The 144,179-nt window shown below is 38.3% G+C and overlaps 1 protein-coding gene across 1 annotated transcript; it reads left to right on the top strand.

Moving 5' to 3' along the window:
- Positions 1–39,675: 39,675 nt before the first annotated feature.
- On the top strand, positions 39,676–103,368 carry LOC129775879 (ras-related and estrogen-regulated growth inhibitor-like protein). The gene is made up of 5 exons (XM_055781052.1): positions 39,676–40,127; positions 77,792–77,906; positions 92,193–92,506; positions 101,455–101,623; positions 101,698–103,368. Exons 2-5 carry the CDS (start codon positions 77,831–77,833, stop codon positions 101,838–101,840), a joined length of 702 nt encoding a protein of 233 aa, XP_055637027.1. The 5' UTR covers positions 39,676–40,127; positions 77,792–77,830; the 3' UTR covers positions 101,841–103,368.
- Positions 103,369–144,179: the final 40,811 nt, after the last annotated feature.

The raw sequence follows: 144,179 nt of genomic DNA on the forward strand, positions 1-144,179 counted from the left end.
TTTCTGTTTGTCTGTCTGTCTGATTCTTATGAACTCGGAAACTACTGAACCGATCAACATGAAAATTGGTATGTAGGGGTTTTTGGGGCCGGGGAAGGTTTCCGTGCTAGTTTGAGACCCCTCCCTCGTCTCTGAGGGGGAGCTGCCATACAAATGAAACACAAATTTCTGCATTACTCGAGAATTAATCAAGCAACTGGAACCAAATTTTGCATGTAGAGGTTTTAGGGTGGAATAAATGATTCTATGGTGGTTAGATACTCCTTCCCCTCTCTTAGATGGGGCGGCCATACAAATGAAACACAAATTTCTGCATAACTCGAGAATTAATCAAGCAAATGAAACCAAATTTGGCATGTGGAGGTTTCAGGGTGCAATGAATGTTTTTACGGTGGTTAGACACTCCCCCTCTCTCTAAGGGGGAGTTGCCATACAAAATTCAACGGGGTCGATTAGAAGATCAACCAATGAACAGTTCTGCGATTGGACTTGAACTTGCTCATAGTAAGAAAACGTGAATGTTTGAAGGTATTGATAATAAAAAAAAACCAATTTTGGGCGGAACAAAGTTTGCCGGGTCAGCTAGATCGAAATAAATATACCCCCATTGTTTGAAAGAAATTATACGTTTACCCATCCACCCACCAGCACTCACGTGTCATAAGAAAAATCCTGACCGAAAAGCTCTTTTTTCCACGTAATAAATCGATCAATTACAGGAAACACGTGATTGTATGCCGATTCGGTTTATCGACTGAATTATCTCCTAGATAGTGAAAATAGACAATGGAAACATTCATGATTTGTGTTTGGGATGTAACATAGAGCCAACAATTTATATACCACATATGTTTCGTCATTTCCGCATTATTATACGTTACATCTCAATTGCGTACATTTACCTCGAATTGTGAACAAATAAATGAAGTCCAAATCTTACCATACGTTCGCTGCACAACATGGCTTGCAAGGTGCACTGTTGAATTTGCGTCATAATTTCGCCAGTAGTCACAAAGCAGAGATTGTATTCCGCGGCACAAAGGTAGTTATGACTTCCACTCCTGCATATGTATGTTTGTGAACTGTAGAGAAAGCGCTTCTGTCATAACCAACCGTAACTCTGCAGAAACCGTTTACCTACTGATACTTTATGCAACTGACATAACGGAACCCCTGCCGGCTGGCGGGAGTTTTCTGGTGATGAAACATTTTCGTGTCGTTTCTAAAAAAGAATGGGGGAACGGAGAGTGTTTGGAGGGCGTAATGGAAGTTCACGGCTGCTACTGTATACAGTGGCATCTCAGACAAATACTTGAGAGGTTCAAAAGAAAATTTAATGGTTCTCTTTTCACTATTCTAAACACACCCAACGGACTAATAGTTTCAACCTTGGCACAGATTAGCCCTCAAGTTCAGGCACACTAGTAAACAAAAACAAATAAACGCTATTGCTTATGGTCGAGTGGCAACGGAATATATATGGCGTAGGGACACCGCAATTCACCGAATGTTTTCTGCCACTGGTCTGGTCTGGCCACCTAGAGTGCATTTTGTGTGGACCGAGGAGATTGACAGCTTAAAGTCAACAAAGCCGCGAATACACGTGCCACGCAGTGGTGATGAATAGAGCGGTGTGTCCCTGAACGAGTCCAGCGGTCTAGCGGCGGTGGAATGCTGACCGATCTCGGCGTTTTTAAAGGTATTCAACCTTTGCCATCCTGGGGATATAGGTATCCGCCAGCACCAGCGAGGCGATGAAATTCCATTCGATACGAATTTACAATTCGATGGCATATATTGTAAACAGTTGGATTGAATCATCTGGCTGGGTTGAATCAACGATCGTACGGAAACCTTCGAGACATACAGGGAGGTTCGGAGGGTGGCACTGAGTTGACGATTGATTTAGGGATCCGAATGTTTGACTAATGTATACATTTTTCACACTTAACTGCAAAGATTGTAAAATTGAAAGTGCAATGAATCCGTGCCATTTGGCACATTAATTGAGAATTGGCAAACACAATATTTTTTTTTGAAATACATAAAAGATGGAAATTTAATCATGCTATCCCATATATTAAACATGTTTATCATATAGTTTACTCTACAAACTGATTTATTTGATCAGATGCATCAATTTTCGAAATAAAATTGGATAACTTGTGCACACTTGAGCTCATAGGGCAGTTAATGTAATAACAACTACTAGAAAACATTGACTTCATTCATTAACGCTTTGTACTCGAAGAAGGCACTTCCAAAGTTTGTCTTATATTCAAAGAATTTTTCTCTGGGATGTCAACACTACAGGGTGTTCGGGTAAATTTAACACTTTTTGGGAATATTACAAAATAAGGAAACTCGAAATCATATATTTTATTGATGTCATTAGTCACTCAATCATTTCAGCATCTTGAATTCTGTTTGACTTCACATCTATTTCTAGGGTCAAAGAGAAGGAAGGAAGGAAGGTATTGAATTAGAGAGACTTTAAACTCTGAGAGTTCATTCGTCTCTGTCAAAGAGAAGTATAAGCACAGCTATAAAATTTTCAGACGACATGATATATAATCGACATGAAAAATGGTATGTAGGGGTTTTTGGGGTCGGGGATGGTTCTTATGATAGTGCGAGACCTCTCCTCCCTAAGGGGGGGGGGGGGGTTAGGGGGTCTTCGTAGCCACTTGGTTACGCGTTCGCTTACTAAGCAATCGATCGTGAGTTCAAACTCAGGGCCCTCAATTGACCATCTTTGTGTTGTTATAGAATAACTACGTCCACGCAACCATCATCAGCTATTGAGATCGATCCACGGTGGAACAAAGATCGATTCAACCATACAACTGCTGTGCTCTGCAAGAAACATCGGGCTGCTGTTCTATAAATAACCCAACAATGATCAATATCAACTGTCTCCGCTGTCCGGTCTGCTGAACAATGGAAGAACAGATAGAATACCCTTACGCCTATATGGCTACTACAGTGTAATTTGCCTTAATGTAATGGAACAGAAAACATAACTCCTAAATGGCTACTACTTCTACTGTGTAATTTACAATTTATAGAAACATAAACATATGTACATGTACACGATAAAAACCCGGCTCTGTTACAGATAAAATGCTAATGAGCCTGATAAATAAATAAATGGGATAAAAAAGGGGGGGGGGGGTGCTGCCATACAAATGAAACACAAATTTTTGTACTACTGGACCGATTCATATCCAATTAAAATTAAAGCGAATAAGCTAATCTTTTGTGGAAAAATATTTTACTTGCAAGAAAATTGGATTTTGTTTTCGTAATTATCGATTGTGTTTGTTTTTTCTAGTTTACATGGTTTCGGTACCAAGGGCGCTATACATTTTTATATTTTTCTTGAAAGCTTAGTATTTTTACATAACATATCCAAAAATCAGATGTGTGTTTTTTATCGGTTTTGAGTTATTATTCTTCAAAGTTAACATGATTTATTCTTCGTTCAATATTCCTATGCGACTAGATTTGAAAATTAAATATTCTAGAAGACTAGCTCATTGACTTCAATTTAATATGTTGATTATCCAAATCTGTTAGGTAGTTCAAAAGTTATGAATTTTCGAAAAACGTCATTTTTGGAAAAAAAAGGGAAACCATCGATCACATTTGAAAAATTATAATTCAAAATAAAAAAAACACATTTCTGATTTTTGGACATGTTATGTAAACAAGAAAAAAGCTTTCAGCTTTGAAGACTAAATATAAAAAAAAATATAGCACCCTTGGTCCCGAGACCATAAAAACTATAAAAAACAATAACGTATTATGAAAATATAATTCAAATTTTAAATCAGCACTGAGGTCCAGTAGTTCAAAAGTTATGTTTTTTTGAAAAAAAAGGAATTTTTGGAAAAAAATGAGAAAAAAATGCATTTTTGGACCATCCTAAAACCCTAACAAAAAAATTTAAAAAAACGGGTCTGATATTTTGCGATGAAGAACAAAACTACCACTTTTCACGGAAATCGGAGACCAACAATATCGGGTTGGCATGGAAACGAATCAGTATATAATCGAGTTCGATCTGTCGCTTCTGGACCCCGGTTTTGTTATTGTGGTTTTAGTTGAAAACAAATGATCTTTTTATATTGTTGCTCCGGAATTGGATTGTCCTTGTACCCCAATTTGTGAACAATTTATAGCAGATTCGTAACGAGATTCTTACCGAACGAACATATAAACAGCAAACAAATAGTTTTAAATACACAAATTCAAAAGTTCACGATGATTGTTTCCTACGGAATTAGCTAATGCAAACATTTCATCACTGGTTTTCGATAGTCACTTTTTTTTGTAAATGTTTAGTATTATAAATTGTAGGCAGTATCGATACCTGTAAATTAATTTTAAAATGAGGCCTATAAACCAAATAATGTTAGGGTTTTCATTATGCAATTATTTATAACATTAAAGTTTAGTAAATTTACATTTAAAATGAAGTGTTCGGAATTTGAATCAAGTTTCTATGTATGATTCGAATTCCGAACACTACTTCAATACTAATTTTAATGAACATTTCTGTACGAAATATAATTTTTTCATCCATTTCCCTTGCCTTTTCTAGCACTTAATATGAAAATAGCAAACAAAATAGTTGAAAAAACTGCAAAAACTGAAAAATTAACAATGCTTGTCCTTTACGGAATTTGCTAACGCAAACATTTTATCATTGGTTTTGATTGCCACTTTTTTGCAAATGCTTAATATTATAAATTATAAGCTGTATCGATACATGTAAATGATGTGAAAATGTAGCCTAAAACCCAAAGAATTTCAAGGCTCTCATTATTCAACTATTTATAACATTAAAGTTCGTTAACTTTACATTTAAAATGAAGTGTTCGGAATTTGAATCATGTTTCGTGGCATCAAATCAAATTGAATCATGTTTCTTGGCATTGATTCAAATTCCGAACACTACTTCAATACTAATTTTAATGAATATTTCTACATAAAATATCATTTTTTCATCCATTTATTGTAGATTCTCACCTTTTCTAGCACTTACCATGAAAAAAAGCAAACAAAGGACTTGAAAGAACTACAAAACCTGGAAAATTAACGATGCTTGTTTTTTCGCAATATGCTAACGCAAGTATTTTATCTTCGGTTTTGACTGTCACTTTTTTGCAAATGTTTAATATTTTAAATTATAGGCTATATCAATGCTTGTAAATGATAGTATAATGTAGCTTATACGTTCGGAACATGAGACAAAACGGTATGTGCTTTCTGCTTATTTATGTGCCGTATTTAATTTGTGAGCTTATTCTCCATTCTAGAAAGTAACGATGGAAACGCATGGTGTTTATTGAAAATTATGGCCACGAAATTAAATTAACCCATTAACGACCAAGCTGTGAAAATTATTTATTTAACGAACTCCATTGGTGTAATTTTGATTATTGGGGTTACAGAAACCCAAACCCGTTCTTCCGTTTCCCGGAAAGTGACAAAAAAACCGAAAAACCGCCAGACAAAAACATTGGCTAAAACCTACATTTATGATCCTGTAGGAGGATCAATCCAATGGATTTTTTTTCTACATCACAATGTGTGTTCTTTTATCAAAGTAATACTGTAAGAAAGTTTACATATTTTTGCATTTTACAAGGTTTTGTTTTTTATTAGTATTTTTAAAAGTACATAACCTCACAGGTTATGTACTTTTCGCACATAGTTGCTTTAATCCGAATTTATTGTCCAATAAAGTTATACAAAATCGAATGAAATTGATGGTAAGTGATAGCTAATGAATTGAGCTATCATTTGATGCCGAAACCTTACCCTGAAATGGGGTAAGTTGCTTAGAATGAAAATTGTGCAGTGTGTGGGTACAAAATTCTTGGTCTGATTTCTATTAATGTGATAGCATCCGGGTTAAACTACAACTCAACAAACAACAAACAATAATTATTTCGCTGGACCCGACATAGAAAAAGGACAACATTCTCCGAACAAACGCATCCAGGTGCAACAATATATCGCGATGCAAATATAAGATGACATGAGAAGACCCTCATTCATCAGCGCGCCTGAGAGGTAATAAAATTATCCAAACACATTATTAACCATTTCGGAGTATCATAAATAACACATTATTGAAATTGAAAACAACATGAAACGATTCGTTCGGTGCTTCGGTGTTCCCTTCCATATTCACTACTGCAAGCAGGCAGAAGCTGCTAGCCTGGGCGTAGGTCGGGAATCTTGTTTTCATTTCACACTCTATCTGTAGCCGATTCCATTGATGGCGCACGCTTTCGAATGGGTTTTTCTGTGTGAAAAATTGTTTCCCATATACATTTCGGGTAAATTACAGCATTTCTAGATGAGGCTGCCAGAATAATTCAACCGCATCCAAAATACGCACTAGAACGAAAAACATGTGATTAGATTGAAGGTGTTAAACCAGATTTCGGTTAGCTGGCTCGATTATTGCTTGAGCTGGGATTCAACCCAGAGCTGAGTCGTTTTCAAGTTCAATGAATCGTATGGTGCCGTCGGAAGCCGTCTTGCGGAATCACATTTGCAGAATGGTTTACTGAAAAAAAAACCCTCCTGCAGTCGCAACAAAAACATTGTTACAAACGAACAAAAAAAAAAACACCACAAGACTTCCGTTGACTGGCGGCAGCTTCAATCGATCTCACAGCGACTAAGTGATATTTATGTGCACATGTATTTATTGACTTTTCAACGGAATCATTAGCGCGTGATGTTTCCAGCGGGAATGTCTGGGGCCCATTGGGGAACAATTGGTGCTCGAGCAGTTTTCCGATGAGTGGAAAATTTCTTCTGAATCCGATGCCGATCCAACAGAGGCTGTGATATGTGTTGTGTTTTCATTCTGCAGGTTCAAGGGAAGGTAAACAGTTCGTGTGAACCGTAGAGAAAAAGTTTGAGATGAGGTAGGGAGTCGAATTAGCGTGTATCATCCTATAACATGGAACTACATTAGCATAACATTACAGGTAATAATTGAATCGATGTGATTTGGCTGGGATCTTTCCTTGTAAACTTGACGACGTAAAATTATCAATAATGTCCATTGATGCAGAGAGAGTGAATTTTGTACATTTTGCTTGGAATCACTAATAATTTATCCAATGTGGGCTATAATTTTTTGTCGTAAATAAATCCGAATTCTCGGTTGTATTCGAACCAATCTGAAGAAGCTTTACACGAAATGAGTGGAACGTGGGCGTTATATTATATTTGTCTGGCATTGTTTTGCGCTAAACTTTCTTCGAAGCATTTGACCCATTTTACATCTCTGAGGGAAAGAAACAAACTCGCGACAGGGGTTTCGTTCTGATAACAGCTTGAGGCTGTTATTTCCAGTCTGTACGCATCATACAAATTAAATTATAAAAACTTGCACAGAATCCACAAATGAGTTCAAAGATTTCGTAGATCAGATAATCACAAATTCTTTTTCAAGTATACCACCTTCACAGCGCCATGTGATAGTCTTAATTGAGTTTAATTATACAGGCAATAGCATAGGCTATGAATTAACACAATGATCATTACAGAACTGATAATATATTGGAAATTCGAAAAAACACTCGCTGATTTCTGCTCCTGGTGCAGAAAGTTTTTGGGCTTCACAAGGAAACCCTGAGAAAAAACAAAGGCAGTTCCTCACATCTGAGTCCTTGAATAAATTAGTGACCCCCCAAACTAGCACACCAATTTCGAAGAAACGTGTGGCAATAAAACAGAGGCCAGTACCTCCTTGAACTTCCTCGATTTCAACATTACTCGTCTAGATCGTAATGACACGTATGGTGGTGTATTATTGGGAATCCGAAAATGTCATTCCTTTTATAGAGTCCATTTCCCTCCGACGACAGGAATTGAGGTTGTTACTTGCCAGACAAAAATCAATGGCAAAGACCTCTGTATTGTCTCAATGTATATTCCTCCCAGAACTACAGTTTATCGTCAACAGCTCAGATATATTGTCGAATCCTTGCCAGATCCTCGTTTAATTTTGAGTGATTTCAATTCTCATGGAATGATGGGTTTGGGATCACTATATGATGATCCCGGTGCGTCATTGATTTCTGATCTGTGCGATAATTTCAACACTGGGGAGGCTACTAGGATAGAAAAATCTCCCCCCCCCCAAACGACATAATGTTCTAGAACAGAGGTACTCAACCTTTTTTTTCATAGAGACCACAAACACGTGTTAGTCATGGTGCCGCGGGCCGCAAAATAAGATAAATGAAAAAGGGTGATGTTATAGACACGACCGCACTGTTAACATAGAACTACGAAATTATTGCCGGCAAGCACAAACATTGAAGGAATTTAATAATAACTTTGATACAAATATTTGATAAGGGCCGACAAATGAATGCCATCACTGAGTGAGGAGCACGAACGCCTCGCGAAGCAATATGAGTAAATTGTCAAATAAATCTAAATTTTGCACAGAAAAAAACATGGTGCTGATTGAAAGGTTTGATAGGGTAACGCATACTGTTCAATTCCACCCAGAATCCTTCCAATTATGCCGTATTCCAACGGGCGGTGGGTGGACGAACACTCGTAATATGGGTGTGCGATAAAATCACACAATTGAAACGTTCAATAAATATCACGCACTTGAATTAGCACAAAACAACATATATTTTCATTTACAGGACTATTTACATTTATTTTACAGCAAAATCAAATTTGAATTATCGACGAACTACACTCAACAGACTATTCTACGGTACTATACATCTATTCTTCTACTCTACAATCTATCTCTGCTTTCTTCCTATTTTTATCCACTTGACGAAAACCAAAACAAAACACCACACACATTTACGGCACTCACTGCCGTTCTCGATCGAGCGCACTCTCGTTGTTGTATTGCTGTTGTTTCCATATCGTTGTAGCTCTTATGTTTTCTGTTATTCTCTGAGCGGTTATGGTTTCATCAATCCAGGGATGTAGTGTTGGGTGGATGATAACTCTCCAACACATACCAAATCGCGATATCGGATCTATAAGTACTAAAAACGTTGTAATTTATTTAGCCAGCTACTCTTCCCCAAGTCCACTTGTCTATTCCCATTTCTCTTTCCTATAAATACCCGACACCCGATGGAATCAGTTCATTACAGAACCCACCTAAACTTCACAAGGGAGCATTCAAGATCATAAGATATCTAAACTGCATACCTGGCGATACAATGATTACGACCCATCACAGGAAATGTTTGAGACAAGGATAATATCGACTTATGTTTTAGTATGCATTGTAAGATGATGGCTTCTTGTCGTATTAAACTAAATTAAATAAACGAACGAAATAAAGACAATCTATTTATTGTACATCAACAAGAAAACCAGAGAATGTCGAGTTTTCGTGTCAATGTTAGAATATCTATCTGATTTTGACGTAGAACTACGTCTTTCAGGAAGGGTTCCAAATCAGAAAACAGGTCACGTTTATAGGAAATCAAGTTAACGTTAATAGCTATTTTCACTGTGAACGAATTCTTATGATTTGTATACTAATCAAATCGGAAATTCTCAAAGATTAGTTTGATATGCTATACATTACAATTCTCTAATCCTTAAACGGTTTAAATTCATGAAAACTGAAACCCTTTACGATGGGGTTTTACATGGTCTGGGGATTCGGTGCCCTAGAAGCAAAATTGCTCAGGAAGGAAATCACCGTTTCAGAAAACAAACATTTGCAGGATTGGTAGACAAAAATTTGATGCAGAAAAGAATTGACGTTTCGTAAGCATTTCCGGCGCGTCGATGCTTTGTTTCTAACGAACGTAGTTGTACAGAAAATGTAGTATTTGAAGTATTTTTCAAGCTAATAAACGTAGTTCCATACAGCTTTCATAAATCGTTCGAAAACCAACAAATGTCAGTATTATGTGCTATAAGCTAAATCTACATTTGAATTACATTCTTTGTGGAATCCAAACATGTCTGTCACGATAGTGTCTTATTAATTAGTTTTTTCCTAATAGTTGAATATAAGAAACCATTGAAACGCTGCTCATATAATTACTTTTTTTCTGTACACGATGAACAAAGAGAAACAATTGTGTTTTCTAATGTTATAATTACATAAATTTCTGCATTTGAATCTTCAAGCAGATGATGAAACAATCAGATCAGTAGTAAAATTAAAATAATATTGGTTCTTAGCATTATAACTCCTCGGATACAACATTGAATTATTCCACAAACTCAGCATTTTACGTGTTATGCGGACAAACAGTGATTTTTTGGAAACGTTTTTTCAAAACTGCTCAAATGTTTTCGAACTAAAAATGTTTGTTTGCATGTTGAGCAAACGTATTACATTGTGTAGAATGCGAAACAGCGAAAAAGTTGATTTGGTTCATTTTGTCGTTTACGCCTCCTATACAAACATGGGCAGTACACACGAAGCAACCTGGTGATTATGTCTAGCAATGCGAACAAATGTTCATTGAAACGATTGATTGTTCGCATAAATAGACGCAAGCGTTTTCCAAATGGAAAAAATATGTTATAATCCGCAAATCACCTAGGCCCTCTTTTTGCCGATAATATCCTTCAACTGAACAGATCATTTCATCGGAAATTTGCATGGTTATGCTTGTAGGACAAAAAACAACAAAAATACGTTTTCCCAACACTAATGGTGTTGTCGATTTCGTCTCCTATGCAATCATGGGCAGTCTAAATCACTCTGCGTTTCAATGAGTTACATCTGCTTATTTTCAATGACCTGTACATCGTCGAAACTGAATAGGGTAGAAAAAGCTTAGAGAATTGTTACTTGTGCTTTGAAGTACCAAAATCTGCGAGAAAAATCAGCCTTCATCGACCGGAGCGCGTCAACAATGTCAACGTCATTTTCTAGATGTCGACTTATGATTAATTCTCAATGTCAGAAAATGGGTAAAATGATAAATTTCTCGTTTGTGTTTTGCTCATATTGTGATCCAATTAACCTCTATCTTTCTCGTTTCAGATTGAACCTTCGTCACGGCAGCAGCTTCATTACGAATCAAACGAACCGGTTTCTGATTTTCCCCTGGAAAATACGTCTTTGGTCAGTACTGTTTTCATTTTACTGCAGCGTGACATAACAATTGCAACTGTTGGTAAATTTTAGGCATCTTCATAAAAATACTAGCGCTACTCAGTTAGATTATCGTATCAAGTAAGAATTATAGCTGACATTATCTTATGGATTCCAAATGGCGTTTCCAAATGGGTTGGTTACGTTAATGTGTATTATCAAAATTATTATCACCTGATAAAGGGCGAACACGAAATTATTGTGACACTGAAAATGTCATGCCAATTTTCTTATAATGTTTAGAAGCAAACCAAAATTTTAGGGTAGTTTTATACATATATTTACTTAAAAAATCAAAAGAATCGATGGAGCCTTGAGTGTAAAATTGAACGCATTTTCGCTCGATGCCCTCCATCAATGTCTTTACAGTGTCATCCGGTACCAGTTTCTCAGTTTTTTTTCCATTTTCTTAACATGTCCTTCTCGTCTTTGACTGTCTTCTTGCTCTTCCGAAGTTCCCGCTTCATTATTTCCCAGTACTGCTCCACCGGGCGCAGCTCCGGACAGTTTGGCGGGTTCATGTCCTTTGGAACAAAATGGACAGAATTGGCCTCATACCACTCCAGGACATTTTCAAAATAGTGGCATGATGCCAAATCTGGCCAAAATAGCGGAGCTTCGTCGTGCTGCTGCAAGAACGGCAAAAGGCGCTTCTCGAGGCACTCAGATTTGTAGATCTCGCCATTTACTGTGCCCTTTGTCACGAAAGGCTCACTCCTCAGTCCGCAAGAGCAGATGGCCTGCCAAACGAGATATTTTGAAACGAACTTCGACATTTTCTTCTTTTTAAATTTGTCGTCCACATCGAACTTGCTCTTGCCGGTGAAAAACTCCAACCGGAATTTGCTTAAAATCGGATTTTATATACGTTTCGTCGTCCATCACACAGCAGCCATATTTTGTCAGCATCTTCTCGTAGAGCTTCCGTGCCCGAGTTTTAGCCGTCGATTGTTGCCGCTCATCGCGGTTTGGGAAGTTCTGTACCTTGTATGTATGTAGTCCAGCTCTCTTCTTGCATTCTGGACGTAGCTCTGCGACATGCCGATCTTTTTAGCCAAATCACGGCTTGAGACGTTGAGATTTGCTTTAATCATCCGCTTCGCCTTTCCCTCCGTCTTTTTGTTCACCGGTCCCGGTTTTCTTCCAGCTCCTCTGCCGTGGTCCAACGTCAACCGCTCCTGGAACCCCTTCAACACTCTGGAGACGGTTGAATGGTGAATGTTCAACATTTCTCCCAACTGCCGGTGCGACAGGTCAGGAGATTCCACGTGTTTGGAAAGAATTTGTTCTCTCGACTCGCGTTGGTTCACCTCCATTTTCGTTGAATCGAAAAACACGACTTCGAGTTTGACAGCATGTAGACAATACACATCAATGAGAAAGTGTGCAAAATATGGTTGATTTTTACCCAATGGTAAAAAAGTTATGCCCTGTTGAATGTGTCGCAATAATTTTGTGTTCGCCCTTTATTCTGAGATGAATCCATGAATGTCATTGATCTTCCGCGATGACAAAAAGCATGTTTTGTAGGGTACACACGTGTGTAAATTAAATGATGATGGTCCCACCTCTTTCCCCTACACAGGTTTGAGCTGGACGAGTTATCTTGTGGATAATTATATGGAGGAGTTTCTTTGTAATATCAAATCAACCAGTAAGCAAGACAAAAACAAAAAACTGTCCGGTTGTACCACTGGCCACTGGCATTATCTGAACGCTAAATATTCCATGGCATGTCAAGAGAATTTCCAATCCGGGAAGACACTTGACCGATCGGGAATCGAACCCAATGCCTATATCAACATTAGCCATGATTTTACAAGGAATTACATCATAGTCTTAAGATAAAAAAAACACACACATGCACCTGCACCTAAAACAGTACTCTATCCATTATATAATAATGATGACGGTTCCACTTTATTTTCCTACAACGATTTGAGCTGGCCGAATTTTCTTTGATAACTATTTATATGGATTTCTTTTATAATACAAGCAAAACCAGTAGATTAGTAAAGAGCATAGACATAGATTGTCATTCGAAAGAGCAAGTAAACGCATTACAGGGTAACTTCGATATAACGTACATTTTACTTTCAAAATTGTACGTTGTATCGAATTGTACGTTATATCGAAGCATAATAAAGAACTCTGAAACGTAGCTTATATTACCTTATTGTTTGATTCATTTAGAATCCGGAATTGTATCTCGGGATTGGTTGAAGGTACAACACAATCTTTAGTATCAAAATACATATAATTCATTGTTTTTCAGGAAAAAAATATTCAAAAAATTATTCCTTTGGAATGTGTACGTTATATCGAGTGACGTTATATCGAGGGTACGTTATAACGAGGGTACGTTATATCGAAGTTTCCCTGTATATGAACGCTAGATATTCCAAGGCATGTCAAGAGAATTTCCAATCCGGGAAGACCCTTGACCGATCAGGAATTGAACCTAATACCTATGTCCATATTTACAAAGGAAATCCCGCTTTACTGGATACCCGACAACGATCTGTTAATCGTTTTCGAGACCAGACAGCTGAGCAAACCTAAGCCTAATTCCAGTAGATACTTCAGGCCCTTCATTCAAACTGGGGTATTATAGCTTCAATCTGAACCTGCAATGAGATCTGCCACAACACAGAATAATCTCGTCAATCATCAATCTTCGGTTGAGCTATCCCTAGTTTGTTCGCAATTTCCACTTCAATCCCTTAGAATGATATGATTTTCTTAAAAACAGAACCATCATTTTTAGCGAAGGCTCAATTTTAAAATTTAAAAAATTAATTATTTAAAAACGAGTACAAACAAATAAAATACCACCATCATCATAGTCTAATGATAAAAAAGACAAAAGCACAAAAAAAAAAATTAATCCGTCATAGCTTCGTCATCTTACATACTAACATTGATTATACACCAGATCAAAAATCTAAATCATGCTTCAAAAACTCTTTACAAATACTACGGAACATGCGTGATAATTGATTGCTATGAGCAATCGCCTCGTTCATCTTTCAGAAAGCTTGTCATGTTTCAATGTGTTGTTGAAATGTTACAATGGCTATAGTTTCACAAAATGATTTATTGTCCTTTTTGCAGATTATTTATTACTATATCGTTGATTCTTTCATAATTTTTGTATTACTACAGTCCAATATTAGTCAATTAGTCAATTGGTCAATAAAAATATTTCAATTTCTAAGAAGACAATCATTATTATCATGTTCAAATGGCAATTATGCAAAGGGATGTTTTGCGGTCACCATCCCTTCGCTTGCCCCCTAAAACAGAAATCACACGTGACATGTGTGGTTGCATGTCAAGAAAACGGCCAATTCAAAGCACATAGGTGCCCCACGCTGCGCTCACTCTATCCGGTGCTGGCAATGGAATCATTGAACTTGAGCAGTGCCACACGAAAGACCACAGGAGTTCCGAGCATAACTATGATACGCTTGGTACCAAGCCGGATAATGTCTCCCAGTTATGCCCGCTCGTGTTCGAAGTGAAGCAAATGGTCCATGAACGATCTTTCAATAGGCACATGTGGATGTAAACAGTATCAAAATGCGGCGATGAAGGTGTTGAAGATTTTCCACCCAAGGAAATCATTTTGTGTTGGAATGATTGATGGATACATTATTATTACAGATTCAGCGCAATAATAACAAATCAATAGCATCTGCTTACAAGTTCACAGTTTTCATCGCAAATCGAAATGTATCCTCCTTGGAGCTTTTGTATACATTTCGGGAGTGAGGAATTTAATTCGACGCAATGACATCAATCACACTTTAATGACCTCGGCATTCACTGCAGCAGCCGGTTGAGGAGAATCGCGTTTCACACTGGATCTACCGATACGTTGTGTATCTTCATCAGAGCACCATAAAAACGGCACAACGTGAAAAATCACCGTCGCCCGTGTTATCATCGCCAAACAACGTCACACTCACTCGGCCATAACTGATAAGCGTCCCAACTTAATCGGAAAAGCAAATAACGTTGTGATTTTTCGCTGTTTACGTTTCGCATGCTTCTGTTAATCCCCGACAGCGCGAATGTTTCCGCCGAAGCCGTGACAAAACAAAGCGCTGCCCAACGACAAAAATCTTCCAAAGAATTTCAATTATTTATTACTTTATAACGGACGGAGGAATGCGACGATGAGTTTTGTCTGTCCACAGGAGTTTCCACCACTAAATGAACTAATAACTCTTCGTGGTGCGAACTATTCCGTCGTATGGGGGGGATAGCCTGGATGTTGCTGGTGACCATCTTTTGTACATTTACACCGGGAGTGCTTCTTCACTAGACGAATCATATAATAGGGGTTAGACACGGCGACGCTTGAAGGTCATCACATGACGATGACATTGCGAATCACCGGAAAGATATAGCAGATTATCCTACAGCATCTGATATCTGTTTAATCTTTGGAACGCCATCGACAATGGAATGTCAGAGTACTCTTCATGACGAGAGACATGCATGACCACTTCAAATGGTTTGATTCGAATCATATAATTGTGGTTTTTCCTTTCCAATTTGCTAAAAAAAACCAGGTGCATGGTACCATTTTTCTGGACTTAGCAGGTGACGACGCATTTGAAGACAATAAATAAAATAGACCGAAAATGTTGACTGAGCAATAAATTCATATAGCTTGCATATTTATCTGAAAGATAAAATCCTGGTACACATGTCTGACGTATATACAATCTGCGTAGTAGTGATTTTTGGTTTATCATATATATTATTTAGCTTTTGTTTACTAGTTACCGACCATTTTAAAAATTTGGAATAGGTCTATTTTATTGTTTCCACTGGTTCTAAGATGTTCCATTGCGATATTATACAGAATCTGTAAAATGTCAAAAACTATCGCCATTAGAATAATAACATAGATTCAAGTTTTATGCCCAATTGTGCGTAGAATCTATGTATTAAATGTTATGTAGCCTCTAAAATTTGTCGAGTGGTGGTAGTAGAAAAATGTTTCAATAAAATAGGAGTGGAACGGGTCTTATTGGGCCCTTTTTGTTTTTAAGCTTGAAATTATTATATTTGGAATTATAATTCTTAGAATTTTTTATGACAAAGCACTTTTTATAGCAAAAATACTTGCCGGAGCCCCCAATTTTTTTAATCATTAAAACAAATCCTGTTTGTTCGTCGCAGTTACACGACATCTGACCCGAAATGAACAAGGTCTATCACTATATGCACAGTGAAATGTGATTGAAGATTTTTTGTTAATGTTGTGTTTTCAAGTAGGAACATTTGCTATAACTTCGCAGAGCATCACTTGAAGAACCCTGCTTTACACAATCGTAACCAATCGGTCTTTTGATAATTAAAATTATGATTTTGGGTGACTGCCTCCTTATGTAAAAGGCTTAAAAAAGGGTTCCTTACACGATAACTAATAATAATATTACCTCATCGGAATGACAATAACAATGATCGTGTAAGGCTGACAAAATTGAAATAACAGGCAATTATGAATACTGTAATAGGGCAGAGTCACTGTCATTCGAGGAGTCTAAGATACTGTGCGACATCTGGTGTCATAATCTATGTGTGTCAGGCAATTTACTCTCTATCAGGTTAGGGGGCCCGAATACAGTTTTAAATTCTTAAAATTTGAATGAAATTTATTACTCAATGTTATTTGAACGCATAAAACACGAAGCACTGAACCTTATTCGATAAATTTTCTATAGTTATTCTGAAATCTCTACTAAAACTCATTATTATAAAACAAAATTAATATCATATATGATTTTTGTTTATGTTGCGAAAAAAATGATTCTCATTAATTTTTTTCATTTTAATATTTTGTTCATTTCACTTGAAAATCTGTTGACATTTTCGCTTCACAACGATGGAGCATAAAGCTATAACTGTTTATTGACGATGACTACGGTACAGTGTTGACATTTATAAATAAAATAAAATTATAGAATCGCAGCTAAAAGGTTTTCAAAAGTAGATGATCCCAAAATCTCAAAAATCTTAGATTTATTTTGGATTGACTTTCTGCACTGAAAAAAAAATAAACTTAATTTCAATAAAATATTCAATAAGTTTTTGTTAGAGACACTTTTTTGCTTATATATGCACAAGTTGCGATGTATGGAAGAGTTGTAGGGCACATATTTATCTACCATTTCATCAAAATCTAAGATGACCATTTTGAGAAAATCATGAAAAGTCATGCCAACATCTGGTCGAGTTGTCGCGAAATCCGTCCGTGGTGAAATCTGTGGGTGAAGCTTTACCCGTATGCGGTGTCGACATCTACGAAGCTATTAAATGGTAAAAAATACAGTTTTAAATTGTTAATTGTTAACACCCTTTAACACGTTCTTCGCCCAACGCGACTTTTCAGAGTTTCTTGCGGGACTCGACTTGCGGGTAAATTATTGAATGAAGATCAAACTTAGTTTGTAGTAAACTTTTACATGATCTAGCAATATTTTTTTCTAATCTGAAGACGAATTGACAACATGAACACATGCCAAAGTCATATTATATGAGATTCGAAAAAAAAACTGCAGTACAAACCATCTGTACTATAAATTGATAAGAAAGTACAGTATAAACATTATAATAATAATAAAATAATAAATAATAAAAATTCTATTCAATTTGAGCGATAATATTGTTTTGCTTTAAAATCGTAATATATCAACGCATGAAGATATAAATCACTTTAAAGCATAATTTACATGGATTAACACGGAATATTTTACAGAGAAATTTGTATTTTGATGTAGTGGACAAAAGTATCGGGAAGAAATGAGAAATCGACTTTTTCTGTTTTTTCAAAGATAGCAAATCCAATTAACGTTATCAACTATCTTTCATTTGATTTCCATAACGTTGTTGTAGTACCATTCAGTACTGAGATATTATTGTATGAACGAAAAATTTCGAATTCGTATTTGATAATAAATAGTTCAATAATCACCGAAAAACAGTTTTGAAAACTCTAATAAATTCTATACACCCAGGGTTTTTTTCACGCGGGGGATGGAATTTTGTTATAATTTGTCGCGGTACACCATACTAAATTTACTTTGAGTATTTTCTCAAATTTTGATTTCCTTGCCTATTGAGAATGGGGAAAAAAGAAAAACTCATTTTTTCACTATAGCTCTTATATTGAACCATATAGGAGAATTATATTATTATTATTTGAAAAAAAAAACACCCACATATCTATAAAAGACGTAGGAACACATTTGAATACGAATTATAGTAGTACTGAATTTCTAAATCTTCAAAAAAAATAATATTTCAAGTTTTTTTAGTGCTTCCAGTTTTTAGGATTTTTTTTGATTATATTTCTCGATATATCATAGTAAAATGCACTTTCAGTATTTTTTCCAATTTTTTTTTATCTCGAAGCTATTGAGAAAGGCGTGCTAAAAATTATAAGGTACGTATTTCACCATAGATACCATGGTGAATTACATAGGGATTCGGAAAATAATCAAAATTTGTATACAATAGAAATTTTTACTTAATTTTAACTTCCTTACCCAGTCAGACCCTTTCCCCCGTACAAATCGTGAACGTTTTGGCCAATAACTTTTCTCATACCCTTTTCAGGCCGATGAAAATTTGGCAAAAGATAAATAAAAATATACTTTATAGCATGAATACTATCTCGAAAATGTGTTTTGTGTCCTTTCAAATTACTTTTTTAAATTTTCTTTAAATTAATTTATTTCACCCATACAAGTTGTACAAGTTTTGGCCTATAACTTTTCTTAGACCCCTTTTCGACCAATGAAAATTTGGCTAGAGATAGATAAAAATATTCTCTATCGAATGAGTATTATTTCGAAAATGTGTTTTGGGTCCTTTCAAATAACCTTTTCCAATTTTCTTTGAATTTATTAATTTCTCCCATACATGTTGTATAGTATTGGTTTTCATTCTATATCGAATAAGTACTACCTCGAGAATGTGTTTCCGTCCTTTCAAATAACATTTTTTTCAATTTTCTTCAAAATAATTAATTTCTCCCATTCAACTTGGCCTATAACTTGTCTCAGACGCTTTTCCGATTAATAAAGTTGTGGCTGGAACATAGGTAAAATATTTTTCTATCGAATAGCTTCGATAACTCTATTCGAACAACTTTTTTTGTTTTTTTCAAATTTCTATATATTTTCCTACATTGACCAATGCTCCGCGTGATGGTGTGTTCATATTCGAATTTGCAAAGTGAAACACTTTGTTAGTTACCGCCGGTCAAGCACAACTATAAGATCTTGTTTGTTCCTATATCATGGAAATCCGATTTAAAGGAAGGCTGGTTTAGGTCGTCTCACCGCACTGAATGATGCATAAACTGGTGACTTGTTCCTATGCCTCCTTGGGAAGACAGTTATGAACAGCTGACAAACATACTAACATATTTGGCCTTCCATTTTAATTTATATAGATATAACATGGGTGACCAAAGGGTAGTCCGTGGTCTGCTGGTCGCCGCGTAACCATTCCTTGCTGCCCGCCAGTTTATCTAGGATAGTGTTTCTTACAAACGCGATGAGTTAAATGTCCCTGTCCCTTTTGCCCTGATCATTTTATAAGGCGTTTAAATTGGTATCTCTTCGTGATAGTTTCCGTTTTATTTTTTTTATTCAGATTGTTTGTTATTTTATATTTACCCATCCAATTGTTCGGCTATAACTTGTACTAAACCGATGTATGTTATGCAAATGTTTCGGAAAGGAATAAAAACTAAATATTTGGAGAAAGATTCGCCTTTGAAGCATTGTTATTTTTATTTTAAAAAATTGATAAGTAATGTGAATTAGTTGTGTAGATTGCTGTCAAGAAATATAATCATAAATAGAACAACAGTGATGACCGGGAATTTATAAATTTCAGAAATTCAATATTGGGCCCTTTTATGTAATTCAAGTTGAACAGCTAGCTCTGTTTGGCTGTTATATTGGGTTGAAGAATAAGTTCATAGCGTTTTTATACTTTTTTTTTACAACGATTTGTTTGCTATTTGGCAAAGGGTAAGAATTCTTTCGATAGAACACTCTCTGCTCTACAAAACTATGTTAATTGTATTTATGAGTTTTTTTCAGTTAGTTTTGAGTCTTAGAAATGGAACGCTAAGGAGGTAAAAATCAACATTGTACTATACATCAATATGAAGCAAAGAAAGGAGTGGTTGGCTCCTGCACTGGGAAATGCTCGAAAAGAATGCCACGGTCAACAATGAGCTCTACATTACCCAACTACACCGCATGAATGAGGCTATTCGACTGAAAAGGCCTGATAGACATCGTCAAGCCATACTCCTTCACGACAACACCAAGCCTCATGTTGTACAAGGCGTCAAAGCCGCACTCCAAGAGCTCGAATAAGAGGTCCTTCAGCATCCACCGTATTCTCAGGATTTGGCCCTACCGATTGCTATCTTTTTCGCTCCCTGTCAAACCATATGAAGGGTGTTACCTTCGATAAAAAAGAAGTCCTTAAAAACCGGCTCTCTGACACCAGACCAGGCTATTTTTGGTGGAACGGCATGAACAAATTGGTCGAGAGGTGGGAAGAGGTTGTGAACAGCAACGGCGAATATATAATCGATTAACTTATTGATATAATTATTGTTTGTTTTTGTTTAAATAAAAGCATTCGATAAAAACGCTACGAATTCATTTCCCAACCCAATAAATACCGAGCAGTCGATACATCTGTTATTCATCAATTTTTCGAGCTATTTAGTTTGAATTTTTTGGATAATTTGCTCTGGGAAATATTTCAGAATCGTTTCAAAATATGCGATTCGCAACACAAGACGTTCGAACAAGAACTCGATTCGATATGATTCTATCGATTTACAAAATACAAAAATTTTCTCGGTGTTGTTATAGTTATGGGAATCGAATAGGGCTCATTATTTCAGATAAATTGATATATTCTTTCAAAAATTCTATGATATTGATTATTGAGAGTTTACTGCAAATAATTTTCTACTTATTAATTGCCTAGTAACCGATAATTGTTTTCTTTTCATAGAATAATTTATCATTGTAAATATTCATAAAATGCACCTGCTGGACCATTGTGGAAACTAGAAAAAAAAATAAAGAAGAAACACATATCATATTAATAAATATTCAACGATAGGTGATAAGTGGAAATTGGCTTGAAAATGTAAAATTCTTGATTTTGTGAAAAAAAAATGTTGGAAGGACAATGTGATTTTGACAAAGAGTCAATGAAAGACTACGGTTTGATTTAGAATCGATTATGAAATGTTTAGTAATTAGAATTTTTTACTCTCTGACACTTGGTCCACTCTGTCTGAACAGGATATAATAATACATTCGATCAACTATCAATATAGCTAATAGCTATGAATTGTCTGAAAAGCAAGAGTCATATTGAAAGTTAGTTTTCCGGGTTCATTGAAGGACGATGGGAAGAATGTACGGATGCAAAGAAATCCAATATTTCACTAGAAATTCGTTCCATTTTCTGGTTGGCAGAAAAACTTGGCTTCTCTGTAGTTGCTATGGTCGCACGTATTTGGTCGACTCTGACTGCATAATATTATCATTTTTCGCAGATCGGTCCAAATAAATTTTTGCCATAAACCCTGCTGTTAGTGCATTAGTGTGATCTGATAAAATTAGTGTGATCATTAGTGTGATCTGATAAAAATAGAGTGTAGGTTGAAACTTTTTTCGGAGTTTTCCGAAAATTTAACGATTTTTCTTTTCACTTTATCTATGGGCAGAGATAAATACAACAAAATAACGACGGCTCAAATCCGGGTTTCCTTTTTCGGGTTTGGCACTTAGCAACACATTTGAGCATCCATTTTTATTTATATATATATGGCTCTAATACAGGACGGACTCGATTATATACAGACCCGATTAGACTAGAGATGGGCAAACCGTTCACGAACGGTACGAAAGAACTAGTTCGCCGAAAAGAGAGAACGAGCGGTCGTTCTTTTTCGAAGAACGGTAGTTCTCCCCACGAACTGATTGCGAGCGAACGGTCTGTGAACGAACTGATTCCGTAAGAACAGGCATCCCAAAAGTACTGCATTTTCATAACAGTCGGTATGAAATTGAATCGACAGTCTCTGTGAGCGCGCCACTAGTGATCCCCGATTTTTGAAATTAATCGTTCATCAACTAATCGAATACTTTTCAGCAGTTTGTTATTCGATACGATTAATCGCCCCAAATAATCGATTAATCGATTAATCGTCATACTGAAAGCAATAATAAGTTAGACTAATATTTCAAATTTGTTAGAAAGCCATCTGGAATCAAAAACAATTATTATCTTTTACGCTCCCCTAAACTCGTAAAGGAAGGTCAATTCGCGTTGACGGCATTGAGCTTCGTTTACGAGTTAAGGGGAGCGCCGTCATTGGTTGATTTTCAGGATAAAACTGCAGTGGCCGTACTTTTTTTGACGTAGGACTACGTCTTTCATTTCTATACCGGGGTGTAAAATCAAAGTTTCGAAAACGAAAGCGTTACGCCGGAGACCGAGATTTTGAGCGTTAATAGCTCCTAAACAACTGAACGAAATGGTATGATAAACACTTCATTCGGAAGATAAAATGTCTACGCGTTCTATACTTGTTACTTTTTGATCCAAAAACTTTTTTCAATAGTCTTAAAATTGCTTTCAAAACAGGCTATTGAAATCACCAATCGGTATATAAGCGAGCGCCACTCGGAAATCCACTCAGTTCTAATTGAACAGCGATTGGAGCATGTTGTCGCTGTTGTGGTGAAACTCTTCGTTTATCATGAAAGCGCGGTGTCACCAAGAGCCTGTTTGTGCACCCTAGGCCAGAAGGGAATCCATCAGGAGGAGAGTGATGCCACAAACGGTTCCCCGGGAAGACATCGCTACACACACATACACGTGCAGAATTCTTTCCGTTTGGATGCCATTCAGCATCAAGAAAGTTCCAGAAAGATCTAATCATTTCTGGAAAATAATCTGCCAGTTCCTCTGGGAATTTAAAAATACATTCATGTGAAAGAGTTTATTTTAATGTTTTCTAACCATATAACACAGCGATCAAATACATTTGATTTTGTAATTTTTCAACCAAGTGTAATTCGCAGGAAAGCTTCTGAAGATTATTCTTCCCCATCAGTAGGATATTTCCGTATCCAATATTGTATGCGTACGCAATCGATTATTGCTCAGTCGCCGAAAGTTTCGAGCTCAGAGAGTTCATTCCCCTCTAGTTTGCCTTCCAAATTGCCATCGTAAACCACGCCTTCTCTCGATTCAATCACGCACAAAAAGCATACTTAAGCGATATTCTGGTGGTGAGACGCATTCATTTTTCGTGAGGACATCGACAAGACAACATTGTTGCTGAGGGTGCTGGACAGCGAAGGATCGAGATCTGCCCTGAAACGCAAACAGTTTGTTTGAAACTGTGAGGGAGCACAGAGAAGCCGATCCTTCAGGAGAAGAGAAGATGACCATCGAAGCAGCCGCTACACACACACATACACGCACGGAATTCTTTCCGTTTGGATGCCATTCAGCATCGAGAAAGATCCGGAAAATAATCGATCAGTTCCTCTGGGAATTTAAAAATACATTCATGTGAAAGGGTTTATTTGAATGTTTTCTATCCATGTAACACTGTGACCAAATATGTTTCAACCAAGTGCTATTAACAGGTGGTTATCGAATTAGCATTAACCACTGGTGGGCTTCCAGTATCGAGGAAAATTTGGAAATATCTAATCGTTGCTGGAAAATAATCTGCCAGTTCCCCTTGGAATTGAAAATTACATTCAAGCGAAAGAGTTTATTTTAATGTTTTCTATCCATAAAATATCCATATAATACATTTGGGTTTGTGATTTGTTAATCAAGTACAGTTAGCAGGAAAGCTGGTAAAGATTATTCTTCAGAACAAGGTTTTTCGTATCCTATATTGGATGCATAACACCTTGTGCCTCCAACGTAACGCTCTCGTTTTCTCGTCCCCCAAATATTTATTTATTGATTTATTGATTTATTAATGGATTTAGATTCAACTTCAAACAAATGATCTCTAAATCAACGATAGTCCAACGTCACCCTTGCGGTTATACCATAGATATAACCCACTTCCTGTTTTTTGCTCTGGGCTTGGATCGATTAATCGACGTAAACTATTCGTTCGCTTCGATTATTGGTTGTTCAGTATTCGTTCGATTAATAATCGATTTCTGTATGAAGTATTCGATTAATCGATTAATCGAACGATTATCGGGGATCACTACGCGCTACACTCGTATACAAGCGACAGAGCATGAATGCATAAAGTAATACTATACAGCAACAGTCGGTGTTTCGTCGAATTCATCTAATTTGTCGTGCCCGACCGTAGTGAGCCGGGGAGACTGTTCGTTTCCGATTTTTTCGTGTCTGCTATTCCGTTCGCTCTGTCGCCGTAACAGTCGCTGACGAAGCGATGAATCTCATCGGTTTACCCGGGTTACTGTCGATCGTAATGCTAGCCTGTATCTTATGCGTTTGTGCTTCTTCACCAGTACGCTTTGAGATGTGTATCGGACATATGGCTGTGATCACTAGTTGCGTGCACACATAGGAAGCCGAGTTAATTTCATATCGACTGTAATAAGAATGCTTTACTGTTGGGATGCCTGAATCCAGATACACAAATGATCAACAATTCATATGAGAAAAACACGCACAGCTTAATAATTCTAGGCGAGAGTTTCTTCGATAATATATTGGTGACGTCGGAAATACTCAGTGTTGGGAGTGTTTAGATTTATCCTCCAAGTTGGAAACTAATGCAGCGCGAACTCGATTATATACAGTCTCCGATTTCTTTTCACTGTATATAATCGAGTCAAAAAAATGTTTTTTTTAAATTTGTTTTTCATGCATATAATTTTTGATTATTGAATGTAAAAGAAGAATTTAATATATTTTCCCAGAATCTCTCAGGAGGTGATAGATGATCATATTTCATGGAAAAACCCCTCATACGCATATGTTCGAATTTTAACAATGACAGAGTTATAGAACTAAACTGGCTCTTTACACTAAAAAGTACGCTACGTGAACCAATTATGTTGCTTTCATTTGAAAGATATTTTTTTTTAAATCTTTAAAACATTTTCTTGCTGGTTGTACGTTTTTCTCATAATCCAGTGGACCGATATGGCTGATTTTTTAGCATGTAAATATCTTATTATCTGAATTGTTACGTAGCGGTTTTTGAAAATTATGAAAATTGCCAAAATGTCGGCCATTTGAATAAAAAAAAAATCAACAAAAATCGTAAGGCCGTGGTTATCAGAGAAGTTATCAATGATGATAGTCGATCAAAGCAGATAGGTCCTTTTCGTAGGTCACACAAGAAGCCATTTTTGCATGCTGAAAAAAAACTTCTGCTAAATAGTCCACTAGATTCTGAGATAAACGTACCACCAGCTGAAAAAAATGCGCTCAAAGATTCGTACAGCCATGTTACTCTTGAGATGACCCCATAGTTTTTACTGCAGATTTTCAACGAAATGAAATATTGAAGAATCCTTCCGGTACAACATTGCATAAAAACCCGCAAATGAAGCAAGTATAACGAAAATTTTCGCACGTAGAAGATCTCATGGAAATAAATTTGTACATAAAAAAAGGCAATGTTTTTTTTTTATAAACTTCACACTTTCAAAAATAGCTGAATGTTCAAATCAAAATATCTCTATATGTGGAAAATGATGAGGTACAGAGTTGTTAGCGCAGCAATGGTTTATTTGATAAAGAGAAAGATACAATTTAATGACAGTGTTTTTATAGCTACAGAAAAATAAAGAGCCTACTACTCAAGAGCATCGTAAAGGATATGTCGAAATGAAAAACTTATCTAGTTATCTAGATCGCGTGTCTGTTATTCAACACCCCCTCTCAGACGCAGCGTTGCTCGATGTTCCTTGAACGTACACACCGGAAGGCCTTTGGTGAAGAAGTCCGCAAGTTGTTGCCCCGTTGGTATGTACCGCACTTGGATGTGCTGATTCTGGATACACTCGCGAATGAAGTTGTACCTGATGTCTAAATGCTTCATCCTCTTTTGGTCGCGTGGTTCCTCGGCAATACGAATGCATGACTGATTGTCTTCGTGTATTACCAACGGTGCACTCAGAACAACGTCGAATTCTCCTAGCAAGTTCCTCAACCATATGGCTTCACATGCTGCTTGGCTAAGAGCAATGTACTCTGCTTCGGTCGACGACAGTGAAACGGTGTCTTGCTTCCGGGTGGTCCAACAGACAGTGTTACCGAACATTTGAAAAATGTATCCCGAGGTTGATCGGCGATCGAGGATATCGCTTCCCCAGTCGGCGTCGGCGAATCCAACCAAAGGATCTGCTCCTGGACTCCGTTGATACTCCAGGCTGAAGTGCTTCGTACCTTGCAAGTACCGAAGAATCCGCTTCAGATGGACCCAGTGGACTTCGGTGGCGCCGTTTTGGAAGCGACTCAGATAATTCACGGCCACACTGATATCAGGCCGCGTGGATACCATCAAGTAGGTCAGACATCCTATTAACTCTCGGTACGGATGCTTAGTCGAGACGTCGCAATCTTTCATCTTTTCCAGCTTCAGATTCGACTCCATTGGGGTTGATGCAGGCTTGCATCCTTCCATGCCGAATCGCTTCAAGAGATCAAAAACGTATTTAGACTGATTAATTATTAATTTACCCGTTTGATGATCTCGTTCGAACTTGATTCCGAGAAAGCTGTGAAGCTCGTTCATGTCATCCATCTCGAATTCCTCCGACAGTTTCTGCTTAACTTTTCCAATCTCTTCCAGACAATTCGACGCCAGGATTATATCGTCCACATAAAGCACCAGATAGACCTGCACGCCGTTCTCGTTCTTCGTGTACAGGCAACTATCGTACTGAGAACGACGGAATCCCAGCTTCAGTATGAACTCGTTGAACCGCTCGTTCCAGCTGCGTGGTGCCTGCTTCAAGCCGTATAGAGATTTGTTCAGTCGGCAGACCAAACTTCCCCTCTCAAATCCGGGAGGCAGCCGCATGTAGACCGTTTCTTTCAGTCGTCCGTTTAAGAAGGCAGTGCGCACGTCCATCTGGTGCAGATGTAGATTCCGCTGCACCGCAACCGCCAGTAAGGTCCGCACAGTCGACATCCGGACCACCGGAGCGTAAGTTTCCTGGTAGTCGTAGCCCTCCCGCTGAGAGCACCCCTTTGCCACCAGACGCGCCTTGTACCTGCCGTTCGATCCGTCTTCATTTTCCTTAATTTTAAACACCCACTTGCTTGCAACCGTCCTACAGCCAGGAGGGAGTTCCACCAGATCCCAGGTGTGGTTTTTATTCATCGCTGCCATCTCGTGGTTAATTGCACGTTCCCATTCCGGCCAATCGTCCCGCTTCCGCAATTCCTCAACCGTACCAGGCAGCTCTCCTACATAGCTCTGCGCATTCAATGCAAACGCAACGCACATGTCGTAGTCACCGAATCGGGTTGGTAGATTCCGTTCACGATCGCTTCGTCGCACTCGAACATCTTCAACGACTGGAACTTCCACCGCAACTGGTTCAGGCAGCTGCTCGGGTAGCTGGTCCGATACTAAATGATCTTCGGTGAAGACTTCCGTATACTCACGTTTCCGTTTAGTTTCTTCCACAGCCACATCTCGAGACACAATGACCTTGCGACGAACAGGATCCCACAAACGATAGCCGTTGACTGCGTAGCCTACCAAGAAACACACTTGGCTTTTAGCATCCAGCTTGGTTCTCTTCTCTTTCGGCACATGACTGTAGACTTTGCTTCCGAAGACTCGCAGCTTGGACACATTTGGTTTGTGCCCGAACCACATCTCGTACGGCGTTTTCGATTCCAGCAAGGCGGACGTAGGACTTCGGTTGATCAGATATACCGCAGCCAACACCGCTTCGCTCCACATCAAACGCTTAAAACCTGCATCGTCCAGCATCGCCCTCGCTCTCTCCATAATCGTCCTATTCATTCGTTCGGCAACACCGTTCTGCTGCGGTGTGTATGGAACGGTGGGTTCCATGACGATTCCGGTGTGCTCACAAAAATCAATGAATTCGGCGTTGATGTACTCACCACCGTTGTCACTGCGAAGTCTGGCAATCCTGCTTCCGAATCTCCCCGTGGCCATGGCAGCAAACTTCCGGAATGCGTCTAGCACGTCACTTTTCGCCTTCAGCGTGTACACCACGGTGAAGTGTGTGTAGTCATCGATGAACGTCACAAACAGCTTCTGATCATCCCATGAGCATGGTGTGAATGGACCGCAAACATCCGTATGGATCAGCTCCAACGGACGAGACGAACGAGGCGAATCGGCTTCTTCAAACGGCAACCTGTTTTGCTTTCCCACCATGCACGAGCCGCAAATTTCGGATTCCGGTTTCACGCTTCTGTCCACGTCGATGCCTTCGACCATTCCACTTCGGATGAGCTTCAGCAGATTCGTATTCCCGATGTGCCCGAAACGCCGGTGCCACAACGGTAGGCTGTTTTCCACACTTCCTGTCATCGCCGATTCCGGATGCTTCAGTTCCACGTCCAGCTCGTACAGGCGCCCTCTGCGACTGGCTGTACAGACCACTTCCGACTGCTTCATAATCCGCGCACTATTGCTTCCGAAAGTTACCTCCATGCCACGTTCCGTAATCCGTTTCACCGAGAATAAGTTCGTATACAGTCCCGGCACGTAGAGAACGTTGTGCACCGTACAGCTCAGCTTTTTGCTTCCAACAGTCGAGAACATTTCAACTTCACCAGCTAGAGCACTAGTGAGTTTAACCCCACTTTTTGCCACGTTTATCGTCACAGGCGTGTCGAGCGGCCGAACATTTTTAAGATAGCTTCTGGTACTCATCATGTGTTCGGACGCCCCGCTGTCCAGTACCCACTGGAAATCACCGCTACCCGACTTTGATTCGCTCGTCATGAAGGCGATGTCACTGTCGGTTTCCGCTGAATGGGCTTTACTCTGCTTCTTTTGCTGCTTTTCCGGTTTCTTCGACGATCGTTCCTGCTTCACTTGTTCTGGGCAGTTCGCACGCTTGTGTCCTGGTTTTCCGCAAGAGTGACACTTAAAATTGAAGTTCCTGCTCTTTCCCGCAAACGCAGTGCCAACTTCCTGCTTCACGACGAAATGCTGTCTCTTAACATTTTCGCTCAGCAGCCTCGTTTTGACGAACTCCAACGAACATTGTTCCACGGGCAACGTTTCCAGCACGGTGATGAGCTGCTCGTAGGATTTCGGCATCGACTGCAGCAAAAAGAACACTATAACGGATTCGTTGAATTTGATGTCCGCTGACTCCAATTCGCGAACAATCTTCTCGAACTCCAAAATGTGCTCTTCCATTGGCCGACGATCGTCGTACTTCGTCCCGGCCAACTGTTTCAGGAGAAAGAAAATTCCCGAAACTCCTTTCCGCTCGAACGTGTTCTGCAGCGTCAACCAGATGTCTCGTGGGGATGTTTTTCCGCGGATGTATTCTAGCTGTGAATCGGCAATCTTGTGGATCAGTATTGATTTACACTTGGCGTCCTCCTGCTTCCGTCGATTTCGCTTCGCCTCCTTCTCCGCTTTCACAGCAACCGTGTCCGCTTCATTTTCTCCGAAAAAATCTTCCTCTTCCAGCTTCTTCTCGACGCAATGACGTATACCCATTTCTTCCAGGTACGCTTCCATCCTGAAGCTCCAATTCGAGAAATTTCTCCCGTCGAAAAGATACACTCTTTGGACGCGGTCGTCCTCCATTTTATACGATCCGAAAAAAAAAAAATTTTCACTCGCAAACGAAACTACTCGCGACGCGCACACTTTCAAACAAACTTCCGTTACTATGGTAACCTGCTCGCTGGGCCCATAACCTGATGAGGTACAGAGTTGTTAGCGCAGCAATGGTTTATTTGATAAAGAGAAAGATACAATTTAATGACAGTGTTTTTATAGCTACAGAAAAATAAAGAGCCTACTACTCAAGAGCATCGTAAAGGATATGTCGAAATGAAAAACTTATCTAGTTATCTAGATCGCGTGTCTGTTATTCAACAGAAAATTCATCAGATCATGATATAATTATAGTTTTGAATGTCAATGAATCATATATTTCAAAGCAAGAATCAACCAGGCAAACCTAATTCACCAGGTAAAAGTATACCGTCGTATTCTGAAATACAATCGAGTTAGAATTACCCGAACGGATCGCAATTTTGCATTCTGTAATCCGTTCGACGACTCAAGTTCAATCGAGCTATGCATCCTAGCTACACTCTACCATATCAAACATGTGTTCTATGTAACAGAGTAATAAAATCTTGCATGAACAACATATATATTAATGTTCTGCAGTTCTGTAGTGAAAAGCATTGAATACATTTGCAAGTCCGTGAATGATGGCAGTAATGTGGCTGTATTTCAAATTCAGTATATCGATATGAATATGGAACACACTTGCAATACACTTGTTGTTTGTCATATAACAATGAATATATTCGCTAAAAATTATCTAAATGGCAGCATAACGTTTACCGGGTCAGCTGGTAATAATGATAATAATACTAAAATGTTACTTTACATTTTTGTTGATAATATTAAGATTACGCGCTAAACATATTTTATTCATAAATAAAATAAAATCTCCTTCATGTCCAAACCTACATTGCTAAGCGCGCAACACTTCCCCCAGCCGCATTCTAATCTGGCCCTACAGTTGCATTCGCGTAACTTTCATTCACACGACTTCCACCCACGACACTTCTCCAAGCACCTCTTTCAACAGATTCTCTTCTGTTGCTCACACTATTCCCCCCGAAAACTTCTCTACATAGAATAGCCGCGTCATCGACAAATAAAAATTTCCCATATCGGAATATGCTGCAGAATTCGCCAGTTATTAATTGTTATCAATTCTTCGCTGCACAGCAGAATAATCTCTTTAGTTTGCGAAATAGAAATGAAATAAAATGACGTTGTCCTGAAAAATATATACTAAGACACCCGACATCATCAGCACGAGGGAAAAAATCATCAACGACGGTAGCAACGTATAACCTGAGAGAGAGGAGCCAGCTGAATGACAGATAGTTTGTTTTCTTCTTATTCTTCTTACGCATCATCATCAAGAAAATTCCAATCTGACAATTTCAATCAAGCATGTTGTTGTCATTCATTTATGAGAAAAGTGTTCAAACTTGACGTGAACCTTTGTTTGTGAGTATTTTTGTGCGTTTTTATCCCCGATTTGATTTTTGACGTAGGACTGCGTCTAACAGGAATATATGGGGGGTATAAGAAGGATCATGTAGGAAATAATAAAAGATGTACCAGGCCAGCCCACATCATGGCTTCCAGCAGCATCGGCCCATTCCAACATTTTTTTTTACTTTTGATAATTTCGATATAGGTGTTCTAAAGAATTATTTCGATGATTACTAAAACAATATCCGAAATAAGAAGCAAACTGTTTTTTATGATTTGTTTGTCGGTGGAGATCTTTTGTGAATTTATGGGTGTTTTGGTCTCATTTGTGACTTTTTCCGATCTTTCATTCAGTTTCCGCGAATTTTTTTCATTCTTTCATTCATTCTTTCACTGGTTCTAGGTTGATCTATTGCTGCAAGCTCAGTGAATCGATTTTTGCAATGTGGGCGATGATTGTATATTCTCCGATGCAATTTGAATATGCAACGTATGTGGAATATATAAAATAAGTGCTAATCTTCCAATTAAAAGAGTCAACATTGATTTCTCTCAGGTGCATTTTGATGGAATTTTGTTTGTGTCCGATGGAAATAATAGTAGGTTGACTAAAAAGGATGCTGTGTCTGCAATTTTAACAGGCAGTGATCACGATTCGGATGAAGATGAGAATTATCCTACCAGTCTCTCGTCATCTTTGCCATGATATTCCTGCCCATCACTGATGGACCATTCATATGCAAATTTTAAATTTGACATGCAGGTTGCTAATCAAGGCAATAGTATCACTGAAGATCCAATCGAATTGACCGATAGTGAAGGTGAACCAATTGGTCTTGTCCACAAAACTAAAAGGGTCAAGATTCTTTCTCCCCTTTATGTGTGATTTAATTTGTATACCATTTCCCATAGACAACATAACTGTCGCTTCCAAACAGTCTACATAAATGAAGCGCTCACTCTGCTCTCCCTCACAACACCCACTTTCCTTTTGTGACATTGATGAGTGAACATTGTTTGTGTGAGTGTCGATCCGGAATGAATTGTCTTTCTCAAGATTCATTGTACCCCTAAAAAGTGCTCGAAAGATGTAATCTTACGTTGATCGCACTTGATCGAAGAAATTACAAAAAGAATGTATTTGACCGCAGTATTTGATAAACTCTTTCTGAAAAGAACTGGATTTGATTTGCTGAAAACACTATCTTGTTTCCTCTCGTGTTGTGCGTTATGTGTGGCTATGGTAGTTTTTTTCGAAGCTGCTACTGATTTCTATGGCTTCGGCGTTTTCGGCTTGCATGCAGCGATTTTTGAGGATTTGTTTGACTTTTGCTTTCGGGCAGCCACACCAGCAGTATCAGCAGCTTTCTTCTTGCTGGTCGCCTTCTTCACAGTAGCAAGTTTTTTTTTGTAGCAGTAACTGTTCCAAAATGATCTAACCGCTGTACAATTATAATTGAGTGCATTTCCGAGCTTGCACCTTATATTCCTTATATACAGATTTTTGTGATTTCAATTGCTTGCCTTCAAAGCAATTTTTTAGCTATTGAAACAAGTTTTTGGATCAATAAGTAACACACATATAACGCGTAGACATTTTATCTTTCGAATGAAGCGGTTATCATTACATTTCTTTCAACCGGCGAAGAGGTTTTATTGCTCAAAATCTTGTTTCTCCAATGTAACACTCTTGTTTTCGAAGCTTTGAACTTACACCCCTGTATAGAAATGAAGGATGTAGTCCGACGTCAAAATTATTTTCACATAAAATGTCTTGCAAAAAAATGTCATGTTGAAATTTTCTACATATTTCAATACTTCCCCTTGGTTCACCGTGACTGGTCCGCGCTGACATAAGGGTGATCACAACAAAAGCGAGCTGGCTCCTCTCTCTCAGCGTATAACTATTGCATTCAGAATCTACAAAAACATCACTAATGAGCAAGCGGGTCTGTCGCAGACGAAAGACCAAAATACTCTCACATGGGAATGTATTCGTGTACAGTACACGACAGTAACAATAAATGTCGCATAACATTTCCACTGTGTGACTGTAGTTAAAAAATAAATCGCGTGACTGTCACGGGACAATGGTGGCGACAGTCATGAGATTACTGTCGTGATGCAGTACATTTGGTACCCCTGCGTAAGAACGGTTTGCGAGTGAACTGTTTGAGAGTGAACTGTTTGAGAGTGAACTGTTTGAGAGTGAACTGTTTGAGAGTGAACTGTTTGAGGGTGAACAGTTGGAGAGTGAACTGTATGGAAAAGAACTGATGGAGAGTGAACTATTTGGGAACGAACTGTTTGAGAACGAAGTGTTTGCGGGCGAACTGTTTGCGAACGAACTAGTGCAGCTGAATTGATTTGCGCTGGACGGAATGGATAAATATAACGAGAGCGTTTGTAAGGAAAATAAAACGATTTGTGATTTATGAGTAAAATGCATGTAATGCAGGGTTTATTTTATTAATGTATACTCAATTTTGGGTTAAAAATTAAACTCGATTTTCGTAGTTTTAAAAGCAAAACTATATATTTTAAATTTCATGTATTTTTTCAATTTCGCGTAACAATCATATACTTTCTGATTATCAGAAAAAATCTGGAGGTAGCTGGGGCGATTCATGGATCAGGTAAACATACAATTTTATAGTGAGCGCATGTTGAGAAAAAAGTTTTTTCGTTGCTTTTTTATGTTGTAATGAAATGAACACGTAACATTATTGTTACGTGTTCATTTCATTACAAAATTGAAATCCATTGTTTGGCCTATTGCGTGTACGTGTTATCGTGATTGTTTGTATGATTGATTGTTAGTGAAAATCGCTGCTGATTTTTTCCCTGAATGAACATTATGAAATATGATCTTACATGGAGCCTGTGTGTTGTCCAAAAAGAGAATATGAAAAATTGCACATATTTTGTGCGCATCAAATTATTACATAAACTTTTGTAGACCGATAAACATATTTTCACATACAGTTCGCGGCTTTTAATGAAGCAGCTTATCTTTCCTCACTAAATTTAAAAAAAATCCCTTACGTACACTATCCAATCCAATGATATCAATTAATAGCTGTCTATTGATGTTGGGTTCCAGCTAACATTCTATGTTGTTCTTAATACCGTTGAACGAAAGAGCGAAAGAACGGTTCAAAATAACTGATTCACTTAGATGAACGGTTAGTGAGTGAACCAACATAATTGGCTTACATAGCATACTTTTTAGTGTAGAGCCAGTTTGAGGCAACAGAGTCCGAGACAAGAAAAAGTTCTATAACTCTGTCATTGTTGAAATTCGAACATATGCGTAGAAGTATTTTTTCCATTAAATATGATCATCTATCACCTCCTGGAAATTAAATTTCATGTGAGAAAGGTGTTTTCTGACTTTATGGGGATGAATCAAAATGTTAATCCTTCTTTTACTTTCAATAAACGAAAAATGTATACATAAAAAACAAATAAAAAAAATATTTTTTGACTAGATTATATACAGTGAAAAGAAAGGGGTTGAGCGACGGTGAAGACTGGACGTGCTCGTTCGCGCTCCGTGTTTTCTCCTCGAGTGGCGGTAGTTTTTCGGTTAATATTGTTTGCTGTTTCGAAAGGAAGATACACTATCTAACATAAACGTGTGGTTTCTGTATCGGCATATGGAAATCGAGTGAAATTTTCCTAAATTCCCGGGATAGTTGTGGAAAAAATGGGATATAAAAGTGATTTTTTTTCGGCGAAGAGGATTTTTTACTCGCTCGATTTCATGTTATGGCACGTTCCTCGCTTCGTCACGTGATTGCCGTTCGTATGTGTGTGTTATTATTTATGACGCGGTGAAAATATCACCATATATAGGTAGAGGCGAATGAACTGAAAAGTTTAAAGCCTCTTTAATTCAACATCATCATCATCACCATATATGAGAACGAAAGAGAGAGCTCGGCTTGGTGAAGAAACGCAAATTTATTATGCAATAAAACGGACTAAGTTTTTTTTTCCATTTCGCATGTGTATTTGTGAAAACTGGTCACTGTGTTCGATCGTTTTCGTTGTGTTAGCCAGTCGTGGCCCGCTTTGTTTCTTGTTGATGCTTAATGTCGTGTAAGCTTCGTAATCGCAATTCGGGCAAACAGATGTTTTGGTTTGCGAGTGCGAGGTGGGTGCTTCAGTGTAAATATCACCCTTCAAAATCGCCGGCATGACACCGGGCTGAGTGGACAGCAGCCCAAGCTAAGTATCCTTTGTTTTGAATCCTTTCTCTTATTCTCTTATTTTACCCCACACACATCTTTTGCATTCTTCCTACATTATATTTCACTGGCATTCGATTATGGTTATGGGTAACATTTTCGAATTGCCGAATGGTATATTTTGAACTTATAATTTTTAGATTTTTAGTTTTCGAATAAATTCCACTTGTGTTTCAAAAATCTAGTTTAACATATAACTGCTAAGATGAAGAGGTGTAGAGGTTTGTATCTGCGGGAGAAGATATAGTTGAAGCATTCTCCCTTCCGCGGGGTTTCCTCCATATTAATGTAAATCATCAGTATAAATTTTTTTTTTTTAATTCAATGGGGAGACCCTCGTCTGGAGGGCGAAAAATAATTAATTTTCATGATTTTATTATCGGATGTTGGAAATTGAGCGAAGTGTTCGGGTGTTTTGGGTGTTGTTTGAAGTATATTTGAAGATGTATGAAGATGAAGATGTTTCCATTTTTTGAGTGCAGGAATGGTTATTATTAAGCTGTTACTGGATTCGTAGATGCTATCTGAAAATCGGTCTGGTGGTATCGGTTCTGATGCGGTGGAGTGTCGCGGAGCGAATTCCAATGAATTTGAAATCTTGGGACAAGTCCTGAAGCGTTACATAGGGTTCTTTGAAAGTTCGAATGATTGCCAAAATGGCACCCATTGTTGTTGGAAATGAGATGTTTTTCATGAAGGATCGCTGCTTGGAGGCTCATAGGAAATCGAAGGGGTTGTATTTCAAAAAACGGTTATGATAATTCATTTTTGCATGCTGATGTAGATTGTCTGCCAAATCGGTAGAGATATCGATGGCACCAGCTGAAAAAACATCGTTTCGAATGAAACGCCTATGAAGGCTCGCACAGCAATAGTATGTTCCTTGAGGTGACCTCATACTTTTGGCTGTAATTTTCCAACGTGTATATTTATATATAATATTTTTATTTTTTATTTTAATGTTATATTATATAACAATATTTCTATATACAGTAGAACCCCGATTATCCGCGAAATAGTCGGGCTAGCTCACCGCGGATCACGAAAATCGCGGATAAAACAACAAATGATTAAAAATGAGGTGCAAACACAAAAAAACAGATATTTCAGCATGAAAACAATGTTTTATCAATACAAGAATCATTGAACTACCCATCTGTAAGGTCGTGTATACCAGTTGTCTAATAATGTGAAAGTCATGACCAAAACAAAAGAACAAAAACCTACCACTCATTGCCAAATTTAGGGTAGGTGTATAGAATTAGTATGGAACTCGCTTTCGCGGATAAACCGCACCGCGGATAATTTTTTTTTTTTTTTTTTTTTTCTGTATTATAGTGACTTTCAACTCATTTGGCTGGTTCGTCACTTTAACTTCCATTTTTGGAAGAATGTCGGGAGTGAGAATTGAACTCGTGACCTTTAGCGTGAGAGGCATGGATGTTACCACTACGCCAGATCGGCTCCATTAAACCGCGGATAATGGGGGTTCTACTGTATTATACTTTTTTTATTCATTATATACTAACATTTATTCACAATATAACTTTAATTCAAGATAGCATTTCCTCCTTCATGTGGAGCATGTTCCTTGTTGAGTGTTGATAATTTTGTTCGAGAAGAATGAGACTGACTGGATTCTCTTTTCTGTTTCTAGGTGATTAGTCCCCATACTCTGTATTGTATCTAGTTTCTAGATTGATTTATTTTCACACATCCATTAACCGCAATTTACCGATGAATTTGCATAATTTTACTACTCAATTTTTATTTATATTTTCTTTTTGGTATTACCCTTATATCTGGGGCATTTTACTCAATCTTGCGGTAATTCTTTATTATAATTTAAACATCAGTTGGAGTATATAATTATTATGATGAAGATATAGAGAGGGTTACAGGAAAAGAGACTCCCTTACTCCCGCGGATTTTTCCTTTATCAATGTCAAAATTAAACTAACTGATTCTTATCATACAGCTTCTATTAAGACAACGATTGAAAGGCCAGGCGCATTCGTAACATTCTACAATACATATTATTTTACTAACCATTTCCTTCAGCAGATACATTTTATGCGATAGTTACACCGACTGATTGTATCCGCAAAGTTTTGTATTAAGATTCCTTTCTAATAGTTGGAGCACTGCCATTCCCGCTGATTCCCCTTTTAAAAATAAATAACTTTAATCACAATTTCCCAAAACATTTCCTTCTAGGCAGCTACTAATGTGACAACGATCGGAAGGCCAGAATACATTAATAACATCGTACAATTTATTAACAAATTCCTTCAACAGATACCACAAGTAATAGTAATAGTAATAGTAATAGTAATAGTAATAGTAATAGTAATAGTAATAGTAATAGTAATAGTAATAGTAATAGTAATAGTAATAGTAATAGTAATAGTAATAGTAATAGTAATAGTAATAGTAATAGTAATAGTAATAGTAATAGTAATAGTAATAGTAATAGTAATAGTAATAGTAATAGTAATAGTAATAGTAATAGTAATAGTAATAGTAATAGTAATAGTAATAGTAATAGTAATAGTAATAGTAATAGTAATAGTAATAGTAATAGTAATAGTAATAGTAATAGTAATAGTAATAGTAATAGTAATAGTAATAGTAATAGTAATAGTAATAGTAATAGTAATAGTAATAGTAATAGTAATAGTAATAGTAATAGTAATAGTAATAGTAATAGTAATAGTAATAGTAATAGTAATAGTAATAGTAATAGTAATAGTAATAGTAATAGTAATAGTAATAGTAATAGTAATAGTAATAGTAATAGTAATAGTAATAGTAATAGTAATAGTAATAGTAATAGTAATAGTAATAGTAATAGTAATAGTAATAGTAATAGTAATAGTAATAGTAATAGTAATAACAAGTTAAGCCAGTAACACCGGCTGAGTGTATCCTATGCCTTACCTACCCTACTAACACATTCCTAATTTCCCGAGACATTTATGAGAGGTCGTAGAGTTCTCTGCATCTCTCTTAAGTAAATGTCGAACTAACATTCCTTCCCTTTCCTTAGCAGTTGCAAGGACGTGGCCAGGACAATTCTTTACTGTTGGAGAAAGCATGCCTTCATCTAAGAGATATTACCAATCATCAGCAACGGATGGAGGCTAGTTTTTAACTTAACAGTTCTGAATTCGTACCACCTACGATATTGTGCAACTTGCTCAATGCTAATGCTAATGCTAATGCTAATTATATACAGTGAAAAGAAATCGGAGACTGTATATAATCGAGTCCGCGCTGTAATAATAAATTGTTGAAAGTGATTAAAAATATTTTCATTGAAATAATTTGTCCATCAAATGATTTTTCTTTTTTTTCGGGTCAAAATTTTCAGGGTGGTTTCCAATTGTTATATTGATATGTTCACTCTGATAGGGTTCAATGTGCCCTTGTTTTCCTAATAAGATAGAGTTTTATGATGGATACCATATAATCTTGTGATTATTTTTCTTTTTTTTTTTTGTTACATTCTTTTCAGCAATAACAATAATGTTACGTGTTCATTTCATTACATACGGTCACATAATATTCGTCACATATTCGGAATCTAAATATGAAAGTCACTAACGTTCCGGTGGCATCCAAACATCCTTACAAAGTAAGAAAAACAAACTTGTGTTTGTTTCATTCCCCCATTCGGGCACCCAACAGAGCAGCGTCCCGTTACTGGGTACTGTTTTCATTTCCCACCGAGTGTTACGCCCGTTTCCCTTTTTCGTTCATCTCCTTCTTCTTCGGTGGAATTTCCCTCCCGTTCAACCTGGACCCAGCTATCTAGCCCTGAAGGGCGCATGCGTGCTATAAATTTTCCGCGCTTGCCATTATTATGGCGAATCTAGCCGGCGGAAAGCAAATAGCGGTATCTTCGCCGAATACGTTGTTTGCACGAGATATATATGACCTGCCGCAGCACGGAATGGTTTCAGTCGATTGAAGACGCTTCCCCCGTGCATAACATTACGCGAGTCGCACCCAGACACAGTGCTTACCTAGTGTGTATTTTGGCAGCAACCCCTCTGGATGCTGGCTGCAACAAGTTGTTCTCTTGTGAAGCGATAGCGTAGAAGCCCGGTATCGGTGTGTTTGTGGCATCCCGCAGCATAATGGACCCGACTGGTCGGCAAAATGGACTGAACTGTTAAATAACATTCACTTGTGTGCAAAGAGCAAAAAATTATATCAAAGTGGATAAAGTTTTGATTGGAAAATCGGTACAAGTGACGGTAGAAGTTGACTCGAATTATCAAACTAGTCAGTGGTGAAAAAGAAAGAAAGGACTGTTTCAGCAGAAAAGTGAGTGATACAGCATAAGTGGCTTCGAGAGCGTTTCCAATAACCTTTGGATATTGAATTTCATTGGTATTCAGTGCAGAGCATTAAAACAGCCAAGGTAGGTGTTATCGATTAAGAAGGAATTCAGGTTAATTTTGTGCATCGCCAGGTGCTATCATTGCTATCCCACGCGTAATGAGTTTTTTTTCGCTCACAAGTCAATTTACGAAGTGGGCGAAACGCTCCCCATGATTCCTACTGAAATGCTGAGTACTGCAACAATGATGGATGAGTTTTATTTGTGCTGTTTGCAAATATTCCCACACACTCTTTATTCGAATACGAATACACTTCAATCCACTGTTTACAATACCACAAGCTCGGATGTCAGAATTGAATTTCACGGCTTCGGATCGTTTTTATTTTGCGGAATTACACTTTCTTCTGGATCATGCTCGCGTGAATGAAATCTCCCAAATAGTATGAATCACTTACGCCTCTCATATTCATCGGGGAGGGGATGCACCGGTCATCTGCGAACGACGGTGACGTCGCGGATTTGCGTCAGAGTGTCTCCACGTATCGTTTGCCGGAAGGCGAATGTTTTGGAGCTCGCCTTGATGGTGTTCTAGGAGAAATTTTTGGCTCAATGGTGCCCAGCTGAATGAAAAGTATGTTCTCGCCCCATTTCGAAGAAAAATAGCTGCTCCACTCTGGGGATTCTTCGGAGGCTGCCTGGAAACAAGCGTCGTATTGCTCCCTTCAAACAATCCGCCTCGCTCTAGACTTAGCTGACACAAACGCATCGATGATCGCAAAGGAACGATGAAATGTTGTGGGTTGTGAGTTTTCCTCGAATCCATTGGATCATTAAATGAGGCTGAGAAGGTCCGCTTCACTGATGTCAATTGGGGCTGTGTTTTGTTAGTGATTAGTTTATTTTGAATGAGGATTGATTTGAATGAGGATTGAACTGAGAATGTTATCTAGTCTTGTTACGAGAACAATGGAGTGTTTTCAATTCCTAGAAAGCAGGAAAGAGACCGTATATTGGAAAGCCATTCGCTATCATCGATTTACATTCATGGGATTCTCGTAATCTGAATGAGAATATTAAATTTGGCTTCCGCGAATGTTTTACGATATTGTCGAGCAGTCTAAAGAATCAACTGCGATTCAGAATTCTATGCCTATTTGGGAGAATCATATCAATATCAGGGCATCACTAGCGCATGTGACATACATACATACATACATACATACATGAATGAAAAAGTGGTTCACAGGACCCTAGAATTAGGGAAGTTACGGCTAATCGCACTTTTAATGTTAAGCATTCGGGGCTTTTCTTTCTTCCTATTTATTTATGCGTCAAAAACTTTGCCGACTTCTTATTCCGATAACATTCCAGATGTTCGATGTAGCATTGGACTCTCAACAAAGCACTACTAGGAATAACATAATGCAAACTCTTTCAATGGAACGTCATTGATGTTTAAGGGGGGATCCCTGTCTGGAAGGTTGAAAAATAATGAACTTTCGCGTTTTTTTTTCCTATGTAAGGAATAAAGTGAAGTGTACGGGTATTTTGATAGTTGTTTAGGGTATATTTAAAGATATATTTTCCGTTTAGACCTAAAGCGTTACATAGGGGTTTTTGAAAATTCGAAAAACTACCAAAATGGCGACCTTTTTTGGTAAAAATGAGATATTTGTCATGATATCAAGAAACGGCTTTGTAACGCTTTAGATAATTCATTTTAACATGCTGATACAAAATTTCAGCTGAATCGGTCGAGTAGATTGTAGTCTTTCGAAAGCAACAATGAGTGATCCGGCGTTATCTAGATGGAGGGGAAAGAAGTGTCTGGTGAATAGACTCTCTAAGGGGAGAAGAGGGGAGGGGTCTGTCTTTGTTCTATCACATTTTCTGTATCAAATATTTACAAATATTTATTCCATGTAACGGAGAAACATGTTATTTGCAAGTGGTTAAAAAATCTTGAACGAGAATTGTGTCTGAAAATAATCTGATATTATAATGATGAGTTTTGGTAGAAGTACTAGGAATTTTTTAGTAAAAGGTAAATTCAACGGGGTCGATTAGAAGATCAATAAATGGACAGTTCTGCGATTGGACTCATGAACTTGCACTTAGTAAGAAAACGTAAATGTTTGAAGGTATTGATAACAAAACACAAATTTTAGGCGGGACGAAGTTTGCCGGGTCAGTTAGTAAGGCCTAAAAAAACAAGAGCAATATCACAGAGACGCGCACAGTCTGTGAGTACACAAATTACGATTTTTCGCGCGAGTACAGGATTGTTAATTACATTTATCTTAAATTCTGAACACCGTTTTTGTCACTAATTCATATTCTGAACACTTTAAATTCCGCTTTAAATTCCGTATAGTAAAAATGCAATTTAAAAAAAACATAACTTTTGAACTACTGCCACGATTCATATGATCGATACATCAAATTACAAATGTATTTTTTTATAGTTTACTAGCTGACCCGGCAAACTTCGTCTCGCCCAAAATTTATTTTTCGTTGTCACATCCACGTTTTCTTATTAAGCGCACGTTAACGTTAATGGGTTCAATCGCAAAAATATTCATTGATTGATCTTTTAACCTCCCTTTAAAGACACCTTTTACTATAAAATTCCTAGTACTACTACCAAAACCACTTGCAAATAACATGTTTCTTCGTTACATGGAATTAATGTTTGATACAGAAAAAATATATATATATATATATATATATATATATATATATATATATATATATATATATATATATATATATATATATATATATATATATATATATATATATATATATATATATATATATATATATATATATATATATATATATATATATATATATATATATATATATATATATATATATATATATATATATATATATATATATATATATATATATATATATATATATATATATATATATATATATATATATATATATATATATATACATATATATATATATATATATATATATATATATATATATATATATATATATATAGATGAAAGACGATATAGGAGTGTGTTTTATCACATGTTAAAAATCCATTTCCACTTTTTCGAACTTTTCCATTTTTTCAGAGTTTTCCGAAAATTTTCAATTGTTGGAATATGTTTGGTTCAAATATGAGTATTATTTTTATGGGACCTCCTCTACATTCCAGAGGAAGAAGGGATGTCATACCATCATAGAAACGCCATACAAAAAAAAAACACAAATTTCTACATTACTCGGGAATTAATCAAGCAAATGAAACGAAATTTGGCAAATGAAGGTTTTAGGGTGCAATGTTTTTACGATGGTTAGATACTCCTCCCCCTCTCTTAGGGGGGGCTGCCATACAAATGAAACAATTTTTTTTTGCATTAAGCGAGAATTAATCAAGCAAATGAAACCAAATTTGGCATGTCGAGGTTTTAGGGTGCAATAAATGTTTCTATGGCGGTTAGACTCTCCACCCCCTCTCTAAGGGGGGGCTGCCATACAAATGAAACTCAAATTTCTGCATAACTTGAAAACTAGATCTGTTAGATCTTTTTATATTGTTGCTCCAGAATTGGTCTGTCCTTGTGCCTCTTGTTCAAACATTTTCTGTTCGGTATTTGCAAGATGCGTCGAAACTTGATTGAAATTCCGAACATAGCTTTAATACTAATGTGAATGGAGATTTCTGCAGTAAACAAAATAGTTAAAACAACTACAAAAATTGAAAGAATAAACAATGTTTGTTTTTACGGAATTTTCTCACGCAAACATTTAATCACTAATGTTGACAGTCATACAAATGCTTGGTATTATAGATTATAGGCTGTATCGATACCTGTAAATTATGTTGAAATGAATTCTATATCCCAAATAATGTCAGCGCTTTAATTATTCAATTATGTATAACATTAAAGTTTTGTAAATTTACATTCAGAAATGATGTGTTCGGAATTTGAGACAAAACGGTACCTCTCATTTCGAAAACGCAATTTCTTGTTTTCTGGGATCATTTCACTAATTACATTTTTCTTCATTCCTTAAACATGTCTCCTCGAGAAAAATACATGTTTAGAAATACCTCTATGTATTCTTTTACACACAATAAACATTCAGAAGATATCTTAGTGTTCTCCTAACGATGTAACTGGTATTTTAGGAAACTGTTTTGAACCACATGCCCAAGGACTCGTGTAATTTTAGTATTATGAGATTTCGTTTGAATTCAATCATCTCTTTAAATTTTGGCAATATATCATCGAGAAATCCATTAAAAATTTTTTTTAAACTCAAAACGTGTTTTATGCCCTTTCATCTGAAGGAAACAAAACCGTAATGGAAATCACATTTCTACCTTGCGAACTGTAGAATTTGGACCGAACAAACATAACAAACAATAAACCACTTCCCTAAAATTTACTGTCGCCTTTCTCGAATATGATTCCGGCGTTGGCCCCTGACCTTGGCCATATTTCTTTCCGACGATTCCGTGAGACACACGGAAAATATTCCATTATTAAGCCTTCAGTCCGCCCACCACAATGCTAAACGGTAGCACACGCGAGGCCCTTGCTCGGGAGCACCCTTCGTCGCAGGGAAGTTACTTCAGTGGGTAGTTCGAATTCCTAAAATATCTCTCCGTCAGATAGTTGTCTCTCTTGGTTGCGGAAATTGGTGATTTAGTAGCGCACGCGAAACGCCAACCCGAATCCGGATCACCACGGGGTGATCCGGTGGAGGGGTCGAGGGAATTTGGTTGATAACCTAATGGTTGAAACAGTGCTGAATGACGGCTTGCAGGACACTTATCCCCCGCTTGAGGGGTCCTCTTCTTAAGCATCGCGTGCCTTTTGTGTGCTGTAACGACTCGTGGAGAGCGAGGAAAAGAAAATCACGAGCAGAGACACTTAGCTTACTGATTGATCTCCCGTTGACCCAAGAAAGGCTACAATTCAATCCGCCATTAAATGAATGGCAGGCAGTTTGAAGCACGTGCTCGAGAATGATGCTATGTTTGTAATTCATTTGAATTTGGAGAACACTGCTCCAATTTAACCACCGGAAATTGAATCCTTATCGACGCGCACGATGAATGATTTTTATAGTTACTACGGTGACCGACCCGTTTCCCACCCCGCGTGATACTTCAGTTGATGTTGATGGGACCCCAAACTACGCCGACCACGCGAGAGGTGTGGAAAAGCAATTAAAACGAACGGTCGGACACATGAGGAATGCCGCGTCGGATAAATTGCGTTTTCATTCGGACCGAGTAAATGATCGAACGCGAGTGAAACGTAGAAGTGAAGAAAAAAACAGAGAAGCCAAAAGTCATAATAGAAACGCGAGGAGTAGACCAAAATAAGCACCAAGAAAAAAAACGACAACAAAAAAAAGAAACGCTGAGAGGTGGAAAATCTGCCGAGTGACAGTCACATAAACACACGCGCCATGCTCTATAGTGTTGGCGGAACGACTTTGGATAAGCGGGAACGGTGATGGGGTATCGGTCTGACAAGAAATTCCTTAAGCCCCGATCTGAGCGAGAATGTTGATAGGGTTACCAGTGTGATGAGGCAGCCAGCGGCTGAATGTTATGTTTATTTCCCGCTCATAATGTATATTCTATTTGGGATCGGTGTGAAGATTGGAATAACCAACTGATACATCGTAAATATTCAAATTCCAGATGGTGATTAATAGACGCATTTGTAGCTTCCCGCGTTTTGCATCACTTCTGGATCGATTACGTTGATTCGGCGATAATATGCAATGTAATATGGGAGTATTTTTGAACGGATTCTGGTCCAAAATAGAACGGATTCGCGATAAATTAATTGAGGCATTATGAAACATCCTTACAAGCTGGAATACATAAAATATAAGCCTCCCTCGCCGACAAAATGCTTTCTACCGCTTTCGATATGAGGATTAGCGCAAGCCAACCACCAATCCGGCAAAACGTTGTGTAATAAAATCACAACGTGATTGGCACCCACTACTATTAATACTATAAATAATTACGCAGTTTTATGGGTGTGCCATCGTCACCCATTGCGGTTTATCCTGAACCCTGCGCTCCCCATAAAATGATTCCGTTCGAAGATCACGGCCATCGCGAGGATTGTAGACGCGAGGCGCATACAGACATCTGTCAGCTCTCAGCGACAGAATTCGTGATTGGATATGTTAATTAGTGGATCTGTCACGTTGGGATTTGAGCTGCAAATAAAAAAAAAACAATAAAGCTGGCAGCATAAAATGGCGGATCCGAACGTGCCGACTGTTATTTTGTCTGCAACAATTCTGTGTGTAAGCCCCTGGATGCGCATCTCTAACGCCGTGATTTGGGAATGCGTTTTGTACCAGATTAGAGTCTGTAAAACTAGCTTTCTTTGGAACGATACCAGATAATCACTCGGCTCAGTGTAAACGGTAGCAGCTGGAGCATTCCACGACGTACATCTGCGTTTTAACAACAACAGTGGTATCATAAAGTAATAAAAAATTGTCACATGATTCAACTGGTTCGAGATTGCTTGTTAGGAGTGTGTTAAGTCATTAACATTCGTTATCTTTGCGATAGGTCACCCTTGGAAGCGTTCCCTCGCATATAGAACCTTGTTCGGACAGAAAGAGACTAATCGGGAAGGAATTCTGAATATAATTTCTGCCTGCCATGAATTCTACAATGAGCAAGTAATACTAAGTAATACATAAATCCATTGTATTCCTATTCAATTGATCATTGCTCGGTCTTTAGAATAAAAAAAATTACACATAATTGCCATACAAAGTCTGCATTCTCGCTTTCAGTGATGTCCGGAACATGACCGGTTTGTTGAGGAAATAATTTTAATCAATCCGCTCACATATCACTTCAGATCTTATTTTGGAATGCATCGACATTTTGAAAATAACTTTTTAGTAAAAAGTTTTGGTGGCCTTGAAAAGAGCCTATGGCTTGCGTAGATTTATAAAATCAGCTGAACATGGTCGATTTATAATTCATTCTTTCCCCCACGAGAATAATACGACGAACACGATAGTAGTGAGCATGCATCACAAGCATTATTCTTGTCTTTGGTGTTCTAGCCATTAAAAGCTATCGCGGTGGGCTTTTTCTAGTTGACATACCCACGTTCACATGTGATTATATGCTTGTTTCTCCACTACCATTATTATTCCATGCTTCTAATAAACAAAACTGGATGCTCTGGTAGGGTGGTGCACAGTATTACCGAGACAAACGCGCCTCTGGACGCTTGAACGAGAAAGTTCACAGCGGAGACTCCTTTGGAAACTAGTTCTGAGGGAACGAGAGGGAACTGATCATTTACTTTTTGATGAAACGGTAGGAAAACCACGTCGTAACAGGAGCGAAACACAAGCATAAATGTTCTCCTTTATTTCTAGTTGTCACAGGCAATTAAATACACGTTCGATGCTGCTGTTGAAATTACAGAGATTGCTGATATTCCTGATATTCACCCTATTGGCTAGTAACTGCTTCGCGGCTGGAGAAAAAAAATCCACTTCGAGAGAAAGGAAGAAAAGAAGAGTTGAATTATAGAGGCTTTAAACTTTTGCTGTCCATTCGCCCCTAGCATTGAGAAAAGCCAATTCAGAAAATATCTTCGCCGCTGGTTGCTAGCTGGATAACTACCAAATCTATATTTAGATCATCCACTTCGCTGCGGGGCAGTTATTTATATGTATTGCTGGGTGGCCAACGAATCATTAAGCGATGGAGCTTGCAACGCAAATTTCGCTTCTTTTCAGTGCGTCTGATGCAAAAATGTATAAACGCTTTCCACCAGACGACAGCATCATTATGTCACCTTGGATTTGAAGATGGGAACAAAATCGCACCGCAATTTGCTTGCTAGAATGAGCAAAATTGTGTAAAAGAATATGAAAATTTTCAGCTGAAACTAGTCGTGCCAATAGGTAGCCATCGGGCGGAGCTTAAATTGTTGCTGCAACATTCCCTTTCTCCAGTGTTTGTTCTCTGCGTATGTATTTCGAGCCATTGATTCGTAGTGGTATACACAGTTGCCTCTTATTTATGCTGCGGGTAGATAAGCACACAAATGAGTAAAACAAATAAATGGGAAAATGGGAATGCTTTTAATTTTCATTAATTTAAACCTTTTACAGACTATGGAATTGTAAAGTGTAGCATATCAAACAAATGTGAGAGAATTTCCGATTCAATTGTTATGCGAATTGTCAAAATCCATTCGTAGCAAAAAATAGTTATTAATGTTAACATTATTTCATGAAATTTTATTTGTTTTCTATTTTGGCTTGTACGAGATTTTTTGTTTTATTTTCAAATATTTCTCCTGGATGATACCTGTTGGACCTGAGAATGGGAACAATCGGAGATGTTTCCAAAATATCTTAAGTAGAACAGAGAATACGTACTCCAACTCCCTCAACATATGTTTATTGAATCATGGGGCGTAGAAAGTTTCAAACTATCAACACCCATCGATTGAATTTTGAGCGAGCATTTTGGGGAGAAAACTGAGGAAACGTCCGTAGTTATAAAACATAAATGAAAGTGAATACGGAACATAATCCGTATCCGGTATCTGAAACCTGTACCCAAAAAAAATTGGTTGAGACTTGGAGCGGGCGTGCCTCAAATATAAAAAATGCGTTTAAATGCACACAAAAAGTAAAAAAGTAAATAAAAGGGTGAGGCCCAAGAAACAATAGAATTACTAAAGTAGGACTACGAAATTATTGCCGACGAATAGAAATTTAAGAATTAATTAATTAGTGCAAATATTTGGCAACACTGCACAATGGTCCAGGAGGTGCATTTAAGTGGAAATTAGCATCTAGAGCTGTACAGTTATTCTCTAGACAAAAATTGTTTTCGACAAAGTTGATGCATATGATAGAGCGCTTATTTTGATGTTATCAAAAATAGGGTGAGCAACATTTACGATGAAATGAAATATCCAACTCTCTTATCTTTATAGATAGAGGTAAACATAGTTCTACAATGTTATAGCCCCAGTTATTTGACGAAACTTTTTAGAACAAAGTTTTTTTTCTATCTCTTAAAATAACCGATATAGCGCTTTTTTTCTACGTTGCGTTAGGGTGACCATGAAAGAACGGGTTTTTCTGCTCTAACTTTTATATTTCAAATCCTACATCAACATTGCGTTGGAACGACTTTTAGAGCTTATTGAGACAGCTATTTTGTGATGCAGAACTTGTCAATATCTTCATCCTACTTAAAGTTATTGATGCTTTTTCACCCAAAAACTCATAATTCCAATTTTAGTTTACCAGTTTTAGTAAACTTTGTTCTACAAACTTCCATAAAATGACTAAGGCTAAAACATTGTCGAACCAAATCTACATCTATCTATAAAGATAAGAAAGTTGGATTTTTTATTTCATCGAAAATTTTGGTAACCCTATTTTTGACAACCTCAAAATGAGCGCTTTATCATATGTAACAACTTTGTCGAAGACAGTTTTTGTGTAAAGAATAACTGTCGAGCTCTAGATGCTAATTTCCACTTAAATGCACTTCCAAGACCATTGTGCACTGACAATGGCTGTTGAATCCAAGCGGCGGAAACGATTCGAAGCACCAAAAACCGTTTTGAGCAAAATGTCAAATTAATTCTCAGCATTAACATATACTGTTGATTGTTGACTGTCTGGCATTCGTCGTTAACAGTCTGGTTAACAGTGCCATGAAGTCCATTTGACTGTGAAGAATGAAATGAGCACGGAGCATCATCTTCATTATAACAGTTAGCGACGAGAGGGCCCGAATGACTGTTGATTCATATTGACAGAGGAACTGCTGGAAGAAAAAAAAACTGATTTCCAATTTAATGCGAAGGTCCCCTGACTATCCTCAGTTGATAGACTTTGCCGAGCCCTGCTGTCTAGGGTGGAACTGAAACACTCATTGAATATATAAGAAGTTTTTCAGTAACTCTTAGTAAAATTATAGCGCTCCCAAAACCACTTTTGATGAACGGTAACAAAAAATCCGCAAACGTTCTCGCGAGAACAATACACAAGCTGTCCATTTGTCCAGATTTGTGACCATATTGTCAACGGATGTCATGCATCTAAAAATGTTCACATGCGATTCAATCATACACAAGCACTCTTCACCCGACGGTATGAAAACCGACGCGAAATGTCTTTTCATCGAGTCGCCACCTCGGGTTCGAGAACAAAAAAAAAAGTAAATTGCAATGCGGTTTGACATCTTTCATTCACAACACTCGTAGTGATTCCTCGTCGGGAAAACCTCTGCTCTTCGGATGGCAACGATTGTATTGATGTAATCCGATCTGGCCAGGGGATTTTTCGTCAATAAATTTCTTCCGACTTGCACTGTGATTTACATCCTTGCCACTCCAGAATACATTCAAGGCGTGTTTTTCGGCATAGAAATCTCAACTATGTACTACTAATAAAAATGACGCAAGTAATACCTACGTTGAGATTGTCAAAGTTCCACTGGAAACGTTAGTACCATCCAAGAAGAAGAAGAATTCAAGCCCAAAACCTCAACGATTAGAAATTAAATTCAAAATCTACAATTAAATATCAGAAATCTGATTAAATAAGATAAGATCCGACATCAGGAATCCGAGAATTGAAATTTCTTAATTCGAATTTAGTTTATAAATATGCGTGGAAGCTCAAGAAGAAAGTCTAAAGTTTGCCTTCAGTCGATTTAATCGCTCGAGGACAGGGACCTAGATCAAAAACATAGGTGTCCGGAATCGAAAATCTGGAATTATAATTGTGTTGGCTGAAAGTCATCATGAGTAATCCATGCTGTTAATATCCAGACGTGGGATCTGATCCGGGCTCTAAACGTCTAAAACAATACATCGGAGATCGAAAAGATCATTCTGAAATTTACATCCTGGAGAATACTTAATTTGCCGGTCTTTTGCGTTTTCTTTTGCAAAAATAAATTAGTTCAACTTCGTTATTCATTTGCAGTAAACTCAAACTGTAAACATAGGATTGGGAACTTGAAAAACCAAGCCGCAATGCGAACCCAGCAAACATTTAATCGTTTTTAATTAAAAAAATGAAACTATCGTACTTTTGTCAAAGATGTCGATGAATAAATAAATCTTACAGCCGATATTTTGGGTGGTGTCCAACTAGTATATACCTTCAAAAGTGGGGGAAATGCCTAACAATCACTGGCATAAAAAAACAAATGGCGGAAAATGTTGAAGTCAAATTTTTAGCCTCGGGAATCGTCATTTTTGCAAGTAGACGCATCCCAGCAAACATTGATTCGTTTAACTTCGCATATTATTAATAGAATTATTAATAAAAGATACTTCGTGTATATCAATAATCGTTTAAAATGCGTAAAATCTGATCCTATTTTTTTTTCCAAAATATATATTTTTATAAAGGCTCATATGGCGTTAACCTCACGGGGCTGGGAGTTCAATACTTTGACATTTTTACTTATTATCTATGTTAGTAATATGTAACCGATTACTCGCGGTTGGATCGAGGTTAGTATTACAAGTGTTTCCGTAATTGGGGCAGTCTCCAATGCTCTGTACGTGTACCCGACACGGGATACTTCCTATTGGGATGCAGCTGACCATTAATCAGCAACGCCCCCCTAGTCTGTACCTCATATCTAGCGTGGTGATCCTATTTATCACGACAGATTAAGTCGTAATTGATTATAACAAACATCGGTTTTTATGATACACACTATCGTAAAATTGAACTAATCGACTATTAGTCACATGAACGTATAATTTGAATCAATGTAGTACTGCGAAAATCATGTTACATACTGTGGAATATCATTCAACAGTATGTCATATAAAATTGTCATTGAGAACATATTACATGATATAATGAATTTAACATATCAACATTGTTGATGATCATTTGAAGACGGATCTATGGTTCAAGTTGCGGTCGTTTGGTCACCAAGTTGGATAGGGGAGCGATATACGAATAGAGTACGGAAGGAAGCGTTTACCTAAAGCATGAAAGAGAGAAGTTAAATATAAGGCCGAGAACATTGTAAAATAGTATTTTATCGTATCGTATTTTTGTGAACCACGCTACCACTGCATGAAATGTAAAACATATGCTTGTCTCGAGCATGCAGTTAGTGGTATGTTTCTGATTCTTAAACCACTGAAGTCACAATCATAAGTCACAAGTCACAAGAGCAATATTACAGAGAAGTTCAACTTTCGGTCTGTGACACCCTGCCCGAGTATATGAGTTATGATTTTGCACGCGAGTACAGGAGGGTTGAAAACAAAACACAATTGAGTTTCAAGATGGCTGCAGAGTTATTTTGTCTTATTGAACAACCTGGTAGTATATTTCAAAGCGCCTTGTTTATTTGGCTTTGCTAAGTTGGCAAGTTGGTTGTGAATAGTATCCAATTATGTAAAACAATGTTTGAAATCAATTGAGAGAACAAGTTGTTCTTGATAATGGTGCTTGATAATTCATACAACAACAATCATACATACAATAATTCGGAACCTACTGGATTAATTTTTTTACCATCATCACCACTCTTTTTGAACATTTATATTCTACTCCCATTGAAAGCTAATTGAACAATTTATATTTCTACAAACATAAATGTTCTCTTATAGACAAATGGTGATTTGTGATCCTACGTAGATATTTCCCGCCATTTCTTTTCTTTTCTATGCCAGTGAAAATATATTTTGTAATGGTATGATCGTATATAATACACGCTTAACTTTTCAAAAGGATCTATCTGTTTTGATCGAATCTCTTCATTGACTTTCTCTTTCGATAACCACGGCCTTGCAAAAAGATTTTGCTTCAGTTTGTCCGTATAATTTGATAGACGAGGTATCACTCTACACTTCTAATTGTCGAACATATCAGAAAATTCTTTTACCGCTGAGTCTTTAACGGTAGAGAATGTCGATGAAGAGAATCGATCAAAACAGATAGGTCCTTTTGAAAAGTTAAGCGTGAATAGTCATATTTGCACCTACATAAGTCGCATATTCATCCGAACTAATTTGCCATGTATGTATATAGCCCACACGTTTGCATGTATAGGCTTGCTTGACACATCATACATATGAAATTAATATTAGCCATATTTGTATGTTTGTGAATATAAATTTCAAAATTAAATAATCATATTAAACCTTCTTTTCAAACAACTTATACAGTAAGCAAATCACGCAATAAATATCAAAAAACAGCTGGAAGTCAATCTTTGTTCAAATTTAAGGATGTGCTTAACTCCAGTTTTGTTGACAACTTTAATTCATTCAATTAAATTGTACGATAATTTTTATATGAATTAAGCCATAAACATTCCCACTTTTCACTACCTTTTCATTCCCACCAACCGTTTATTAAACAGCTCGTAGTAGAAATCTGTCAGTTATGTATAAACTCGCCTTCGAAACATAGTTGAAAAAAATATAGGGCCTGATTCTCGAATACACTACGAATACACTTCACGGTGGAAACGGAATTGACGAATTTACGCAAAGCTGAATCAGCTAATGCGGCATCTACATTAGAGCTCAGAACCACAAAAGTGAGGGTGTTTGTTTATTTTACGCACTGAAAAGCAAGATTCGGTGGTGATTATTCATTTTATGTCAATTTAGATTTATTTCAGCCATTGAATGTCGTCAGTATATGGTAAGAAAGTTGGAGTTTTGTATATTTACGCCATTTGACCAAAGTCATAGATAATCTTCGAAAATTTTAAGTTTGATAATGCATACCGGTTATTGATACTACGGATAATTGCGATGAAATCGATATCATATCAAATTGGCTGATATAATTGATTATGTAGGGGCCGATACGAGAAGGATTTTCAGTATTTTTAGTGCAAAACACGCTATTCATCGTTTACTTAGTAGAAAAAAATTAATGTTACAATACTTATAACAAGCCATTTCTCGAAATGTACATAGCACATTTTACTCGCTGCGCCATCTGTTTGTAAATCCAATGTAAATTCGTCAATGAAACGTATTTGCGATGACAACGGTACGGTGTCGACATCTGGATACGAGATTATTTTCCCACTAAACTTATCATTATATTTGGCGATCTAACGTACAAATCTACACCTAGGCGGCGCTGCGGTGAAAGTGATGATGGTTTTAAATTTTGCCTTGTGGGCTTATGGAAGGTTTGTAGTTCTTTCTATAAATTACAATGTTATAATCATAAAAGATTATTTGATTGCGATGAGTTTGTAAGAAATTTAATTCTGCGCAATTTTATATATAACATGTTACTTATTTACCTCTTTCAGTAGTGAAAACTATAAAAATGTTGACAATGGTTGAATTAAAGAAGGAAATTCGAGAGCACAATCAAACACAAGTAGAAAAATGCACGATTCCTGCATGTGAGAACTACCTTGGAAAGCCCGGAAGTAAAATATACGTGATTTGTTTTTGAGTTTTAGGTTACATTAGCATCATTTTCTTAGTTCAAAAACAAAATCCAGATGTCTCACCGATCGTTTACGTTTTGCGTTAGATCGCCAATATCAAATTATCTTCAGATGAAGTTTTCGTATGAGATTTTTATACCACATGAAGAAAACAATGTTTTCCACTCACATTGAATACCAGTTTGATACGAAGAAGTTAATTTTCATTAATGATTTTTTTTTATTTGAAAAGTGTTCATTCTGCATGAAAACTCATCATTATCTTCGACACTTCACTAACTCGTAAAACGTAGTTCAATGGCGTGCCGTTTATTTCGTTTCCACCGTGAAGTGTATTCGAGAATCAGGCTCATATTCGTCGATGTAAACAAGCGGTGAAAAAGGAGACACTTTTCGACGAGCGATTTGTATGGAGTTCCACTGCCGTGCAGATAGTATGAAACAAAAAGCTGTCGTCAGTTTTACCCGATTTAGGATTTTTTATGAAATGAAAACTGAGCTGCGTAATGTCAGTTGAACTCAGTATCTGTGCTGCTTACCAGCTATCAATCTTGCACAAACTCGGCGAGTGTTGACAGATGATTGATCAATTTTACAGGACTGTCAATAATATTTAAAAATATACTTCTCCTCAATGTACTCACGGTACATACTCCGAGCCAGGTTTGATGACGAAGAATAACAGATTTTTTTTTGCAAAATATGTATCGATTTTTTACTATAGCAACAAAATGTAGGTGAAGAGAATATATAATATGATACGAAGAATATGTGTTACGGGTGTGTGAAAACGATCTTCAGAAATCCCATGCCATTTGGGAACCTTGACATATCGCGTGGTTCAGCATTTATGTTGTTCGCAATTGGTCGAAGAAAAAGCAATAAGAAGGGCAAGTCAGGTTGAGTTAATTTTCTATACATACTCTGAATACATACCCATCACGCTTAAGAAATGAATCGAGATCTTGTGAAAAGTCTCAATACGTCGCATTACATTGCTAGCATTATTCCGCTCCAAATATTCGCATTTCTACATAACACGATGAAATTGCGTGGGCAGAGTATGACAGCAGGGCTTAGAGTAACGTTCCCCAGTTCAGCATGTACTGAGCAATAAATTACCTCTTTTTGGACAAAATTCTTCTCGATAATTTCAACCCGTTCATCATTATCTCCGAGTGTGAAGGTAACAGATGGAACCGTGACATCGCATTTCTGAAATGTGAAGTATGTCACAACACATCAAAGGACCGCGTTGTTTTCCATTATTACGGTCCATGAACCTCGCGATTGAACCGTTCTAATGTAGCACTCACGGCACAAGCTTATTAAATTTCACCGAGTTCTCTAATTTAATACATCCTTGCTCCCGAGACAGAGATAGAGAGAGCGCGCGCGTTTTGTCGATGCTGCACGCCTTCTAGCGGAATAGAAAAACCGATAAATAGTCCGCCTCATTAGCAGAGTCAATTCGTGTTGATGCCTCGAAAGGAGGTCAGCAATAACTTACAAACTTTATAGGCTGCTTCTGCTGCTGCTGCTGCTGCTGCTCTTCCACCACCGACTAACTGTTTCACATTCCTTCCGAGATGTCACCCAATATGCCATTGAACTTTGCTAAGTAGGTCCATTCCAAAGGAAATCAAACGCGGCATGTTTATCCCCGAGGGCTTATAAATAAATGTGCGTGCAGTTTGCTTGATGTCCAACGGCGGAAACATGGGAACACCATTTGACCGTCGTTAGTTAGTCATCATGAAAATAGCAACTCCGGCTCTACAGGTGGGGTTACATTACTGCGTTCCGACGCAGTTGCACAATCGATTTAACGATCATCTCGAAACCTCAGTTTCGCAAAACACATTCTGTCGCCAGCTTATTTTTAGCTCACGCAACGCAACCCAAAACAACCAACGTCTCGAATTGCCACATACGAGATTTGAATTCAATCATGCGACCTTCAGACTAAGTAGCGAGATTTTAGAAAGAGATTCATTAGAACAACCGGAATTTGAAAATGCAAAACATCCGCCCGAAAAACCGGACTGCTCATCAGATTCTTCAAAGATGTAGATGGGCGCCCCGCTCCGGTTACAAAGTGCTGCGGGGAAATGGTGGAAAGATTAATAAAAATGGACCATTCGCGGTATAAAAAAAATCCCGATGGAAATGGCCCACCGTAAGGCAACACCACTTTGGGAGAGAATGGAGAGTGAGAATAAATTAGAAAAAAGAATTGCACTCTGCAACATGAAGTACAAACATAAAGAGATCAAGTTAATGTTCGCTTCGTTCGCTCGTTGGATGGAATGGAGATGCTGCTTTCACTTTTTATGTGAAGGATTTTCCTCTCGGCTTCCATTCTTTTTGTTTGTTATTTCAGTACACGACTTCTGTTGTTGCCATGCGGTTTGCTCTTGCCGAAGTGTCTTCGCGCGGTAGAATCCGATAGCCGCCACCCAGCTTAAGTAGAGTTTAAGAATTTCACCGAGGTAAAAATACCAGGAAAAAGAAAACAAGGAGCAGAGAATGTAAAATCGACCATTTGAAGTGGGAATCGAATAAATGGGAGATTGAAATAGAAGTTGCTAATTTGATGGTTTGAAGCGGAAAACCCCCTCTGTCTCTATTATGCGCCGTTGAACTTTGCGTGTGAAGCTTAAGAAGTATGTCATCATAATGGATCGGATTTCTTCTCGTGAAAATTTATTTCAACTGTTCCTAGTAACCGCGAAAATTCGCGTGAAAAATTTCAACAAATTTGAAGTTCACTTTTGAACTGGGAACATATCTCAAACTTTTGTCATACAGCAATTACACTTTGCAGCTGTTGATAACATGAAATAACAAAAATCCAAACGATGCGCGGCACGTGTAAAGCGCTGGAGAGCACAGAGGAAAAAAAAACAATTCAGTTCAGTTTTCCAACTTCGAGAGCGGAAAGTTTTCCAATCTGCTCAAAGCTGACAGCACTCGTAACTCCAACCATGCTTTGGCTAGATATGTTATTAATCGGAAAATTGGCGGCGAAAGCCTGAAGACGCTCAACACACTTTGTAACAGAGCGCCATAGAACAGCAAAACAATCTGAAAACATCAGCCTACCAATTGCTTCGTTATCATTCAGTATAATTATTCATATTGTTACTATTTCCGAAATAATTTGTGAGACAGAGACTTGCGCTAGAGTAAAGCTCATGTTTCAGCAACCATCGAACTCAATCCATTTCGAAATGGGGGTAAGAGTGTGCCAGCAGGCTGATTGGTAATCAGTCCGATTGGATCAAGATAAAAGCGAATGATATATTCATTTGGGAAGCTGGATCGAAAATAAATTGAAATTATCATATTGGATGGGTTAAATTCAAGCTACCTGCGGCGAACATATAAATAGTTTACTTGTTGAAGCTTGTTAGTTGTTTGTTGTCTTATCGAAAATGAATTACATAACATCAAACGAAATTTAGGATCATTTCTAATCCTTTCCTCGTCTACACTTTTCTCTATCTCCATTCATCTTCGGTTTTTAATCAGTTGATAATTGCTTCACGTTCAATTTAATTCCACAATAACTACCTAAATCTGCTCCCGTATTGCTCAGCCTTCTATGCAACAGCCTCTTTTGTCCAATTTGTAATCGTGCCAGTATTATTTGCTCATGTATCAACTTCCGTTCCATCCACATAGTAGACGGTGGTTTGTCTCACCTCAGGTAATGTAATTGGCATCTCAAATGCCTTCTCCACAATTTTCGGTCATCAAATCGGAACATTTCGGTTTCTGATCTTCGCAACACTTTCACGTTTATCATTGAGTGATTTTTCATTACCGTAGAGTGTATCTGAAGTTTTACATATTATGCGAAGCTTCGATCCGGTTACTGATTGCAGGATCAACTTCGAGAGTTGTTTTTACATTAGAGGGTGGAAGTTTTCATTGGCGTACTCTCTGTTCTAAATCACCAACTGACTTTGCTAGATTGAAAGATGCACGACTTATCTATTCATTCATAAATGTACAAAAACAAACAAACAGAAAACAACATCGCTATTCCACTGGACTGAATCATATGGAGGAGACTCACGGTCTATCACTTAATGATTGAAAGCAGGGCTCGGCAAAATCATATTCAACTGAGGATAGTCAGGAGATGATGATTATTATGAAGCCTTAGTATTCAATTGTAAATGAGTTTTGCTTCTTCCAGCAGATTCTCCATGTACATGACTCAACAGTCATTCGGGCGTTTAGTTGCCATCTCACTCTACGACTCGACTATCTCATTTCATTCTTCGTCAAATGGACTTCATTGTATATTGAAGTGACTCCCTCTAAAATGAATTCGTTTCTTTCTCATGTATCACGTATGCATTTATCGATGTTTGAGTTCAACGTCTTCTGACATATAGTACAGGTGAGTTAGATTTTTTTTGTTTTGTACCCGATAATTACTCGCCCATATAAAATAGCGTGCAGTGTTGTGTTCAGAAAAACTGCCAAATTTGTGAATTTTGTTGATATAAACTCGTTTTTCGTTTTTTACTCGGTTTTCGTCATTTACAAAATTTTACAAAATCGAAAACAAAGTGAACTAAAATTTTGTTTAGAATTCCTCCCAAACTGCACGCCATTATGCACGTTATTTACTAATACTAACGCGCGAACCTATATAACATACCTGATAACTATCTAAGTTCGTCGATTTGAGTTCACGGTGGTTAAACAATAAACCATCCATTAATGATGTAACTACTTTTTTGCATCAGGAATCAAGTTTTCGTGTCCCTTTATATGATTTATAAGATTGTGTACGTGGGTATCGAGACACGTGTCAGAGAGAGTAGTAGTGTGGATTTAAGTCAGGATGAATGAAGAGAAAGATTCGTATTCATTAGTCACGTCAATTAGAATAACCATTTGCTAGAATAGTGCATCAGTCATCCTTGCTCTCAATTCAAGTCATGTTGACGGCAAATACCGAAGTAGTCCTAGTCGAAGCGAAGCTACTGAGAGGAGAGTCGACTTTCATTTTTCATCTTCAAGGATTTCGGACCCTGACTGACAGTATCTAGGCGAGGCGCATTTGGGGTTGCGGGACGGTAGGATTTAGATTCATATACCAACGTTGTATTCCCATTCTCTAGTTGCTACTCTTTGCTCTGCGTTGCGATTACTGACTGAAGATGCCCATCGATAGCGGAAGCAGTATATTAAAATTCTCGATCAAAATTCATTTCAATTCTTTAAATAAAATTTCGAAAAGTTACATTAAAATGATCAAACAAAAGGCTTGACTAAAGTCACCTAGAAGGGCTTGTAATTTTCCGGCAATCAGATTCGAGTTACGTTTGAAAACCCGCTCTGCTGATTTGTTCATAATATCTGGTTGCTCTTGCAAACGTAATTAGTGGGCATCTTTGAAAAAAAAAGGAGGAAATAATCAAATTGTTTTGAAAACAAAATGTTTGTCTTTCCCTTAGGCGGAGTGTCCGTCTTACCCGACTTTTAACAACAATATTTCTGGAGTAAAAATGAGAAAACTTACCGCTGATTCGATGAAATGGAAGGAAAGTGATGGTAAAACACTCACGTAACTGAAAATATGAAAAAAATACTTGTTGACAATGAGATTTTGACAGACGGCCAGCTAGGTGTAGACAGTGAGTGTCAAATCTATTGTAAGTATTGTAAGTGTGTATTGTAAGTTTGTACATCATTCAAATTTAAAATAAAAATAAATTTTATCAATTATACATAAGTGTCCGTCTTTCCCGACCTTCCTTCGAAATGTTGTATCATTTGGCACCTTGATAAGTAACTTACTTTAAAAGGATACTTATGTTTGTTACAAAATCAGTAAAATGAGTGATTGTCACTCGTTTCTACGATTTTTTACAGATAATAACTTGTTAGTACAAATGCTCCACACATGAGGTCGAATATGTATGATTTAAACTGACGATTAGAGCGCTATTTTGCAAATTTATTTCGATTCGAGAAAGGAAATGTGATAAAATAATATAAAGAGTGAAACAAAAACAAGTGATACAAAAATATAATATCGAGCTCACTCAGAGCCACTCAGATTACATTTTGAATGGTCAGAGAATCCTCCGACCTATAAAAGAATGGAACTTGTGTTCACCAAATTACATCGAAGTATATATATTTTACCTAAGTGTGGCTAAGTAAATTTGTGCCAAAACAATTTTTTGGGATATTTCTTAGGTGAATGTTTTGTGGTTTGGTGTTTGGCGATAGTTTGCGTGCTTTTGTGGTGGCAGGCAATCCTTTTCTTTAAAGTATTCGAATGGCCATCGGGAAGTGTGTCGAAAGAACAGTTGTGAGTACCAGTTGCGTGCATCCAGAAACACCACAATCAATTTCATACCGGCTATGTCAAAAAGGCTACACTATTGGAATATCTGGGAGCAGCTGAAAATGGTTGATTCAAGATTAATTCTTTTCCTAGCGAGAGCAATACACAAGCTGGCATTATGTTGGAAATTTTGCTCTTATTGTCAATACACGTAATACATCTTCTCTTCACTGTAGGCACCATTGACAATGCATGAAATAAAAAAAATCTTGTGCTTGATTCAATCATTCACAAACATTCTTTGCCTAAAGGAAAAGAAACCGACGCGAAGTATCTTTTCATCGATTCTCGGATTTGAAAGTAAAAATAAAAAGGATCAGGATCGTAATACGGTTCGACAACATTCTTCCACAACTCTCCGGATCGGTATCGAGAAAGGATCGGCTGGCTTAAGAGAGAATGTTTTTCGAAATCTCAATTTATAATAGTTATCATCGGTACAAACAGTTTACATGTTTTGTAAATATTCTGAGGTCACTCTAAAGCAAAAAAAAAATGCACGCTAAACCAAATAAAAAATGGAAACCGCGATTAACTAGAGCGCGCCCAATGATTATATGATAGCTTCTTTTTCTTATTTCCCTCGGATAGAATTATATGCACGGTGGATAGCTACGATTGCTTCTGCAATGATATTGATGTATTCAAATTGTAGTTCAATTTGAGGAACACAAACCGGACCAACCAAAACATGCGATTGAGCGCGTTGAGAAAATAATTGGCATTTTGTATTTATTGTATTGTTTATTTAAAAAATTATATGTATTTCTTTATTTAGAAAGATGCGTTGAAATATTTTCAATCGGTTGACGCAAACATCTTCGCTGTCTTCCACGATATGATCGAGATATGAGCGTTCGAAATATTTAATTATTTTCTACGCGTTTGGTTTTCAAATTTTCATTTTACATACCATACCTTCTGTTGGTTGTTGTTCTAAAAGTAGTAAAAATCGACCACCTTGGTTTTTCATTCATTCGTAAGAATGTGTTTGTATATGATTCTTTATCTGCCATTGAGCTGTCTATCCAACGAAGTCCAAATATTGAAAACAAAACAAACATCAGTTGAAATTAAAATGGGTAGGTTATACCTATGATATAACCGCAAAGTTGACGTGGGACTACCGTTGGCTTAGTAATCATTTGTTTGTATCGACCAAATTATTAATTGAATGAAACAATTTTCGTATACTATTGAATTCAACATATTTGATTTGCGGGTAAAGAATTTGAACAAATGCCATGTAACATTAAGAATGGTACGAGTTATAAGCATTCGAAAACATTCTTTTTTTTTCGAATCTCGAACGGAAGCCAAATGAAGCACTGAAATAGAGGAATCCTTTTTCAAATGACAACCATAGGGAACAATGAAAATTCAATTTTATGCCACTTTCGTAATGAAATTGAATCGTTTTATGGATCTCCCCAAAATAAATTGCATGAAAAGAATTAATATTAGCTACTATGAGAACATTTTCTCAGCAATCGTAATACGAGCATCTGCAAAAAAGCTGGTATGATCTAGTGGAAGTTGATTGAGATAGTTCAATTTTAACCATTATCTTGAGAACCATCATTCGTCATTTAACTTTTTTTGATTGATTTCGACTTGCTTCTGTGATAACGTGTTTATAACCGATATATTGAATGTCCAATGATTAATATTAATAATTAATCAAACAATTATTCATATTAATAATGATTAATAATGATAATATATACAAGATGCTATACTTAACTTTAACCAACTAGCTCAATTCATTCAGGTAGGTCAATTCAGGTAGTTTTGACGTCGTTGTAGGCTGAAAATTCGTGGTCACGTTTACCTTTGTAATATATGGTTAAAGCTGTGTAAAACATGTGTTGATGTGATTGATAGGGAGGCGTCACCTCCGAAGTTTGTGGCTCAATAATCCTACAATTTCAAGAAAAATAAGCTGATAAAACATGCGACTGTATGAAACAATGCGTCGTCACTGATATCGTCAAAACGCACACAAAAATACAAACCTAGAACATCTTACGTTTGTCGCACCGACGTCACCATAATATTTTCACATTCCTCTGACGTGAAATGATAAACAAACCGATGCGTAGATATTTCCACTACCAGTAGAATAATAAGATAGCTATTCTTCCGTTTAAAAATATCCCCTTTCGGATACGTTTTCTCATGGTGGTGTGCCACTAGATCTGCGTTGGGTTTATTTTTGAGCTGATTGAGAAATTAAATTTTATTTCAACTAGAGGGAATCGCCTAGCTCGTTTTTTGCACAGCTCAAATCAAAAAGTTTAATCACTCGACTCGAATCTGCATACCGCCGCCATCGATTAGCCAACAACAAGCCGCAGCTGAACCGGGGACAGCTCTTCCCTTCCTGGAAAAAGCAATATAAATCATCTCATCTCATCATATCTTGGTATTTCCGGTAAAACATCCCCCCGCCTTGGATCATCGCACCGAAAGGGGAAATATTCTCTTTGTCCGCCGGTCCCGGGCCGGCGACCGTTCCATCATTGACAAATTGGACAGGAACGGAGCGGAAAAAAATGGATTAGCTTTTCATAATGCCGAATCAAGGAACGATCGGCGTTTGTTTTCGCGCTTCCCACCAAACGCTCCACGTGTGAACATATGAGAGGTGGGGGCGGGCAAGCGCGCGCGTTTGAATGAATCCATTCGAATGGAGTTCATTTGTCATCAGGGTGGATCTTCAACACGTGCTTTCTTCCCCCCTACCTCTGGCTCTTGTGTCTTGCCTTTCGCGGGGGAGATCTGTGAGAAATAACAGAGATCACCGCTAGGTGAGGAATGTACGATTTGTTGCGCACGAAATGGTTACTTGTTCGATTGGACAGTTTGTTTGCGGCCGCCGTTATGAAGTGTCACCACAGCAGCGTTGTGGCGCCAGCTGTGTGTGTATGGGTTTTTTTTCGCCTCTGCGAAAGTTGTTTTGGGTGGTTCGGTATCGGGATCGCGACCGACCGGATGGCGACTCGCGGATGCGTAAATTCCATGTTTCGACACCTCCCGGACTGAACCGGTTAGAACGGGGAGATCTTGCGTGTATACAGCCGTGTCATTTGCCGCTGCTGTTGCTCCTGCGAGTGGGTAACATTTTGGTGGAATCAATATAATAGTGAGTGATATGTATGTGGGAAACAGGGTTGTTATTAAACAGTCCACAAGTCGCCAAAAGTTGGGTGGGATGATTGTGACCGCTCTAGGTTGAGGGGGATGGGGGCTAGCCATCTGGTGTGAATAATATTACTTTCCCCACGGAGGGAATTCGTGCGATTTTTAGGTCTCAGCAATTTCACCAGTTATTCGACGCAGGCGTAATCCATATTGTCAATATTTTGATACGCAGTTTTCAGTATTTTTGACGTGGGACTACGTCTAACCGGAATATATGGAGGGTAAAATGAAAACCTAAACACAGAACATGCAGGAAAAAATGAAAGATTTCGAATGCTTATAGCTCGAACATTTCGTACTGGATAGGAGAGATGTTTGCATCACTTGATAGGGAATATCGGAATATCTACGCATCTATCGCAACTAACAAAATGTTGTTTTTCATTAGATAAACAATTGAACAACTGTAAAATATTAGGCGTTATCTAAACGCCCTAACTGCATCGTTTTGATTGGCCCGATTTACGGTTTCCCTAACACAGCCATCAAAACCAAGCAGCCTTGGGGAAATCGGCATTGCAAATACATGAAAGTAGGGGGACTTTTGTTCTCATCGAAAAATGTTCCCTAACACAGACTTTAAAACCAAGCAGCGAAATCGGCATTGCAAACACACGAAAGAGCCTAGAGGCGAGTGAACTGAAAAGTTTAAACCCTCTTAAAGCCAAAAAGAAGAAAAATAACACACGAAAGTAGGGGGAGCTTTTGTTCCCATCGAAATGTGTTCCCTAATAGAGATTTCTAAACCAAGGTGCCTGGAGAAATCGGTATTTCAAATTCATGCAAGTCGGGGGTATTTTTGTTCCGACTGGAATGTGTTTCCCTAACACAGACTTCAAATCCATGAAGCGTGGGGAAATCGGCATTGCGAATTCATACAAATCGGGGGTATTTTTGTTCCGATTGAAATGAGTTTCCCTAACACAGACTTCAAAATCGAGGTTTCTGGGGAAATCGGCTCTGCAAATAAATGCAAACTGCGAGTACTTTTGTCCTCGCTTGCCTTTGTGCAGAGTGGAATATGTCTGTCCTAACATGACCTTCTAACCTTAGGAACCTGGGAAAATTGTGCAGCCACTAGAAGCGAATGAACTTCCCAGTTTCAAGCAAATTCGAGATTCGAGAAGTATGTACACTTTTGGGATGTAAACTTCAGAGGGAAATGTAAAATAAAATAATCGTTTGATAATTTTTTTTGTCTTTATTGGGAAGATTTTCAGCCTTAGGCTGGTTCATCAAACGTTTGATAAGTCTTCCGTACATATATTTTGTTCTAGTCATCATACCAAACGTAAAAGGTCCGTCATTAAATTTACTTGTAACGAAGAACAATCAATCACAATAAATGAATTGACTTTACACGGCATTTGTTCATTTTTTTCACTCACAGAGCAAATATATTGAACTCAATTGAATTTGGAAACTGTTTCATTCAATCAAGAATTTAATCAATACAAACGAATGATTGCTAAGCTAAGGTAGTTCCACGTGAACCTTGCGGTTATATCATAGATATAACCCACTAATTTTTTTCTATTAAATATTGTATTGAAAATTCACCTATGTTCTAAACAATTCTTAGAAATGAATTAATATGCTTTGCGCCTAAATTTATTGCGTTATATAGTTTTACTAGCTGACCCGGTGAACTTCGTGGGTATTCCCCTCCGATCATCTAAATCAGCAGCCATTTAAATTCATTTATTGCATTTTTACATAACCGAACAACATACTCGATATTAGGACATCCTGGACCACAATTAAACAAATTTTTAGTAGTGAGGCCTACACGATAAAAACATAAATTGAGCACAAATTGATTTGACTACATATAATCTCTTATATATATAAAAATGTTCTGTTCGTTTGTGTACGCGTCAAAAACTCGAAAAGTACGGAACCGATTGAGCTCAAAGTTGTACACAATATACAATCCACTTGAAGGAGTGTTGTTACGGCATAAAAAATTGGAAATTGGAATAAAAATGATTTTATATATGACCAGAGTCCGTTTCTGAAATTTAGCTTCTAATGAAAATCGACTATTCAGCAATGAATATGTGTTCTATGTGATGGAAACATCTTTTTTCCACGTGTTTGACAAAATTATGAACTGAAATTACGTTTCGAAGTGATTTAAAATTTATCGATTTCTCTCATCTATCTCTATATACATAAAAATATTCTGTTCGTTTGTGTGCGCGTAAAAACTCGAAATGTACGGAACCGATTGAGCTCAAACTATAATACAATATACAGAACAACCAAACACATCTAGGATTGTTGTTACAACATACAAAAATAAAAAATTCAACTCAACCATGCAACCACAATGTGCCACAGCAAAGCGTGGCAGGGTACAGCTAGTATAATATAAAATTAATGCCTATTATCGGTAAATGGAGAATAATTCATTTCACGCATCAACTCACATTATGGGCTAACGCCCGAATTTAGGCAAAACGATTGCTCGTTGCGTCGGGGAGGAAGCGAGTGGATAGTGCAATCGAAAGAAAACATACCCAATTAAATAGTCAAATTGTTAACTTTTTTCTACTATATTCACTGTTCATGTTAAAAAAAAATTCTGGATAAATTTCCTGTCTAATGATATATAACACAACATATGTCGCAATAACCATTTTGAGTAATATGCGTTTGAAAACTCTTAATAAATCGTAACATTTTTCGTAGAGTGACCCCCCTATATAGAAATCAAATACATAGTCCTATGTCAAAATTGAAAATGTGAAAAGATGGAAATTATTTCTCGATGCTATTTGACTGCCTCGAAAACATAGTTCTGACTAGGGATACCATCTCGTTGGAGTAGAAAATCAGAACATAGCTACGATTATGACCAATCCTTTGACTTCGCGATTCGGTCGAAATCGACTTTTGCATTCTGAAATCCTTTCGACTCAAATTCAATTGTTCGATGCAAATCAACATCATTGCGTTGACGAAAAATGAATGTCAAAATAAGTCATTCGATTTTTATTGAATTTCATGTCAACTCGACTGGCTGTTGGTAGCACCATCTAAGAAATCAGTGAAACGCACATGGGTCTTTTGAGCAACTTTGCATACTTGAATTTTAAAAAAAGAATTAGATTACAACGAAAAATTGTAACTCTTAAACAAAAAATCCTGTTCAAAGGATGAAATGTAGGAAATTGTTTAAATTTTCATAGAAAAATACCTTTTTTTTTTATTTTAAAATTTATTTTTCTGAAAAACACTTTTTTTTTAATTTCTCTAGAAAATATAAATATATTTTGTATGAAGACTTCTGAAAAAAATTATGTTTTACTCGTAATATTTTTGTGTGAAAATTCTCGCGTTTGACATGTTCTTGAAATGTTTCTGAATAGAAAAAGCTAGCAGAGCAAGTAAATCGCGATAATTTATACATGAAAATGTAACGAGTTTAACGTTAATAGTTTAACGTTTTAATGAATTGTATTTTCAAAAATTGTTTTGATATTTTTTAGAGAAAACTATAACAAATTTCTTACATTTTATTCTTTGACTAAAATTTTATAAGTTTGATAGATTAACTTTGAAGTTTAGGGTTTTTTTTTCAATTTTTTTCGGAAAATCTAAATTTAGAAACAAATTTTTGAAAAAAAAATTCATCAAAAAAATTTTTTTTTTTTTAAATTTAAATTCATTTTTCTCAAAAATATGTGTTTTTAAAATTATGAAAAAAAATATATAAATTACAATTACAATTTCCAACAAGTCACCCATACAACAGAAGATGGGAACCTTTACGGGGACAAATTTTTTCTGACAACTTGTTCATGTTTTCTTTGAAGAAATTACAACTAATTCTAATTTTGTTTAAAGTCTAGATGCAGTATAGTGTATTCGACAAAGTTTTAGTACTTACTGAAATCTTCTGATGTTCGGACGATTTGTTAAAAATTGTGAAAGCTATTAATGTATTTTTTGAGAATTTAAAAAAATACGTTGTTTGAGAAAAATTGATTTTAATTTTCTAATTTATTTTTTCAACGAAATTTAAAAAAAAATGTATTTTTGTTATAAAAATTTAAGCAATTTTCTATATTTTATCCTTTGATCAGAATTTTTTATTTAGTTTTTGAGTTATAATTTTTTGTAAAAAATTTAAAAAAAAAACTAGGCTGGTTCATTTTTGAAGATTTCAAGTATGCAAAGTTGCTTGAATGACCCATGTCTTTACACCCAAAACGTTTCACTGCTATCTGAGATGGTGCTGCCAAATCCTAATACTAGTTGACATGAAATTCGTTATTCGTGGATCATTTGTGGAACTCTCTACCACATTAGCACACCTGAAAATAATTTTAAATTGTAAAATCTGAATGTAAATTATTACTCGATGTTTTTTTCAGTTCCTATAAGACATAGCCCTGACCCTAATTTGACTATTTTCCTATAAATTTCCACATTTTCGCCAAAACTTAAACCATAATAAAGAGGATTTTCTCCACCTGCAGAAATTTTTTTTTTTTTTCATTGAAAACATATTATGGCAGAGCTGAAACTTTTGTTTTAAAAGCGTGTTTATTCCAACCGAAAACTCGTTATCTTGTTTGGCATCACAGAAATGAATCACAGAGCTCAATGTCTTCTATATCAAATTGAGTGACAAGGTTGATACTCTTCCCAAAACTCGATTTAGCTTGAATGATATGCCTTCTAAAGTCTGCTTCATTTAATATTGGAACAAATTCTTTTGCTCATTGTGGCGCTCCTAGTGGACGGATTTGGAAACTTTTTTCACCCACGTGTCGGGAAATTCATTACCTTTCACCATGTATTTATGTCATAACACCAAACGATAGCATTTTGTAAACAACCGCCATGGAAGCCGAACGGAGAGATAAAATTGTGCACAGTTTTCTTGAAAATCCATTGTTGTCGGCATCTAAGCTAGCTAAACAGCTTAAAATGCCCAGAAATACCGTATGGCGTGTTATCAAGCAGTACAAGGAAACATTGACGACGGCTCGGAAGCCGCATTCGAAGCGTCGGAGTGGAACTGTCGACCGGAAACTGCGTGGGAAAGTCATCAAGGCCGTCAAGAGGAATCCCAATCTTTCAGACCGCGATTTGGCCAATAAGTTCCAGGCCGCTCACAGTACGGTGCGACGAATTCGTCTCCGGGAAAGAATAAGGTCATTCCGAGCCAGCAAACAGCCAAATCGGACGCTGAAGCAGAACAATGTGGCCAGAATCCGTGCTCGAAAGCTGTACGACCAAGTGCTGACCAAGTTCGACGGATGTATTCTGATGGACGATGAGACCTACGTGAAGGCGGACTTTGGACAAATCCCAGGTCAAAAATTTTATTTGGCGACGGCTCGGGGGGATGTACCTGCAAAATTTAAGTTCGTGTTTGCGGATAAATTCGCCCGCAAGTACATGATTTGGCAGGGGATATGCAGTTGTGGACAGAAAACCAAAGTCTTTCTCACTGACAAGACAATAACATCAGAAGTCTACAAAAAAGAGTGCCTACAGAAACGGATTCTGCCGTTTATTCGTGCCCACGACCGTCCAGTAATGTTTTGGCCGGACCTGGCAAGCTGCCATTACAGCAAAACGGTTATGGAATGGTACGCAACGAACGGGGTCAGCGTAATACCGAAGGACCTCAACCCCCCAAACTGCCCCCAGTTCCGGCCGATAGAGAAATACTGGGCAATCACGAAGCGGAGGCTTAAGGCAAAGGGAAAACTTGTTAGGAACATGACTCAAATGAAGAACTGGTGGAATCAAATCGCCAAAACGGTGGACGAAAAGGGTGTGCGCCGCCTAATGTGCCGTATTACGGGAAAAGTACGAGAATTTCTTCGAAACAGCAATGAATAATTTAATTAAAGAGTAAAGAAAATGCTACATTAGTATGAAAAACAAATTATGAATTCGTTAATAAATGACTGAACTACACGCAATTGTTTGTGTTCCAATATTAAATGAAGCAGACTTTAGGCCAATTTAATGATAAAATACGAAAAAAAATATTCAGACAAAAATGTTTGTTTTGCATAGGGCCACCACAATCGGTATTAAATATACGGTAATCGGTACCCTAGCTGTAGTTTACGACCTATTCTCATGCCTTCCACGTTTTTTGTGTATAATTTCATCAAGCTGTTTCGGAGGAGCTCGACCACAAAAACCGTGACACGAGATTTCTATATATATAGAAGATATAGATAAAGTTTGTCAGCTAGGTTGAGTGCTTTGTACCAACGCTCATCTCCACATTGTGAATTCAGCTAATTTTTTCACGGATTTTACACAAATTGATCGCAGATTCAATTGTGTTTTAACGTTTTAATGTAAAACAAGAATAAATTTGTTGAAAATTTCGAACACGACTCTCTCTTCGTTGCATAAGCCTTTTAAGCCTTTAAAGCATATGTGTACTTCCAGTATTAAATGAAACGCAGTAATAATTAATTTAAAGCCGCTACAGCAAACCGATGTAATAAAGAAAATCTACTCCTGACATTTAGGTTGGCTCATAGACGGAGTTCTATTTCCGCTTCCTGAGGAGCTTTGAAATTTCAATATTTCCACATAACGAGCGATTGAGAAGCATTCCTCTACCCTTTCCCTCGTCTTTTGTTGACAATTAACAATTGTGATGCAGTTGTGCCTTCGTCGTAACCTTTTACTTAGCTTCATGGTAGCAAATACAAGAAGTTGCTCCATTCAAAAGGAAAGTGCAAACTGAGAAGCATGATTGGAACGATGTTTTACTCACGAAAAGTGAAATAATATAACTCATCTGGTGGCGTGAATATATTGCGCTAAGGAGGGCAACTTGTTAAGCAGCTCACCTAATTTGAAACAACGACTTGGAAATTGAACACTTTTCGCGCTTCCGCCGTCTCATTCCCGCACAGTCAACGACCGTGAAAGAAATCAAACACAAAAGTTAGTTAGAAGCGCTCAACTCGCGTCGAAGAAAGTGACTGCAAATATTCGAAGGACGCGCCACCGAGAGCGCCGAGTGTTGCTACATTGGGTTGGAATTTACAACGGGATTACTCAACCGTTGATCCGCAAAGTAAGCGGGCGGCGTTCTCTCTCGAAACCGACGCCGCCCAACACCCTCTCACTCTGTAAAGTTTGGTTCAAGACGACTGTCCACTTCAAAATGTTTGTAAACAATAATCTACGGCGGCCACTGATACTCGTGTGATGGTGGCGCAAAATTTCGCCATCAGCTTGTGAGCTGGCGAAGCCAAGGGGACGACGGCTCACTAAAGTTAGTAGGTAAACGATAATTGCGAAAACTCATCCCGGCCCGGTTGCTGCCCATCTTCAAGCCCCGCTTCTTTGGCGACGACCGAACGAAGCCAAGCCAGTAATGAGGAGCGAGACACAAAGAGTGTTGTGTTAATCGTAGCAAAAATATATAACGAGGATAATATCAATCATTCATTTATTGAACGCTACCAAGCGCGAGAGTGCAATGGCGAAAATCGAACGCCAAGGAATGCTGTTTACAAGCGAATGATTTTGACATATGGTATTTGTTCCCTGCAGGTTAGCCCAATGGAACGCGCTCAGCTTCGCTTCGAGTGAATCACTGACCTAATTCGAGAGCAATTTCTGCTCCGCCAGCCGGCGATGCTGCGCTATTTCTTAATTAAAGTGCTGATGCGAAAGTAATCGTGTGTGTGTGCTTGTATAGCGCATTAATCTTTATTCGCAGGATTTAAGCCGAACCGCTTACACCGGAAAATCATACCGCGTCTCCATTGTTTTCAATCGATTTCGGAAGAACTTTCTCATCGGAACGACAAATCTGATGAACAACTAGAAAAAATAACAAACTATGTAAAATATAGAGATCTCAAAGCACGTGGCTCCTTCTGTGCCCCACTCTCGGAGGAGTGCTCCGAGCACAAGACAATATTTCTTGAGTCCTTTGAAAGTGACAGTGGCAACGCGGGGCTCGTGTTTCTTTTATCCCGACACTGGCTTACGATAAAGGAAGCTATATTTGCACGTGCATAACTGTGACAGGTATTCGCCTTCTGGCGTCTTATGAGAATGTGACGCACTCATCGTGTGCCACTAGTAGTGCAAGATGGAATGTACTCTTGTTCGTTTAAATTTCACATGTTCACATTTTAATGATGTTTTGTTATTTTCAAATTGACACGTTCTATGTAAAGCATAAGCAGCTGATACGCGCAAAAACGGCGGATGGTGACGCTCAAGAATCCGATTGAAGTCATCGTTCATTCTCGAACATATCAATGCGACTAAATCGTTTCAGTTCAAAGCGATGGAAAATTGCAATGATGCACATGCAGAATGCGTAAATAAGATTCTTGGAAAACAGCACATTCTTGAAACGGCCTCTAATGCTTCATTTCGAAATTTTTTTTCTTATTGAGTTGGTATCCCAAAACGAAATTTATGAGTGATAAATACCCAAGAATGGCCGTGAAATCATAAAACTTTTTTAGTGGTAACCGGGGATGCCATGAGCCCTTCAAGTATGCGTAAATGCATCAGAGATCAGCAACACTCTTCATTGAATTCGTCATCAATATAATTGAAAAAGTGACGGAAGCATCAGTTTCAAAAACGATCATAAATCGAATATGTTTTAACATCAATAAGGATTGAAAATAAGGATCTTTTTCTATAAGATGACTTTTTCTACACATCAGATATGATACTTTCAATCAGATTCAGTGCATCTCAGAGTAGGGAGAGTAAAGTTTGCTTCCAAATGGATTGCTGAAAAATCTCCGAAACTTGCACAGCTCGCACATTGTTGCTGAACAACCAAAAACTCGATATTCTATCGTTAAATTTATGCATTACATCTGTAGAGTTGGGAAAGAGCACTCGTTTCTTCGTTATTTCCTTGAAACGTGATATTTGATCGAATACCGTGTTGAGCATCACTTTCTCATTTTATGTAATTTTGAATTGATTTTTTTTACACAAATATTTCATCGGACGATTTAGACCAAATAACTTAGCTTGACACTTTCAGCTCTCTTAATTAAAAAAAAAAAATTCCAACTATTTTCAAATTATTTCAAGTTATATATAGATACTATCGCGTTTCTTATGCTCGCTTTATGTTTTCTCAATTCAGAACGACAATAACGCATTTTGTCCGTCAACGAAATCTTTCCGATTAGTAGGAACGAAGGTAGTTTGAAATTGTTAAAAGATGAGTGGAAATTTTTATTTTATGTTATTTGATTAATCAAAAAACTCATCCATCCAGCGTTCAACCCGAATAATTGTTTATCACTGAACTGTTAATAAAGTTTTTTTTTCCGTAGAACAGCGACAATGGACTCACGCTTCAGCGATGCGAGGCAGTGCCCTCAATAGCAATAGTATATGTCCTTGTAGTTGCGGGACAAAAATGTTATAAATTGTTGAAGAACACTAATAAAAATACACACTTTTCGAGAATTATCAATGAAAATATTTGTCTTGCCGGTAGGCAAAAGTACACATGAAATGTTCATATCGTTTGTTTCTATCCGTTCAGATTTTAAAATGTTCTAGTACCAAACACGGTGTTCTTTAACTAACAATTATTGTTTATTTATTGATAAAAATTAAATGAAAAAAAACAAATCCTGATACGCTGGTAACGTTTGCACTGGTGGTGATAAAAAAAACTAAGACAGATAATAGAGCTTGATTTCCCATGTATGGTAGTTATATTAGTTTACTTACAAATAAAATCATACGCCCTTGCGACCGCCCTTCCGGCAGTTAACTGGAACATTCGCCATGGCGGACGAAAACATGTGTGTAGGCATGTTTTTGAGTTCTTTCATCGTTTTATTTATCAATTCCTTCTCAGTTTTCGCGACAAAATTGTAGAAGTAGATCTTATGCTTCAGGTTTGCCCAGAAATTCTCGATGGGAGGCAGCTGGGAGACGTTAGGCGGGTTCGCCGACTTGGGTACCACATCGACATTCAGCCGCTCCATCCCCTCTAACGATCGCTTCGAATAGTGGGCCGACGCCAGATCCGGCCAAAACACCGCGTTTTCGTCCAGGCACTTCGTACTATAATTTTCCCCGTTCACGGCCAGTCCAGAGCTAAAGAAAAGCGACTTTGACATCCCCTTCTCGCTGATTGTCAGCCACAGCAGCACCTTCTTGGGGAACTTGATGTGTGAAATAAACTTCACTTCGGAGCTCACTTCCTTCGTGGGGGAAGTAAAATACGAAGTACCCTGCCAATCGTTGCCATCCAGGGTGAAATAGGTCTTATCGTCCATCACCACCGCCACGTCGCGATTCGCCGGGAAAATCGATTTGACCATCTTATTCAGCCGCTGCCACTGCGTCATTGTCTGCCGCTCCAATACCAGTGGACGGGACTTTCGCTTCCTGACATGTATGTCCATATTCGCCAGGTACTTTTTCACTGTTTGGCGCACGCAGCGATGTAGCCATTTTTTCCTCGATCTTCCTCTTCAGCATCTTTTGAAGCTTCTTATCGCTCAGGGTTGTCGTTTTCGACGCGGCGGGGTACCGTTCTTTGAACGCGCACACTTCTGAACGGAGTAGCTTTACTGTTTTCGCCATCACGGTTAGGGTTCGACTGAGCTGTCAATTTTTTTCTGCTGATTCATGGGTTACTATGATTGATGCTGCATAGGTAGTTTCGTCAGTGCGTGTGAAGGTAAACTCATGTAAAATCGGGAATTTTTGTCCATTTTTTGATTGCAAACGTTACTAAGATTTTATCTTTTTTTTACCATTATATAACAGTTTTTTTTAGATAGCGTGTGGTCTTTCTTCGATGACTCATGTTTAGGAGTAAAATCAAAACACCGAGTCTTTTTCGCGTAGGGTAGATGTTCCAGTAATAGTAATAAACAGTAGTTAATTGAACATTATATAAGTATTTTCTGTAGGAATTTACAATTAGAAAACAATTTTTATACTTTTCTTACCATAATCAATCGGAAAATTCACAATTTTTAGTACAAAAATATTGCATAAATTGAAACTCTGCTATAGGAACGCTTTCAGCAGCATTGTTCCAGTAATAGAGGTACTGTTCCAGCCAATATTTAAGCTTAGATTTGTAACTTGAAGAAGGATAAAATAGAACTTCTTGATGATTTGAATCTTTCAAAATGTTAATGTGGATACAATGTTCATTTTACTTCTGATTTTATCTCTGATTTCATCTATCTTTATATATACAAAAATGTTCTGTTCGTTTGTGTACGCGTCAAAAACTCGAAAAATAATAAAAAAATTAAAATTCAACTCAACCATGCTACCGATTACTAAATTTTTAATACCGATGCAGAAAAAAAATCTGAATTTTTTTTTCTCAAATTTGACTTCAAACAATCCATATAACTACAAATTTAAACCCCCATACCCTATTTTTAATCGAGATAATTTAAAATAATTTAAATATAATTTAAAATAATTAAACCGTCGGTCGTTTTTCGAACAGAACGAATTTATTTATGTTGTTTAATGACAGATGGTGCTAGACCGCTACATCGAACATTCATCCAGACATTCGCATACGCATAAATGAACTGATCAAATATTTGGTAACACCTTATAAGAAAATAGGCCAATTGAACACACCTGAAAAAATACTTCTTCTATCCAAATTTTTTGCCATGTGTTCAATACAATTCATGAGCTTATGTTAACTCCCCTAGACGACAAGGCATGCCGGAGGCAGGACTGTATCATCAACAGCTCAAGAAAATTGACAATCCATCCCGATTCCGAAAAAGCATGATTCAGGTGCTAGCTTATACCCCCAATGAATGTAATGGGAGACTCGAATTCCTCAAAAATCGGATAGTCACTTCTTGTGTTTTACACAAGAGTGATAGACATACCTTTCAACTTTTTGGTTTTTTTTTGTTTCTTGTATGGTTTAAGTTCAAGGGCTATCTGAGGATCCTGAACTTTTAGACATTTGTTGTAGTTTGCTAAAGGTGGTCCTTCACTGTTTGTTTAGAGGTCAAATATTTGAAACTTTTTGACAGATGAAGTTTGGTTTAGATCTTGTATAAACACTATTTTGTTTGTCACCCTTCAATTATAAACAGTGGCGAAGAATGTCAAACATCGAAAATGAAAAAAAATCGACTGAAATACTTAACGTAACGTAACCATGTACTGACAGGTTTGACAAACACATCGGAAAAAATGTTAGGTATTCAATAACTGAATCTTTGTTTGTCGTGTTTTGTGTTAAACACATTTGATCAATACACATTGATCTAATTTTATTTGTTTGAAACAGGACGTGTTCTCGACAAACCGGAAAACAAAAACCACGACAATTTGGTGAAATTGAATTAATCCTAAATCCAATCGAAAATAGGGAATCAGAAAATGAAGACAGTGCAGTTTGGTGGTTTTGTGCTTTTTATCGAGAAAATCAATGAAATGAAAAATCCGTCTTGTTATATTACTGATCGTGTCGTGCTGGGAGCGAAAAACAGAGTCCACGCGGACAGCCTTCGTTACATGTTTCATGTTTCGACAATTTCATTTTGTCTAAATGCTACTTTTTTGTCTATGGTCAGTTGCTCTGACCAGGTCCACTCAAGATCCACTTCTTCCCAAAAGGCTCAACTATCGTGAACCAGAGTCAAGAAAGCAATCTTCAGAATGACCAGTAGACTGTTCTATCAATGTTCAATTTTGTCAGTTCTGATGAATTACAGAGTAAGTCGTGGATGTGGTTTATCATAATAGTGTATTGTTTAACAAACATGCGAACCGTTGCTACTTTTGATGAATTAATGTGGAAATAGTCAGTTTTAGGCTCAAGTAAAAGACTATGTTACTCCATCGGTTTGCTATGAGTAATAATGCTCCTACGATGAACATTAATTCGGGAATTGTATTAATCACGAATACTACCATCATGTTTGATATAAGTTATTAGTAACGTTTCTTACCCACTTCCATCAGAGTGAATTTTTCAAATTCAGCATCTCCGAGCTGAGATTATACCGATCCCAGCATTACCTTATATAAAATAAATGCATCGGGCGCACTACCTAAACAGTTTCACCTCACGTAGCAGCAATACGTGTCAATCAGGCCGTCAATTTAACATCGGATATTCCTTCGGATTCTCTCTCTACTTTGCGACCGAGCGCCGCAACGTGTTTCAATTAGGCCACTTATGCCACAACATAATGAACCTCGGACACGTGTACAGTCAGCATATTCTAGCGCACGATAGTGTCACTATTAGCTATTAGCCTCGTGTGGAAGAAGAGTCTCGGGAAGATAGACCCGTGTACCCGTGGCATCCCGTTGTAGTTCCGATGAATGCACAATATCTTCTGTCGAACCAGACGAAACACTCTTCGGCTGCTGCTCTCGAGTCCAATTCAATGGCACAATAGTAGCTACACGTGCTGCTACGTGACCCCCTGTACCATGTTATTGCCCCAATTATCCCCATTTCCGAGATCAAAAACCGTTTCAGTTGTACCACCAGCTGGGTTTGTGGGGAACACGCGAAACAGATTATTTTGGTTCTCTTCTCCTCCGCAGTTCATTTTTTATAGGGTCGACCTATAATGACTCTCGATTGTCCAGCGACTCCGTTCTTACTAAAATAGCTTATAATGTTCTTTTTTTTTCGTCTCTCCCGTTTCATTGCAGATATCGTTCCGCAGCAGATCCAATTCCAAGGATTCCGGCATGAAGACGGAGGATAAAACGAACGTGCCCCGGGTGCGGATAGCAGTCGTCGGGAACATGAACGTCGGCAAATCAGGTATTAACGCAAATTGTACTCGGAAACGTTGTCGCTGCCGGGTCATGCCAAATGAGCCACTCGATGTGTTTTTGCTCCTGTTTTGTACTGCCGAAAATTATCCTGAATTGATGAAAAATGTGAGCGTTTATTTCGTACACATGTCGCATTGGGGTTTAACTACCCTGAACTAATAACAAAAGGCGAAAACACGTGCTAGAGAAGGGATGAGCATGTGATTTCCGTTAGCGCGTCATAAAACTATGGCTGAAATGGTTAACCATAAAACCATAAATAATTTTGTTTTCTGTCAGTGAGACCCCTTTACAGAAGTTAACCGAACAGAACTCTAGAATCGAAACTAGTGCAAGTATTTCACGAAATACTCTCAACATGAGGTCAGATGAAATTAATGTTCCACCTCGTATTGTACGCAATGCTCAAAAACCATCTGGTTTCTAATACCTTACTAATTCAGTGTCATTTCCGCAATCGTTCAGCCCCACCAGGGTCACTGTTCAATTCATCTCGCTCCAATTCCAGATGTGCTCCCGAGCACCAAGCCGCACGCCATAACGCTCTCATTCACAAAACCATTCCAACCATAAATACTTTGTTTCCGGGCGTTTCGAACGCCACCATCGATAGCGTTCAAACTGTTTTCAAGCCCAACACAGTGAGCATCCCAAAATTGAAATTCATCTCGCCTAGCACCCAGGTGTTATGATTTAGTCAGCTCTCTGGCGCAATGCAAATCACCCTCCTGCGTGCGTACACGGTGCACGGTAATAACCCGGGGAACGTTGCCAAAAATGTCCCTTTCGCGCCTGCCGACAGCAGTGCTTCACTCCTAGCTGCGCCAAAAGTGTCTATTTCGAACCTCGGTCAGTTTGTTCAGTTCTTCAACGGGGGCGCACACTTTGCCGGGGCAGTAGCAAAAGAACCCGAGTGAAGAACCCAAACAAAAGTAATGATTCATATGGGCGTCGAGCACACAGCGAACTTCTTTGTGTTGTGAAAAACTTGCCAACGTCAAATTTTGAGGAGTGGAAGTGACAGAACGACAGCAATAACAACACAGCGGCTCAGAATGGGTTGTGAGTGTTTATTTTCTTTGGCGATGGCGGCGTGCGTTCGCTACTACTCTTGAGCCGGTTGGGGCCGAGGATTTCGATGAATAATTCAGTCGATGAAAGATGACAGATGAAGTGAGAGAAAGATGAAACTAAGAAAACAACTAGGTGCGCCGGAAATAGAGCGAATAAGCGCGAGGATGACTCTGCCGTCAACCTTTAGGCAAACAACCGTGTGAATTGAGGGCTCTCTGTTTGTTTTTTAATGCCGGCCGATACTGCCGGAAGTAGGTCTGCACTATCTCCTCGTCTGTAATTCGCTTTATTTACGTGTTTACCTTTCGCATCAAGATTGCATTAACATTTTTGGAGGGTGCTTCATCATTTGAGGATTAAACACAGCTTCAAAGCGTTTCCAGCATCCGTTGTTTTCGCCCATAATTCGAGCATGTTGAATAGAGGAAAATAGCAATTTACAGATTGATGAAAATATTTTTAACTGATGAAATACATTCCACTTGATCTGGGTTTGCATATCAAGATGTTAAACTAAAAATTTATCAACATGTATTCCTGATGGTCTTAGTTCATCTTCGTCTCACTAGGGAAAGTCATTTATAGTGTCAACGCGAATTGAGCTTCGTTTACGACTTTAGGGGAGTGTAAAAGATAATAATTGATTTCCGGGCGGAATGAACACTTCTTTGATTCCGTATGGCTTACTAGCAAATGAGAAATATTAGTCTAACTAATTATTTCTCTCAGTGTTGCGATTAATCGATTAATCGATTATTTGGGGCGATTAATCGTATCGAATAACAAACTGCTGAAAACTATTCGATTAGCTGATGAACGATTAATTTCAAAAATCGGGGTCATTCATTAGATATTTACTCAGTAAGTCTACCGTTAGCTTAAACTTCATTCCGAATTTGTCCGGTTAATCTGACATACAGGGTGTGAGGTAGCTGACCCGGCATGCTTCGAGAGGACTGAATTAAAAAAATACGCTACTTAAGGTTATTTCTTCCAGTCAATATAATGATGTGACATTTTAGAAGCAAAAAAGTTAGTGTTTGCTTAGGTGTTTTATTGATATTCTCTCAAAAATGTACAATTAACTCATATTTTACCAAAATATCTGCAATCTTTTTCACATTTCTTCTCATTTTATTATATTTCAACTCCAAATTCTCTCATATTTCAAATAGAAGAAACATGGTCGTCATAAGTAGCGCAGTTCTTGAAAAAAAGTCAGTTTAAGGCAAACAAAGCTCAAGATAAGAAAAAAATCAATAACTCTGTCAATATTGAGATGTGAACACGCAGATATATTTGTTTTTCATCAAATATGACCCTCCTCCATCTCTAGAAAAAAAATCTGATTTGTAATAATAGATGTGATATTTTTTTATTTGTGTTTCGCTCCATTATCATATTTTAATTTATTTTATGAGAGTATATCCACAATTTCTATTGTTTAATTAAATTTTAGAGTATTTTTTCAACTTTATTACGTATTTTCAATGTTATTTTTCGTAGTAATTTTATTGGCTCTCCAATAACATTGTCGAACACGATCATTTCAATCAAACAGCTGTATTTAGAACCCCGACTTTTTTTTAAATTAAAGATTGTGAATTTTATAGAAATCAGTCGAAATTCAAATTTGTAATATGGCAACGAAAATTTTTAGGTGGTTTCTTCATTATACCTTGTGCAGAAACAAGGTTTGACATTTATTTGCCATTTACACAACGCGTAATATGTACAAATAATTCATCCGACAAAGAATTCATTGGTAGTATTTTCCTAAAAACATCGTCATATATACCATTTTTTTCTAAGAGTGTCTAAGAGAGCCTCCGCTACCCACTTACTTTTTTGTGCCAGAACGGTGCCAGAAAATGATGTTCCAAAATTGGCCGTTTCGTGAAACAAAGTAAGAGAGCACAGTAATTTGAAATTGTAAAAATTTGAACGAAAATGAATATTTGATTGTATTTTAATGCTCTAAACGCGTAGTCTTCAACCTTCTGCAACCGTTTTTATAAAAATTTACAAATATTTCCACTATAACCTAATCGGTATATCATGAAATCAAATTAAAACTAATTTGTGTTCATGATTGTTTCTCCACTCACAGAAAAAGTTCTATATTTCTAATATTTCTTTAATACAGATAGGTTATAGTTTAGTTATAGTTATAGTTGTAGTTATAGTTTATATAGTTTGTCCGGTTTTAGAAATCCTTTTTTTTTTGAATGAATCAATTCGAATTTTCAAGTAGATGTTGCATTTCTCATTGCTTGAGTTTACTGTCATCATATTTATCTATTCATAACATAGGTTTTCTTCAGAGTATTGCCTTTTCTTGGGCATTAAGAAATAAAGTTTCTTTGTGTTGAGTGATGTTCACCTTTAAGAACATCACTCAACACAAAAAAAATGTCTTCACGCACGAAAGACAACATAAACAAACTGCAGCGCACCAAGCGGCAATGTGAACAAACCAACATCAGCGCATTGAACAAACCATGATCAGAATTGAGTTCATCGAGATGAATTAATTACATGATTTAGATGTATAAATCTAATACAAATGGTGTGATGTTTACATACTTGTAAGTTTTAAAATCCAGGAAAGGTCTGAATCAGTGTTGAAAAAAAAATCATCTTCGCTAAGCTCTAATGCATAGATTTTCGGTCTACGTTGCATTGAAAATTTATATATTCCAAACGAAAATCAAAATGACAGAACCAGCCAACAAGTGAATATGAGCAAATGAAATTTTGTTCTTCAATATGTTTTGAAGTTTATTTTCCCCCCAGTGTCATTTTCGTCTTGATTATTGAAGACGTAAGAACTGAATTTCATTTTAGCCAAATGAATATCAGCTGTTGTTTACTTTCAACCTGAGCCTGTTGTGTGCGGTTGGTTTTTATTAAGTTCAGACTTTTATTGTACTGCTGTCCTTCTCAATTAACGCAGACAAAAGGAAGATTATGATATGTAATTCATTTGACCATCGATGCTAGAAGCGATAGTTTATCAATTGCCGATGTCGCAAATGATTGGCGAACTCTGGCGTTTTTGTTCTCTAAATTTTGTTTATCAATTGCCGATGTCGCAAATGTCTAACCATCATCTAATCTGTCTGGCACTCGAAATCATTACCCATGCGTTCCGTAAGCCCATGAAATGGTAACACTCCACAAACTGTCTGAATCGTCTTGTCATCAAGTGAACCAAGATGCAAGGTCACTATAACATCGTTTCACAACTCATTTTCATTCCCATCCAAACGTTATTCTTGATGCTTTCAAAACCTCTCCATTAGACGAATCAGCGCTTCAGCGCGAGCGAGTGGGGAAAGCCGTTTCGTGAGGTCGATTCTTGAAGCTGCTAAACACAAGCTGTAAATCTAAATGTCTGTTCGAAAAAAAAAAGAATGCGATGTTGCCTTGGTTTTCAAGCCTTTCGTCAGCAGCAGAATCGAAATCGGTGTCAATGTCGATGTTTTGAGGAAAATTGTCCCATGATTTGTTAATACTCAGTCATACAGAATATTCAATTTCACCCAGGAAGAACCAGTACACAATACATCGCAAATAATACAAAGGTCATCGCCGCTCAAATTTGTTGGTGTTTTTGCTCAACGCCGAATCTCGCGTTCGATGAGTGCTCCGCAAACACTGTGGGTTGGCCCACTTAAACCGATGGCCAAGTGGAACTTTTCTTCACCATCTCTCACATGACCCATCGGCGGTACGAGGACTGGAAATTCCTGTTTAAAGGTATATCGGTACACACTGGCAGTAATATTCTTCCAGCCTGCCACTTGAGATGGTCGCTGTCAGCCGGAAAATCCTTGGCAAATTTTTTTTTGCACTTATTCTACTCCGGAGGAGTAAGAAGAGTACTCAAAATTTGGGTCAGACAATAATGCGTGTTGCTGGCAGCAGTCGAAAACATTAGGGAAACTTTTCATCAGACAATCCTCTTACTGTCTGCACACTCACACACGCAAAGCTTGTGTGCCGAAAGTCGACGTGACTTATGATGAGATCCTATTTACTCTAGTACCCCGGTAACAGACGGTTGTTGGGGAGGAAAACGGCACGATCGTCAAACGAGAAGGTGTGTCCGACAGCAGGTCACACATAAACATGACGGACAAATTCAATTTTCGCAACTCACCCCCACACTATTCTTTCGCTCGCGTCAAGACTGTCAATCATCACCAGCCAGTGAGATATGGAGACGGAATAACCCACCCACACACATCCCAACACATTTGTCGTTCGATAGCATTCTGAGTCTGGGCTGATGATACGATTGTCCGGCGAGTGGCACAATTCATCCCGCCAGGCAAGGATGCGTGAAACATTTTATTGACAATGAATATGTGTGGCACATTTTATGCAAAGTTTGCGGGATAACAGTTGATTTTTCCACTTTAAAAATCGCTGACTGAACGGAACTTGATATCTATCATTTGGAATGCGCCCAGCTGGAAAATTTAATTCCGACAAACCCGGACAGGAAGAATTGTCCCCGGCGTTACGTAAAGCGGCAAAATGAGTTCGACGAATTGTTGCTTCTGTGAAATGTGACCGCAATATATAGGCATAGCAACAGCATCGGCTTTCCGCATCATCAATCGGAACTCTCCAACGCCCGTTCCGCCATTTCGAGTTCCAAGTAATGGGGCTCTGGAATTCACGGCAACAGTTGTGGGAAAAATCGGACTCAAAACGGTGTATTTCGTGGTAATGCCATAAATTTAATGAAGGCCGAAGTTGAAGTACACCCAACATAGATTTTTTTTCATATTGTGTTTCCCAAACCCACGATCCGCCGAGTCATGCTTATGCAATTCAGCGTTTGATACCGTGACCAGCAGTACACCCCCACACTTTGATACGGCAGACATTCTACTCTCCTCCTACTACATTTCACTATCCGATTGTGTTAAACGGGATCGTAAATCAAACTGCTTCAAATGAAAATGCCTTCCCCGAAACTATCAAACAGTCCTAATCTCAAGGTTAGTCGATAGACGGACAATCACCTGTGAACCCTTTTCCAATTATCTCCCCGACCAGATAGACAAATCAATCAAGCGGGTCCGAAACAAAAATGCCGACGAAAGATAAGCGGTGACAACAGAGGCTTGCCGCGGCGCTTCATTCCATTGACTTGTGCGTCGTGTTTTTATGGTGTTGATTTACCGACGAACACTGCGGTCCCCCATTCAATGATAAACCAACATTATTCCGTCAATATGGTTCTCACACGGTGTGGTTTTTCCTCGGTACCTGGTTTTTCCATCGGACGATGGGTGAAAACGGGCAAAAAACAATACACGACTGGTATTATGTCGAACCGAAGCGGTTGCAAACACAACAAGTGGGATATAACCTTTCATTTTAGTATGGGTGGCCACAAAGGTCGATTGCAACCGTCGAGAACTCTCACCGGTTCGAGTGCTGTGAACTTCACACAGCAACACAATAATAGTGTGATGAGGATGCGTTGGGGTGTTACATCATCGCAAACAGATGCGCAGTATTGGCACCGGGTACCCGAGGATGTCTATTTGACAGTGTGTGGCGGAGAGAGCAATTAAACTCCTACAATTTTATAGTTGGGGTATTTTACCAGATCGTTAAAAGTTTAGACTTTCCAGGTGGGAGTGTTTTGCCCGGAGTATGCGCTGGGTTGCGTTATAAATAGCTGAGGATTGAGTATGGGATTCATCATTACCACTCATTTCTCAGATTGTGAATGCACAAAAGACGTTTCCCAAATGCAATCATCATAACTTTTTTTCTTCGCTGGAATTAATAGAATATTACTATTGAATATGTGGAGATAAGAAGATGAATGACTATATTATGTTTAGTATTTTCTCGAATATTTTTACGAATGAAATGTTCTTGGGCATATTTGATTATTTTATTACTTTTATCTTGAGCCTGTTCGGTAATTCTTTCTGTAAGTAATATTGCGGTTTGAATAATTCTATGGTCATGAAGTAAAATTCTGCGCATAGCAGTAGTCACATAGTATGTTACAGAGTACAGAGTACAGATCAACGTTACGTTTTACGGTGTCGATACAGTTATCGTTCATTTTTTCTGTATCTAACTGCTCGGAGCATGAAATTTTCATAAGAATATTTCAAAGTCATTGCCATCATTGCTGGTACCAGAACCTCCAGGCTTTGGTTTGCCAATGATGAGACCCACTCTAGTTTTGAAGCTCTCCTAAATGTAAAAATTCCATTTCTTATCTGAATTTTTTTTGTGGCGGGTTTCGATCCCAGATTTTCGCAAGCGCTTGAATCCCTGCCGATATGCAATATAAATCATGCATTCAAAGCAACATATCCAACCATGTTAAACTCCGAAATTGTAACTTTACAAGCATAGAAGCATTGCGCAGAAGTTCTATTTGTTGAAGAGTTGACGCATTTTCCATCAATCATTGTGAGGAATAATGAGCATGAAACAATGCAATATTTTTCTTTTTTATAGCTTTTCAATGATAAATTTTATGATGCTTCGTCCAAGTGCTCCCGTGGCCGAGTGGTTAGCGTCACAACTAACATGCCGGGTGTTCGGGTTCGATTCCCGTTCTGGTCGGGGGAATTTTTCGTCAAAGAAATTGCCTCCGACTTGCACTGTGATCACGTGTGTTCTAGAGCTTGCCACTCAGAATGCATTCAAGGAGTGTTATTTGGCATAGAAATCTCATACTAGTACTATATTATATCCTCTACAGATGAATTTCTATATTTATTTTATAAAATAAAATATTTATTTTATTTTATTTCATTTATAACTTAAGTCCACAGGTTTAATTATAACCCTAATGACTAAACTACACCAATACACATAAAAACTAACACGAGAATTCGTAAGCGTGGAATTAAAACGACTTTTTGTGTTGCGCGCGACAAACCAAATTTGAACAAGGAGCTGCATCGGCTGAATTCACGACACATGCTCGACATCGGTTCATTGTAGCCGTAGTTTGTACGAGAAAACAGTATCTGGAGATAGCTGTGAGACCGCAGGCTCCGCCGTTGAATGTTAGAATTCACTAGTTGCAGAAGGTCAGGGCAATCGACGTGGAATAATATCAGATCCGATATGAAGCAGGTTTTAGAAATATTACGGCGATCATGTAACAAATCGAGTCCGATGTGCTTACAGCGGCGCTCATAGCTTGGTAGATCATTGGGATTACTCCAAGGTAATCTACGTAAGGCAAACTTGACAAACTTGCGTTGAACAGTCTCAGTGCGTTGAATACTGTTTTGGTAGTATGGTGACCAGATAATTGATGCATACTCAATAATCGAGCGAACCAAGGCGCAATAAATTGCTTTTATGCCATGAATGTCCGTGAATTGCTTAGTTGAGCGAATCACAAATCCGAGTGTTTTAGTTGAATCGAGCATAGCTCCTAAGTCCTTAACGCAGTCAACCCGCTCTAGAGTAATATCTCGAATCCTATAGTCGTAACGAACGACAGAGCGTTTACGAGAGAAGGATATCGCAGAGTACTTGGTTGGGTTCAGAATCATTCTGTTCGTTTCACACCAAGCACTGAAGTGTAAACGACCAAATTCGTAGATGTGGATCTTTTGAAAAATATGATAAAAAATTGCTATCGCTTTCCTCACTAAAACGACAATTTGCGCAGTTTTGCGCTACAGCGGACAGTGTTCATTTGAAAGCTTATGTTTTTACCTTTGCATGTTTTGTCACAACCGTGGCAAACTGCGGCAACAAAACTTTTAAGCTGGTGTTCTACAAAAAATCACTGTTTTTCATAATTTTTTTTTGTCTGGCCGAATATGATCAATTTTTAAAAAATCCAATGAAAGAGATTTGTTTTGTAGAGTTTTTCGAACAACTTTTCCGTTGACGTCAAAAAAACTCCAATTGACACTGCAAAGCGTTTCAAAATAATACATTTTCTTTAAAAAAAAATTGTCAAAAAACGTCAGTATGTAAAGTGTTTGAAAAATTATTTTAAAAAATCATATTTCATCATATTGCGCCCAAATTTGGGAATCAAGAGCACTTGAGTATTACAGCAAGAAAGCAAAAACATTACGAAACATTTGAGGCAATTTTCCTTTTTTTTTGCCTTATGACCAGTGATTCCCCACTGTGGAATGGTGTGTGACCCTAAACTGAGAAATTTACTCTCAGGAAAGAAAACCATTAAAGTTTACAGTCATTTTATTTATCGTTCAAATGATAATTACACTGTGTCAGGATCAATAGAAGGAACATTGAAGGAGACAATTTGTTGCAGATAAATTCATAATTTCAAAAATTTATTAATTTTATATTTTTAACCGCTCTATCAATTGAACATATTATCAAGCAACAATGTAAAACAGAAATAAGTAGAGGAACTGGTACAAATTCGGTACCCCGTGGGTAATTTGGTACCCACCCGGATCTCCGGCGGTGATGAGCGTATTCTGGTGGTGAATAAAAAAAAAGTGTTCTACAGTGGTAGACATTCGTTTAACCGCACCCTATTTTTCCTCGATATTTGAAAAAATAAGTCAATTCTTTGTACAGTTTTGCTCATAAAAGACGATTATTGTTTATTTCCATTGAATTCATTCTAAAAAAAAGAACAAATTCACTTTTTGTTTCCTTCTTCTTATATGGCACTAACGTTCCTAGAGGAACTCCGCTGTCTCAACGTAGTATTACTTGCGTCATTTTCATTAGTACTTAGTTGAGATTTCTATGCCAAATAACACGCCTTGAATGCATTCTGAGTGGCAAGCTCTAGAATACGCGTGACCACAGTGCAAGTCAGAGGAAATTTCTTTGAAGAAAAATTTCCCCGACCAGAACGGGAATCGAACCCGAACCCCCGGCATGTTAGGTTTGACGCTAACCACTCGGCCACGGGAGCACTTTTTGTTTCCTAAGTAATTCAAATATGTGGAATCAGGGTGGACATTTGTTTAGCCGCATCCTAAAATTTCAATAAAACAAAATTTGTGCGGCAAATTTCGATCGGTAGCTAATATTTAGAGTGTCCACCTCCATTTCGGATCACTTTGAAAACTCGATTTGGAATCGAGTCAGACAGCTTTTGAAGTGTTGCCATTTTGATTATAGCCCAACATTCCTGAATTACTGCCTAGTGACTGGAAATGTTGTCAAATTGTCATCCGTTTGCATAGACCATCTCGGCCAAGATTCTCCATAGGTTCTCTATGGGATTGCAATCGACTGCCAGCAGGTCATTCAAGAAGCGGACAGTCCTTCGCGGCAAACCATGCCTTCGATTGCTTGGAAACGTGGATCTATGCATAATCCTGCTGAAAAAAACGACATCCTCGGTAGCGTTATTCTCAATATGGCCAATCAAAACGTCCTCTAGTAATTGAAGATACTTTTCGGAGTTTATTCGGGTGAAAATGAAACAAATTGAAGGTTGCTGTGATAGGAAACGGCTCCCCACACTGTCAAACTTCCGCCCCCAAAGTTTCGCTTCGATCTCACGACATGCCGTTGACTTAAATTGTACCAATGGCAACTGTAATAGTCCGGACCATCCAAATTGAACTTTTTTCGCCGGAAAATACAACATTTCTCCATTCTAGTTTCCATTCCCTGTATTGCCGGGCGAAAAACAGATGGTTCTGCATATGGGTGGCGGTCAGTTTCAGCTTCCCTTGAGGTTTCTTCCACATAATGTTTGGTGACTCATTCAAGATGCGCGCAATATGCCTCTTCGTTACTGGAACAACCGATTCTGCCTTAATGTATGAGCAGGACATCGTTTCCTGGTTGCTTTGTGTCTTATTCGACCTTTAAAACGCAAAGTAACTTTGGTGTTCCCATTTGTTGGTTGTTATATCCCATATCTCTAGCACTATTTAAAGAAATTCCGTACCACTTTCTCAGATCGACCAATTTTAGTTACGATCGAGCGATTAGAAAACTTTTGTTCACTGAATATCTTTATTATTTTTCGCCCCTCTTCCGTCAATAGAGTACCATTCGCCATTCCTATAAATTCTACGTAATTCACAAATCTGACCAACTTCTAACGTTGCACATCTAATATTTATCTTGTAAATTGAACGTTCCCATGTATTTTTTCAAAAAACACAGATAAAGGCTTGGTGATTATGCGAAAACTCTATTTTTATGCCCTGCGGCTAAACGTATGTCTCCGGAAAAAACGACGTTTGAATGTTTATATCGACCGATGCCGCCTTGTGTGTGTGTGTGTGTGTGTGATTGTGACGCACGTCCTTTCAATAAAAGTGACTTAAATATACTATCACTACAGCAAATAAGTATTCCGATATAAAGAACATTCCTAGTTGTTTTGCAAGTGTTTCAAGCTTTTTTTCAAGTGCGGCTAAACGAATGTCTACCACTGTAGTAATGTAGTAACAAACGTCAGATGCCAAAAACCCAAAATATCTGTGTGTTTTTTTTTAAATCAAATTTTGTTGTTTTTGAAATCTCGAAAATTTTTCATGTGCGTGTTTTGAAAAATCATTCAAAATCGAATAGTGAGCCGATTTTAAATATTGAAGCTGATTTGGATCAAGAAATTGATGTTCTTCAACGAATTCGAGTAAGTGTATCGAGATTTTAATCACAAATTTCATAGATTTCATTCCATAGTGAATATTCGGTATGCGAGTAATTTGGCACCCCAATGTAAACATAGTGTTGATGATACACTATGTTAAGTATTGCATGCCCATGCAGCTACGCTTGCGACTTTTGTAAAGGCTTTTGATTCGTTTACTTTTTTAGTTAGAAATAAATCGAGATGAAATTTGTTCACTTTTTCTTGAAAAAATCGTTATTTTGTTCCTCTCTGTTTTGTAAAATTGCACTTCTTCACTTCTATTTTGTATGAAAATGTCAAAAAATACATTTTTCAGTGATTTCAGGACGATTCTTTTAATTTGAAAAAATAGTAAAATGGGGTGCCAAATTTATACTCAGGCATCTCGGGTACTCGAACTTGAGTGTTTTACTTCTATGCTCAAAGCTCCGAAATCAAGATTTTTGAAAGCGGTTTGCGGGGAAATGTCCGCAATAGATCCCTTCATAAGCTGACGTAAAGGGTGTGTCACATCAAATTGCATCACGGAAAAAAACGCTGTAGAAATTTAATTTTTAGGAATTATATCTTCAGCTTTCGCTTATAATCAGATAAGAGTGTATAGATCACGTTGGCCATGCTTCACTGTCAATTTTTCGTAAATTTGGAAAAATGTCGTCGAACGAAAAAGAGCGTCGTGAATTAATCCTGCGCACTCATTTCGAGAATCCGGAGTTGTCACATCGGGACATCGGTAAGATGCTGGGAATCGTCCAATCCACGGTCAGCAGAGTACTAAAACGATACTTCGAGAACCTAACCATCGACCGGAAGATGAAAAACGGCAAAAATGGATGCTCCGTCAGTGAAAAAGATCACAAGCGCGTAGTTAAGCAGTTTAGACGTGATCCGAGAAGTTCGGTCCGGGATGTCGCCAATAAGTTCATTCGTCCAGCGGACCAAGCAGCGGGAGGGCCTGCGTACATACAAGGTTCAGAAGGCTCCTAACCGCGACGAAAGGCAAAACATGGTGGGGAAGACGCGAGTCCGGAAGCTGTACACCGAAATGCTGACGAAGCCGCATTGTCTGGTAATGGACGACGAAACCTACGTCAAAGCGGACTTTCGTCAGCTGCCGGGCCTGTTGTTCTTCTCCGCAGAGGACAAATTCAGCGTTCCGGAGGAGATTCGCAAGCAAAAACTATCCAAGTTTGCCAAAAAGTACATGGTGTGGCAAGCGATCTGCTCTTGCGGAAAGCGGAGCGCCCCCTTCGTGATGACCGGCACGGTAAACGGGCAGGTTTACCTTAAGGAGTGCCTACAGAAGCGCTTACTACCACTATTGAAGCAGCACGAGGGCCCGACCATCTTCTGGCCGGATCTCGCTTCGTGCCACTATTCAAAGGACGTGTTGGAGTGGTACGAAGCCAACGGGGTCACCTTCGTGCCAAAGGCAATGAACCCGCCCAACGCACCGGAGCTTCGCCCAATAGAGAAATATTGGGCGATTATGAAGCAGGCCCTCCGGAAGAACCCAAAAGTTGTCAAATCGGAGGCGGACTTCAAGAGAAAATGGATTTCTGTTCAAAAAAAAAACTACAACCTGACGTTGTACAGAACCTTATGGACGGGGTAAAGAGGAAGGTGCGAGCATACGGGCTTGAGCTCGAAGTATGAATAAAAAGAAAATGCCAAAAGTTGTTTAATAGTTTTTATTTTACTGTCTAAAATTTTCAAAAGGATCGGTCTACTGGGCGAATTTCTACAGCGTTTTTTCCGTGATGCAATTTGATGTGACACACCCTTTAGTATGAATAAATTCCAAGCATTGGCCAAGATTTAAGTCCAAAAAAACAAAATGGGGTACCGAATTTGTACCAGTTCCTCTACTGAATAGATCTAGTAAAAAGTTCGATGCGCTCGTTGGTTTGCACACACAGAACTATGAGAACACAGAGATGTGAACCATCTTCAAGAATGAGTCTTCGGCTCTGAAACAAATCTTATTCAAAATTTGTTCGCCTTGGCGAGTAACCTTGAAATAGTGTCGCCCTCATCAGAACCAGCTCTCAACCCCAAGCATCGACCAGAATCATGTTCAACATCCAATAAAAACTTAATGCACACTACGGTCACCTACCACCTAACAAGCAAATATCGCCCCAAGACATAGTTAATCAAATCAAATCTCGTTCATCTGATACCTTTAAACATCTGCTGGTGTCATTCCCCCAGAATGTTGGCATCGAGAGCATAGCGCATTCAATAGGGAATAGGGATTCTCTCACACGAGTGAACATTCAATTTTGGCACGTGCATCTTCACAGAAAACGGAAGCTAACCCGATTGAAGGTGGTTGAAGAGTCGAATATTCCCGCTCAGAATAGAGCGATTAAAATTTCGAGACAGTACCGCAGCTCGATAGTGTAACATCAATGGGGTGAAATGAAACTTTACTGCTTTCGCTAGGTTTCCTATAACCTTCTTTTGTACATGAACATCGTTACCTGGACAACACGGCTCAATGGTTGGATGCTGTTGCTGTTCGCAAATGTCAACATTTAGTCTCATTCCTGTTTTTTTTTTCTCTTCTTTCTTGCATTTTTTCAGCCCTCACAGTGCGCTATCTTACGCGTCGATTCATCGGCGAGTATCGCTCCAACACCGACCTGCTGTACAAACAGACGGTCACGCTGGACAGTGGCGTGCTGGATGTGGAAATTGTCGATATCTCGGCAGAAAACGAGAATGATTTCCCCGTGGAGCAGATCCAGTGGGCGGACGCGTGCCTAATTGTGTACAGTATCATCGACCGGGCCAGCTACGAGTACGCCCAGCGGTCGCTGGCCGAGCTGCGACAGTTGCAAAATTCTCCCTCCGCCTATCTGATCGGCAACAAGGCCGACCTAGACCACTTGAGAGAGGTAAGTTTCGATGTGCACACATGTGCGGTGTCAAGTGTTTCTTGCGCCCTACATATTTTTTCCCCTAATTTATTCCGAAGACTAATGGATACAAGCCATATTCTCGTGTCTCTTTCAAAAATTTCTTTGTGTAATGAATTGCTCCGAGATAGCCGGTATTATCGCGCCATATTACAAGGCAACGAACCATCACAAAAAGCAACTTTTTTGGCAGCATTGAAGTGTCTATTTTCCCACACTAATACCACCGTGAGCACTCTTGAAAGCCAAATTCGTTGCATTGCATCTCGACCTGAATTTGCCGCAGACGCCCTATCGTTTTCACACCGCCTCTCGAGCTCTCGTCGACAGCTGCCTGCGTGATGCATGAGCACTGGTGAGACATCATCATCTATGCATGGCGCCACCCAGCTCAACACTCAAGATTACCACATGACACCGAAGTGGGTAGGGATTTCCCGGTCAAGCTCATATAGGTGTTCGCAAGTGTGTGGAATTTTCCTGAAACTACAATGAATGACGGTTCCGATGAACACGGTTCCGCGTGGCTTATTGCTAACAGGGACACCGGCTGTCATTAGGAACGCTCAAAGCAGTTGTGTTATTATTGTGCAAATGTGGAGTTGAAATTTGATGGGGAAATTAGTTGGAAAAGTTGTTCACCGACATTTATTGGCCGTAGGAAACAAAATAATAAAAACGCTGAAAGGTGAAAACAATATGCGAAATATATTCGCACCACTTTTCGTGCGTTTTTGGGTCATCTAATGCATACGCAAAGCTGTTGGAAATTTCCGAGGTTTGCCGGGGTTTTCAGCACCCTAGTTTAACAACTCCACCCGACAGTCGGTGCTCGTTACTGTTCTTCTAAAATAATTATTATTACCTTTCTGATGACAGCATGCACGAGGTGTCGTCAGTAGAAATTGCAAACATGGTTGACTGCCGATTGTCTGCAATGACTCTTCTGCCAGCTCGACCTACATAGAGGGACACGCAATAAGAAGCATGCCGGCACTGGAATGAATTCAAGAGTATAATTAAAACGTTTCTTAGACCGTACAGAACGAACTCTGATCCCTCTCTACGATAATTACAATCTTCGGTCCTCCGAACGTCTATCAACATTCCATCATAGACTCTGTATGCAAATCCAAGATTGCAGTCGTTATTTTTAGCACAACAAAACGATCCATGAAAATGCTCTGATGGAAAGGCACACGACCCGGGGCCGGGTCGGAGTCCTTGGGCATAACTTGTTCAATCTTCACAAAATTCATCAATCGAATCAAAATCTATTTCCTCATCATCTTCCACATATACCCGGAGACTGTTCGCAAATGGACACGAATCTCGGCTCGGACTCGCCAGATTCGATCGCAAACTCCCAAACTCGGCAGATATTTACGACCCGAAATAACGTTGCCAAAAATAAACCATTCCTGCGCCCAGCGGTGGAAGCATTGCACGGTACGTTTGAAATTAACCGTCATCAAAACTGAAGACTTGATTAATCCGATTTTGTTCGGAGGGGTAGCAGCGCAATTTCCCGCTTTCCGCGCGATGGGCGGGCATCGAGGAGGAAAAATCGAATGAACATGGGTCCCGAATCGGTTGGACGCAGCAAATGCAGTTTGAGTTGTGTAAAACACCTACAGCTGGAATTATTTTGTGTGCGTTCGTGTCGTGTGGGCGAGCGAAACAGTAATCAGGGCAATATCAAGTTACACGCAGAGGTTCAGATATGGATTGTGGATGCTGATAATGTAATATTCGGTTCAAGTTCATTGGGAGTATAATGTTGTTTCGTCATTATTTTGATGATCAACTTTTTTGGCCGACGAAATGTCAGAGGGCCAAACACGTGCACGCTGTCTCAATTAAATGGAATGAATGCAAATTGAATGTTTTTTCCAACTGATGATAATAATTCCGATTCGTAATTTTTTAAGTTCAACGCATATTTGGTTAAGCAGGTATGACATATAAAAACATCCACTGGGAAATTTCACAATATATTGTAACAAAACATTGTTATTGGTGTTGCCTTATGTCAGAACAAAGTGTACGCACCATTTACGTTCGATTCAAGCTGTGCTTCAGTTGTTTATCGTTGAAAAGAGTGTTGGAGCTTGGAAAAAAATCATGGCCGGTAAACAAATTTAAATTCCCACTCAAAATTTGGTAAAAAAACACTGTAAGGACAATCTATCGCAACGGAAAATTGCGGCAAAATATAGTATCCGTCATGTGCTATACAGGAAATTTGGACAAAGTACCAGTAGCTTGGTTCTGTGACTGACAGAACTCGTAGAGGAGGTATGCGTAAAATAGACCGTCGCACTGAGTTAATGATCATCCGACAAATCAAGAAAAAACCATCGGTAAAATTCGATCTATCAATGAAATCTTCAGCATTCAGTATCCGACCGTACAATTAGCCGCAGGATCAGGGAACCTATATTGCAGAGCAAGTTCGCTTCTGAACTACAATACATCAGTTCCAAAAATTAAAAAAAAAAGTAGAAGGGTCTGAGCGTAGGGACGCGGACGTAAGTTTAACGTAGGATTGTGACTGTTCGGAGCAATTGTTTTTTATGTAATTCTTTTCATTGTTCAGAAATCTGCTATTTTTGAACTTTTAAGGTAAATTGTGTTGGTTTGACCAGTCGAAAATATGATCATGGTTTACCCACATTTTAAATGCTCTAGTTCAGCGCCCCTGTGTCAAATCAGGTATTCAAATGTTTTAAAACATATAAATAAAATTATCTTTTTCATGATTTACAGTAGTCTTATAAGATATTTTTAGGGATTCACATGTTTTAAAGGTATATAAAATCCACTTTCTATTGGTGTCAATACGCCCCTCTTTTAGGCTAACTTTTAATCAACCACCATATGATTATTTGGTACATATACAGACCTTTTCTGGATTATAACACTTACAAATATTGTAAACATTGTTACAATGACAGCCGCTTGGCGCGCTGCAGTTTGTTTGTTTTGTTTTGTTGTCCTTCACGCGAAGCAGACATAGAGTTTCTCTGTGCTGAGTGTTGTTCACCTTTAAAATGCCTAAGAAAAGGCAATATTCTGGAGAAAGCCTGAATTATGATTGAATCAATATGATGACAGTAAACTCAAGCAATGAGAAATGCAACATCATCTAGAAAATTCGAATTGATTTTTTTTATTCAAAAATGGTTATTTCTAAAACCGGACAAACCATGATAATTCTTCGGAATGCGTTATGGTATCATTAGCAACTAGAGACTTAGGGCTTATCAAAAAACCCAAACTCGTCTTGAGATTTTCATGAAGAAAAATCGATTTGCTTCTACTAGTTGCGTGAAAACGCCCACATTCAGAGAAACCAACATCATTCACCTTATATGAATTTGTTTGTTTTTTATCATTCGGAAAAAATATAAAAATAAAAATAGATTTTCAACTCGTCATGGTGATGCTGTTCTTCCATTACTTAAAGGCAATGCTTTTAGCCAATTCTCTATCACAACATCACAACAACGAAACTAAAAGATGAAAATGACTTTTTTACTTCTCCCTTTCTCTCCAATCAATTTCAATTTGGATTGTGTGTATCCACTATGCATATTGAAACATCGATTCTTCAACTTTCTTTCTCGTTCTTCTGCCATTTACTTTGAATTTGAAAGCAGATGTAGCTTTATGTCGCTTTTAGTTTCACATGTGAAAGGACGATCACTGCTTTCAACTGAAAGTTTCGGACCGTCTTTAGAAAAAAGTGGAATTGGAAGACACATAGGAGGGTATATTAGTCTCACAACCAGCGGCGACAAATGATTACGTCTCCTAGTATACTGCACATTCTTTCATATCGTCATTTTCATTAGTTTCCGTGAATATGATTCGAGCTCCAATGAAATTGTCATCCGAAATAAGACACTTTCATTTGATATAAAAACCTTTTATTTTTATTTGACGATTTGATAGTTTTTATTCTCTTTATTGAGCGTGAAGAGAGATTAGCACTATTTTCAGACTGCACGAGTTTGACTTTTTTATCTGCAATTACCATTTGGCATCATTTTTTTTCGAAAACCCCAATTTCCGGAGATTTTTCGGTTTTCAAAAAATTCAAATTTTAACGCCTGCAACACTAATAAATGAAGTTCGAATGAGCTAATATTTTGCATAGGGTATATTATCGTGCAAATCAACATTTCGCAACAAGTTCCGAATGAAAAATCGAGATATATATTTTTATTGGCCTACAAAACCATACGTTTCGTCTCATACTCCGAAAAAAAAACTAAGTCTCAGAGTGTCGATTTTTGACAAAAAGTTTGTTTTCGAGATGACACTAGATCTCGATGTTTCATGCAATTTTAAGACCTTTGGGCATCAAAAAATTTTCTTCGGAAACCCCGATTTACTTTACTCCCCCCTTGGGTGATTTTTCGATTTACAAAAAAAAAACTCAAACTTCGACCGCTTTGCGTCACTCTTCCTTAAGTCCGTTTGAGCTGATATTTGGCATAGAGTGTTTTTTCGAGGTGGTAAACGTTTTGTATAGGGTAACTTTTTGAAATTTTAGGGTCGATTCTGGTTAAACTTGCTTGAAAAATCTCCAGCCCCTGTTTGGTGTTTGGTCGGAGACAAGCTCACAAAAACATTGGCACCAATTTTCAACAAGGTGTGTGTCCCTGAGCATCCGCGGGATAATCGGAGACCACCCGAAGCCAAACGATAATTGCCTGCTGATAAGATGGCGGAAAATGTGCCGAGTGCCCAGTCCACTTGATCACTAAACTGATGATGCCCGTGTTGCCAGAACTGGGCATGCCACACACAAGGCACTACGGATCCAAAACGGTGCAATTCATGCGAGTATTGGGTGTGAAATTTGATTCATTTTGTGTCCACAAGATGGCTAAGGGAGCTTTAAATAGACAGCTGAGTTTTCGCTGAATCGTGAAGTGTCGACATATGTCAACCGAATGTTGTTTACAAGTCTTCGAATTTTGCACAACAAGTTCAATTTTTACTGCGTTGAAAATGTCGAGTTTCATTGCAAATAAACACTGAGTTCCTATATACATTGGAAGGACAGTTTTGCCGAAGCGCACCGAATGCTTACGGAACTCTGCACCATCGCAAAGATTTGGTAGGAAAAGGTTTGGACGATTAAAAAGTGGTTATACAGTCAACTCTCCCTTACTCGATGTTCTGTAACTCGATATTTTCCCTAACTCGATGAATTTCTTGGCACCTTTGATTTTACATGCATTCTTCTCTCCCTAACTCGATACCTCCCTTACTCGATGCCTCTCTTACTCGATGGGCTTTGTTTCATTTTTCCATGGATTTTTACCTCGCTAACTCGATTGATTTTCGCGTACTTGTTTTTGTGCGTTTCTAGCTGTCATTTCAATTGCTTTTGAAAGTGAAGACGAAGTGTTCGTATTATCAAGGATTTTTTTTTTCAAGTATGGAAAACCAGGGAAAACCTTTCAAGCGAACGATTAAAACGCTAACCATAGCGCAACGTTTGAGCATCATCGAGCAGGTCGAAAAGTATGGGCGAAAGGTGTCTGAAGTTGCAAAAGATTTCAGTATTGCACAAAGTACGGTGTTAACACTATTCAAGCAAAAGGAAAAATGGCATCGGATGGGAAAATTGAATGTGGACAAAAAGCGTATAAGGTTGGTTGGAAACGAGAAGCTGGAACGGTCAATGGAAATTTTTGTCAATCAAGCCAGAGAGAATAATTTACCTCTCTCAGGTTCTATTCTTCGGGAGAAGGCTTGCGAATTAGCCCAGAAACTGGGAATTCCCAATTTTAAAGGAAGTTCTGGATGGTTAAGTAAATTTTTAAAACGGCAAAAGATGACATTTTGGAAGCTATGTGGCGAGAGTGCCAGTGTAGATCGCAGTGTAACGGACAACTGGATTTCGCAAACCCTACCCAGTATAATCGCCGAGTATGATGCACGTGATATCTACAATGCAGACGAAACAGGACTTTTCTACAAATGTTTGCCAGACAAAACATTTGCATTTCGATCAGAAACTTGCCACGGAGGAAAATATTCGAAACAACGTCTGACAGTCATGTGTGCAACCAACATGGACGGAAGCGATACACTACCATTGCTGGTCATTGGAAAGAGTAAAAACCCACGGTGTTTCAAAAAGAAGAAATCATTACCAGTGATATACGAGAGTAACACCAAGGCCTGGATGACCTCTATTCTTTTTGAGAAATGGATTATGCAACTTGACGAAAGATATTCCAAAGAAAATAGAAAGGTATTGATTCGGGAATTATGTGTAATGGGAATGTATCATACTTATATCTCTTTCTCCTCAAAGGTGGTCATGTTCGTTGATAATTGTACAGCGCACCCAAAATCTCTCCAACCAAAGCTTAAATCGATAAATTTGCAGTTTTTTCCACCAAACTCTACTTCAGTAGTTCAGCCGCTGGACTTGGGCATAATCAAGAACCTTAACTACTATCGCCATGAATTAGTAAAACGAAGACTGCTAGAAATGGAGGATACAACGGTATTTTTTTCCTTTTTACATTCATGTTATTCAGCACTCATACTGTATTCAAATATACTCTAGGACCCTTCAGATATATCGGTATTGGATGCAATTGAATTACTTTCACGCTCTTGGATAAACAAGGTTAAATCTTAGACTGTTCAAAATTGCTTCAGGAAAGCCGGATTTTCTATAAATGATGATGATGATATTCCGCTGGCAGAATTAATGCGTCGTGAGCTTGCTGCTGTCGACAGTGCAGTACCATTCGATTGTTCATCGTCATTTGATGAATATTGCGAAATGGATCAAAACGTGATTTGCTGTGATCTAATGACTGATACCGATATACTGGAAAGTGTTGAAGAAGCTGAAAAAAACGTTGAAAATAGTAGTCCTATGGAGTTAGAGGAAGTTCAGGAAGTTTCAGCTGATTGTTTTGAAATTACACCTTCGAACGTTAAATCGAACCTAAAGAATATGTCCGAAATATTGCAATCAACTGAAAATGTTCCCGTGAAATTATTTGAACATTTCTTTGCGATTGAAAAGTTCCTGCGTGATCGTTACAATTTAGTTTGAATTACATACATAATTAATATTTTCTTTGTAAACCTAGTTCCTTTTCCATTTCCAATTCCATTTTACAATAAAATTGGCCTACTAAACAAACATCCTATGTATTTTAAATTTATATTAAAATTTGAGAAAAGAATGTATAATAGTACATGCGCATTAGTACATATAGGGTAAATGTACTAATGCACAAAAACAAATCAATTATAGTAATATCCTGTATACGCAATGGTACTAATCATAGTAAACCCCATGTACCATAATTGGTTTATTCCTAATTGGGTCATATTTTTAAGCCCTAATATTGGGACACTTACCCTAACATCATATATTTGCAATTTGTGGCATAAAAAAATATGAAAAAATGTTCTGTATCTCGATACCTCCCTAACTCGATGGTCCCTTGGATATCGAGTTAGGGAGAGTTGACTGTATTAGAGTTAAAGACAAAAAGCGTCCCGATCAATCGAAAAAAGTCACAGGAGGGTTGTGTCCGAGACACGACCGCATAGTTGACATAGAATTCCGTTAGGCTATCTGTTGATTTTGGATTTGGTTGGATTTGGTTTTAATGTCACTGTTAGGAAACACATTTCGGTAGGAACAAAAATTTCCCCTACTTTCATGTATTTGCAATGTCGATTTCCCCCAGGCAGCTTGGTTTTGATGTCTCTGTTAGGGAACACTTTTCGGTTGGAACGAAAGCTCCCCCTCCTTTTGTGTATTTGCAATGCCGAATTTCCCCATGTAGCTTGGTTTTGATGTCTCTGTTAGGGACCCGTCAATTTCGACAAATCAGATTCCGTTAGGATAGGGGTTGAGATTTTTTAATTGTTCGATAGTTAGTTTCATGACATATTATTTTCTTCAATATAAAAAATTGTTGTGGAGTGCCGAAATCGATTGACCCAAAAATTTCATCAATCCATCATTAAATGATTAAGCAATAAGCGTTTGAAATTGGACAATTTTCACGATGTGCTCGATTTTCGATTTTCAATTTGTACCCCAATATGTTCCCGAAAGACGTAATCCTACGTCAAAATTGAAGACATGAAACGAGAGACATCACATGATCAAATTCCGTGTCAAACGTAAACAGAGTTTGCAGATTCATTCGGAGTTACTCCACAAGCTATTTCTAAATGACTTATAACCGCAGGATACATCCAAGAGCACGGAAATTATGTTCTACACGAATTGAAAGCGAGAGATGTTGAGCGGCGATTTTGCATGTCCGGGATGTTGCTTCAACGGTACAGCAGGAAGTCTTTTTTGCATCGAATCGTAATCAGGGATTAAAAAATTAATTTTCTACGATAATTCATGAACCATGAACATCAACGCAGAAACTGAATATCCACGGTGTCAAAGTAATGCTCTGTATTTGGTGGGATCGATAGGTTATGATCAACTATGGGCTGCTATAACCTGGTTAAAAGGCAGGCAACATTTTAAAGCGAGCTATTGCCGAAAAACGTCGACCAGACATTGCATTATGACAACACCTTTTTGGAAAATAGTGGATGGAATATTTTAGAATCCGTAAATTGCCAGAAAAATGGGAAAAACCAGTGACTAGCGATGGTCATCACTTTTAAAAATGTAATAATTAATTTTATTATTCAAATAATTGTGTGCACACCCAATAATATTGTTGATAATTTTACAGCTCATTCTGATACGAAATATAATCTATAAATATTTATAATTGGAAATCTTCAATGTTTACATCAAAGATCGGAGAATCAACTGTCCTTATTGTTCGAAATAGATGCATCACTCTGTGTACACACCAGTCTTATTCCAAAAAAAATTTCTTATCTGTTTCCAGGTCCAAGAAACGGAAGGAGCCACCCTAGCAGCCTCTCACGCGATTGGTTTCTGCGAAGTGTCGGTAGCGGACAACTCCCCCGCTCTGTACAAGGCATTCGAGCGCTTGCTGATCGAGTCCCGTGCTCGACCGGTTAAGCCCCGGAAGTTTTCCGTCAGCAAAATGTTTGGTAAGTTCTATATTTCACTTTTCCAAAAGAACCGAAGATCCTAATTTTTTTTATTCTCTCGTTTGTCCCCACAGGTACTCTCATTGGCAACAACGGCACGAGACAGCCTTCGACCGCGATCAGCCAAGGCACCGTGGTGCCCTGCCATAAAGGCGAGCTGCACAAATCCCGGGTGATGAAACGACGGCAGGCATTTACCGCGACGGCATCGCTATGACCGACATCGACAACGGCCGAAGATAGCAACTGAATTGTTTCGCTGTAGTCGCAGTCGCAGTGCGATGGGCGGTGCGATGCACTCTAAGACGGATTTCGTGGTATAATAATATAAGTAGCAGTAGCAGAACGGCAGCAGCAGCAGCAGCAGCATCAGCAGGAGTAGTTTTAGTACTTCATTGACTAACTGACTGACTGAGTGGATTTCAGCCGTTGACACACGCCGCAGAAGTTGATCGAAGAAAGACACGTCGAAAGAGAAACTCGGGTCAACGTCGGTGGAATGAACAAGAATGTGATTTAAATTTAGCATCAATCCTACTATACACAACCGAAGAAAGAAGCAGACACACTTACCAAATACTAATCGCGCGAAGAATCATCATACTCGTTCCCTATAACGAACTAATCTTAGTCTCTTACGTACACTTAGATACAGAATTCTCTTAGTGTATACTTCGAGCCTCTTTATCGTTTTAGATAAAGTTGTCGACAGATAGCCCCCGTAATATGTCTAGTATAAGTTAATTCTTTTGTATTATCAAATCATAGCTTGAGTCAAACCATTACAGTGTCGAAATAATAATGCTGCGGAAAACAGAAGCACAAAAGTTACAAGGACGATTGCTCCACAACATCCCCTCCGGCATCAATCTCTCGAAATTCCATTATGCTCATTATCGTTATTCGCCGCACAGTGCCGCAATGGAAAAGTTCGACATTTGTAGTCGCGCGTTGTTTGCGTTTGTTTGCTGTTGTTTCGATCAGTTGATTGTTATTTTCTCCCCCAGGGCATCAAAACGCACATATCAAACGCGCCACCCTGACGATCCGCCTGATTAGCAATACTAATGGCGCAGGCAAAAACTTCCGTTAGTAAGCGAACAAATCACACAGCGCAAAAATCAATTCAAATTACAGCTCGGACACGTTTCGGATCGACAGAAACACCCCAAATCAATTAAGCGAGCGGAAACACAACGCAGTTAAATATTATTTTGATTACACACACACACCCCATCACACGCGCCGTCTTTATGGATGCTCTGTGCGTTCAGAAAATTTTCCACCATCATTAGCAACAGCAGCAGCAGCTTGCATACGTGTGTATGCTCAAACTGTTCCGATGGATCGGATTACCCTTCCCCCCAAACCCAAAGATGGAAATGATGGAAATGTTTGTTTGAACATCATAATAATGTGCGTATTTCCGGGCGTTTCACTATCCAGCCGCGAGCAAGCAAGTCAACTTGAACTTGTGTACAAACGCTAAACAACATGAACTCTACACCACGCTAATCATACCTCCCCACCTCGCGATAACAGACAAACTTTATCTATGGCCACAGCGATGCAATTACATTTTGAGAATTGAAACAAAAAAAACACACACACAAAACTGTCGCACAAAGTCACAACCGATGCAAGTTATAATTTACGATTCGTACATTCGCCAGCCCAAGCCCCAGAATGGTTGGTTATTCTCAAACATGGCTGTGAATATAAGTAAGTTTACTTTCGTTTCCAAACTTTCCTTTAACTGTGTAGTGAAAAGATCATCCCTCCCTTCGAGATTTCGAATCATGAACTAATAAACGTTTCGCACGAGCAACCTGTAACTCAATTAAAAGAGTAGCTAATAATCGGAAAATAAAGGCGATAATAAACTGCGGCAACATGTCAGTTAACATTAGGAAGACACATGATGAGACACAGCCTAAAACCACAATCGTTATGATTGAATACACTCGAAACCCCAAAAATGCATTATGGTGGAGAATCGACATTGTCTAGTCATTAAGGATAGTTCACCGAGTCGAGCCACAGTTTAGGTGGTTCGTTAGGGATCAATTACGAATTGTGGTTCAGATTTTTTACTCTGAAGCTGATCGATTGAGCCTAAGCGGATTCAAAACAACAGATGTGTGTTTGAAGATATCGTCACTGTAAATGGCCGAACAGACACTGTACACCGTATTACTAGGTTTAAGCAATTTGAGATTAGATTGTTTTTAAAAAATACTGAACAATAGAAATTTTGGAAGTAATTCAACGAAACCTGTCGTTTTAGTAATTTATTCCGAGATATCACAGCATCTGTTCATAAATTCATGTTCGTATTTTTTTTTATTATTTATTCATTTGCAATGACGCTACATCGCTTGAAGAGATTGGATCTGATTCACTACATTGTTCCGCCAAATACACTCGGTTCATAGCTGCAATTCTCCAACTCCAGACTGCACCAAATCTTGCCATGTCCTGCTCCACTTGGCCCAACCACCTCACTTGCTGGGCTTCTCCCCTTCTTGTTCCTACCGGATTCGATGCGAACACCATCTTTGCAGGGCTACTGTCCGGCAATCTCGCAACACGCCCTGCCCATCGCACTCGTCCAGCCTTGGCGACTTTCTGGATGTTGTAGAGTTGCGCCAGTTCGTGGTTCGTTCTCCTTCTCCATACTCCGTTTTCCTGTACACAGCCGTACATTGTTCTGAGCACTCGGCGTCCGAAAACACCAAGGGCTTGTGAGTCCTCTTCGAGCATCGTCCATGCTTCGTATCCATTGAGAACACCCGGTCGAATTAGGAACTTGTACATGGTACACTTCGAACGAAGTCGGAGTTTGTTGGAGTTTAGAACCTTAAGGACGCGCGACTTCTATTGACTATGCGTCTTTGAATTTCACGGCTGTTTTTTTTTATCCAAAATATATATATTTTTACTAGCTGACCCGGCAAACGTTGTTCTGCCATAAAAATTATTTGTAGTGAATATGTTGATTGTAAAATAAAAAATAACTAATGTATTGTAAGTGTGCTTAAATGTTTTAAAGATCTACACATAATAGAAACGTTCGTTGCGCTTTCTTTCATACTTGTATTTGACATACCGAGGTATAGAGCGCCAAGTCGATGACAAAAATTTAAAAAAAAACACAAAACATTTCTTGTATTCCATTCCCGATGTATTTCATTCACGAATCTGACATGTTTGTTCTCTTGAACGTTAAATTTAAATTGAAAAAAGGAATAAATTTCGTTGTTGCAAATTTGTTGCTCTTCATCGAATGTTTTGCTCAGCTGAGGCGAAAATGGCACTACTGAACGGTTTTCCATGTCAATGTCTGCGTTGTTAATTTTTATGAATGATTGTCCGTCATTATCAGTTTTTATTCGTTGATATATTGGACATCCACCTAGGCTTGTGGTCGTGTCGTTGGTGAAAAATTTAAGAAAATGCATTGTACAGCTTCCATCTGCCATGCAAGGCTATAAAAAAAGGCTATGTTTGTGGTAACAATATCGAACAATCACCCATATTTCGTCATTAGCAGACCCGAAAGCAATTTAAGTTGTTGAAATTTGAATGAAAATGTTTATTCGATGTTGTTTGAATACTTAGTAGACATAGCCTTGACCCTAACTCAATAATTTTGCTATAAATCTCCTTGCATTTCAGCCAAAATATTATCCAGAATATAAAATAATTATCAGAGACTTTTTTCGTCCGATATTTTCCCTACCTGTAAAGAATGTGTTATTCTGTTACACAGAACACATAATAAAGCCATAGTTCATTCAATTGTTTTGTTTTAAAAGCGTGTTTATTTCACTCGAAAATTCATAACAATTTACGCTTCACAGAAATGGAACACGAAGCTCAATGACGTCTATACGCACTGCGTTTCAAGGTCGGATGACATTCGTTCTCTTTGAAAAACAATCTACGGGTCGATTATTTGGTTATTATATAAACCAAAATACTAAAATCGCGATTAAAAATAGACAATGGAGGTAAACCTTTGAGGTTATATGTACTTTTATGCCAAATTTATAAAAAAAAAGAAATAAAAATTATTTAGATTCTTTTTTTGCATAAGACCACCCTAATCGGTATAAAACATATGGTAATCGGTACCCTAGTGGTATCATATAAGTTTACGTCCTATTCTCATGCCTACCAAGTTTTCAGTGCATAACTTCATAAAAATCGGTCGAGCCGTTTCGGAGGAGTTCGACCACGAACATCGTGACACGAGAATTTTATATATATAGATTCCATTAATTTTATATAGCACTAGCTAACCCGGCAAACTTCGTCCCGCCCAATCGCAGAACTATTCATTGATTGATCCTCTAATCTACCCTTTAAAATTACCTTTTACTGTAACATTCCTAGTACTTCTAGCAAAACTCGACATTATAATATCAGATTATTTTCAGACACAATTCTCGTTCAAGATATTTCAACCACTTGCAAATAACATGTTTCTTCGTTACGTTACATGCTAAATTTGGTTTTATTTGCTTGATTAATTCTCGAGTAATGCAGAAATTTGTGTTTTATTTGTATGGCAGCCACCCCTAAGAGAGGGTGGAGGGGTATCTAACCACCATAGAAACATTCATTGCACCCTAAAGTTTCCATATGCCTAATTTGGTTTAATTTGCTTGATTAATTCTCGGGTAATGCAAAAATTTGTGTTTCATTTGTACGGCCGCCCCCTCTAAGAGAGGGGGAAGGAGTATCTAATCACCATAGAAACATTTATTGCATCCTAAAACCTCCACATGCCAAATTTGGTTTCATTTGCTTGATTAATTCTCGAGTAATGCATAAATTTGTGTTTCATTTGTATGGCAGCCCCCCCTTTGAGTGGGGGAAGGACTGTCTAACCATCATAGAAACATTTATTGGCCCCTAAAACTTTCACATGCCAACTTTGGTTTCGTTTGCTTGGTTAATTTCCGAGTAATGCAGAAATTTGTGTTTCATTTGTATGGCAATATTAACGGTTAATAGAGGGAGAACACACAATTATTTCTACAAATAAAGCTAGCTAGAATATTTAAAAAACAAACATTTACTGAAAACAAATAAAATCTAGGATGATTATAAAGACATTTGAAATGAATTAAAAAAGATAGATAGACAGAAATTACGGCACAGGGCTAACACAACACAAACCAGAATGTATAAATAGCCAAGACAACACTCGTAATTTACACGTGTCCTATCCAAACTTCCGTCTCCTGTGTACCGGTCAAGGAGCGGAAATAGGACGAACCAACACTAGCAGACTGAACCAGTTTACCTGAAAACGGAGCCAACAACAGTGGAGCAGCGGACCGGAACCGTACCACGACAACACGAGAATCCAGCGCACACCGTTCATCGTTGCCTTAGGAGAAGTGGGGGCATAGTGGTCACCCTAAGGAATATGCCCATTTCCGGCTTCCACGTACCGATTCAATTCCCGTTTCTCGAAGAATATTATAGTTCAACACATTGTTCTTCAAGATAGCAAACGGCTTTTACTATAAAAATTCAAAATAGTACACTTTTCATCATTAGAAAAAAAGGTAGGCACTTCTGTATTTTTTTGCACCTCCGGAGAACCTCACGCACCTATAGGGACCACCTGCTAAGCCCCCCTTCTGAACACGCTCAAAGGGCGTGCCTCACACACACTTCCGATCGATTGAGGACGAGGGCTGATGACTCCTTTAGAGTCCGAAGGACGATTGCAAGGTAGGGATAGTGGTAGTATAAGAGCACGGTTATATGTTCTTTTTGTTATTTACAATGTTTCTTTTCTTTTTATTATTTCCACCTTCTCTTTCCTCTCCACCTGTCCCTATTTTCTCATTCCTATCATTTCCTGTTCCTTTATCTTGTTTGTGACGTCACACATTTTCATGCATGTACTATACTTTCAGTAAAGGTTGTGTGGGCTTTTCTGTTTCTCTCTCCTTCCGTCGTTAGGTCAATGGTTCCCAAATTGGACGATGCGGCTGTCTCGTGAATGGGTTACACAAAGTTCACCCTTTGCAGACCTGTATCCACGTTGGCTCGCAATGGCGGCTGCTGTCGGTGCACAGCCCAATTAAGATGGCGGATTCCGCCCGTGCTATAGTGTCCAAATGATACTGCTAAACAGCTTGCTAAGCTGTGGGAAAACCACAAGGTATAAAAAAAGGCCCGCTGGACGGACCTGTCCAGCGTATCAATGTACGGGCTAGGTTTGTGGAAGTTCAACCCGATGTAGTATACAATTTCTATCACTTTGGGGCACTTGTGATATATTTTCGGAATGAAAGAACTCAGGCACATTCCACTAATATAAATATCACTATATTCTTAGTTCCGTCCTCGCGTGCATTCGACACTTGTTAACTTGATTGGTTGGAAATGTAAAAAGACCTGTTGCTTGCATTCGACATGTACTTTTTATAATGCTTAAACTAAAACTCTACACAAGGTAGCTTCTATTCTAGAGGAGGAGGAGCCAGCAAGGAAATATGTGAGCGCGTTCGATTGGTTCGAACGGGTCAATACGGAGAACAAAAGGGTAGTGGTTGTTTCTGTGTGTTGTCATTTCACACTTGGTTGAAGTGGGTTAGTTCTGCATAATGTTACGCTGCAAGGGTGAGTGGTTGTTATTTAATATTATCGTATGCAGCTGTGAGCTTGTGACATAAAAATGCATTTGGCCTACAAACATGTATGACGATAATTTATGGCGTGGGAATGAATTTGTGGGAATAGGATCGTTGGGATTTTATGACAAGTGGGAAAGGATAATGGTAATAGGTTATCCCGCTACACCATCCCTCTTTGGGAGAATGATGTAACCGGGTGGAATCATTTATTATTATTATATTCATTATTATTGGGTGTTATAGCTTCTCCTCTTACATATGGTTATCTAACTATATTTACAGGTTGTGATAAATTCGTAAATTTAATTATATAGTGTATTTAATTTATAATAGTTTTAATTTGTTCTGTGATGCTTATTGTATAATATTTGTATTTAATGATTGTCGATAATTATGATGATAATAACAGTGATGATTTTAATAATAATTATAATTGGGAAATAATTGAGTAAAAATGAACTTAATCTCTGATACGTACCAAATTTCTAATACCCCCTTCCCCCTAACGGAGGAGGGAATTATAAGTAATTAATCTATTTTTATGTACAGTATGAGTGTTTTGGGTTTTCTCATCTAATAATGTCGCGTTTGGGTGATTTATTGATATGACCTTGTATGGTCCTTGATATACCTTGTCTAGTTTTCTTCTGTTTTCGTTAGTCATCATAACTAAATCATTCTCATGTATTTGTATTGGGTTTGTATCTTTCTGCTGATCTTCACGACGCTTTTGTTTGATTCTGTCAATTATTTCTTTTGCTGATTTTGTTGCCGTTTTGAGTTTGAATTGTAATTCTTTATGATATTGCTCGATATTGTATACGGGTTCAATGTGTGATTTTAGGTTGTATGGCAGTGTTGCGTTTCTGCCGAAAACTAATTCAAAAGGTGTGTATGAAAAATCTGTATGTGGAGTGGTGTTGTAACAGAATGCGTAGTAAGGCAACCAATCATCCCAGTCGCTCTGCGATGGGTTGATGAATTGTCTCACGTATTCATTAAGACAACGATGGTTTCTTTCTAAACTTCCGATTGATTGCGGGTGATAGGGGGTAGAAAATTTTTGTTGAATTTGGAGTAATTTTGAAATATTGTCAAATAATTCATTCTTGTATTCGGTTCCTTGATCAGTTTGAACAATTGACGGAGTACCGTATACGAGAATGCAATTTTCTATAAATGCTCTCGCTATTGTGGATGCTTGTTTGTCTGGGGTTGGTTTTATTATTACGTATTTGGAGAGGTTACATTGGATAGTTAATGCATATCTATTTCCTGAATTAGATTTGTTAAAAGGTCCGATAGTGTCAATAGATACACAATCAAAAGGTTTTTCTGGGGTGGGTATTTTTATAAAGTTTTCCTTGGTCGGGGTTTTGTGTTTATTTTGTTTGCATTGTATACAATTTCTAACATATTCATAAATTTCTGATTTCATTTTGCTCCAGGAATAGAGTCTACTGAGCTTTTTATATAATCGATTGGCACCTATATGTCCTCCAATTGGTGCATCATGATAATTTTTCAGGATTTTTAATTTTTCTTCTTGGCTTTCTATCACACGCTTGGGTGTGTAGAGCACTATTTGCAAGTCTTTTAGCGAGTCGTTACAAGTCTTCTTGAAGAATTGAACGCTGCATAATTGGAATATCACGCTTGATAACGCTAGAGCTATCGCGCTTATTCTTAATTTTTTGGCCATATTTTCAACTTTCTGTAATAGATTCCCTAAGGTCTCTTTCGAGTTGCTTGCAATTTTTGTATTTGTCGACATTAATTCTTTGAATCCTGTTTTATTTTTAATTGCGCATTTCATATTATTAAATTCATTCTCGCTAGCGTTTTCATTATCTTCGAGTGCGCGTCCGCATTGAAGTTTGGGTAGTTTTTCCCATTCGGTTGGTTCAACTGCCTCGTATACTTTGAGTTGATCAGGCTCATTGACATCGAGTACAGTGTTATTATTCAAATGTTCGTATTCCGTCTGATTCATATTTTGTTCTTTTCTTGTCATTGCTCTCGTTTGAACGGCTAGGACGTTTATTGTTTTCAAAGTTTCAGAATCAATTGCTATTCGTGATAATGCGTCGGCAGTTACGTTTAGTTTTCCTTGTACATATTGTACGTCAAAATTAAATTCCTCTAAATCTAGTCTCATTCGTGTTAATTTGGAAGATGGATTCTTCATTGAAAAAAGGTAAACAAGCGGTCTGTGGTCTGTTTTTACCGTGAATTTTCTTCCGTATAAGTATGGTCTAAAGAATGTTATTGCCCAATGAATGGCAGTAAGTTCCTGTTCAATTGTTGATTTATTTGCTTCACCTTTGGTGAAGGCTTTACTTGCGTAAGCGATCGGTAATTCGATTCCATCGCAATCTTGGGCCAATACTGCGCCACAGGCAGTCTTTGATGCATCGGTTATTAGTGTGAATTCTTTTTTAAAATCGGGAAATTGTAAAATTGTGGGAGAAATCAGTGCTGATTTTAAAGAATTGAATGCTTGCTGACATTCGGAGCTCCAATCGAAGACTGCATTTTTTCGAAGGAGTTTGTTTAAGGGATGCGCAATTTGGGCAAAATTTTTAATAAATCTTCTATAATAGTTGCAAAAAGCAACGAATCGACGGACTTCATCCGATGTGTTTGGTGTAGGGTAATTTAATATGACTGAAAATTTTGATTTATCTGGTTGGATGCCAGATGCGGATATATTATGACCTAGGTATGTGACATCTGGTCTAAAGAATGAGCATTTTGCGGGGTTAAGTTTCAAATTATATTTTTGGAGTTGTTTAAAAACTTTTTCCAAATTACTTAAATGATGATTTATGGAACATCCGACTACTATAATGTCGTCAATGTAAAGGAAAGCACACTCTGGTGGTAAGCCGCTGAGTGCAATTGTCATCATTCTTTGGAAGCTGTTTGGGGAAATATTTAATCCGAAAGGTAGTCTATTGAATTCGAAATGACCGTTTGAAGTAGAGAATGCTGTTAGTTTTTTGGAATTTTCGTCAAGTTCTATTTGGTGGAAACCTGACATTAGGTCTAGAGTAGTAAAGTATTTGGCTCTTCCTAAATGATCGAGTATTTCATCTATTCTTGGAAGGGGAAATTTATCTGGTGTAATTTTTTTGTTGAGCTGGCGAAAGTCTACCACTAATCGCCACTTTTTATCTTGTGTATTAGATTTTTTTGGCACTAAAAGTATAGGGGAATTATATGGAGAGGTTGATGGTTGGATGATTCTATTTTCTAACATATTTGATATTTGTTTATTTATTTCTGTTATTTGGGCCTCTGGAGTTCGATAATTTTTTATGTAGACGGGGTTTTTGTCGTTGAGTTGAATGTTTTGTTTATAAAAGTTGTTGGTAGTTAAGAAGTCATCTTTTAAAGCGAATATTTCGTTATAGTTTCTGCAGAGATTTATCAGTTTGTGTTGGGCTTCACGGGGAGTGTTAGTTAGATTTAATTCTTCAGTTAATTTTGGTATACGATTAGGGTTGTTAGTTGTGTTGTGGTTGATTGTAAAATGTGTTAACGGTTGGGTTAGTGGCTTGAAATTTTTGGGTAGAAGTATTTCAGACGTATTGGTATTAATGATTTTAACGAATTGTGTTTTAGAGTTAACTATGGAATTTGCGCAAAATACTCCAGGTTTGATTTCTTGAGAAATTATGACAGTGTCTTCTTTTATATGTGGAATTTTTATTTCTTTGATAATCTGGCATCTGGGGGGGATGACTAGATGATCGTCCCATGTGTCATGGATCGGTACTTCTAGATTAGTCTCATTGAAGAAAAAGGATAGTAACCATGTCTTCAAACACAGATTACATTCATATTTTGTTAAAAAGTCTTTTCCTAGAATGCCGTCAGCTGTAATTGGGAATTGTTTATTCACCAAATGGAATTGGTGTGGAATTTTATTATTTTCTATAAGTAGACTAGTGTTGGTACTACCTATTGTTTCAAGTTTGCCTTCGGTCACGCCGTTTATTATGCATGTATTATTTTTGTTAATTTTCTGGGTACGTTTGATCAAATTTTCCTTTAGGATTGATATATCTGCCCCTGTATCAAGAATAAGAACGCATGGTTGTTCGCACATGCTTAATTTAACTATAATAAACATTGAACAAGTAATATTTAGGTTGAAAATATTTGATGTTGATTTCGGTTTTCCTCCTGTTCTTCGTCCGACAACGCGCGGAGGTTCGCAGCCGGGTTTTCGGAGTTTTCCGCAATTCTAATGAAATGTTGCGGTCTGTTGTAATAGTTTTGGCTGCCATTGCCCCTAAAGTTTCTGTTTTGGTTAGGGAAATTCTGTTGATGATATTGGCGATTTTGGTTAAAATTTTGGTTTTGTTGAGGTTGATTATTGAATCTACCACCTCTTCCTCTATAGTTATTAAAATTTCTACCACGATTGTTCTGGTTGAAACGGTTAGGATGCGGGTAGGGCGGTTGTCGCTGCCCGCGATTGTAAATAAGCACATTTGCTGATTTGGTTGTCAGCGATTTATATTTATTGACCTTCTCCACTGCGTCAGCTATGCTGGTGAAGGCTCCCGCACGTAATATAGTTTTTAATTCAGGGTTATCAATGCCTTCGATGAGGGCATCGATTCCTGCTTGGCAAGCGAGTTTTGCTGCTCGTTGCGGTGGTGTCTCTTCCTTGATGTGTAAGTCGATGAGTTGTTCGGTCAGCTCTTCAACTTCCTTACATAATTCGTCTGCTGACTGTTTTTTTATAGACTTCAACTTCGCTAATATGCTGTCGGCGCTAGTCTTTGATATACATGTAGTTTTTAAATTTGTTAGCAGTGAAGGTATATCCACGCTATTATTAATTGCTCTTCGGGCCTTTTTGTCGAGTCTGGTCAGTAGGAATTGATATACCAACGCTTTGTTTGCGCTGGGGGAGATCTCATTTAGTAGTGTGGCTGCACTGATGAACATATCGAGTCCATCAGGTGAGCCGTCGTAGATTGGCACCATTGCGGCTGCCTCTTTGTAATCGAATTTGGACATTTTCGGTTTTTGTATTCCAACAACGAACAATATCGCAAGAGCTACTTCTTTGAAAGATTTTTGTTTAATGATAATGTTTATTTTATTTCTAATATCTTGATATATTAGGTTAGCATTTTCGGCAAGCAATAACAATTCTTCGGCCTCTTTATTGTGTACGAGAGGGTCTACTATTGTTTTAATATCTTCAGCTAATTTTTCAGCTTCTGCGAGCTTGGTTCTCAATGTAGCTTTTCTTAACTTTTTAGTTTGCTCGGATCGCAGTGATTTTGCAATTACTTGTAGTTTCTGTATTTTGTTTTCTATTAAACTTGCCATTAAATTAAAGGCGAAATTTTTATTTCTGATTTTATTGATGTCTACAATAAGTAGTCTTACAGCTTAGCACATATTACATGAACACTTTGTGGTTTTTTTTTTTTCATTAACAATTTTTAAATCAAAAAATTTTTTTTTTCATATTTTACATCTCATAATTGACTTACCATCTCTGTCGGCGGTATCCTACTACGGTATCAGTAAGGGTGAGCTTTGTGCTAGGGGTCACATAAATGGTTGCTCCATGGATGTCTTCAATTTTGATATTGAAACCTCTTTTCGGCTGCTTCGGGTGTTGCTTCCTATATTGCCGCCATCCGATTTTTTCCACTAATGAGATGTGTTCCGCTTGGGCCTCCGCCTGGGCCAAGATGTCCTTGATGTTCTCGTTCCACATGTTTAGTTTTTCCAATGGTCACTAGTTCGTGTAATGAGTTTCTATTGGTTCGTTCACATGGGTGGTTAGCACAGTTCCGTTTATTAGTTCACTTTGGTCTAGTTGGCACGTCTTCGTTGATTAGTTCACTTTGTTCAAATTTTGAAAAAAAAAAAAATAGTTCACTTCTGCCCTTTATACCTGGTTGAGCTGTGCCGCTCTCACTGCTCGGGAGGCTACTCTCTCCGAGTGATTCTTATAAAACGTGTGCATTAACCGCACAACACCGTAACCTAACGCAGCACCAGCAAGGATGCATAAAGCAATCGTTTGCGGTGAACTCGACACTGGGGCGCTCGACACTATCTCGTCTGCCGAGAAAAAGCCCATTTTTGAACGTTCACTGTTTCGTCAAAACAAAAAATTGTTTGGTTTCACTCATAGCCGAAGATTCAGGCTAAAGTCTCGGTCGCCATGTGGAAGTTCAACCCGATGTAGTATACAATTTCTATCACTTTGGGGCACTTGTGATATATTTTCGGAATGAAAGAACTCAGGCACATTCCACTAATATAAATATCACTATATTCTTAGTTCCGTCCTCGCGTGCATTCGACACTTGTTAACTTGATTGGTTGGAAATGTAAAAAGACCTGTTGCTTGCATTCGACATGTACTTTTTATAATGCTTAAACTAAAACTCTACACAAGGTAGCTTCTATTCTAGAGGAGGAGGAGCCAGCAAGGAAATATGTGAGCGCGTTCGATTGGTTCGAACGGGTCAATACGGAGAACAAAAGGGTAGTGGTTGTTTCTGTGTGTTGTCATTTCACACTTGGTTGAAGTGGGTTAGTTCTGCATAATGTTACGCTGCAAGGGTGAGTGGTTGTTATTTAATATTATCGTATGCAGCTGTGAGCTTGTGACATAAAAATGCATTTGGCCTACAAACATGTATGACGATAATTTATGGCGTGGGAATGAATTTGTGGGAATAGGATCGTTGGGATTTTATGACAAGTGGGAAAGGATAATGGTAATAGGTTATCCCGCTACAGGTTCAACCGGGAGATAAAACCACACGTTACCTTTTTCTATTTCTTCTTCTCTTTTATCTGACCTTTCTTTTCCTTTATAAACCTTTTCTTTTTCCTAATTTCTGTTATCTTCATATTCTTCTACCACCGCTATACACAAATCTCTATACTTTTCAAATTTTCAATTTAATTTGTTCTGGCGCGCACTTCCTACTTCCTTAGGGATTTGAAGTCGTTTGCCGGCACTGCCTTTTTACCGAGCTTTCAATTTTTTTGTATGTGTGGGGAAACAATTTTTTTTTCTGCTCAGTTGGCAACCCCCTTCGATGGCGGTAGGTCCACTGGATAATAAATCGCGGTGGGCATTGTTACCCAGGACTCAAACCGTTTGTGACTGGTACAATATTATCCCGCAACCGGCGGATTTTTTGAAAATTCATATATCTTTATATATTTTTTTAGAATTTGGAGCTCAAACTGCGCTTGGAACCAACGGTTACACATCATAGAACCGTGAATATTTTTAACATTGTTTTGTTTTTTCTTTTTTTTTCTTTTTATTTGGAGCCCACACAAGTGGGCGCAAAACCTCATCTTTTAAGTATCAAACAGTTACATTAAATCCTACAGATACATATATATCTAAACTAATCTAAACTTACACATGAACACATTCAAACTAGTCTAAAACATAACAGAACACAATCAAGTAACTTGAAGATCATCATAAAACAACTTCTTGAAATCACATTGGAATCAAAACAACGATAAAATCTATTGAACGTTCTGCACATGCTAGTTATTGGCTCATTTGTGCCGTAGTTCGTGCGAAAGGCCGGGACGATAAAAATAGTGTGAACGTTAGTTCACGCGTCTGATGTTGATGTCCAACTGTCGCAACAGTGCACCACAATCGATATCAGATCGCAACCGATCAACAATAAATATCGATTTGGAAACGTCGCGGTGAATACTTAAAAATTGTAGGCTCATTAAGATGCATCTACGTTTGTATTCTGGCAGATTGAAACGATCTCTCCAAGGTAGACAACGAAGAGCAAAGGGTACGAATATCCGTTGCTGTAGAAAGGTGCCCATACTAAAGAGCAGTATTCCAAAGTTGATCGAACCAAAGACGAGTGGAGTGCCTTCAAGCAAGAAACATCTCTGAGTTCTCTGGCGAACCGAAATATGAAGCCGAGTTGTTTTGACGCCTTAGCGGAAGCGTAAGCAACCTGATCCTTGAAGGCCAGTTTAGAGTCAAGTATGACCCCAAGGTCTTTGATATTCGACTCATGGTTGATGATATGATCCTGCAAGCAGTATATAAAACAGATTGCTGATAATAATGCAGCGATGCCGCGATAGTTCGAAACCGACTGTTTATCGCCCTTCTTGAAGATTGGAAAAACGAACGAGAACTCCCTGATCTCGGGAAAATTCCAGAATTCAACGAATTGTTGAAGATGGTTGCTAATGGTGCGAACAGAACATCAATGCATTTCTTAATGACGAGCGAAGGTATTCCGTCGACACGAAACGAAAACCCGAAAGTCACAACACGTGGCGGAGATTGTATAAGAAACAGAAATTAAAGGGTGTGTCACATCAAATTGCATCACGGAAAAAACGCTGTAGAAATTTAATTTTTAGGAATTATATCTTCAGCTTTCGCTTATAATCAGATAAGAGTGTACAGATCACGTTGGCCATGCTTCACTGTCAATTTTTCGTAAATTTGGAAAAATGTCGTCGAACGAAAAAGAGCGTCGTGAATTAATCCTGCGCACTCATTTCGAGAATCCGTAGTTGTCACATCGGGACATCGGTAAGATGCTGGGAATCGTCCAATCCACGGTCAGCAGAGTACTAAAACGATACTTCGAGAACCTAAACATCGACCGGAAGGTGAAGAACGGCAAAAATGGATGCTCCGTCAGTGAAAAAGATCACAAGCGCGTAGTTAAGCAGTTTAGACGTGATCTGAGAAGTTCGGTCCGGGATGTCGCCAATAAGCTGAATTTGTCAAGTTCATTCGTCCAGCGGACCAAGCAGCGGGAGGGCCTGCGTACATACAAGGTTCAGAAGGCTCCTAACCGCAACGAAAGGCAAAACATGGTGGGGAAGACGCGAGCCCGGAAGCTGTACACCGAAATGCTGACGAAGCCGCATTGCCTGGTAATGGACGACGAAACCTACGTCAAAGCGGACTTTTGTCAGCTGCCGGGCCTGTTGTTCTTCTCCGCAAAGGAAAAATTCAGCGTTCCGGAGGAGATTCGCAAGCTGAAACTATCGAAGTTTGCCAAAAAGTACATGGTGTGGCAAGCGATCTGCTCTTGCGGAAAGCGGAGCGCCCCCTTCGTGATGACCGGCACGGTAAACGGGCAGGTTTACCTTAAGGAGTGCCTACAGAAGCGCTTACTACCGCTATTGAAACACGCGAGGGCCCGACCATCTTCTGGCCGGATCTCGCTTCGTGCCACTATTCAAAGGACGTGTTGGAGTGGTACGAAGCCAACGGGGTCACCTTCGTGCCAAAGGAAATGAACCCGCCCAACGCGCCGGAGCTTCGCCCAATAGAGAAATATTGGGCGATTATGAAGCAGGCCCTCCGGAAGAACCCAAAAGTTTCTGTTCAAAAAAAAAAAACTACAACCTGACGTTGTACAGAACCTTATTATTAGTAAAGAGGAAGGTGCGAGCATACGGGCTTGGGCTCGAAGTATGAATAAAAAGAAAATGCCAAAAGTTGTTTAATAGTTCTTATTTTTCTGTCTAAAATTTTCAAAAGGATCGGTTTACTGGGCGAATTTCTACAGTGTTTTTTCCGTGATGCAATTTGATAACACCCTTTATCTTGATAATAGAATGTCCGTATAAGAACCTGAAATTGATAGCTTTTCGGCGAACATGGTAGTTTGTATGCCTATAGTGCTGAATTTAAAGTGTTTTTTGTGTGTGGAATTCACGGCTGAAATTGCTGAAAAATTGTGCAACAGACGGCGAATTTGAATAATTATCAGATAAGTACAAGTTGCTTGCATGTTGATAATTATTCTGTGTATTTTTGTGTGATTTTGCGTCACGGCTCTACGGCTCGCTATCGCTCAGGATAGCAACCGTAGCTGCTTGTGTTGTGTTTTGTGTATTGTTGTATTGTTTTTTTTTCATCCGCTTTAGCCATTGCTCGCACGGGGCCTACTCGAGATGAGCGAGTGTAAGGCGTGTGACGGCAAAATAATGATTAGCGATGATCCTGTCGCTTGTGTAGGTAAGTGCGGTGTTCGATTCCATCGGCGCTTTACTTCACTTACAAACGCAACAGCGAAACTGATTGCAGATAATGCGAATATTCAGTTTGTATGTGACGAATGTTTGTCGAACCAGAAATGTGGCGTGCTTGGTTCAGATGTTGTGGGATTGCAAAGAGAGACGGAAAAGGTCTCGCTTTCTCTCACTAGCATTCAAGAAAACATCATCGAGCAAATAAACATTGCGATCGAGAAGGAAAAGGATAAGCTTGTTAAATCTTTCGACGAGCTTTTCAAAGAGAAGCTTGCAAGCTTGGAAACCAGTGTTGCCAAAAAGTTTGAAAATATAAAAAGTTTATTCTCTGAAAAAAATTATGTAGATAGGGACACAGCTGTTATGAACAGGAAGCGACATGTTAGTCCAAGCACAATTAGTGCCGATTTGGACACACCGAGTAAAAAAATTATGTTGATGAATAACAATAATGATTTGATGCAAAAAGGTAATTTGAAAGAAAAGGTGATGCTGAATAATAATAGCAAGAACATTGTAAGTTATGCGAATGTCGTTGCTCGTAAGGCTCGTCCGGTGATTGTGGTGAAACCAGTTGAGTCTAATAAAAAGAGTGAAGAAACAAGAAAACTTTTAAAAACTAAATTAGATCCCAAAATACACAAAATAGCCAATTTCAAGAACGGGAAAGATGGCTCGATTATTGTTGGATGTGCGGAAGGGGATAATGTAGAAAATGTAAAACAAAGAATTGAAAGCAATCTTGGAGAGAGGTTTAATACGTTTATACCAAAACCAATTAAACCAAAATTGAAAATTATTGGGATGAGCGATCAATATTCCTCTGAGGTTTTTATCGATTATTTAAAAAGTCAGAATGATAACATTTCTATCACTGATGTTAAAGTTGTTGCGAAGTATGAAAATCCACGCGTGAAATATAATAAATATAACACGATTATTGAAGTTGATCATGACACTTATGGCCACCTGATGACTGCTGGTAAAGTAAGTGTTGGGTGGGATAAATGTAATGTGATTGAAGCCTTTAATGTTTTGCGATGTTTCAAATGTGGATAATTTGGACATAAGAGCACCGACTGCAAAAAAGAACAAACATGTTCAAGATGTTATGGAAAACATAAAACATCTGAGTGTTCATCAACAGAATAAAAATGTATAAATTGCTTGAAAGTTAAAAAGGAACAAAAAATGAATTTGGATGAAAATCATCCAACTTATAGTACACAGTGTCCTGTGTATCGGAGATTGCTGGAGAAGCAAAAAAAGCAACATTTTTCAAACTAAATAGCAATTTCGGAAAACTACATGTGAAAGTAAGTTGGCAATAATCTATTTGAATATAGCTGGGCTTTGTACAAATTACGCAGAAATGCGATTACTTGTAGAAAACGTGCGTCCTCAGATGGTTTTTCTTTCTGAAACTCACATAGTTAATGGAGAATCATTTGACGCACTCTAAACACACAGGAGGTGTTGCAATTTATGCAAAAGAATCAGTTAATTTCAACATTCGGTTAAACGAAGCTGTTGAAAATAATTGGTTCTTGGCTATTTCAGTTGAAAGGGGCATGCAGATAGGAAATTATGGAATTGTATACCATTCCCCTAGTTCCAGTGACCAGCGATTTATTGAAATTTTGGAGAACTGGTGGGAAAATATCGTTGATTGCAGTAAATTAAATGTAATTGCTGGTGATTTTAATATTGACTGGCTCAATGTACGAAATTCGAATCAATTGAAACAATTATCGCATTATTTCAACTTGAAACAAACGGTTCTCGAAGCTACTAGAATTTCTAAACATAGTAGAACTCTGATTGATCACGTCTTTTCAAATTTTGCTACTGTTCATTCTTCGACCGAGGCCAAATTTAAAATAACTGACCATGAGACAATTTTTGTTTACATTGAGAATGGACAGCATGACAGTGATGGAAATAAAGTAAAGATCAAATTTTGGAAACGATATTCTAAAGAATCCATGTCTCAGCTTGTGTCGGCAAGCCTGGATTTTGTGGCAATGACTGGACATCTGAATGATAAAGCAGCTGTTCTAACTAATATTTTGAGAGAGTGTACGAATAAATACGTAGTTGAAAAACATATTGATTTGAGCAATTGGAACAGCTGGTACTCTTTGGATCTGATGCGCCTCAAACGCAAAAGAGACCAAAAGTACAAAAAGTTTTTGAGAACTAATTCAGAAAACCATTGGAACATGTACACCTTAGCGCGGAACATATATTCACGGGCCTTGAAAAAGACTAGATGTGAATATATACAGAGGAAAATCGATGAACATCAAAATAATAGTAAAGGACTATGGAGAATATTAAAAACATTATTAAATTCGACAAACAGTATACCGCGTTCCATAGTTTTCGGAGGATCGGAAGAACAGTCAGACCAAATTATTGCAGAGAAATTTAACAGTTATTTCGTTAATAGTGTTCTGCTGATCAACCAAAGTATTGCGTTGGTCAGAGAACCTGACGAAATAATACAGCCGATTACTATCAATAGCAGACTAGATTGTTTTTCACCTATCACTTTTGTTGAATTGAAAGGTATCTGGTTTTTCATTGCAAAAATCGGCTGGTACCGATAATGTCAACGCGAAAGTGATTCAAGATTGCTTTCACATCATTGGACACGATCTGCTGGACCTGATAAATGACTCTTTACGAACTGGGCACGTGCCAAAGGTTTGGAAGGAATCCCTTGTGATTCCAACCCTCAAAGTTAATAGGACGGATAAAGCCGAAGAGTACCGCCCTATTAACATGCTGCACATATTAGAGAAACTGTTAGAACTTGTTGTGAAAGGTCAGCTGATACATTTTATAGATAATAACAGTGTGCTAATACCAGAACAGTCGGGATATCGAGAGGGACACTCTCGTGAAACCGCGCTGAATCTGGTATTAGCAAAATGGAAAGAGACTAATTTGCGGTATTTCTGGATCTTAAACGCGCTTTTGAAACAATTGCTAGGCCCTTATTGTTACAAACACTGAAGCGCATTGGAATTGTAGGGATGGCGTACAAATGGTTTGAAAGCTATTTGTGCGATAGAACTCAAAAGACTCGTTTCAACGATTCTGTTTCCGATCCCATTGGCAACTCACTCGGGGTGCCACAGGGAAGTGTTTTAGGGCCCATTTTGTTTATTTTATACATAAATGATCTGCGACGAGTTTTACGATACTGTGACATTAATTTGTTCGCGGACGATACTGTCCTGTTCATCGCAGCCAAGGATATAAAAGAAACCGCGGAACACATAGACGAAGATTTGCATTCTCTGGTTCAGTGGCTTAAATTTAAACAATTAAAGTTAAATGTTGGCAAAACAAAATACATGCTCATTTCTGCAGCAAACTCCAGTATTGACGTAAATTTCGAAATAGATGGTGAGACATTAGATCGCGTGAAAGAAATCAAATACTTAGGAGTTATTATTGATGACACGTTAACTTTCAAGTCTCACATCAATAATGTCATCAAGAAGATTGCCAAGAAGTACGGCGTTTTGTGTCGTTTGAAGAAAGAGTTGACAATAAACAGTAAAATTAAATTGTATAAATCATTGATTTCACCGCACATAGATTTTTGCTCGTCGATCCTCTTCCTTGCAAATAATACACAATTAACGAGATTGCAGCGTTTACAAAATAAAGTAATGCGTTTGATTTTAAGATGTAGTAGATACACTTCCTCTAGTTTGATGTTGGACGTGCTACAGTGGATATCTGTGAAGCAGAGAATTTGTCTACGAGAGTTTGAGCCTCGCGCGCGTTTGGTCGGCCTGGACTATGTTAACACTGGCAGAACACTGATACATGATGAAATTTTTATGTGGGTCTGAAGTGGACTATCTTTTTATTAGATGGTTATATCGAGTATTTGTGAATGTGGCAGATCTCTATCATGTTCCAAGTAGACACTTTTAGATATTGGGTTCGATTCCCAATCTGTCAAGGATCTTCCCGGGTTGGAAATTTTCTTGACATGCCTTAAAAAAACTTTGGGTCTGAAGTTGGGATTATCGTTATGATAATGTCGATAAGGATAGGACCATTGTTTTTCTTTTAAAGTTTTTGCCTATTTATGATGTTCGATTAATAGAAATTCATGCCTGCAACAGAGTCAGTTCGCTGTTTTGTTTTATAGTACTGATATCTTAATTTGGTTAAATATAAATATTATCTATTAGATAAATCGGCCAGTTCAAACCTTTGTAGGGGTATGAGGTGGGTCATCATCATCATCATCATCATTTAAATTATTGAGAACCAGAGCAGTGGGTCCAAAGTCCCTAAAAGGAGGATGGTTGCAAAGTCTGCTTCATTTAATATTGGAACAAATTCTTTTGCTCATTGTGGCGCTCCTAGTGGACGGATTTGGAAACTTTTTTCACCCACGTGTCGGGAAATTCATTACCTTTCACCATGTATTTATGTCATAACACCAAACGATAGCATTTTGTAAACAACCGCCATGGAAGCCGAACGGAGAGATAAAATTGTGCACAGTTTTCTTGAAAATCCATTGTTGTCGGCATCTAAGCTAGCTAAACAGCTTAAAATGCCCAGAAATACCGTATGGCGTGTTATCAAGCAGTACAAGGAAACATTGACGACGGCTCGGAAGCCGCATTCGAAGCGTCGGAGTGGAACTGTCGACCGGAAACTGCGTGGGAAAGTCATCAAGGCCGTCAAGAGGAATCCCAATCTTTCAGACCGCGATTTGGCCAATAAGTTCCAGGCCGCTCACAGTACGGTGCGACGAATTCGTCTCCGGGAAGGAATAAGGTCATTCCGAGCCAGCAAACAGCCAAATCGGACGCTGAAGCAGAACAATGTGGCCAGAATCCGTGCTCGAAAGCTGTACGACCAAGTGCTGACCAAGTTCGACGGATGTATTCTGATGGACGATGAGACCTACGTGAAGGCGGACTTTGAGCAAATCCCAGGTCAAAAATTTTATTTGGCGACGGCTCGGGGGGATGTACCTGCAAAATTTAAGTTCGTGTTTGCGGATAAATTCGCCCGCAAGTACATGATTTGGCAGGGAATATGCAGTTGTGGACAGCAAACCAAAGTCTTTCTCACTGACAAGACAAGGACATCAGAAGTCTACAAAAAAGAGTGCCTACAGAAACGGATTCTGCCGTTTATTCGTGCCCACGACCGTCCAGTAATGTTTTGGCCGGACCTCGCAAGCTGCCATTACAGCAAAACGGTTATGGAATGGTACGCAACGAACGGGGTCAGCGTAATACCGAAGGACCTCAACCCCCCAAACTGCCCCCAGTTCCGGCCGATAGAGAAATACTGGGCAATCACGAAGCGGAGGCTTAAGGCAAAGGGAAAACTTGTTAGGAACATGACTCAAATGAAGAACTGGTGGAATCAAATCGCCAAAACGGTGGACGAAAAGAGTGTGCGCCGCCTAATGTGCCGTATTACGGGAAAAGTACGAGAATTTCTTCGAAACAGCAAAGAATAATTTTTTTATTTTTTTTTTATGAGAGAGTAAAGAAAATGCTACATTTGTATGAAAAACAAATTATGAATTCGTTAATAAATGACTGAACTACACGCAATTGTTTGTGTTCCAATATTAAATGAAGCAGACTTTAATAGCTGTTATCCATGGTTATTATGGAAAGAAAGTAATGGATAAACCCCTAATCCAAGGTGTGACGCGACCCGTGCTGAGAGATGAATGGTTGGGGGGGTTTCAATCAAATACCCTGCCTCTAACGGAGCCTATGGAGTACCAGGGCACCCTCCACAGTATCGTCTGCGCCCTCTGCATTAAGCGGGTCACTGATGCAGTTGACCTTCTTTACCGCGCAACTCGTGGGAATTTCATGAATAATTCAACAAAAAACAAAAATCTTCCGGGTTCCGGCAGCCTCTCTCTGTCGGAAAAAATCGTCATAGAGGTCGACTCTATGAATGTCGAAGAGGATGAAGTATTGAGCGACGCACCTGCGGATGTTCAGTCCTGCTCCTCTTCCATCCTCAACACCCCGACTCGTTGTGAGTCGCTAGAGGATGAAAGTGACGAAAGTAACGTCACTACAAAAACTGAACCTAAAGTGCTAGATTCAGCTGAGGTCCACTCTTCGTGGAAGAAAAACCTCACCAAGGGTCAGAGAAAGAGGCTGAAGAACTTGGTCGCAGCTGGGATCCCTGCAAAGGAAGCTCGGCAGCAAACTCTGAGTCAGCACATCTCTGGACCAGCAAATCGCCCCCAAGGATCGGAACTACCTAGTAGTGACGAAAAACCGATTCTTAAAAAATCTAAACAAAATCTCTGCCCCCGTAAAAGAGCGGGGTTGAATGAGCTAAAAAAGATGCCCAAAACACTCTTCCAAACAAAGACTCCGCAATAACTTCTGTCGAAACTGAAATCTCCTTCAAGGAAGCTTTGGAACAGATCAAAGTTGGAATACTCCCGGAGGACTATCCCAACACCCGGAGGACTATCAGTTAGATTCCATCCAGAATGCTCTACTCACTGCAATAGAGCAACAAAGAAACGAGCCGGTTAAGCCCAAATTTTTCAATTGCTCGTATAAGTCAGGTTATCTAATCCTTTCGTGCAAAGACCATCAAAGTTCGGAATGGTTGAAAAAAGTGGTTCCCGGGATAATCCTAGACGACAACATCAAACTGGTTGCTCTAGACGCCAAAAATATTCCGCGTCCAGAAATTCTCCATGCCTTTTTCCCACAAAGCACAACATTCAGCGATGAGAGACTCAAAAGCCTCATTGAGAGTCAAAATGAAAATCTCTCCACCGATAAATGGCGAATACTAAAGAGATGCAATCCCAACGAAATTCACGTGGACTGGACGCTAACAGTCGACGAAGCTTCAATGCGTCAACTAACTAGCACAAACTTCAATATAAACTTCCGATTTGGCGAAACTAAGCTGAGGAAAACAAATCCAAAGCAGCGCCAAGTCATAATCCATAAAAGCTCCGGTGTATTCAAAGGAGATCTGGGGCCAAAAAACGGGGAACCTAAAAATTCCAAAAACCCAGGAAATCTGAAGTCTTCAGAGCTTAGTGACTCCATAATAGTGGAATCACAAAATGCTCAAGAAGTCGTCAGAAGGGTTTCTGGCAAACCAAAGCGCCCTCGTGAAGCTTCTCCGAAAAACAAGAACAAGCTTGGCATTCTGAGTATTCCCGGCCCAAGCGGTACAAACCCAACGGTTATCGCAAACAGGTTAGGAACCTCGATTTGGCCAAGTAAAAAAAGGTGAGTTTCTTCAAACCCATCCCAGATCCAATACAAATACGGAAACTGGAACAAGCAAAAACCCTGACCTGATTTTCAAAAAAAACAGATGGGACTCCGATCCTCCCAAATGAACCACTAGATCGGACAACCCAACCTAATGCAGAACACTAAAGTTCTGCAAATAAACCTCCGCCACGCCAAAGCAGCGTCGAGTGTGCTATCTAGGAGGTTTACAAGAGACGCTGTGGATCTACCTCTTATACAAGAGCCTTGGGTTCACAAAGGAAGAATACTAGGTATTCAAACAGGTTCATGTAAGTTGTTCTATGATGACAAGCATGACTCTCTTAGATCTGCTGTCTCAGTAAATGCAAACATTAAATGCTTTCCTATTACAGAGTTCATTCAAAGGGACATCATCGCGACCAGAGTGGAAGTTCCTACCGCCAAAGGAAGGGCCGACATCGTAATTGCGTCGGCTTACTTTCCAGGCGACGTTCCTGAGGTTCCTCCACGAGAGGTAGCGGCGTTTGTAAACTACTACAGGGAAATTAACAAGGACTTCATTATCGGATGTGATGCCAACGCTCATCACACCATGTGGGCAAGTACGGATATTAACTACCGAGGTGAGTGTCTTTTAGAATTTCTCTTGTCAAACAACATAGCTATTGCTAACAAAGGGAATGAACCAACCTTCATTAACGCTATCAGACAAGAAGTCTTAGATCTAACGCTGTGCAGCCCGGCTATTCAAGAAAATATCCATAACTGGCACGTTTCCGAAGAGGCGTCTTTGTCTGATCATAGACACATTATTTTCGAATGGAATGGTGGCATGGAAGTTCATAGAGAATACCGAGATCCCAAAAAATTGGGATCGGTATGCACTTGAACTCGAGTCTAAAACTCTAAACTCGAAAATAAGGTCGATTCAGCAGCTTGAATCAGCTACAAAAGAATTAAATGAAACGATAGTCTCTGCCAACAACAGTAATTGCCCACTGAGAAAAGTTTCTTCGACAAGAAACGTTCCTTGGTGGAATAAAAGGCTCGAACGGCTTCGCAAAACGGCGCGTAAACTGTTCAACAGAGCAAAAATTACCTCGGACTGGTCTCAATATAAGAGAGCCCTAACTGAGTACAGTAGAGAACTGAGACGATCTAAACGAAAATCCTGAGTATATAACTGCGAAAGCATTGAAAATACCCCAATCGTTGCTAGACTCAACAAGACTTTGGCAAAAGACCACTCGAACGGGCTTGGATCGCTTAAAAAGGATGACGGTTCGTTCACAAAAACCCCCTCAGAAGTACTAGACTTACTGATGAAGACTCACTTTCCGGGATCTACATCTGTCCACTCGGATACAAATCCTGGCTATAATGGCGACACAATATGCTCTCGAAGGCGTCTCATAGGACCCGTAAGTGCAAAGGATGTCGCTAACATAGTTGCTGGGTTTGTCTTCACGAGGGCCAGAGTAGTAAACGCAGTGAGATCCTTTCTACCTTACAAATCTGCATAATGGGATTTTGTAGATGGGATTTTTCCAGCCCTGATTCAAAATGGAGAATCAAACATTCCTTCGATATGGAGACTTGTTAAAGTAGTTTTCATCCCAAAAGCGGGAAAACGCGACAAATCACTTCCAAAGGCTTTCAGACCAATTAGTTTATCATCAATACTGTTGAAAACTATGGAAAAAGTATTATATGAATACATAAAGTCTGTATTCATGTCCAAACACCCACTATCCAAATACCAGTTTGCCTACCAATCAGGCAAATCCACAACAACAGCACTACACATGCTTGTGACAAAAATTTAAAAATCTTGTCATAAGAAACCGCATTATGTGCGTTTCTTGACATCGAAGGTGCTTTTGATAATGCTTCTTATCTATCAATGGCACAGGCAATGAGAAGAAGACACTTCGATAACTGTATAGTCGAATGGATCCATGGCATGCTCACACACAGAAAAATCATCTCGGAGCTGGGCGATCGTATGTGATTGCAACAAAGGGTTGCCCAGAAGGAGGCGTTCTATCACCTCTCCTTTGGTCACTAGTAGTTGACGACCTCCTGACAAGTTTAGAGGCAAAAGGTTTTGAAATTGTGGGCTTCGCCGATGATCTAGTCATAATGATACGAGGCAAGTTCGACGACGTGATATCGAGCAGAATGCAGATGACCTTAAACCTTACACAAACTTGGTGTACCACAGAAGGTCTGAGCATAAATCCCTCAAAAACAACAATTGTTCCATTCACCAAAAAGGAAAAACAGCATCTGCAGTCTTTATATCTTGGGGGAGTGGGAATAAAATGCAGCGCTTCAGTGAAATATCTAGGTGTTATCCTAGATGCTAAACTCAACTGGAATGCGCACTTAGATGCAATAATCAGTAAGGCCAATACAGCCCTATGGGCATGTTCTAAAATGATAGGAAGAACATGGGGTCTTAAACCAAAAATGGTAATGTGGGTCTACACTGCCATTGTGCGGCCTAGGATAACCTATGCCTCATTATTCTGGTGGCCAAAGACCAAGGAGACTGTAGCTACAAAAAAGCTAAACAAACTCCAACGACTAGCATGCGTTGCAATTACTGGAGCAATGCGAAGCACACCCCCGAAGGCAATGGAGGCTATCCTACACTTGCTACCTCTGAACCAACATGTTCAGCTAGAGGCTAAGAAAAGCGCTCTAAAGCTTGAACAATGGAAAAAAATACTAGACGGAGACAAAATTGGTCACTTGAGCATCCTGAATCTCTTACCCGTAGGACCATCCTCAGAGATGAACAGTGATTGTATGGAACCTAGGACTAACTACGACATTCCATACAGTGTAATCGAACCTTATCGTTAAATATGGGATGAAGGCGGTCCCAGTGTTCGTAATGGTTCAATCATGTTCTACATTGATGGGTCAAAAATGGGAATCAGAACAGGTGCTGGAGTGTATGGTCCCAGAACAAAAATCTTTGTAGCTATGGGAAACTGGCCAACAGTTTTTCAAGCAGAAATAGCTGCGATAATAGAATGCTCAAATGTCTGCCTTAAAAGAAAATATAGACATGCTAACATCTGCATATTCTCAGACAGTCAAGCGGCACTTAAAGCTCTAAATGCTTTTAAATGCTCCTCAAAAATTGTCTGGGAATGCATTCTCCTCTTACGGCAACTAAGTCGGATAAGTTCGGTACAACTGTACTGGATTCCTGGCCATTGTGGAATAGAGGGAAACGAGCGAGCAGATGAACTTGCCAGGAACGGCTCATGCTCACCTTTCACTGGTCCAGAACCATTCTGTGGAATTTCTGACTGTGTGTTGAAAGGTGAGCTGAAGAACTGGGAAGACCGGGAAGTGTTAGCCAACTGGTTGGCGGTACAACTTAACCAGTCAAAAAAATTTATCACGCCGAGTATTAAAATTACAAAACAATTGCTGAGTCTTAATAAGACTTCAGCACAATCACAGGCCTTAAAACAGGACACTGTCCGAGTAAATACCATCTCAAAAACATAGGTTTAGTGCAAGATGATATTTGTCGTTTTTGTAATACCGAAAGCGAAACCTCGGAACATTTGCTCTGTAATTGTGGAGCTCTAACTAGACGCAGACTTCAATACCTTGATGAGGCTATTCTGGAGCCCAAGGAAATTTGGTCTGCGTCGCCGATCAGGATTATAAAATTTATCAAACAGAGTATTCCTGATTGGCACCTATCTCGCTATAGCTTTCAGTCTACTTCTTCATCAATAAGCAGTAGGTAAGCTTGAAGTGGAGTATAAAAAAATGGGATATACCACAATAGTTCAGAATAATGGACGCAGTGGTTCACATCCAACAGGGGAAAAAAACGCGCATGATATTTATTAACTTTAATCGCGGCGATGGAGGTTTAAGGCGGTTTTATACTATCCAGCACGCGTTTTCGTCATTGAGCTTCGTATCACGAGTTTGATGAATTTTCAGGTGGAATGAACACACTCCCAAATTAAAAATTATGAATGAAAAATAACGTTTGCATATCGAATATAATATACTAGCTAACCCGGCAAACTTCGTCCCGCCCAAAATTTGTTTTTTGTTATCAATACCTTCAAACATTAATGTTTTCTTACTATGAGCAAGTTCATGGGTCCAATCGCAGAACTGTTCATTAATTGATCTTCTAATCCAACCCGTTAAATTTACCTTTTACTATAAGATTCCTAGTATTTCTAACAAAACTCATCATTATAATATCAGATTATTTTCAGACACAATTCTCGTTCAAGATTTTTCAACCACTTGCAAATAACATGTTTCTCCGTTACATGGAATAAATGTTTCATTAAGAAAATATGATAGAATGAAGACAGCCCTGAATCGGACAATTTTTCCCCCTCAGAAAGGTGGGAGAAGTGTTGAACCACTTTAGAAATGTTTCTTGCCCCTAAAACCTCCACATGACAAATTTGGTTCAGTTTGCTTGTTTAGTTCTTGAATTATGCAGAAATGTATGCTTCATTTGTATGGCAGTCGAGACTCCAAGCCCTCGCTCGAGGATAATGTCAGTGAGATTCGGGCTTTGAAAAACAGTATGCAGATGGCGACCAGTGGACTCTTGTTTCATTATTTTGCGATTCAGCTCACTAGTGTTCTCTCGGTCTCAACCGATTTTTGAGACGAAGACTGCACGAACTAAGGAGTGTTCTGCCGTTTCTTCCGTTCATAGCCGCTAAATTGAAATTGCTGACAATGATCAACTTGATCCGCATCACGCATTTTACTAAAAATTTGGGCGTGACAACATAACTGATATCCATCCTACTGGATACAACATGTAAGTAACCTTGGGAATTCGGCTGGTATTTAAAGAAAACTGCCCCTTACTCTAAAAACAATACACATGAAACAGAACAGAATATACCATAAACATCTAAAAGTAGGACCTACAGTGCATGCTAATTCTATCGGAAAAGTCAAAATTTCTTTAGAAAGAATCATCACGGCAGTGGAACTTCATACAAATCACTCATCGAAAAGTGTCTCCTTTTTCACCGCTTGTTTACATCGACGAATATATTTTTTTCCACTATGTTTCGTAGGAGAGTGTATGCATACTGACAGATTTCTACTACGAGGTGTTTAATGAAGAATGAAAGGTGGGAATGTTTATGTTTATATATGATTTATCGTACGATTTAATTGAATGCATAAAAGATGTCAACAAAACTGGGGTAAGCACGTTTTTGAATTTGAACAAATATTGATAAGAGATCCCAGCAATTATTGATGTTTATTGCGTGATTTGGTTACTGTATAAGTTGTTTGAAACGAAGGTTTAGTGTAATGTTTTCATTTTGAAGATTATATTCACAAACATGCAAGTATGATTAATATAAATTGCATGTATATGATGCGCCTGCCAGCCCATACATGCAAACGTGGAGGCTATATGCATACATCCTAGAAAAACTTAAATCGTATAATTATCGTTTATATTACACCATATACCCCATATACATGTATATGGCCTCCAATTTCATATGCATATGCCAGTTATACACATCATACAAGTAATATGTCTTGGATGTATGTATATCGCCTCCAATTTTAGATTTTTGATATAGGACTACGTCTTACATTAAGGGTGCCAAATCAGAAAACAGGTCACGTTTTTATGAAATAAAGTTAACGTTAATAACTATTTTTTCTACGAACGGATTTAAACGATTTACATACCAATCAAATTGGAAATTTTCTTAGATTTTTTTGTTTGATATGCTAATCCCATAGTCTGTATATGGTTTAAATTGATGAAAATTGGAAGCATTCCCATTTTCCCATACATTTGTTCTGTCCGTTTGTGTGCTTTCCCGCACAGAGCTGTCAATAACGGGTATCTTATGCAGCCGCTAGAACAGAAACAACGAAGGGGGATAGCGGAAAGAGAAAATTTGCGAAGTAAACTCCACCCTTGCATAATAAGTAAGCTGTCGCTAGCGTATAAGTATTGCATCTCCTCTGACGAAAATTCTCAGAATCTTTCTGTGCCCGAAACAACAAAGGTCGCTTATTCTGCTCGTTTTGTGTTTAATGTTTCCCCTCGAGCTGTGAACGCTAGCAAATATTCGCTTGAAGTGCATCTGGCATTGCAATTAACACAACCATCCAAGTCATGGCAAAGAAGGCGAAAAAAGAGAAGAGTGCAATTGATTGTAGATCGCTTCTAAACATCGATGTATGGTTTTTTGTGTGTTGCTCGTTTTCGTTGCGCGAAACATAGAAACTTAGAGTAACTTTGTTGACGGTTTTGACCGAGAGTCGAGAAACGATTTTTCATAAACGGTCATTCTCGCGATGTTTCATTCTTAGCACTGCAACGGTGTGCATCTCTTAGACGCGTGTTTGATGCTTGTTGAATGACGATGCACTTCTTCTTTTTCTTTTGAATTATAGACACTTGAAACTCAGACAGTTCATTCGTCTTTGATGGCGATGCACGGAAGATGCCTCTCGTTAATATTCAGTGCAATGCGTGCATTGATATAAAGAAACAAATTGCGACATATGACCAATTAGTGTATTGTTCTCACAAAGGCAAAAAAATGATCGTTGCTTCTCGAAATGATTCTACAAAACTACGCAAGCCATTAAACCTTTTCAAAGTCCCCGGAACTTTTTACTAAAGAGTTATTTATTAAATTTCGACGTATTCGCAAGTAATATTCGAAATGATAAACCATCAAATTTCAAATGAAAAAAGATCGTGTAGTCCTATGTTCTAAGCGGTCGTATCTCGGATACAACCCCTCGAATTTTTTACGTTTTAATGTTTGCTGGGCAGGCCCGAAGGCAGTTTTAAATTGTTAAAATATGAATGAAATTTTTTTATTTGATTACTCGAAACATGTAGTACTGAACTTTTTTTTAACCATTTCTATATAAATTTTGCGATATTTCCACTAAAGCACAATAAACAAACAGTAATGACGTATCCGGTTGCAACTCTTTCGTATCATATGTAAGATCTTTAATTGCCCTAAAATCTTATTTCAGATAGCCATACGAGATAGCTGCGGCTTGATAATCCAAACAACCGGAGTTCAAATCCCATCGGAGCAATTTTACAACCGTCGACACCACTCATATCAAACATTTATATCCCTAAAAGTCAATTGATTAATTCCTTTTTGTACAAACATAAATGTTTATAAAGGTTCTATATACATACACAAATGGTGATTCCCCAGGCCGAACATTTTACTTTAAAATTTTCCGCCATTTTTTTTATGGTAGTGATGAATCGTATATTCGTATGACAACAGTCTTATTATGTTATTAGGTATTGCCTAATAACCTTACATATACAGTAGTGGGACACAAATAATTGGACATTTTCATTTCTAATTGGATATTTTGTAAACATCGAGTTTGGTACCCAAAGTATGGCCCCAGATTGAAAGTAGCCACCAGATCTCGACATTGTACCACTATCACCGTGGATGTCCAATAACAGGCCAATCACCTCTAATGTGACACTGAGTAGTGCCTCGGTATGTCGAGGATTAGATGTAACTTACTGTATATGCTATTTAAGCGCATCATATACCACCCAAAATATCAGATATTCGATGCTCTATATACGATTTAATGTTTGCTGGGTTGGCACACTAGGCAGCTTGGTTTGTCAAGTTCATAATCTCATGTTTATAGTTTTGAGTTAAGTGCAATTGAATGACGAAGTTGAACTAATTTATTTTCGTCACTATGTTTATCAGAACGCAAAAGACTGGCAAACAGATAATCTTTCGTTCTTGAAAGTTAAAAATAAAAAAAGCAACTTTAACTTTCACTTTTCTTGAAACCGCAAATATTCGGACTTAAAAATAATGTTTAACGTAATATTCCAAACATACATGTATTTACAAAAATATATAACAATTATTATAATTATCAAGAACGTTTTCCGCCATTCGTTTTTTGATTGTTGTAGCGCCCGAGCGGTCCAAGGCACTTTCCTTAAGAAATAAATACAACTTTTTACTCCAAGCTGTGAGTTCAGACTCCCGTATATTTGATTCATTTTCTTTTAACGAAGCATTCCTAATCTTAATTTCTACCGACTGAACTCCAGAGGCGGAGCTTGTTCATTCTTACTTTCTCTCTGTTTATTTCTCTAACGCTCTATCTCCATTCCTTCTCTTACTCCTTACATTCATATTGGAAAATCCTTGGTTGGATTTCCCCTATCTCTTTTCCGTTAAAATCATAAATTCTTATTGAAACTATTTACACGACCCGCCATAAAGATCGTTCGGGGAGATGTATTTATTTAGGCTCGAGCCTATTAATAATTTTGGGTATACAAAACCCGCCTGTTTTATTGGTCGCTGCATTGTCTGTAGTAAATCGTATATACGCATGACAATAGTCGTACTAGAAACATGTATAAGTCGTATATTCATCCATCTAATCATCGTGAATACTGTTGCAAGTGGAAAATAAATGTGTGCGTTGCTTATGATGCGAACATAAATAACAATATAATACAGTCATTTAAATTTAATACGACATGCCGAGGCACCACTCAGTGTCGCTTTGGAGGCGATTTTGGCCTGTAATTGAACATTGGCGATGTGAGTGGTACAGTGTCTACGTCTAGTGGCAACTTTAATGTGGCGCCATAATTTGGGCCCCGATCTCGATGTTTACAAAAATGTCCAATTAAACGTGTCACATTACAGGTCTGTTCAATAATATAAACGTCGCATTAAATGTAACTTACTGTATATAAACAATATTTATTCCTAGCTGTTTTGAGGCATCTCGCACAAATTGACAATATCATTGAGTTGTCAGTGCAAGTCGGAGCAATTTTTAGAGTGTAAAAAAAGTTCACTGTTTACATAAAAGCAATCTCGAATCGGTCCCACTTTTTTGCTTGAAGTTACTATCCCCTGGAATCATGATTTCTCTAATGGGGTCACTAGGGTCAGCAGTAATTTAATAACATTTGGAATTTTGTGGGAGCATTCTGTCCTGCTGACATATTCTCACCATTGTTAAAGAGCATATCGAGACGACAAGACAGAAATCTAATTCAAGCACAGTTCCTACTAATAACATGTTGGGGAGAATACGATTCTTGTGCGCTAGGCTATCTTCCAGGAAGGGATTACTCTCCATCAACAACGTGGTGCCGTCACTATTGTTTCCCGAGTTCCCGCGAAAGGTGTCCTGTGAATTCATCAATGGAATACTTTATCGCAGTGATGCGATGAAACGTCATTGACGACAAGCTAGCCGTCGTTCTTTTTCACTTCATTGGTGCCAATTGTGACACACGAGACATGTTCAAATTATACCTAGAACTCGACTTTTTAGCGGATGAGAACAACTAAAATCTAGAACTATTCACCTTCTCCGAAACTACATACATGTTTGTGTCTTTGATATTTTTTTCTTTGCTGCACCGAAAGAGAAATTGTTGACAACACCATTTGTGTTGACCGGAATATGGAAACATATTAGGCGGATAAAATGTTTACTTTGAACTTTAAACTAAAAACTGTGCTCCGGAATGTACAGTTTCGCTCATAACCGGGATTTTTTAACGCCTATCAAGTTCATGGGGTTTCAAATGATGTTGAATGAAACGGTATAATTCACTGTCTGTGACTATTTCAATTTCTATTCAAACAATAATATTACTCAAAGTTTGAAATTGATATTGGAAACGTTTTATATGGGACAAGCTGTGGAAGGCGATGGACAAAGCATTGGATGATCTTAAAATACAAAATTAAACAACTTTCAAGAAAAACCGATTTCACAATTATATTCCCTACACAAGAAACGCATAAAACATAGGCATCATGACCGATTATCCCAATCATAATTTCGGCAGAAAAAGAAACAAATTAACACATTCGTTCCAAGCAGTAATGGACAACATAATCGGTGAGTTCCGAGTAAACAAATAAATCACCATTGATAAGCCTACACCATATGCGACAACAGTTCCTCTCGATGGCTTCCTCATAATCGGGAGATATGATCCACTCGCAATAAGCCGGAGGGATTCTCGGGAAGGATGCTCCGATAGCATTGCTAGGGAAAAAGGTCTTATCGAGGAAGCGGTATGGTTTTGTGAATGTTACCGCAGCATACCAGCATTCTGAGAATATGTAGACCTTGCCCATTTCTTAGAATAATTACAGGTCATGAATTGTGTGGGAGTTTCGCTATCACTGCAATCCTTAATTCAAAGAAGAAAAATATTACAGCCGCCGGGAAATATACAATTTTTTTTCCTGTTATTTCGTTACTGAGAATGACTCAGACCGAATTTGTTTCGTTCGCTGCTAAATATCTTCGGGCATTTCTGGCATACCGGCTAACTGGCATTTAATTCAGCGTCCCAATGTTCGACAGGATACTTATTCATTCATGTCTCCAAGCAGATACGATCAGATGAGAACTGTTGAAAATACTCTATCCGCTGCCCGTTGTGTTACCGTGAAGAATTTCATACATTGGTACACCATTAAATGCACACTCACAATAGAAAAAGTAGCAGAATATATCCAGGTTATTCGTTTTAAAAGCGGAATGGAACGGAGCAGTCAATTAGGGTAAAAGGGGGGGAATTTGGACCACCTAAGCAAATCGCCTAATATTTCCAAACCAAGACGATCTAAATCAAAAATGTCACATTGTTTCTAAATCAAAAATGTTTAATCATTATATCAAACTACAAAATATATCATAAAACAAAAGAGATGATTTTTGGACATTAAAATTTGATGCGGGGTGATTTGGACCGTCTGTGGGGTGATTTGGTCCAGTGTGAAAAAAACATACTTATGTTTATGTAAAGTATTTTGGGATAATGTTACAATCAGTAACAATGTTTTGGGATCGATACCAGGTGTCTTGGCCAGATTCCAGACCAGAAAAATTGGATTGACACCATCTCGAATTCTGCATGAATCTTTCATCTTTTCACGTGCATTTTCAAACGAGCATTTTCGTTGTTGGTCAAAGAAAATCCGTTCTTGATGGCCTGAGTTGCTCTTTAAAGCTCCTCCTTCTTCCAACGTTGTCTGTCCATCCCCTTTTTGTAATTTCGTGACATCTGGAATCAATTAGATCAAAGAAAAGCCTCAAACCTGTAGGACCAATTCACCCCACACAACATGCAAAAAATGCAATTAATTTCATTTGTTGCTATCAAACTTACAGTTTCGCTGCATCAAATTGTTCCTCTTCTGTAGAAGAACAGAACTTTACTGCACAATACACGAAAAGTTTGTTTAATCAGCGGGAAAAACCTTAAAATCACGGAAAACTCACATTTTTTTACCATCAAAGTGCTTGTTGTGTTCATACTACCGTTTCCTTCCACCTGTCGAATTCTACCAAAGTTTTTTTACGTTAGTTACATACGGTTCAATAATAAAAGACAATGACATTATAAAAAAATCAAGTTGAGCCGTACTTTTCGAGATAAAGGGGTGGTCCAAATCACCCCGTGTTACCCTATTACGACGCTTGTTGTCGATTCATCAGAAAGGTGACCCATCCGTTTTCTAAGAACTAGTTTATAACCCAGTCCAGCGTGGCGCTTGACGACTTGACTCGCTAAAATCACGCTTATGTACATCTTCATTTATAAATCAGAAAATTTCCCTAAAATTAAAATTTGTAACCGGTTGTATCTTGGACACGACCGCATATTTTCGACGTAGAACTACGCAATTATATAGGGTTGGGGAAAAAGAAATGTGGTATTTCTGATCGAAATTTGACGCTTTATTTAACATACTTAAAATTATCCAATTTAAATTAAATATGCGCCGTTTTGTTCGCAAACTTGTTGCCATTAAGAAGGCAACTTCATTATCCCCCCTCATAAACCCCCCACACCCCCCCCCCCCTTCCACCTTATTTGCAAAAAAACTAAGACAGCCAGTTTTCGCAAGCCTCTTTTGAGGTCAACTTAGTATCACCAAGAGCGTTTTGGATGGATCGGAAGAGATGATAATCACTTGGAGCCAGGTCCGGACTAAACGGTGGGTGCAATAGGACATCCAATCCGAGCTCCCGTAGCTTCTGGCGGTTCATCAAAGATGTGTGAGGCCGAGCGTTGTCCTGGTGGAAAACAACACCATTCCTATTGATCATTTCTGGCCGCTTCTGGTCAATCGCCTGCTTCAAACGGTCAAGCTGCTCACAGTAGAGAACCGAGTTGCCATAGTTGAGCAACTCATAGGGAATGATTCCCTTTCAATCCCACCAAACACACAGCAAAACCTTCCTGACCGCCAATCCGGGCTTGGCGATGGTTTGGGCCGGCTCACCGCGCTTCGACCACAACTTTTTTCGCTTTAGGTTGTCGTACGTGATCCACTTTTCATCACCAGTCACCATCTTTTTCAAAAATGGGTCGAGTTCGTTTCGTTTCAGCAGTGCATCGCTGGCGTTGATTCGGTCTAAAAGATTTTTTTTGCGTCAACTCGTGTGGCACCCATACATCTACCTTTTTTTGGAATCCAATCTTCTGCAAATGGTTCCAAACGGTTTTATGGTCTATACCCAGTTCCTGGCCAATCGAGCGAGTGCTCACACGCCGGTCTACTTGGATAATTTCAACGATTTTATCGGTTTCCACGACGATTGGCCTACCAGTACGGGGTGTATCTTCGACAGCCACTCCACCGGAACGAAATCGATCAAACCAACGCTGTGCTTTGCGAATCGTTACAGTATCGGTTCCATAAACTACACGATTTTTTTCGGCCGCCTTCGTTGCAGTTTTACCTCGCAGGTAGTAAAAACGTTAAATATGACGAATTTATTGCTTGGTGGACTCCATCTTTGACGCGCTATAACTTTAGACTGAAAAGGGCAATCACAACACAGTCAAAACGACACTTATAGCACAGAGTAGTAGCGTAGCGTCTTCAAATAGCCGTATAGTATGACCCGATGCGATAAGTACAACACAAGATATGTTTAAGTGTTGACATATATTGACAATATACTACATTTCTTTTTCCCCAACCCAATATTATGCATTCCACTTGTTTACCACTTCGAATATTATTTTAGAATGAATCGAATTTTCTGTAATAGATTATGTTCTTCGTTACAAATAAATTTGATGAACGTCCTTTCACGTTTGATATAATGCCTAGGACTACCAAAATATGTGAACGGAAAAATTGTCAAACGATCAATGTATTTTACATTTCTCTCTGAAAATATTGCTCATCTCATGTTTACGTAGTTCTCGAACTGCGAAAGTTCATTCACCTCTAGTATCTGAAATGACGATTTTCCCAGGCTTCTCAGTTTGAAAGTACGTTTTAGAGAAACATATTCCGGTCTGCACAACGACAAGCGAATACAAAAGTACTTAACACCGAAAAATATCCCCGACTTGCATGTATTTTCAAAGCGGATTCTCCCAGGCACATTAATTCTGAATTCCGTGTTAGGGAAAAACAGCTCGGTTCGAACAAAAATACCCCCAAAAATACAAAAATAATAATATATTTGCAGGGCGGATTTCCACAGGTACATCGATTTAGAAGTCTGTGTTGGGGAAACCGTAAATCGGGCCAATCAACCCTGGGCAGTTAGGGCGTTTGAATAACGCTTGACATTTTACAGTTATTCAATTGTTCATCTCATGAAAAATAATATTGTATTAATTGTGATTGACGCGTAGAAATATTTCCTATCAATTGATGCAAACATCTTTCCGGTCTGTTAAGAAATGTTGCATTCGAAATACGGGTAGGATTAGCACACAAATCGGCAGAACAAATGTATGGGAAAAAAAATTAAATTCTTCCAGTTTTCATGAATTTAAACCATTTAGAGATTAGCGAATTGTAATGTATAGCATATCAAACAAATCTTAGAGAATTTTCGATTCGATTGGTATGCGAATCATGAGAATTTGTTCACAGTGAAAATAATTATTAACGTTAACTTTATTTCATAAAAACGTGACCTGTTTTCTGATTTCGCACCCTTCCTGAAAGATCTAGTTCTACGTCAAAAAAAAAAACTATGTCAGTGTTCAATTGAAAAAAATTCTCAATTTTATTATCAATATAGTAACGGTAAGTGGGTCCACAAGCTTTCCTGAGAGTTGATATGTCAGGTAATCACATGTAACGTTTATATTAGACATTTATAACGAAGCAATGACTTTTAAATCTAAATTCATCCATCAAACTATACTCTTATGATGAATTAAAATGGGAAACAATAATTCTTCTCTACAAAAATAGAAACAACACACATCTTATGTTAGTGTTCCACCAACTATTAAAACAGCGTGGAACTATTTACCAGCAATTGGACAAAGGCGTTCGAGAAAAGCTACTGCGTCAATGTGTTCCTTCGTGGTGGCGGTTTACCTTCGCACAGCGTATTTATTACGGCGCGATAAAGGTCATGCCTGCTTATACAAGCGATGTTAATAACAGTTGACATGTTTTTGTTATTCCGTGCTACCTGCAGACCATGGGGTTTGAGCGGCAGGAGCATACATCCTGCAGACTACGGCCGCCCCCCAGTGGTAGGTAGTCCAGGAAGCCCTACTGCGAATTTCCATTCGTTTCTCATAATCGAGCCAGTCGGAGTGTGACATAACTCGACATTTGTAAGTCGTGTTTTGATATTCTTATTTTCCCACAACCGCACTCGTACCCAGGATAACTCCTTACACAAGTTGGCGTTTAGCATTTAGTTTTGTGATTCTGTGATTTCGAAATTTGAAAGCATTTTGTATCTCTCCAACTTTGCTTGGCTCGTGAAACTGGAATGATACAATCAACTTATAATAATTTGTTTGTCAAGTATTTAACAGCATCGCACAGGAGTTGATTCCTTTTCATCACTGCTCTTATGATATGCCAAAACAAAACAAAAAATCCCTCATTTTTGATTATATGGTAATGTTACGGATGTGGAGTTTTTAATACTGGATTGCCCGGAAAATTTGTACCGGTTCTTGGGGAAAATTCAAAAGTTAAATTTTTGTAGGTAGACATATATTTTTCACAATCTTTCACAACACCATCCTTCACAATATGGCCGTAGTTTATTATTTTCTAAATAAGATTATTTTTTGTTATTTAATATTAATTTCTAGGTTTCATCGTAAATGCATCATAAAGACGCGTCCACATTACGCCGAGCGGCCTTGGCCGCCCGGTAAAGCCGACTTAATGTGGACGTGCCGCTCGGGCTTGCTGACGTGCCATAAACCGACTCGAAACAAACCGAACCCAACCCGAAACAAGTGGGTCCGGTTCGAGAAAATCGAACCAAAACAAAACGAAGTAAATTAGCGTTGGCGACATTGTGCTTCGTGTGTTCGTGACGGCTTCGTACATCCGATGGGGCTTCGGCTTCGTGCACCCGATGTGGCATCCACATAACATAACGAACCGAATATGCCGCCTGGTACAGGCCGATCGGCATCATTCGGGATAATGTGGACGCGCCTTAACGTAAAAAATTGCCTTTGTCGTGTGGATATTTTTATGGCCAATAAGTGCCGGAGAGTGTGGCGGCTTCGAGAAAGGAAAAGCTCCTCCAGGCTATCGAGAATGCCACGAACAAATCACTATATATCAGAATCAACGCATTCCAGATGATCAACGATGTGCCGGTACATCACTACATTCCCGATAAGATCGAAAGCCGAAGACGTTTGTGGATGAGATCGAGAGGTTCATCAAGAAGGGCAAAGAAGCCGAACAAGCGTGTGCTGCACGCATCATTCCGCTGTTAGTTCTTAGTGCTTCGATCCTACTGCTCACGCTAGTACCCTCGGGGGATTTAGTTTTCCTTGTCAACATGATTCCATCGAACCAAAAAATCGGGAAACCATCGCATCCTGGAGAGTGGCCGCTCTCACGAGGACGGTTTCCTTGATGAGTAACTTTTCGGTTTGATCGAAGCTACTGTAGCATGATTTCAAATCCGATTCCTAATCCATTTCAAAACCCATTCTAAATCCCATACAAAATTCCATTGTCAACTCATTCCCATAAGCAGTTAATTGTTTTCTAACAAATGACTCATGCGCAAGCACTTCAATGTTTACCATTCCCACAAGCATAACTGCATAACTTCGTTAATTACTTTTCTCCCACAAATATCCATCACCCATAAAAACTAGCCACATGCGCTAGCGGTATGAATGCATTCTTACATCATATTGATGGCGATGGCGCGCAGTTGATGGCGATAAACTTAAAACCAAAACAGACCTAGTTCTGTTCCGATGAAATATGCGACAGTTTACAAAGTCGTAACACTTTACGATTTCCCATGAAATCGATATGCACTATGCGATATGCGCGCTTACGCGCAGTAAGCATTTTTTATTCTTGACCCCAATCACATCGAACACTGCATTCGATTGATTGGCTATTTCTCTACGCCTTGGCTCCTCCCAACAAATTAAAGAACTCTACACAATTATTGGAAAAAAGGTTATTTTAAGACTTTCATGTTTAATATTAAGTTAGTTCTAGAGACACACTTCGCGCGAACGGTCGCGTGGAGTTTTAACTATTAAAGGGCTAAGTCTTTTTTTCTACTTAAATAAACGGAAGTGTTTTTCGAAAAAGAAAAGAGAAGTGTTTTCAATAGTAGAGAGAAAAGTGACCTAATGGTAAATGACAAAATAGTAAATGGGTCCCAGGTGGAACAAAATAGTAAACTACCAAGAAGCTGAACAGCCCACAACTATCACGCCAAACGTGACCACAAGGTGCAGCCTAAGACCTTCCGTAACGTCCACCGCTATATAGAGGAAGATATCTCGCCGGAGATTTGCATCAAGTTCGGCAAGGAAGCTCTGCTGCTGAACACGTGGTCTCTCCACCATCAGTTAATCTGTCTCCGGAAAGCGCTGGGCTCCGGAATGAGCGTGCTTCTGTCGGAGAACGGCTTTCTGCGGGATGTGCTGCAGCTGGGCGCTCGATTAGAACGCCAAGGTAGCCAAGGCGAAGAAAAAGTTCATCAATGTGGCCGCCTTCAAAGTGCGCACAATTACCCGTGGGAAGAATCGTGACAAGCGTTCGGCTAATATCAATAAAACGTATGTATACAGCCACTCCAAGTCAACCCGATTTTCGTTTTTCGTAAAAAGTGGTAGTTTTGTTCTTTATCGCAAAATATTAGACCCATAATTTTTTATTTTTTCATTAGAGTGGTCCGAAAAATCTCTTTTGATCGCCTTTTTTCTAAGATTCATAACTTTTGAACTACTGGATCGATTCAGATGAAGGATATATCAAATTAAAGCCAAGTACTTTTTGGAAAAATATTACGCATGTCTAAAATTCAGGTTTTGTTTTCGTAATTATTGATTGATTGAACATGTTCCAAAAAGATTTTTTTGAAAAAATAATAAATTTCGAACGATTAGACCGATCCAGATAATCGATATATTCAATTGAAGCCAATGATCTAGTCTTTGAAAAAAATTACACTTGCGAAAAATTTGGATCCTGGTTTTTTGTAATTATTGATTGTCTTAGTTTTCCATAGTTTTCTCGGTTAAAGATAGAAGGCGCTATATTTTTTCATATATTTTTTTTGAAAGCTGAGGTTTTTTTACATAACATATCTAAAGATCAAAGATGTGCCTTTTTTTGGTTTTTGAGTCGTAGATTTTCAAATTTAACTTGTTTACAGTCTTCATCCAGTGTACCTATGCATAGACTAGATCTATGCGGCTAGAATCCAATTTTTTCGCAAGCGTGATATTTTTTCAAAAAAGATTCATTGGCTTCAATTTTATATGTCGATTATCTGAATCGGTCCGGTAGTTCAAAAGTTTTGATTAAAAAAAGGATTTTTGGGAAAAAGGGCGAAAATGGATTTTTCGGACCACCCTACAATGGAAATGATCGCCCTAATGAAAAATAAAGAAATACGGGTCTAATATTTTGCGATAAAGAACAAAACTTCCAATTTTACCAAAATCTAAGAACCACTATATCAGTTTGACATGGAATGGCTGTACATATAGATGTGCGATAGTTTTTTTTTACAAGAATAGTTTTACAAGAACTCAATTTAATAAATTTAATTTGAATAAAACATGATACACCGAATAAATTCATTCGTCATTTCTTGAATATACGTTTAGCACAAAGTCCGCAGAAATAGATAGGGGAAGTGGGAGCATAGTGGTCACCCTAAGAATGATGCTGAAAAATCGAATGATGCTGAAAAATCGAATGATGTTGAAAAATCGAACTTTTTTTTACCGGGAGGTAGAGGGATCACTCGCATACATCATGCTAAAAGGATAGATTTATGCGTTCAAATTTGTTTAAATCATTTTTTTTTTATCCCATTTATTTATTCATTAGGCTCATTAGCATTTTAGCTGTAACAGAGCCGGGTTTTCATCGTGTACATGTACATATGTTTTTTTTTATGTTTCTATAAATTGTAAATTACACAGTAGTTAGTAGTAACCATTTAGGCGTTAAGTTTTCTGTTCCATTACATTATGGTAAATTA

Source organism: Toxorhynchites rutilus, chromosome 3 (assembly GCF_029784135.1).
Source record: "Toxorhynchites rutilus septentrionalis strain SRP chromosome 3, ASM2978413v1, whole genome shotgun sequence".
Lineage (NCBI taxonomy): Eukaryota > Metazoa > Arthropoda > Insecta > Diptera > Culicidae > Toxorhynchites > Toxorhynchites rutilus.

Excerpts from the sequence above, each read along its gene's own strand:
- LOC129775879 (XM_055781052.1), top strand. The coding sequence starts at position 77,831 with ATGAAGACGGAGGATAAAACGAACGTGCCCCGGGTGCGGATAGCAGTC. Across the intron at positions 92,507-101,454 it reads ACCTAGACCACTTGAGAGAG|GTCCAAGAAACGGAAGGAGC; the intron begins GTAAGTTTCGAT and ends ATCTGTTTCCAG. Across the intron at positions 101,624-101,697 it reads TTCCGTCAGCAAAATGTTTG|GTACTCTCATTGGCAACAAC; the intron begins GTAAGTTCTATA and ends TTGTCCCCACAG.